The 124,372-nt window shown below is 39.8% G+C and overlaps 4 protein-coding genes across 4 annotated transcripts; 3 read left to right on the top strand and 1 right to left on the bottom strand.

Annotated features, from left to right (window-relative positions):
- The first annotated feature begins 20,458 nt into the window (after window positions 1-20,458).
- LOC137255285 (ankyrin repeat domain-containing protein 50-like) lies at window positions 20,459-21,481 on the top strand. Its single transcript, XM_067792739.1, has one exon. The coding sequence runs from the start codon at window positions 20,459-20,461 to the stop codon at window positions 21,479-21,481; it is 1,023 nt and encodes a 340-aa protein (XP_067648840.1).
- A 28,375-nt stretch (window positions 21,482-49,856) lies between these two features.
- LOC137255284 (ankyrin repeat, PH and SEC7 domain containing protein secG-like) lies at window positions 49,857-50,891 on the top strand. The gene has a single exon (XM_067792737.1). The coding sequence runs from the start codon at window positions 49,857-49,859 to the stop codon at window positions 50,889-50,891; it is 1,035 nt and encodes a 344-aa protein (XP_067648838.1).
- A 10,331-nt stretch (window positions 50,892-61,222) lies between these two features.
- LOC137255283 (serine/threonine-protein phosphatase 6 regulatory ankyrin repeat subunit C-like) lies at window positions 61,223-104,946 on the top strand. Its single transcript, XM_067792736.1, has 5 exons — window positions 61,223-62,192; window positions 69,464-69,687; window positions 84,937-85,075; window positions 103,060-103,964; window positions 104,908-104,946. Exons 1-5 carry the CDS (start codon window positions 61,223-61,225, stop codon window positions 104,944-104,946), a joined length of 2,277 nt encoding a protein of 758 aa, XP_067648837.1.
- Window positions 104,947-119,907: 14,961 nt separating this feature from the next.
- On the bottom strand, window positions 119,908-120,819 carry LOC137255282 (kinase D-interacting substrate of 220 kDa-like). The gene has a single exon (XM_067792735.1). The coding sequence runs from the start codon at window positions 120,817-120,819 to the stop codon at window positions 119,908-119,910; it is 912 nt and encodes a 303-aa protein (XP_067648836.1).
- Window positions 120,820-124,372: the final 3,553 nt, after the last annotated feature.

Below are 124,372 nucleotides of genomic sequence, written 5' to 3'. Positions count from 1 at the left end.
AAATCTGTACTTTACTTCGTATGTGTACTTCCAAATAGAACGTGTGTTTATTTTGTCCACTCTCTACATAGTCTGGTGTATTCCTTGACATGGGAGCAGTGCCAGTTTACACTTATTAGGCGGGACCGTGGTGAAGACTCCTGCTTTCATTTTTGCGGAAACTGCGGTGACTGAGTGGGTTAGATGGCTTACTTTGTGTGCTGGCAATTATCTTCCTGACTCTGTGACTGTGGATTCTAATTCCGGAAGGGGTACAACCTAACAAGAGTTTTATAATCTGTACTTTACTGGGAAAGTGCAAGCCTAGATATAACACGACATCGTGAGTCTTGACATGCATCAGCAGAGGATCACCCGATGAATAAATATGTGTAAAGGTACACACTGAAATTCTATCGTGAAGAGCCTCCACATTAATCAAACCCCGGCCCCCACAAATGATTAGCATATATAAACGATTATGAGAGGAACGTGGGTGGTGGGCTCTGTTATCTTTCTGGTCAGGCGGTCAAGACTGTGGATGTCTTATTTTGTCCAATCAACTTATATTAGTTTATATCACATAATGGTTCTTCGTGTTTACTGGTGATGTTATGTGTGCATCTGATGCAGTAACATCGGATCAAAAACAAATCAATGCTTTAAAATGGCTGGGTTTAAAGGAACATTAGGCATTATTGTATTGAGAAGAGATTGATAACTTACGTAAGATCACAGGAAAGATCTTATCAGTTAACTCACACCGATACCTAGGAATAACTGTCTTATCCACCGGTAAAGCGAATAAATATAAATATATAGGATCTGTTGGCACGACATTATGAAAGTTTAGTAGTAGAAACAGAATGTAATTTCACATGAAGAGTTTGGCCGTACCTTTTAGGTAAATATGACGTGTGTTGCTGTGTGAAAAACTGATATAAGCGTATCAAACGCCATGTTGATATCCCTTAGGAAGCCTGTGATACACTTATATGATAAACGCTGACACTAAACCTATACATCTGCTGTGCGCACTATCAAAATGTCGAGAAATGCTAAGTGTGGTGTCATTTTGTTGATAAATGTGTCCCAAATCTAATTAATATGTAATAAAAATAGGCAGTCACTTCAGTATTTGCTTGACAAATCATGCCCCCTTGTGGCACCGTCTGGAAAACGTAATATGTCAATAAAGCTTCTCTTAAAAGTGAACGGTTTACTTGTGTTATTCAATATGTGATTTTTATAAAGATGTTTAAGTACTGGTATGATATAAAACAGGAACAGTATGTAGGACTTGACACAAAATTAACTTAAACCTAGGAATTAAAAATATAGTAATTCATCAATAAATGAATAACAATAACAATAGTTATTTTTAAAATGAATTTTCATATAGTACATTCACACTAGATTATTAAAATAATGAAAAAAATATATGCTACCAGAGGTTATCAACATTATCCAAATTAAAACAACACATCCAAAGGAACTCTTGCCTAGATTTTTGTCAGGATAAATGCTTGTGTGACCTTTCTTTGTTAGTGTTCAGCGAAAAACAGCTAGAACATCACAGATATGAATGTATATAGATATAGTATGTTTAATTGCAGAAGACAATACAATATAAAAACAGGCTACATACTGTCAACATCTGGAGGTAAGTCGCCATCCTAGGGACATGGTGACTTAAAGTACATGTCCCTCATAGACTTTAGCTGGGTTTACACCATCATTTCAGATGTTAGCGTGCATTAACAATTCATCCATACATTAAAATGGCATATACATTGTGGTTAGAAAGTAGTAAGTATAAATTTACTTTGAACATTTTGGAAGGTTGAAGATAGTGATATCTACATAGAACATAATGTAAGTACAGAGTGTAATGTCCGCTGCTTGGAGATTAGTAGTAAATGTAGTAGGGTTATGGATTACATTATGTTAAGTAGGAGCGAAGATCATCCACTGGCTCTCTCACCCAGGGGCAAAAAACAATTATATGCCTTGTAATAACGCAGGACAAAAGTATCTTTTGACAGATTGCTGATGGTGTAATATCCTGGACTAAATGCTGAAAATATTCCTTAGTCCCCTGCAATTCCACTGTATAATATTATTCTAATAACGTACCTTTTAGGGGAATTAATAGGGGATCTGCCTCGCACTTTTTCGGCGAGCGACAAGATGTGAGCACTACAACGGGTGTCATCCTCAAGAAATCCATATTTGTTGAATAACTGACTTTTATGCTATGTTATGGTTCTGCCGCTGCTTTTTCAAAATATGTGGCTTTTTACATTTAGTTTTAACGAGACCTTCTGTTGTATTCGAGACGTGCCAAGATGTGATTCTTCAGTTGGAGTACATGTAGCAGGCGAAATAAATTACCCCAATTAAGTTTGTCTGACAACCTGCAGATACTCTAGTTACTGTAAATGTTTGGTCTTTTAGTTGGGGTTTCATAACCCATACTCAGTGTTTAGATAAACCCATTCACCATGGAGTATAACATGAACAATGCTAAAACAAACGTGCCGTCGACTTTTACGCAAGCGGAAAAATAAAGTATTAATTTTGCCATCAGATTGGCTCATGATCCCACTGGGCATACGGCTCTATGCAAAAACATACATCGGCTTAAAACAATTTGGCTAAACCTCAAATATCAAATTATCTTTATCAATTTTGAGCATCACATAGTTGTATCACAGGGCTTGGCGTGACCAGCCGTTTGATTGAACATTTTTGTGCAAAGCGCACGTCTGTAAACATTTGGATGATTAACATGCATCTTGTCCTGTATGCTCTCGTTATGATTTCTTTGGGGCATTTATACCTGTCTTTCATAGGTACCACTCTTTCAAGGAATAACAATATTATCCGCGTATGTTGTACATTACACTTTGCCAAAACGGATACATAAGCCCCCAGAATCATTGCAACTGAAACTATAATTGCTGGACAGTATTTGCTTACGTAGACCTCGACCTTGACCTCTAAATATCAGATATGGTGTCGATCCATCACGAATGTACGGCAGCATATTAGGGCCAGGGTGAAACTCTGTTTTTTGGTGTCACTATCTCCTACGTAGGACTTAATATCTCCTATTATCTCCTTTTGGTGTCACAGGAGATAGGACTTAATATCTCCTACGTAGGACTTCATATCTCCTGCGTAAGACTTAGTATCACCTACGGAGGACTTACTATCTCCTACGTAGGAGATAGTAAGTCCTGCGTAGGAGATACTAACTCCTACGTAGGAGATAGGAATACTGTCTCCTACGTAGTATTCCTTACTCCTACGTAGAAGATACTAACTCCTACGTAGGAGATAGGAATACTACGTAGGAGTCAGTATTCCTAACTCCTACGTAGGAGATAGTAAGTCCTTGCTATGTGGCCCTAATACGCTTCCGTACGAATGAGATATTGGAAATGATGTAAAAGGGCTTAGCTAAGATCTGTGATACTACTGGGACCAAGTAGTTTTCAACTCTGTGATACATATGTCATGGATTATGTTGTAGGAGAAGAACTGTATTTATTCAAGTTGTAGTGGTTCTATGCTGTATGTAGAAAGTTTATGAGGCTGCTCCTGTCCCAAGAAAGGACCATGGAGTGGTTATGTTTCACTTGATTGTTGCGTATTTTGACAAACTTCTGTTAACGTGAAACTTGCCTTGTACCCAGTATTTGTCTTTTTCTAGTCATTACTACATGCCATATGTGGCGAGTTTATGATGGTGTTGAAACAGATGAGCTGGGTACCACTCTGTCAGTTAAAGTTTTCGTAGTTGCATGTGTTAGATACATGTATATTACTTTTATTGCACAAAAAGACACACATGATGCCAATAAACATGTACAATGCATAGCAATTTTTTCAGACGTGTAGAAATATTTTTTAAAAATACTTTAGCAAACATTTCCTGGAAAGAAATGAGGTAACTTTTGATGGAACGGGTGTGTTTGAATGCTAATAATTTTGTAAATATTTTGTGTGTTCTCCCTTGCCCTTGACCCACATAAAATGTCATGTTAATTTTACAGGTAGAACTCTAGATATTCTTCTAAATACATATACATGTGTTTGCATCTCATGGTCTTCAAATTTCACATATATTTTTATGAAAGCTTAAAATATTCTTTTTTTAATTTTAATGAATAAAATGACCTTTTGGGATAGAAAGGTCTGATGTACCATGACAATGACTACGTATGCTTATTTTGATGATGTTTTACTCATTTTAGACATTAATCATGAAAACCTTATTTAAAAAAACTAAAACGTTGAAAAGCAACTGTTATGGTGCAACTCTACTACTATGGAGCCAGATTTCCATATTGTATGTAGTAAATATGTGACTGCCATCACCAAAATGGATAGACAGGATACCATTACAGAGCTACAATACTAAACCATATTTTGTTGAAGTGCAGAAATATTTTTAAATTGTTCTTAACCCCCTAAAATGGCTGAAAGAAATGTTCATTTTGTTTTCTGAGGGTGGGTGTCTTGTAATCTAAGAACCTTTTAATAATTTTGTTAGGTTGAAAAATTCTCATAAATAAAAGAAAATGACTTATTACGCCTAGTTAAGTGTACGTTGTTTGGTACTGTACACTAGAGGTTGTGACAACACTGAAAGAGTCTGCACACAAAGTTAACTCCAAAGTTTTTACACCCGGTCACAGGTGGGCTCGATCCCGACACCACAAGCTCGCTGAATCACTAGCCTGGCGCTTTAGGCATTTTGTCCACCCCGCCCACGTGGGGTAATCTGTCCCTTACAGAGACTGCAGTTTACGCAACTAGGTGTTTGTACGTATTCACGTGGTCACCATGTGGCCATATCCCAATGGATTCGTAGGTTAGTTTAAGTGTACATGGTTGTGTACTGTACACTGTTGTGACAACACTGAGACTACACACAAAGTTAACTCTAGGGTTTTTACACCCGGTCACGGGTCTCCTCGATCCCGTCACCTTAAGCTCGCTGGATCACTAGCCTGGCACTTCACCCAGCTTATCAACCACGCAACCAAATTATCAGTAAAGATCAATAATATTAGAAGCTATGAAACTGCTACGATGAGCACTAAAACTACTATTATATTATCTTACCTCACACATAAATGTCACTGTCTGATTGAAAATAATAGAAGAGCGCTCAGGCAATGTTCCCCCGTATACAAGCGCAGTTTACTGCAATACTCCCCGCCAATAGCAACTCATTCGTTACTTCGTGGTAGTTACTTTTTTTTATCTCGAATATTTAATGACGCATGATGCACGGAAATTACCGAATCGGATGTTTTGCGAATGAAAATCGATGGAAGGGAGATAACCCTAACTCTGCTTTTCTTGTGTCGTCCGCAAAATTTAGTGATAACATTTGAATCGCTTTCCTACAAAAAAAAAATGACAAAACGTTCAAATGTAGTCCCTGTGAATATTAAGAAGGGGGATCGGGAAAAACAGCAAGATGCAGGATTCGAATCGTTTGATTAACACAGGTTGGCTGTTGTGTACGATCCGATACCCATGCTTCATCCTGTTAAAAATTAACATTGAGATGATCGGTAAGATAAATACGTTGTACACTGGTCAATCGGGGACCATGGGTTGAGGTGACGGGTCGGGTACGGCAGGACTCGAGTCCGATTTCCAGGACTCGAGTATCCGATAAAGGGAGATAACTCTAAACTAAACGTGACAGTCATGGATGAAAAAAGATCGAACGTGTGGGCGCATTTTGATCTTGACAGTTCCAAACGAAAAACCAAGTGTCGCCTTTGTGGCATTATGTTGAGCTACGCTGGGAGCTCAACCAGTTCAATGAGAAAACACCTTAACGTGAAGTCCGTCAGTGTGGACGTTTCTTCCCAAACTCCGGTCAAAAAGCAGGCCATGCTGACGCAAGGATATTTTGGTGGTTACAACCGAAAAAAGCTCGACTCAAAAACATACGAAACTTTCACACGCAAGGCCATGCTGACGTGCGTTAGAGACCTCAGATCTCTGAACCTTGTTAAAGGTAATGGTTTTCGTGATTTTTGTCACTCACTGAATCCCAGTTATATCGTGCCATGTCCAAAGACCCTCCATAATTACCTTATGAAAGAATATGCCGACACAAAAACCCAGCTTAAGGATATTCTAAAGCAGTCCTCTGGCGTATCTTTGACAACAGACGTGTGGACCAGTTGTGCTACCCATGGCTACATCACCGTGACAGGGCACTACATCACAGACGAGTGGGATTTAAAATCATGCATTCTTGCCACTAGACGCGTGGAGGATCGCCATACAGGCGAGAACATCGCTGATGCCTTGGTATCCATCAAAACGGAGTTTGAAATTGAGTATGTTTGTGGTCTCACAACAGATAACGCAAGCAATATGACTGTGGCAGCGAGGGCAACTGGCTTCCCACACGTCAGATGTTTCGCACATACCCTGCAGTTAGCTGTCCACGATGCACTGAAATTGAATGCCATTGACAACGTGATTATTCACGCACGAAAACTGGTGAGTTATTTTTCGAAATCTGTGCTAGCTACGCAGGAGCTTGAAGATGTACAGAAGCGTCTTGGCAAAACGGTGAAGCACGTAGTCACTGATGTTCCAGCGAGATGGAATTCTGCATATTTCATGTTTGAGAGGCTAAATGAGTTGCACACGTCCATTGTAGCAGTTCTCCATGATGACAAATTCAAGAAACAAAATCAACCTCAAAGACAACCAATGGCTTCTTGTGGAACAGTTGATAGTTGCCCTCAAACCACTTGTTTCTGCAACAGAGGTGTTGTGCAGCGAGGAGTTCCCCACTGCTGCTGGAGTGTACCCACTGGTGTTTGCCTTAGTCACAAAACACCTCGTTCCGTCCGATTTGGACACTCGCATTGTGGCTGACATGAAAACAACTATAGCAGATGGACTTAAATCCCGCCTTATGACAGCTGACTTCTGGCTATCCTCAACCATGACAGCCACAGCACTGGATCCGTGTTTCAAAAATCTTCGTTTTCTTGATGAAGAACAGCGGAGAGGAACACAAGAATATGTTGTAACATTGTTAAGGGAAACATCTGGAGAGGGTCAAGAACCCACACTTTCCACTACACCAGCCACCGATCAAGTAACTGTCAAGCTGGAACCAGTATCACAATGAAAAAAACCCAAGTACTGTGAAACGGAAAAGGCTATGAATTTCATCTTCGGAGACATAATTGAGATTGCCGATGACCAAAACGCTGACTTGTCTTCAAGAATGCACAACAAGAATGCAAGGATTTCCTTACTTCTGTTTCAAAGGTTTCTAACTTGCAAACAGGCAAATCATTCAGTTTAAGCTGGTGGAAAGTAAAAAAACTCTGTTTCCCAAGAATTGCAATCCTTGCACAACGTTTTCTCTCTATTCCGGGCACTAGTGTACCATCAGAGCGGGCATTTTCTGCAGCCGGGCTTACAATCATACAACAAAGAGCTTCACTCCACCCCGACACGGCTGATGCTATAATATTTCTGAACAAAAACATTCGTACTTCTTCCGCAAAGCCAGAATCCACAATTGCCCCAATGCCGGATTCTGCAGCGTCTGAAACTGAGTGCGCTCCTACAGTCACAAGAACATTACTGGACTTTCCCCCAGTGAGAAGTGAGCCAGAACAAAAACAACAGAACCCGTCTCTTCCCGATCTGCCAGAAGATATGCTTAACAATTAAAGATGACTCATTTGTGATGCGTGGATTTCCAAGTTGTTTTCCAGTTCGTTGTGTTCAAGTTAAATAACAGTAATATAATTTTTATTAATATGCGTATACCAATTGCCATAGGGAGATAAATTTACTTACATTAAGATCTGATTCAATCAGCGTTGACGCATATTGAAATGTCTGACATACTCAGTTGTCAAGTATAATGACACATTTTCGGGACATAACACACAAAAAGTAAGAGAGATTGTACTCCTGAAATACGAGGTGCATATATTATTTTTTATTACTACCTAATTATTTGTCGTTACTTCAGGGATATGACTTTTTCATTTAAATCGTTTCATTCTTCGACAATTTCACCAAATTTGACTATGATGATTCATGATTGATACAATGTGTTATCTTCAGTTTACTGAATTTCTAGTTTTCAAATTACGTGCTTTCATCAACACGTACAAATGTGTTAAATGTTGTCAACTGCTGGTGTGGAAAATTCATTCTGTTACAATCTTTTCAAAAAATTCGTTTGGTTGAAACGAAATGTGCTTTAATAAATGTTTTTGACAATGGCTTGTTTTTGTTTTGTTCTCTGTATGGTTGGTTGAAACTCATTGTTATCCCAGTTTTTCAAACTCTCGATTGTGTGTGGTAACAACAACATGTTGCGACACGTGACCGTATGCTTCACATAAACTGATTTCTGCTATGGGCTATTTGTGCCATTGAGTCAGCACAGACTCATGCTAGTCAAATAAGTAAAATGATATTAGGTTTGTGTTTCGTCAAATTTGATAACCACGCGTTTTAAGGAAAGATTTCATGTAAGTACATACGTTATAACATAAATGAGTCATTCTTGTTTCAGCTACTTACGACACACGCACATAGCTCTCACTAAAAGTAGTGCTATAATTTCCGGGTACTCGAGTCCGGGTCGGGTTTTATCCCTCGGGTACTCGAATCCAATTTTTGCTACCCGTCAGAGCCCTAGTGCCCTTGATGTTTATGTTCCCTGATCCCGAACATCGAGGGTAAAGGCAACAGATACTACAATGTCAATTCTCATTTACATGCCATTTTGATATCTTTATCTGTGATACATTGTAATTGTGTTCACTGGTCCCTCGGGGACCATGGGTTGACGTACCCTCGATGTTCGGGCTAAGGGAACATAAACAAACATCGAGGGTACCTCAACCAATGAACAACTTATAATGTATCGCAAATAAAGATGTCAAAATAGCATGTAAGTGAATCTGGTCCGACCTTGTCACGTGTTCAGACACAATCTTCCTGATTCGCTTAAAGTTACGTCATTCCATATTCTCATGTAGTACCTTGTTGTCGGAAAATACCTGTCAACTACTCATCTGTAATTCACCGTTTATTGCTACTTTACGAGTCTTTTATATTCTCTTACTCATGGTATCTCTGTTCGATATCCCTTTATTTCTTACCAAACAGTGATAGCATCAATTATATGACGAAGTAATGGCTTTGTGATACATTTCTCGTATAACAGATGCATTTCAAGCTTATAAAAATATGTTAAGAAATCACTGACTGATCTCTGTATAAGACGTCAATAAACGCTGTGTTTGCTTTGTAAAATCTACAATCATCAAGTGAGTCTACATGATGTGTTGGTGGTCATTGCCGTTCACTTAAGTCTTCTGTGGTGTTTATGCCGTACACTTTCTTGTCATTTTAAGACTTCTGAATCATATTGCTGAATGCGGCGTAACACAAATCTCAGTGATGCTCTAGTATAGGTTTTGCTTAACCCCTCTTCCCTTAAAATGTGAATATCATCAAGGACGACGTGAAATTAATTGTAAGAGATTCGTTTCAGCTACGATCGTATATTTGCTAACAACACTCCAATAAGTCTGTACAAGTTTTTGAAACCACACATGCACATCTCGCCATGCGGTTAAACTTCTGAAGTTGAATACAGTTCAGGAGGGGAGCTCAACATCGTGTCTTGTTACTCCACGCCAGCACAATACAAAACATGCATGTCTTCTACAAATATAACAAGAGGGCGGTAACATTGTGTATGATGTGTCACTCACACCTGTAGGCCATCGCTTTATGTGCAAATTTACAATAAGCATATTTCCAGTTCCACTTCAGTTAGATCGTAATGAACTGTGCCAAGGCTTCAAGTAAAAACACAATTTAAAAAGACACTATGTGCAGTGCTTAATATAAACGAAGTCAGAGACGAAGTGGTGAAGTGGACAAAAGTTGAGTGAGTGAGTTTAGCTTTATGCCGTACTCAGCAATATTTCACCGATACGTCGGCAATATGTAAATAATTTTGGCTGAACCAGACAATCCAGTGATCAACACTATGAGTATCGATCTGCGCAAATGGGAACCGTTAACACGTGTGGACCACGTCAACTCCCGATCGCGTTACTCGCCTCATGGGTTACTGAAGGCCAGTATTCTAACCCGGATTCTTCTCTTTCACCGGCAAAGGGGCTACTCCTTAAGAATGAGTCATAAACGTACTTTCGTTGTCTGCTTGAAAAAGTGATATGAACCATTAATCCTGGAACAGTAATGTAGAAAACAGCTCGAGATCAATGTATATAGACAGTTTAATAGTGAGTTAAAATTTATTGTCACATCGCCAATATTTCAGCCATATCGTGACGAGAACAATGAATTACAAAAATACATATTAATTAATGGCACATTGTGAAAACCTGTCAACGAGTAAAGTAACTATAATATCACAGAAAGGGATGTAAAATTAGTGATTACATCTAAACAGTGTAACTATAGAGGACAATACAATATAAACATGAGCTATAGATTGCCAACAACTGACAGTTTAATAGCTTAATGGAACCTAGAAAAGAAACATACAACTTGATGGATGACACTATTGCATATAGGGACGTGTTGATGTAGCTTACATCATTATCAAGCTAAAATCAAGTCAATCAAACGATTAATGGAACCCTTTTAACGGATCGAAAAAAATGCGATGTTCATGAAACTTAGGAAAAGTTTAATAAGGTTAAAAGTTAGTTTAGGGATTTAGTTTTTGGAAGCTTAATGGTCCTCGAAGTTCTGGTGTGCCAGTGCTGGTACATTGGATGGGTGATTGAGTTGAATCACATCACATATTTCAGCCATACCGTGACTAAAACTAGTTCTAAGATATGAATATATAGATTTTATATATAAAATCCTGTCAACGAAGGATAGTAACAACAATAGATTATCACATATTAAAATCTGGCTGGCATGTACCTTTAAAAGTAGAAAACTAGTTTCGGACAATACAAAGTAAAAATGGGCTAATTATCGCCAACAACTGAAGGTAGATAACCATACTAGGGTCTTCTACCTTCGATACAGCTCAGATAATAAAATGGGCACTGCATCACTCTGACGTTTTGACGGAATTATTATTTGAGATGCTTTGTTATCCCCTTAAGGATGACATCTGGTTAATGTAGATCCCTTGACGTAGTGTTTGTAGACCCGCGAAGATCAAGTAACTCTTTCATCAATAACTCCAGGGTATTAGTTCCGGTAAGTCTCCACTATACCCTGGATGCAGCTACGCCTCAGCCCGATAATTTTGACCCGTGAAGGTCCCGAGGTAGAATAGCAACCCATGCTTGCTATAAAAGGCGACCATGCTTGTCGTAAGAGGCGACTAACGGGATCGGATGGTCAGACTCGCTGACTTGGTTGACACATATCATCGGTTCCCAATTAAGCAGATCGATGCTCATGTTGTTGGTCAATGGATTGTCTGGTCCAGACTCGATTATGTACTGACCGCCGCAATATAGCTGGAATATTGCGTAAAACTAAACTCACTCACTCACTTACCCGATAACTATATTACCTCCTTTTACTGGCTCCGCATTCTCACAGTAGCCAGTCAGCTATACCGCCGTTACAGCCAAGCTTGCCAATGTTAACAAAGGTAGCGGTCGCAGCTGTGATGGTTTGTTTGCAGTGCGAGTCAGATTTGGGGGAAATCATAAAGAGAAATTGTCAGGTCCAACACAGAAACTCCTTCTACCTCTTTCAGGGTTCCACTGCATGATTTTTCTTGCCAACATCAATCGCTTAGATTATTAAAAAAAGTGGAAGTAGACACTTGATGGACAAATGTCAGTAAAGTCAGTCAAGGGACGTAATAGAATTATCCAGGGTTTAGTGGAGAATTATCGTAACGTATACCCTCGAGATCTCTAAATTATGCTTGTCGTAAAATGCGACTAAATGGTATTGGGTGACTTGTCATCGTATCCCAGTATCGTAGGTCGGTACCCTAAGATTTACAGACTATCGCCTTATGACTGGAACATTGTTGAGTGCGCCGTAAAAATAAACTCACTCACCCACTTATTAACTGAATATGGCCACCATCACCATCGAGTTAAGTAGGACCGCTCTTTCATGTTTTCTTTCGACTTTCAAGTCGACTTGAAAACCAGCACACATATATCGTCCGTTTCAGACACGGATGAAATATTTATCTTTATATTCATTTGTTATGTTTCGTTTAGCAGCAGACCAATCAGGTGCAGTTAAAAGTGTAAAGTTTTGATTTGTCAGGAGCAACGGACTGGCTTTCTCCCCATATCGATCGCGTCATTCGTTTTCCTTGTAAAACCTGTTGACGACACTTCAAATGAGTTGCTCGACGTGGTGGAGAACATTGCAGGAACGTGTCCCTCCTTCAGTTTTTGCATTTGCCGAAGACTTTGCTATAGTTTTCAAAGGCATAGACATAGTTGTCACAGTTATCTTAGATGTCCCATAGCTGGTGGTAATCGCCAGACATTGGTGTCTTACATCGTGTGGTAATCTGCAGACATTGGTGTGCCACACTCAGTGGTAATCTCCACATACTTATGAAAATACTTCTGTGTCTGTGGTAACATCAAGCATTTATGTCCTTTGGTTAGTCTCCACTATTTATCCGAAGTTGACCACAACACATTGGTGAAAAACGTCGGTTGTTCAGTCTGATCGTTTCCTGTTGACTTTGTGATAGCTGTTCACCATCCGACAAAACTCCATCATGGTACCAAGATTTGTGAGTGACTGTGTGAAACGGCTCCTACAAGTGACTTTTATTCTGATGGTAGGATGAAGGATTGCAACTCTCAGACGACGGAGATGGAAGGTGCTATCATTATCAGGAACGTTGGCATCAAACTGTGCCAGTTCAAAGCAGTGTAAAACCCCGACGACTGAGAGAGATTGTTCTGTCATTATGAGGAACGTTGGCATAAAACAGTGCCATTTGAAATGTCTTGAAAGTGGTCAAAACTGGAGTATTCAGTATAATATTGACACTTTAACCTGTCGATTATCAACAGTTGAATCAACGAAGACCAAGGCAAAGGAAGGATATGTCAGCTTAGCAAGGAGTCATTCAGATGTAAGCAAACCCTGTCCATAATGATATAACATCCCTACTCAAAGCCATTGTATCATTTCAGACTAATAATAAGCAACAATAATTGTCCTTCACATGTCAACCACAAGCAAGAAAAACACCCTTGTGAAACTCCTTTTGCTTTGAATTGTCCAAGCTGACTAGACGTTCATTTGTGAAAGGATAATTACTGCTAAAAGCCATGCCCATTTCTAGGTTTAATATTCTGTCCCTGTTCCTCCTGTATGAAGGTATCAGCTGGCTCCTGTTCATCCAAGTGCAGTTTTGGGCAACGATGTTTGAAGACTCAATCTGGAAAGTTCGTCTGTTTGCAAGGTATTGGTCGATCTCGTATCAACTCCATAGACTAGGGGCACCAATGGCGAGCCACCTCATCCTGGTGGGTGCTGGGTAACGCTAAGAACTTACCAACTCCCCGTTGTGGGCCCGGGGACATAATGTGATCCTCCAGCTCGTTAGCTGTGGGTTGCGACCCTGTGTCGGTGGAGGGCGGGATCCTGGAGGTAGAGAACATAGGCGCAGGACCAGTGTTCCTATTCCTCAACACACCACTTTGTCCCTTACTTCACCTAGAAGGGTGGTTGAATGGGTCTAGTTCAATCTATCTGCTGGGCATGCTAAACCCTGTACATGTAAATTTTGCAGCACAAATTTTAGAAATTATTAAAACTTTTCACATGGCTTCATCATGATATATCTATTTTTTGATTGTACAACTCCCATTTTGTAACTTACCTTGAGTCCTATGTCCAGAAGGCAGTGGCGCATGGTCCAAACTGGTGGAATAAGTACTTGCTGATCATTCTGCTTGAGTATATCATCCAGGTATACTTGGTGCTGCAGGCTGGAAACCCACCTGCTCTTAGTATTGTGTTTGTGATACTCCGTGCAGGGGGAACTCGGATGACGAATCAATACTAACTGGCTATGGAATACCAAACCCCAAACAAAAAACCGATACCTCAACTCGATAATGATGACGACGAGCAGAGATCCTCCAAATTCGCTGATGACTGGTCTCGATCGAGGTCGTCTATTTTGGAGATATAATTGGGATTGACATTGTATCAGAAAAGAAGGATCAGGGTGTGATATATGTAAAACAATTTTCAACCCGGAAAAACAATGAGAGTGTTCCAACTATCACACACCTGTTTCGTTTTCTGCACCGATTCGCCAAAATCAGTCAGGGCAGGTTACTACAATGTTAACGAAAATATACATCCCTAATCCTCAGGCTAAAAGTATCAACGTCGCCTGTTACATGTGCTCACAGTGCTGAGAATACTCATGTAACACAAGATTGTGACAGTAGATCCAAAAACTGTGCCAGCTGTCACGGATATCGTTCAGCCTTTTCCAAGGATTATTCCATTTTGGAAACAGAAGATGGAGATCAACAGGATTAAATTCACTAATAATATCAGTTTTCTTGAAGTCAAAAAGTTGATACAGTCAAGTGATACTAGTGAAATGTATGCATCCATTGCCAGGAAACCATATAAAATTAACCAGAAAGAAAATGCTTCACCAGTCAATACTTTGTCACAAGCTTGTCTAACAGACTTGACATGGACAAACACAGACACTCCTAAACACTTTTCTCCTGTGCAATCAACACAGACAGCAGTATCACTTCCTGATGAGCAGAACTTCTTTCAGCAACAATCTCCCGTTTCTCAACCTCGATTTCAACAAGAGACAAATGAGAAACAGACAGAAACATCAAACCAAGACACTTTAAGAACAAATCGAGATCAAATTATGTAATAAGTTTGAGTCACTGATGGATATGCATGTGTCTGATAACATCCATCCTCGGGCACATAGCTTGTCGTCCTCTAAAAAGGTGCGGGGTAGATCCCCAATCAACCCACCAAAACATAGTTTCTCCCAAAAATATAATACAGTGGAATATTAAAAGATTAAGGACTAATGTTAATGAATTACATCTGTTAGTCCAAGCTTTTGCACCATCAGCACTTTCGGTCTACAGGAAACTTGAAACAGATAATTTTAAATTAGGTCAGTTCGATGCATCCCTCCCTTCCGTGGTCACAGGGACACCGGACGATCTTCAAACATCGTTGAACAAGATGTTATCCATAGTTCTGTAGCTCAAGGGCAGACTGGTCCTTATTTCAGACTTTATGCGCATCTTAAGACACGAATGTTTCAGTGATGTAGCTGATCCCATTCAGTGTTTTCTGACGTTTTAAATGAAATTGCTGATGAGTGTATATCAAACTCCACATCTAAGGAAACCATGATTTAATACAGATTGTAGACAAGCCAGGAAAGCGAGAAAAAGGCAGAAAATTATTTCCGTTATTGCCCAACTGTCCATAACTTAAATAAATTTGAAATACTCAATGCGATGGCACGTTGTACTTTAAATCACAGCAAACAACAACATTGGAGGAGTGAGTGAGTTAATATCTAACGTCACATCTGCAATATTTCAGCCATATCGTGACGAGAACAGTTTGATACTGAAATGAAATATCTATACATTATAAAAACCTGAGGACAGTAAAACAACTAGAATATCACAGTTACAATTAAAACTAGTGTAGAAAGTTATAATAAATGTCACTATTTGGACATTACAATATCACATACAGGCTGTAGATCGCCAACAACTGAAGGTAGATCACCATTCTAGGGATCATGGGGACTTACAGTACCGTTGCATGGACCCCAGATGGATTCACACCATCCCCTCAGCCATTGGCGATTATACTGAAATTTATCCATCATTAAAATCAACAAATATGCTACTATTTAAAGTTAGGTCGTACTAAATTTACATGGAATGTTTTGGGACTTAAGTACTCTCTTAGTGAGTGAGTTAATATTTAGCGTCACATCGGCAATATTGCAACCATATCGTAACGAGAACAATTTAATTTATATCAATATTAAAATTAATGAATCTAGAACATAAACACCTGCCATCGAAGGGCAGTAAAAAATCTAGATTATCACAGATATGAACATAAAACTAGCATGTGATCATGAAGCTAAAACAGTGTAGTTAAGAGCAATATAAAACAGGGGCTGTAGATCACCAACAACTTAAGGTAGATAACCACACTAGGGACCATGCAGTCCATGCAGGTACCTTTGCTACCTGCATGGACTCTAGTTGGATTTACATCATCCCTTCAGCTGTTACCAATTTAGACACAGCTTTCCTATCCTTAAAAATACACATATGCTACGATTAAGAACAGTGGAAAGTTTAAATTTACTGTGAGTGAGAGAGTTAATATTTAACGTCACATCGGCAATATCTCAGCCATATTGTAGTGAGTGAGTGAGTGAGTTTAGTTTTACGCCTCACTCAGCAATATTACAGCTATATGGCGGCGGTCTGTAAATAATCGAGTCTGGAATAGACAATCCAGTGATCAACAACATGAGCATCGATCTGCGCAATTGGGAACCAATGACATCTGTCAACCAAGTCAGCGAGCCTGACCACCCGATCCCGTTAGTCGCCTCTTACGACAAGCAAAGTCGCCTTTTATGGCAAGCATGGGTTGCTGAAGGCCTATTCTACCCCGTGACCTTCACGGGTCCCATATTGTAACGAGAACATTTAACAAAGAAATGGACAATCTGTACATTATAAAATCTGTCGGCGAAGGACAGTAAAACAACTAGAATATCACAATTTAAATTAAAACTAGCGTGGAAAGTTAAAACTAATATCACTATTCGGACAATACAACATAAAATCAGGCTACAGATTGCCAACAACTGAAGGTAGATCACCATACTAAGGGCCATGGGGACTTACAGTACCTTTGCTACCTGCATGGACCCTAGTTGGATTTACATTATCCCCTCAGCTGTTAGCAATTTAGTCACATCTAGCCAAAAATTAAAATACACATATACTACGATTAAGAACAGTGGAAGTCTAAACGTACATGAAATGTTTTGAGACTTACATACCCTCTCAGGAGGACAATAATTTTACGGTACTTCAACCCCCTTTGAGGGTACAGCCACTAACAATTCAAGTTACTAATCTAAACTACCATGAATTAAAATGCAGCTATCTACAGTACATAATAATCAACATTCAATGATGAAATCAGTTTCTTTTAAAAATCCAAGAATTAAATGAGAACTTGTGGTGTTAAAAAGGTCCTTGATTGTTTTTACACTGAAATATTTATCCCTTATGATGGAGAATTCAACATAGTCAAGCAGGATATGCTTGACCGTGGTTCTCTCATCACAAGGGATGCAAAACGGAGGATCCTCACCTTTCAATCGGTATGAATACGACATCGCCGAAAGATTACCTCTTTAAATCTGGGCTGACAACCCAAGTATAGGGTTTCATTTCATGTAATTTATTGATGCCTACCTGGGTGTCCCACTTCTTCTGCATCAGATCACGGATATAAGTTCTAATAGTTCATCAGCCTCAACATAGAGGCTGTCAATAGGTGAAGTTCTAAAAGACCCAAGGCAAAGTCTTAGACCATCATGATGGACAGAATCTAACAGATTTAAGTTCCATTTGCAGGATCCACCATAGACGATGGAGCCATAATCAAGTTTAGAACGCACGAGTGATCGATAGAGATGGAGAAGGGTAGCTTGATCCCCTCCCCATTTAGAATTTGAAACCACTTTGAACAAGCGTGCTCTCAGGCTTTTAGTTTTAAGGGATTTAATATGCAGTAAAAACGTTAAGTGTGAATCAAAGATAAGACCCAAAAACTTAGCTTCCTTAACAACTTTAATTGGCGTGCCATCTAGAGATAGTTCAGGGTATTTATGTGGTTTATATTTACGACACAAATGTATGCAGTTAGTTTTCGATTTAGAAAATTTAAAGCCGTTTTCAAGACACCATTTATTAATCTTGTTTAAACACACCTGCAGTTGCCGTTCAATGGTGTGCATATTTTTACCACGACAAGAAATATTAAAATCATCCACAAATAACGACCCATCAATTGAATTAAAACCGCCCACAAATAAAGATCCATCTCTTAAATCATTTAAAACTTTTGATAAACCATTTATCTTTATACTAAAAAGTGTGACTGACAAAATATTGCCTTGTGGAACACCCTGATCCTGATTGTAATGATCAGACAGGGAAGAACCCACGCAGACTTGAAATTGTCTGTTATTTAAGAATTTGGCTATGAATTCAGGCAAACGACTTCGCAGAGCGAAATCATGTAAATCTCTCAGAATGCCATATTTCCAGGTTGTGTCATATGCTTTCGCAAGATCAAAAGCGATAGACACAGCATGTTGTTTATTAATCAGCGCGTTTTTCACAGCGCGTTCTACCCTGTCTGATCATTACAGTCAGGATCAGGGTGTTCCACAAGGCAATATTTTGTCAGTCACACTTTTTAGTATAAAGATAAATAGTTTTTCAAAAGTTTTAAACGATTCAATTGATGGATCGTTATTTGTGGATGATTTTAATATTTCTTGTCGTGGTAAAAATATGCATACTATTGAACGGCAACTGCAGCTGTGTTTGAACAAAATAGATAAATGGTGTCTTGAAAATGGCTTCAAATTTTCTAAATAAAAAACCAGTTGTATACACTTCTGCCGTAAATATAAACCTCATAAAGACCCAGAACTATTTCTAAGTGGCACCCCTATCAAAGTTGTCAAGGAGGCTAAGTTCTTGGGACTTAGTTTCGATTCACATTTGACCTTTTTATCCCATATTAAATCCCTAAAGGCCCAATGCCTGAACTCAGTCGATTTAGTAAAGGTTTTTAGTAAAGGTTCTAATTCAAAGTGGGGAGGGGATCAGATCACTCATCCGCTCATAACTTGATTATGGCTCCATCGTATATGGTGGAGCCTACACAAGCAACCTGAAATTATTAGATTCTGTCCATCACCAAGGTCTAAGACTGTGTCTTGGTTTCTTCAGAACTTCACCTGTTGATAGTCTGTACGTTGAGGCTGATGAACCATCTCTTGAGCAGCCCCGTATAAAGTTAGCTTTACAGTACATTACTAAATTATACTCTAGTGAATCTAACCCTGCATATAAGTGTGTTTTCAATCCCCTTTATGAGGATTTATACAACAAAAAGTCTTCCCTTGTCTCGCCTCTAGAATTAAACCCTTTCTTTCTGCTGCCGGCATTGAGCTGGAAAACATAGCTCCCTCCCGTCTTCTTTCTTCTCCTCCTCGTTCCACTGTCATTGGATCCAGAACAATATCTTCTAGATTACCAGATAATAGTTCTATTTTACAGCTGAAGCAAACGCTATACTATCGGCTGTTAAATACATACAAACACACCCTAAACATAAATAGTACATAATCTATTCAGACTCTCTTTCTTGCCTTCAGGCTATTCAAAACATTTCTTGTAAACATCTACTTTTAATTGAAATTATTCAATTGTATAATAGTCTTGCTACTGACCAGTACGGCATCGTCTTCTGTTGGTTACCAAGCCACATGGGCATTTCCGGTAACGCCTACCAAACTATGAACGATCTTTTTAATATCACAAGTTGTCATTTAATCATTGCGTTTTTAAAAGAATTAGATTTATTGACTAAACTGTAAATAGATAAATATTTTATTATTGGAAGTTTAAATTAGTAACTGTGCTTGTTACTGGCTGTATCCTAGAAGGGGTTTGAAGTACCGTAAAATTACTGTCCTCCTGAGAGGATACGTATGTCCACAAACATTCAAAGTAAATTCTAAATTTCCAGGTTTTTAATCGTAGAATAAGTGTCTTTCTATTGTATGGCTAGATTTCACAAATTGCTGACGGCTGAGGGGATGGTGTAAGTCCAGCTAGGGTCCATGCAGGTAGCAAAAGTACTGTAAGTCCCCATGGTCCCTAGTATGGTGATCTACCTTCAGTTGTTAGCAATCTATACCCCAGTTTTATATTGTATTGTCCTGTATAGATCAACTGTTTTAGGTATAGTTACTAGTTTTACATTCTTTTCTGTGATATTCTAGTTGTTTTACTGTCCTTTGTCGACAGATTTTTATAATACTCAGATGTTCCATTTCAATGTTATGTTCCCGTCACGATATGGCTGAAATACAGCCGATATGACGTAAGATATTAACTGACTGACTGACTCACTCACTCATAACTATATGATCTTATAGCTGGCATTAGACTAAATTTAAAGAAATATTGCGACTATTAATTTTAACTCTCAGTCCAGATGCGATGTGACGAGGTCACTTTAAGACGATGTTGTATTGGCTACCGGGCGTCATTGCATCATTATCGTAAATACCTTTACAGATGAGAAGATGATCCCTGAGCAATCTCCTCAGCATAAAGGTGACAAGGATGACAGCCCACTTCACGATGCCTGCAGAAAAGGGAACCTGAGGCAAGTGAGACGTATCCTGTGCCAGGGTCTGGTCAACATCAACAGTAGAGAGGGGAGTCACGGAAAAACTCCACTCATGGTGGCGGCACAGGAGGGACACTGCAGAATATTTTCTTTTCTTATCGGAAAAGGGGCTAACAAGTCACATGTAGATAATGATGGTAAGAACATTTTTCACTGGGCCTGCAAGGGAGGACATGTGGGTATAGTGGAGTGTGTACTCCCAACATATGGTGTTGACAAAAACCATAGGTACATGACCCCACTTATGCAGGCTGCATATTGGGGATACAGAGACTTTAGTGAGTTCCTCCTGTGTATGGGAGCTGATATATCACAGACTGATCAAAACAGAGACACCGTCCTGCGCTGGGCCTGCAGAGGGGGGCATATAGATATGGTGAAGTATTTACTTTCACGTAATAGTGTTGATATTAACAGTAGGGGGAAAGGTGGCAAGACACCTTTGATGGCCGCTGCAATGAGGGGTCGCACAGACATTGGTCTGCTCCTCGTGAATATGGGAGCTAATTTGTCACAAGCTGATGATGTTGGTAACAACGTCATGCACTGGGGCTACAAATACGGACGATTAGATCTGCTGAAGAGTATTCTCTCACGAGGCAATGTTGATATTAACAGCAGGGGAGCACATGGAAATACACCGTTGATGAATGCTGTGTTTTGTGGCAGCAGAAAAGTGGTGGATGTACTTGTTAGTCAAGGTGGTCTAACTCACTTAGTGGATGACAAGGGAGAAAACATCCTTCATCTGGCATCTTTAAGTGGACGCATGGAGATGGTGAAGCACATCCTTTCACAGAACATGACTGACATTAACGCTAGAAACAAGGAGGGGAAAACAGCAGCCATGATTGCAAAGGGTACAAATGTTCGCGTGTGTAACTTTCTTGTCTCGCAGGGCTGCCCAGTAACATAAATGCAGCTTTAGGAGTTATATCATGCATTATGACACGATAACGATTACTTATAGCAGGATGTTATTATTATTCAGGCGTATTCGTTCTGTGAAGTCGTGAGTGAAGAATGCCATGCAGTATATCGACACATAGATTAGATAGAAATCCACACTTCAAAATAGATGATTTCAGCTAGTTTCACATTGGTGAGGACTTCGGGGTTAGACGTCTTTTCATTACTTTTTACGGTTTTAGCGATTGTTTTTGCAATACGTGAAAGAAATCGTGCAGTTAATGACGAGGAGGTAACCGATATTGATGACACCTGCCGTTGTTGTTTTCTGCCAGATGGGAAGGATAACGTGCAGTGTCTGTGCAACAGCTAGCAGATATTGATGACCTCGTGTAAGTTTAGTAACGTATATTGATTACTGCTATTGTCTTGAAAGCAACAACTAACGGCTCAAATCCGTCAACAATTGCAAGTGACGTCACAGTGAACAAACGTTGTCCATTTTCCTGTGTTTTCGGAGCTTTCTTCACCATGGCAGTGACGTGATTTTCCACTATTCTCATAATATAATAGTTACAACATAGTGTATTCAGTTGCGTGGGGTGTCCTACTTTATCATAGAAAAGTACCGAATGTCAGTTCGTAAGCCTGGTCCTCATGGTCCTCTTGGTCCTCGTATTTTAAGTGAACAGAAAATATGACAGATTCTTGGTTTTGCAAACACGACAACAACGTTATAAAGTATGCCGTGCCAAGTTTGAAAAGAATAAATGACTACCCGAAGTAGACGCCTCTCTGATTATATTCCGAAGATAAACTTTTTGAACATTTGACAAGGGAGTCTTTTAAAATCTAGTTCAAATAATCATATATCTATATAGCATTAAATTAGTTCATTTTTCCTCTTAATGTTAACATACAAAATAGAAGACACAATTTCATGCATTGTTTTCATTGTGAAAATCAGAGTGAAATAAATAAAGATGTAATAGACATAGACATGCATGATTTGTTCTTAAGGATTTTGTCTTGGAACTGTATGGCTAAGATATTGCCGATGTGACGCTAAATATTAACTCACTCACTCTCTTGGAACTGTCTTTTGAAGGTGAGTGTGAAACACTTGTATTTTTGTCATGTTATGGGGCAACCATGTATGTACGTGGATGTACATGCATGTTTAGCACCGATCAAGGATGGAAATTTTACATTTCGGATCGGATAACCGTCTTTGACAATAACATGCAATAATTGTTAATCATTTTTGTGTAGCATCATATCGTGGTAACACAGGATATCGCATGAACAACCGAATACTGGAACCATGCCCATTCCCACACCTATGTGGGTGAAGCCCCAGGTGACTGAGCCCCAGTCAACAAAGGTTTGCAACTGATGCCGTTTGCTACTTATGACCTTCTAGAATTTTCACTGTGACTCGTGCTCATGTCAGATGAATAGTTTTGGCAGAGATGGGAAGATTGGATTTGCTATCTTCTAAGGATTCTTCTTATTTCAGTTTCAGTTTCAGGTTGTTTTATTCAAGAGGATATTGTGTGACAGGTATGATGTGTGTATTGAGAGATGTGCTGTATGTGGTTTAATATATTTATTTCCAGAAGGGGAATTGAATTGGTAAACAAGCAATATATTGCTTATGTTAATACTGCTCCGGGATACAAGTAACTTAGATAAAGCAGTCGTGGGGAGAAAAGCATGCAAATATCAAACAATAAACAATAGTTTTCTGAGAATGTACCAATCAAAAAACTTCATAACATAGCCACTTATAACATTAAGATCATTAGTGTCATTTTACTATTACAACACAAATCTGCCTGAGAGTACAATGAAAGAATGGATAGATTCTCATAATTCATGATTATCGTTAGCAGATCCATTAGAGTGGTCGTATAGTATTGATTTGATATCATATCGTTTGGTATAGAAGTGCATTTTATGTCTTATTGTCAGAGTAATTTATGCACGAAAAGAAATAGTGAATTGGATCTTCATAAGTTGTGACTCGTGCTCATGTCAGATGAATAGTGTTGGCAGCGAGGGGAAGGATTCTTCTTATTTCAGTTTCAGCCATTGGTTTATTCAAGAAGAGGATATTGTGTGACAGGTGTTATGTGTGTATTGAGAGATGTGATGTATGTGTTTAGAGGTGTGATGAGTGTGCTGACAAATGTTGCTGACAGATGCGATGTGTTTGTGGGGACTTATCTGTTAACAGGTGTCATGTGTATATTAACATTTGTTAAGATTAACATTTGTTGTGTGTGTTGTCAGGTGTGTTGTGTGTGTTGACAGGTGTGATATGTGTGTTTACAGGAGGTTTGAAAGGTGTAGTGAGTGCTTTGAAACGTCTGCGTGAATTGACATTGATGTGAAGTGTGCATGTTCACATATGTTTTTTGTTTGTTGACAGATGGGATGCGTATTTTGCCAAGTGTGTAGTGTATGTTGGCAGGTGTGTAATGTGTGCTTTGACAGGTTCAACGGTTGTGTTGATAGACGTAATGTTTGCAGTAAAAGGTCAGATGTGTGTAATGACAGGTGTGATGCGTTTGTGCTGATAAGTGTGATGAATGTAATGACAGGTGTGATGCGTTTGTGTTGATAGGTGTTTTGTGTGTAATGACAGGTGTGATGCGTTTGTGTCGATAGGTGTGATGTGTGTTTGGACATGTGAGATGCCGGTGTTGAACAACGTCATGTGTTGATAGGTGTGATGTATATGTTGACATATGTGGGATGTGTATCTTTACAGATGTGATGTGTTTGTGCTGACGTATCTGTTGGCAGGGATGATATGTGACACATGTGATGTGTTTGTGCTGACTTATCTGTTGAAAGGTGTGATTTGTATTTTGACAGGTGTGATGTGTGTTTTGACAGCATAATGCATGTTGACAGATGTGATGTGCGTGTTGACAGGTATTTTGTGTGTCTTGACAGGTGTGATGTGTGTGTCGACTGGAGGTTTGAAAGGTATAGTGCGTTTGTTGAAAGGTCTGACGTGAATTGATAGGTGTTATGTCTGGTTGGAGACGTGATGTGTCTTGACAGATGCGATGTGAGTGTCGACAATAGTGTTGGGAGGTGTGTTTTGTGTGTTGAAAGGGGTGATGAAGATTGACTTCAACTCTGTCCAAAGAATGGTAATGACGCAAAGACCGTATCCCTAAAACTAAGAAAAAAGCATTCTTTCATAAAGATGTGCACATACAACAGGCTGTTGTCTTTTTCTACTTAGGGTCTATCAGTTTTTATCGTGGTTCGTGCTCATGTAAATGTGATACAACGATTTAAATTCCAAGGTATTGATTTGATAGCTGACTAGCTCTCGTACAGAAAGACTAGAACTTCTCTGACTAAAAAGCATTATATGTGACAGTCAGATGAATTGTTTTGGTTGGGAGTTAAAGATAGGATCTTCTGATGATGCTTCTATTGTTTTATTCAAGAAGAGGATGTATGTATTGAAAGATATGAGTGAGTGAGTGAGTTAAATTTTAACGTCACATCGGCAATATCTCAGTGATATCGTGACGAGAACATTTAATACTAATATAAAATATATGTCTATTATAAAACCTGTCAACGAAGGACAGTAAAACAAGTAGGATATCACAGAGTAGAATATAAAACTAGTAACTATACCTAAAACAATTTATCTATATAGGACAATACAATGGAACAATGGGCTATAGATTGCTAACAACTGAAGGTACATCACCATACTAGGGACCATGGGGACTTACAGTACTTTTGCTACCTACATGGACCCTAGCCTGATTTACATCATCTCCTCAGCCGTCAGCAATTTGTGAAATCTAACCATACAATAAAAAGACATTTATTCTACGATTAAAAACCTGGAAATTTAGAATTTACTTTGAATGTTTGTGGACATACGTACCCTCTCAGGAGGACAATAATTTTACAATACTTCAACCCCCTTTGAGGGTACAGCCACTAACAATTCTAGTTACAAATCCATTATTAAAATACATCTATTTACAGAAACATGTTGTTCAAAATTCAACCATAAAATTAATTTCTTTCAAGAAACCAATAATTAAATGAGAATTAACGTTTGTAAAAAGATCCTTTACAGTTTTACCATTGAAATCTTTATTCCTTGTGATGGAGAATTTGACACAGTCGAGCAGAATATGCTTGACTGTGACTCTCTCATCACAAGGGATACAAAATGGAGGATCCTCACCTTTTAAAAGATATGAATGAGTATATCTAGTATGGCCAATACGACATCGTCGTAAAATAACCTCTTCAAATCTGGACTGACAACCCAAGCGGGTATAACCAATGTAAGGTCTTATCTCATGTAATTTATTTATACCTACTTGGGTGTCTCACTTCTTCTGCATCAGATCCCGGATATAAGATCTAATGCTCGCTTTGTAATCACTGTAAGGAATAAGCAGTGCTGTCACAGATTTGTTGAGTGCTGCCTTAGCAGCAAGGTCAGCCAATGTGTTACCAGAGATCCCTACATGGTTGTGTAACCAACAGAAGACGATGTCGTATTGGCCAGTTGCAAGATCATTATACAATTCAATAATTCCTATTAAAAGTGGATGTTTGCAAGAAATATTTTTAATAGCCTGAAGGCAAGAAAGAGAATCGGAATAGATTATATATTGTTTACGTTTAGGGTGTCTTTGAATATATTTAAGAGCTGTTAATATGGCGTTAGCTTCTGCTGTACAAACAGAACTGTTGTCTGGTAATCTAGAAGATATTGTTCTGGATCCAATGACAGTGGCACAAGTCACTGCGCCACCGTCCTTAGACCCATCTGTAAATAAGGATTTATAATTGCTATATTTATGTTTCAACTGATTATATTCTTGTTTGTATTGTAATTCGTTCGTTTCTGATTTTTAAAATGTAGTTAATGTTAGGTCCACTTGTGGCCTAACCAATTGCCAAGGAGGAGAAGAAAGAAGACGGGAAGGAGCTATGTTTTCCAGGTCAATGCCGGTCTAAGAAAGAAAGGGTTTAATTCTGTGCCCGAGAGGTGGAACAAGAGAAGACTTTTTGTTGTGCAAGTCCCCGTAGAGAGGATTGAACACACAGTTATATGCAGGGTTAGATTCGTTAGAGTATAGCTTTGTTATATATTGTAAAGATAATTTTATACGGCGTTGTGTAAGAGATGGCTCATCGGCTTCAACATACAGACTGTCAACAGGAGAGGTTCTAAAGGACCCAAGACAAAGTCTTAGACCTTGATGATGAACAGAATCCAATAATTTTAAGTTGCTGTTGCAGGCTCCACCATAGACGATGGATCCATAATCAAGTTTAGAACGGACAAGTGATCGATATCGATGGAGGAGGGTAGCTTGATCACATCCCCATTTAGAATTTGATACCACTTTCAACAAATCAAGTGCTTTCAGGCATTTAGTTTTATATGAGGCAGAAACGTTAGGTGTGAGTCAAAAATTAATCCCAAGAACTTGGCTTCCTTGATATACGCCTTCTCAAGATAAAAAAAGATAGACACAGCATGTTGTTTATTAATCAGCGCGTTTTTCACAAATGATTCTAAACGCACTAAGTGATCGACAGTACTTCTGTTTTACGGAAACCACATTGTATATCTGTGATAAGATTATTTGTTTCCAAGTACCAAACAAGTCGATTATTTATCATGCGTTCCATAGTCTTGCAAACACAGCTAGTTAATGAAATCAGACGATATTTGGATGGATCCGTATGATCACGTCCAGGTTTAGGTACTGGTACCACTATAGCATCACGCCATGAAGAAGGAAATTTCCCGGATGTCCAAATATCATCAAATATTGATAAGAGCGTCTCTAAACAGGATTCTGGTAAATGCTTCAGGAGTTGATAATGTATGTTTTCAGTTCCTGTAGCAGTGTCATGAGCTTGGTCAAGTGCAGTGTGGAGTTCATGAATAGAAAACGTTTCATTATAATCTTCCCCATTATCAGAATTAAAATGAATAGTTTTCTTTTCTTGTTGTTCTTGATATTGCTGAAATATAGGTGTATAATTCGAGGAAGAAGAATGTTTAGCGAGTGTTTCGCCCAGTTTATTCGCAATATCTGATCTACCAGTAAGTAATTGATCTCCACGTTTGAGATGATGGACAGTGGATTTAGTACCTTTACGTTCAATTTTCTGGACCATGTTCGATACCTTGGACATGGGTGTCCGAGAATTTATTTTGGATACATAATTTTGCCAAGATTGGCGTTTGTTCTGTTTAAAAGTACGCCGTGCTTTAGCATTTAAAATTTTAAATTTATTTAAATTATGCACCATAGGATGGCGACGGAAATAATGTTTTTTCCTTGCCTTCCTAGCTTGTTTGCACTCATCGTTGAACCATGGTTTTCTTATGTGTGGAACTACAGAGGACTTTGGTATACACTCATCAGCTATGGGATTCCGTTCATCAGAAAAGCATTTAACAGCATCGGGAACGTCAATAAAACGTTCAGGTTTAAGTTTGTCAGCACACAGTGTTTCATATAAAGCCCAGTTAGCCTTTTTAAAAATTCGTCTTGATGATGGAGGAACATCGGATGGAGTTACAGCTTTTAATACAGTAGGAAAATGGTCACTTCCACAGAGGTCATCGTGGACTGACCATTCGAATTCATTTAGTAGTTCTGAATTTGTCAATGACAAGTCGAGAGCAGAATAGGTCCCTGTCCCAGGGTGTAAATATGTGTTGGGACCATCATTATAAATACATATATCATTGTCAGAACAACAATCCTGACAACTGAACAACAAGTCCTCCAACAATTTCCCTTTAGTGTTTGTAGTTACACTACCCCAGAGTGGGTTGTGCACATTTAAATCTCCCATAATAATACAGGGCTTCGGGAAGATCGGTTTTGGCAAACGCCGTAGATGGTGAAATATAAAGAGAGCATAGCGTAAACGCTACATGTAAAGTAATTCTCACTGCAACAGCCTGCATATTAGTAATAAGTGAAACAGGGCTTTGAATAACGTTTTGTCTGACTAGAACGGATGACCCGCCAGTGGCCTATCACCCGGAGGTGAAAAACAATGATATGCATTAAAATGACGAAGGTCAAATGTATCTGTTTGTTTTAAATATGTCTCATGGAGACATATCACTAAAGGTGTAAAATCTTGGACTAATAGCTGTAATTCATGGAAATTAGTCCTTAATCCTCTGTAGTTCCACTGTACAATATTATTGGAATAAACTATCTTTTGGGGGGGTTTATTGGGGATGTACCCCGCACTCTTTTAGAGGGCGACACGCTATGTGCCCTAGAATGGACGTTTTCAGAAACGTCAATGTCTACAAGAGACCCGTATTTATTGAACAATTGAATTTTGTTCTGTGACCCTTTAGGAGCTCTGCCACTTTGTTGTTTTGAAGCATCAGGCTTTGGCTTCGGTTTACCTTTTCCGGTTTGCTGACTATCAGGTGTCGACTGAGACTTTGAGTGTGACTGAGATGATGATTTGTTATCAGAAGAAGACTTTGAGGTACTAGGAAGTGATTCCTCAGTCTGTGATGATATAGCAGGGTACAAAGGCTGTGGAGAATCGCAATTTACCCAAGTCAAGGTAGTGTCATAGACTAAATCATTTCAATAGGTTTCCTTAAAACTTCATTTATTCAAACGATCTATGTGTTTCATTATATGTCCAAATTGCACCGAAATTCTATCCCCTTTGTCTATGTAATGTATTCAGCAAACATTCGGTGTATCCCCTCTTATCATAAACCCCCCTCCGGGCAGGACCCTTAATTCTCAAACGCTATCAATACATGTCAATTAACACCTCCCTACGTGGGCGAATCTTACGTATGTACATGTGCATGGGCCAGTGACCTTGCACAATGTGGCGTAATGGCCCTGTGTATAAAAACCTGACTGATATGGTCAGTCGGGGAGACCAACCGGCGAGACCATCCAGTGAGACCAACCAGCAAGATCAACCATGGAGACTAGATCATCGACAGATTGTGCGTCTAGTCGGTGTGTCGGCTAAGCCCGTCGCCCCACCTACGACTACGTCGACGATGAGAATCGCCGTCGGACTTCTGAATGTGTGTAAGTGACAGAGCGGGTCTCCACATCGGGATCATTGGCCATTCAGTCCTGATGTGCGTTCTGCCACATAATTACCACTGTATTTACCATTTCGGCCAGCCTTCGACCAAACAGTAATAAACCATGGCTGCTGCTGTCTTCATCTCTAACACCGACTCATGTCTTCCCTGTCTCGTGTCCACCATCCTAAACTACCACCCGAGAGCGACCTCGACGACCGAGCTTGGACAGATAGCTTTCGAGATTCTAATTGCTTTGGCCGTGTGTTGTCGGAAAGGTTGAGTGATAAGCAGTAATGTACGTGGTTAAGATTCCACATCTACATCTGTCTAATTTGACAGCGTGTACAGGCGTGAATATTTGACCATTAAGTTGTGGTCGGAGCGGTCAGTACAAACACTGGAGTGTATACTCCATCAGGCTTTTAGCGGCATGGGGCGATGCCAGTAGCATAGACAGCTGTCAGTTACGCAAGTTACCGATAACAAGTCTGCTACAACGTGAATACTTTAACAAAATGTATGAAATATAACATTGACTTTGGTGAGAAATACCTGAATAATTTTAGGTAAGAATATGCACATTTTTGCAACTGTTATAGTAGTTTGGCAGCTTGTGGTTGATTTTGTTTTAGAGCTAGATCCCGATGATGTTTTTGCTACTGTAGCATAACTTTCTGAAAGTTCAGATCTCTTTACCAGTTTTTTTGCCTCCGAAAAACAGATATTTTGTGTTAATTTTATTTTATTTATCTCCATTTGCTCTTTCCAAATAGAACACTGTTTAGAAAATGAAGAATGGTTGCCTGAGCAGTTGGTGCATTTTTTATAATCACTGTCACAATCTTCTGTTGTGTGTGTCTTCTCACCACAGTGAGCACACACAACAGACTATGTGCAAGTATTTACACTGTGTCCATATTTCTGTCTGCCTTCACTGATTTGGGTGCATTTGGAGATGAAAAAGTGAACAGGTACGTATTCGTTTTGATGGTTTCGTTGTTTCTCCGCGTTGAAAAGCGCCATAAAGCACACCTTGATCCTTCATTTCAGATCCTATATCAAGTTCCGACATATCATCCAACAATCGATCACGATCTCTCACAATACCTTTACTTGTATTCAAGGTCTTGTGAGCAGAGACCGTGACCGGAATGCCCACGAAAGATTTCATGTTCATCAGGTTCGTTGCTTGTTGCTTTTTACCACATTCAACTAGCAGCGCACCCGAACGCAAGCGTGTAATGTTTTTCACCTCCCCATCAATACCTTGAATACCCTTAGACACAGCAAAGGGGTTCAGTTTTAACGGTGTCTTCTCAGGTGTCGCAATCACAATCAAACGTGGCCAATATTCAATCGATGCAGATGGTCTCTGGTCAGTATCAACAGGTTCAATATCAAGTGGACGTTTTGTTTTTAAGTGGTATTTCGTAAGCCATGGTTAAGGTAATCTGGTTCATCATCCGAGCTCCCTACCCACCACGGAGTATCACAAAGATAATGCTAAAGCAAGCGGGCCTCCAGCTTGCAGCACCAAGGATACCCGGATAATATACTCCAGCAGAAGAATTAAAAGATTAATAATTCTACCAGATTGGCCCATGAGCCACTGCCTTGTGGCATAGGACTCTAGGCAAATTACAGAACAACATATTTCAAATTCAAAAATGTTTTAGATTATAAAGCCAAGACCAAATTTACAACAATTCGAAATGATTTATGTGCATTGATAAATATAATAATACCCCATGCACAGGGCTTGGCGTGAACAGCCGATTGGTCGAACTGGGCCCATTCGACCACCCGTCTAGGCGAAGTCAGGGCCAAAGTGGTGTATTGAGCAACAGGAACACGATTGCAAGCTCCTATTGCATTCAACCACCAGGATCCCGTCCTCCGCCGACACAGGGCCGCAATCCACGGCAAACGGGTTGGTGGACCAAATATCCCCCCGGGTCCACTACGGGGGTATCGGCGAGCTCTTAGCATTACCCAGCACCCACCACGAGGAGGTGGCTCGCCACGGGTGCCTGAGATGTGATGTATGTGTTGAGAGGGGTGATGTGGGTAATAGCTGTGTGTGTGTGTTTGTCTGTGTCTGTGTGTGTTAAAATTAGCTTTACAGTATGTAACAAAACTATATTGTAATGAGTCCAATCCTGGATAGAACTCTGTTTTCAAACCTGTGTATGAGGATTCATACAATAAGAAATCTTCTCTTGTTCCGCCTCTTGGTTTAAGAATAAAACTACTAATTTCTGCTACCAGCATTTAACTGGACAATATTGCCCCTTCCCGTCGTCTGTCTTCCCCTCCTTGGCAGTTGGTTCGGCCCCAAGTGGACCTAACATTAACTACATTTAAAAAATCAGAAACGAATGAATAACATTATAAACAAGAATATAATCAATTGAAACATAAATATAACAATTATAAATCCTTATTTACAGATGGGTCCAAGGACGGTGGCGGAGTGACTGGTGCCACTGTCATTGGATCCAGAACAATATCTTCTAGGTTACTGGATAATAGCTCAATTTTCACAGCAGAAGCTAACGCCACATTAATGGCTCTTACATATATTCAGGAACATCCTAAACATAAACAATACATAATCTATTCCGATTCTCTTTCTTGTCTTCAGGCTATTAAAAACTTATCTTGTAAACATCCTCTTTTAATTGACATTATTGGATTGTATAATGATCAGTGCGTCGTTGTTCAAAACAACCTTAGCTAAGATCAACCTTCAGCACTAAGGTTAGAGTTACGATCACCTTCAGAAAAAGATACGCCTGTTGCACAAAACAACCTTAGGGCAACCTTAACTTGGGCTCCAACCTTAGCCGTAACCTTAACCTATGGATGCCGATTTTCTTTTTCAGGCGCACATTTTCATAAGGTTTGAAAAGTGAACGTTGTGCGAGAATTGCGCTAGCGTGGTCCTGGATCTGTGTACGGCTATAAAATTACACAGAAATGTAGAATATTTAATTTCTCATCTGTTGGTATAAATATAACTGCGACAACCTCAGGGATTTGAGAAATAGATACTGCTAAATGTTGTCCAAAACTTTTGTGTGCGTTAAAAATCATTAAATTTCTCCGTTTTCTTCGTGTACCAATAAAAGCACTCTGCTACGATTTTTTAAATTTATCATCTTTACGAAAAGTGTGAGCGAAGAAAATACAGCCTAATGTCAGAACGACATAAGTGTATATGAAATGGATTTATGTGTTAATGCACAACGTTATACGCTCAATATTAAAACTGGCACGCAATAAATGTCAAAAATGTATGCTCTTCTATGACGTATACAGGGAGATGATGCACGCATAAAGATAAGGGGACATAACCCCGCTATGCTTTACATCAGGTCAGTGTAACTAAGATCACATGGAGAGAATTTGCTGTGAATACGGACAGTATATTTTCGTAATGTTTTGTACACAGTGAACAAACCTATTCCAATACAAAGTTCCCCAATGTGAGCAGAGATGTTTTGTTAGTTTCACAGTTTGTAAGGAAAGATACCAATGTACTACATGAGAAATCGATTTGGATGGTAATACATAATTTAGTTCTTCGATTCCCAAATTCTCCTGTTTGTGTAGATGTATTTTGATTAATTTTACATCACTACTAACGGAGTAACAGACACATCTTCACATGTAATGACATTATATAATTATATAATGCAACATTTTAGTTGACGTCATGGCATGTTTTGTACATTTTGTGACGTCGGAAAAAGACGACACTGCTTTGCTGTATATATCTCACCTAATTTCCATAGAATATGTCAAAGGTCTCGGCTACTATGCCAGAATTCAACACACTTTAGACAAAACGAAATAGTGTCCTGAATATACCAACAATTAGACGGTTTTACCACGTATCTTATTGTGAGCAACACGTGCACCTGCCTGGCATCAATTTAGCGTAAATGATTATTCATTTAGGATATAAACATTTATGATTATGTTATTTCTCTTCATAGGAATGTAATGAAAGGTAAAAAGAGAGAACTATTAGATTGTGTACGTAAGGTTTGTCCAAATTAAGACATGACCTGTTATATATTCTTAAGCAGTTTTCGTATAAATATTGAGTTAGATATCCTAGTTGCTATCAAAATATGTTTCAGAACGTTTTTGACAAACAGGCACCTGGTCAAAATACGCAAAATATACATCACAATACTGAAAGTGCAATCGGAATGATATGAACATTGTGTTTACTCTTGTTCAACCGACCTTCACCTCAAAGAAATTGCCTAATATGTGCAACAATGTTGACGTGTGACATCACTACCCATGACCGATTTCTTTCAAAATGGCGGCTTTGCTGACAAGGGTACATTGGATTTTGCGAGGACTCTTGCCTTGATTCAGGGATCTTTTGAACATAAATATGAGATGTAAGTAATCAGAATTATTCTGAGTATCTGTGTTTTGTTATATGTTTTTATCGTTTTCAATGTAAATGACGGGAGAAGCCAGAAATGCCGATAAGTACCGTTGTCGTTCTGCTTGGTTTTACGTCAGTCATGGCGTCACGTTGCACGGAAACTTTGACACTTGCCAATGAATCATTAAATGATTGCATTGTATATTTTTTAAGTTGCTATTTCTTGCTGCGATACTCTTCAACTTAATATTCTAGGCGTACTTAACCATTGTAAGTAATGATTACACGCTGGATGCTGGAAAATTTCCGAAAATGCCACGTAGTGTAAAATCGGATTCTATCTTTGTTTACATTTTAAACGCACAGTCTTTCGAGCACCGCGTTCATTCCCGTTCGTTTTATGTAGACAGTTGGTGTTGGTGACAAAGACCATTTGTAATTTTATTCTATGATGTGTAGAGAATTCAATGATGCATTTGTCGCAGCAGACTATGAAGTATACGTGATATAATGGGCCTCTCAATATCGGCCTTGTCGAAACGTGATTTTGTAAACACTATCCAATATGGCGGAAAGAGCACTAAGTGTTTTTTCGAAAACATCCCAACCAATCCTTGGTTCATCGGCGACGTTTCAGAATTATCATAACTGGTTTTCATGAAAACTTGATATCAGTGATCATTAATATGCTATTTTTGACATTCCCATTTCTGTACACTCTCTGCTTCCTCAAAATAAAAGCAGTCGCCATATTCCCTTTCCAACCTTAGAGACGCTAAGGTTGGGTCGAACCAACCTTAGTTATCAACCGTAACTTAAGGTTAACCTTAGCTGAGGTTGTTTCGTGCAACGGGAGGCTAACCTTAGTAAAGGTCTAAGGTTGAAATCTTAGAGATAAGGTTGACCTTAGAGATAAGGTTGTTTTGAACAACGGAGCACTGGCCAATATGACATCCTCTTTTGTTAGTTACCAAGCCATGTGGACATTTCTTGTAACAATGGGCGATCTTGCTGTCAAGGCAGCACTGAACAAATCTGTGACACCACTTCTTAATGCATACTCTGATTACAAAGCTACAGTTAGATTGTATATCCGTGATCTGGTGCAAAAGAAGGGGGACACTGAAGTAGGTATAAATAAATTACATGAAATAAAACCGTATATTGGTTACACCTACTTGGGTTGTCAGACCAGATTTGAAGAGGTCATTTTACGACGATGTCGTATTGGCCAAAAAAGGCTCATGTATACTCATGTATACCTTTCAAAAGTTGAGGATCCTCCGTTTTGTGTTCCTTGTGATGAGAGAGCCACTTTCAAGCATGTTGTGCTTGAAAGTGTTGAATTCTTCATCACAAGGGATAAATATTTTACAGTTAAAACAATTAAGGATTTTTTACCCGCTTAACTGCTCATTTAATTATTGGTTTTTTAAAAGAAATTGATTTTTTGGTTGAATTTTGAATAGTATGTTCTGTAAATAGATGTATTTTAATTATTGGTAGTTTGGATTAGTAACTTGAATTGTTGGTGGCTGTACACTCAAAGGGGGTTGAAGTATTGTAAAATTATTGTCCTCCTGAGAGGGTACGTAAGTCCAAAAACATTCACAGTAAATTTAAACTTTCCTTTCTTCTTAGTCGTGTCATATGTGTATTTTTAATTTTGGGCTAGATATGTCTAAAATGCTAACAGTTGAGGTGATGATGTAAATCGAACTAAGGTCCATGCAGGTAGCAAAGGTACTCTAAGTCCCCATGGTCCCTAGTATGGTGATCTGCCTCCAGTTGTTGGCAATCTATAGCCTGATTTTATATTGTATTGTGCGAATAGTGATATTAGTTTTAACTTTGAATACTAGTTTTAATCCCATTTGTGATATTCTAGTTGTTTTACTGTCCTTCGTTGACAGATTTTTAAACTATACATACATCATTTCAGTATTAATTTTTCTCGTCACGATATGGCTGATATATTGCCGATGTTACGTTGAATATTAACTCATTCACTCACTTTAACAAATGTTTTAAATCTCTTAAAAGGCCATATTTCCAGGTTGTGTCATATGCTTTTTCGAGATCAAAAAGGTAGACACAGAGTGTTGTTTATTAATTAGTGCGTTTTTCATAAATGATTCCAGTTGCATGAGGTGATCAACAGTACTTCTGTTTCACGGGAACCACACTGTATGTCTGTTATGAGGTTATTTGTTTCCAAGTACCAAACAAGTCGATTATCTATCATGCGTTTTATGGTCTTGCAAAAACAGCTATTTCAAGAAATCGGACGATAATTGGATGGGTCCGTATGATCACTTCCAGGTCTGGGTACTGGTACTATTATAGCGCCACACCATGAAGACGGAACTTTACCAGAGGTCCAAAAATATATAAGAACGTCTCTAAACAGGACTCTGTTAAGTGCTGCAGGAGTTGATAATGTATGTGATCAAGAGTTTGGAGTTCATGAATAGAAAATGTTTCAGTATAATCTTCCCCATTATCTGAGGTGAAATTAATAGTTCTATTTTTCTTGTTTTTTTTTAAACTGCTGGAATTTAGGTACAAAAATTGAAGAGGAAAAGTGTTTATGTAGAGTTTCACCCCTTTTATTCACAATATCTGATTTATCAGTAAGCAATTGATCTTCATTTTTCAGATGATGGACAGTAGATTTAGTACCTTTACCTTTAACTTTCTGGACCATGTTCCATACCTTGGACATGGGTGTCCAAGAATTTATGTTGGATACATAATTTTGCCAAGTTTGGCGTTTGTTCTGTTTAAAAGTACGCCGTGCTTTAGCATTTAAAATTTAAAATTTAAAATTTATTTGAATTATGGGCACGTGTTTTTTTATGGATGACAACTTCTTCATTGTGGAGAGTCGCAACGTTTTGAAGTATACTCGTACTTCTGTGAATGAAACAATGGAGTACAACGAGCTATTTATGTACAGGTAGGAACAACAAGAGTATGGCAAAGGAAGCCAGTAGTTAATTGGTGGATGGACAGGAGTGGAAGCCAGGAAGGTTTTCCACCCAGGCATGATTGGATGCGTCCGTATGATCTCGTCCAGGTTTGGGTATTGGGGATCTACCCCGCACTCTTTTGGGGGGCGACACGCTATATGCCCTAGAATCGACGTTTTCAGATATGTCCATATCCTTGAGAGACCCATATTTGTTAAACAACTGAATTTTACTTTGTAACCCTTTTGGAGCTCTACCACTTTGTTGTTTTGAAGGATCAGGCTTAGACTTGGGTTTACTTTTAACAGTTTCTTGACTTTCAGCTGTCGATTGAGACTTTGAGAGTGACTGAGATGATGATGATGGTGATGATGATGATGATGATGATGATGATGATTTGTGATCAGAATAAGACTTTGATGTACTAGGAAGTGATTCCTCAGTCTGAAATGATATAGCAGGGTAGAAAAGCTGTGGAGAATCGCAATTTACCCAAGTCTAGGTAGTATGGCAGCTTGTGGATGATTTTGTTATTTTAGAGCTAGACTCCTATGATGTTTTTGCTACTGTAGCATAACTTTCTGGAAGATCAGATCTCTTTACCATTTTTTTTTTGCCTCAGAAAAAGAGATATTTTGAGTAAGTTTTATTTTGTTTGTCTCCATTTGCTCTTTCCAAATGGGACACTGTGTAGAAAATGAAGAATGGTCGCCTGAGCAGTTGGTGCTTTTTAAAAAATTACTATCACAATCTTCTGTTGTGTGTGTCTTCTCACCACAGTGAGCACACACAACAGACAATGTGCATGTAGGTACACCGTGTCCATATTTCTGGCATTTAAAACACCTTAGCGGGTTGGGAATGTAGGTGTCAACTTGAATGTTACAGTAGCCTGCCTTCACCGATTTGGGTGCGTTTGGAGATGAAAAAGTAAATAGATACGTATTGGTTTTGATGCTTTCGTTGTTTTTCCGAGTTGAAAAACACTTGACATAAAGCACGTCTTGATCCTTCATTTCTGATACTGTATCAAAGTCCGGCATATCATCAAGGATTCGATCACGATCTCTAACGATACCTTTACATGTGTTCAAGGTTTTGTGAGCAGAGACCGTGACCGGAATGCCAACGAAATATTTAATGTTCATCAGGTTGGTTGATTGTTGCTTTTTTCGCGGATTCAACTAGCAGCGCTCCCGAACGTAAGCGTCTAATGTTTTTTTTACATCCCCAGCAATAATTTGAATGCCATTGGATACAGGAAAGGGGTTAAGCGTTAACGGTGTCTTGTCAGGAGTCTCAGTCAGAATGAAGCGCGGCCAATACTCAATCGATGCCGACGGTCTTTGTTCAGTACCAACAGGGTCAATTTTTAGTGGACTTTTTAGTGGAATTTAATAAGCCATGGTTAGTGTAATCTGGTTCATCATCCGAGCTTCCCACCCACCACGAAGTATCACAAGGACATTGCTAAAGCAAGCGGGCCTCCAGCTTGCAGCACCAAGGATATCCGGATGATATACTCCAGCAGAAGAATGAAAAGATAATTCCACCAAATTGGCCCATGAGCCACTGCCTTCTGGATATACGACTCTAGGCAAAAACATGAATTTGTAAAACTGAAATTCAGAAGGTCGAAAAATCGGCCATGACCTAATAATACACATATTACAATTCTCAATTTTTGGTTCAACATATAGTAATGCTCAGGGCTTGGCGTGACCAGCCGACTGGTTGAGCCGGGCCCATTCAACCACCCGTCTAGGTGAAGTTACGGCCGAAGTGATGTGTTGAGCAATAGGAACACTGGTCCTGCTCCCATGCCCTCAACCACCAGGATCCCGTCCTCCACCGACACAGGGCCGCAACTCACGGCAATTGGGTTGGTGGACGAAATATGCCCCCGGGTTCACAACGGGGGTGAGCGGCTTTAAGGAAAAGTAATCTCGCCAAAGTGCTTGTTAGTCATTTCATGCATCCTTACGATTATGTATGTTCACTATACACAAACATTTTCGTGATAGCTAGAGCTGATAAAGCCGAAATCAAGCATATCGGTTGGTCAACGATCTACCGAATAATCAATCTGTATCCATGCTGTCTAGCGACCAATCGTGCTCTTCAGAAATTTAGCCCACGCCCCATCACCTCTCGTTTCTTCTGTGACAGGTGTCTCATGATACCATTGATCATAGATAACAAATCAGCCACCATATTGAACAGTTGAGATACAAAACGTTCTATTCGGGAACTTTGATCACGCCCCGTCCCATGACCCTTTGTCTTATATATGTGCAAGGAATAGTATTATACAATATGCATACACGCATGTTCGTATGATAACGTATATTTTCTGCGATAAGTCTAGATGAACAAACTGTGAATCTGTTCCATGTAAGTCACAGACTAGTGTATTAGTAACATATGTCATATTTGGGATTTCACTTTCTCAGTAAAGTACAGATTCTAGTACTTTTTGTGTGAGTCCCATCCGGAATTCGAACCCGCACCCTCAGAGTCAGTCACCTAATCGCCAGTCGCGGAAATCGTGGTGGCTGAGCGGGCTAGGCGAATGACTTTGTGTGCTGGCAATTAGGTGCCTGACGCTGAGGGTGCGGGTTCGATTCCCGGATGGGACTCAACCAGAAAAGTCGTGGTGGCTGAGCGGGCTAGACGGCTGGCTTTGTATACTGGCGATTAGGTGCCTGCAGCTGACTCTGAGTGTGCGGGTTCGAATACCGGATGGGACTCAACCAAAAAAGTACTAGAATCTGTACTTTAATGAAATCTCAAATATGACATATGTTGCATTTGAAATGTCATCGTGTAATCATAGCGTATTAGTGCTTTCCTTAAAATATTCAGTAAGCATGTTCGTAAATTCTTCCTTACTGCCATTGAATTTGTTGTGAATATATACATATCTGAAGAACATACATACATACATACATACATACATACATACATACATACATACATACATACATACAGACATACATACATACATACATACATACATACATACATACATACATACATACATACATACACGCCACCAAAGGTCTACAGGAGAAAGTGCAATAAATTACGTTACATATATGATATCTATTCACACCTGCTTTCATTCAACATATATCTTTGCAACACAATTAAACAATCAGGACTTGCTCTTATGACGAGACAGTTTCCTGTAATATCCGAAACCTGCCAGGGATACCAGCAGTGAATAGCCCTTATTAGTCTTGCCACAGCGAACAAGGCAATCAGCATGGGTTTCCAGGTGTTGAGCAGTGAAGTGGCTCTGGGGCTTTATCAGTTAAGGATGACATGTTAGAATAAAAATAATTGAGCATGCGACACCATGAGGATGCTAATACTGGATATACGATGACGTACATGGTGGCAGCTAGCATTTCAATCCCGTTAGTTGCCACCGAAGGTAGGGAGGACTGGGCAGCTCACTCTGCTGTATTTTCAACATTCATACAAAGTTGTTAGTATCTGAGCTTGGATACCAATTTGTGCCAAACGGAGAAAATGAAATACAAGCCACCACTCTTATTATTGTCAGTTTCAGACATGGACTATTTGAAAAATATAACCTAGCTACGAGGCGTTTAGCAGTAAACCAATCAGGTTCAGAGTAATGTGAACAGCTGATATGTTAGGAACAATAGATTGGCCTTTCTTCTAACAGTAAGCCACTGTGTCTGTGAAAGCTGTAAACGCCTGATATTAACGTACCTGGTCTTCTGCGTCTAGAGTCTGCCGTATACTCTGCTATAGTGTGCAAAGTCTTGGTCATAAGTGTCAATAGACCTGTGCTATTTGTCTATCCAGTCGTGGTCTCCAGGCATTGGTGAAACAGTTTTGTATTTACTGTGCCTTGTGTTTGAAGTCCAAGGTTATCTTTCGACATTAGTGTCCACTGAACAGTGTCCAGTGTCTATCAGGAAGAGTGTTCAACGTGATTGGATGTGTTGACTTTGTGATAGTTTTTTTATAATAAGATACAACAGGCGACCCTCTGTTAGTACTCAACCATGATACCAAAGTATGTGAGTGACTGTGTGAAAATGTTCCTACAAGTAACTCTTATTCTGATTGTTGCATTTTCAACATGTAGGATGAAGGATTGCAACTCTACGACGACGGAGATGGAAGGTGCTATCATTATCAGGAACGTTGGCATCAAATTGTGCCAGTTGAAATGTGCTGAAAGAGGTCAGTGCTTGAGTATTCAGTACGATATTGACACACTGACCTGTCGGTTATCAAGAGCTGAATCAAGGAAGACCAGCACAAAGGAAGGATATGTCAACTTTGCAAGGAATCATTCAGATGTAAGTAAGGGTATAAAACCCTATCAATAATGCCATGCCAAATCTTGTCTGTCCCATTGTTTTGTTCCAGACTAATCATTAGTGTTCATGAATCTCAAATATTGATGAGACGAGGGGATGTCAATACGTTTTGAGCCTTGCATAGAAAAACATAAAATATTGGTATGAACCACATTTATTTTTCAACATAGTAACCTTGTGAAGACCCTTGTTCCATCTTTTCTGCTTTACATTTCTGCCTGGCGCTGATGCCATCTCTGTAGGCCATTTTGGTCCTCAAACCAAGCCTCAGTAGCAGCAATAAGCTCATTATCATCCCGAAATCTACGACCACGCAAGTGTTTCTTGAGATTTGGGAACAGGTGGTAATCACTTGGTGCCAGGTCTGGAGAGTAGGGAGGATGCGGCAAGATTTCGTACCCGCATTCCTGGACAGCAGCGGCTGCAACGCGAGAGATGTGTACTGGAGCATTGTCTTGATGTGGAAGAATACCACGTCTGATCTTGCCCCGGCGCTTCTCCTTGACTGACTGTCGCCCTTCCTCAACAAGTTAGCGTAATATTCCCCATTCATTGTTCTTCATTTTGTTAAGTAATCTATGTGGATGACGCCTTTGCTATCCCAGAAGACTGTCACCATTACTTTCTGCACTGATCTGGAGGCTTTGAACTTTTTGGTCCTGGGAGAAGTGACATGTTTCCACTTCATGGATTCTTCTTTGCTCTCCGGATCATAGTGGTGGATCCAGGTTTCATCACAGGTTACTGGCCTAAAGTGAAAATCTTCTGGATTCTGGCTGTATCTGGTTAGCATGGAATTGCTTATGGTGACGCTTGTTTGCTTCATTTCATCTGTAAGCATTCTTGGCACCCACCTCCCGTGTGGACCCGGGACAGAATGTGTCCACAGCACCCCATTGCTTGTCGTAAGAGGCGACTAAATTGGGCAACCTGTTGGCCGTGGGTTGCGTCCCGTGTCGGTGGAGGACGGGAACCTGGTGGTTGAGGGCATTTGGGCTTTTAACTGCTTTCCATTTGCCCAACACACCACTTTGGCCCTTACTTCACCTAGACGGGTGGTTGAATTGGCCCGATTCAACCAATCGGCTGGTCATGCCAAGCCCTGTGCATGGATTATATATATATGTTATTGCACAAATTTTATTTGGACTTTTAATTTCGGTCTTGGCTGAATTATTCATTGACTTTTCTGGTTTTGGAATGTATTTGAAGTTCTGAATTTTGCCTAGAGTCCTATGCCCAGAAGGCGGTGGCTCATGGACCAATCTGGTAGATTAATTCTTTGTAATTCTTCTACTGGAGTATATCATCCGGGTATCCTTGGTGCTGCAAGCTGGAGGCCCGCTTGCTTTAGCATTGTCCTTGTGATACTCCGTGGTGGGTGGGGAGCTCGGATGATGAACCATATTACACTAACTATGGCGTATGAAACCCCAACCAAAAAACCAAAACGTCCACTTGATATAGACCCTGTTGATAATGACCATAGACCGTCTGCATCGATTGAATATTGGCCGCGTTTCGTTGTTATTGAGACTCCTGACAAGACACCGTTAAAGTTGAACCCCTTTGCTGTATCCAAGGGTATTCAAGGTGTTGCTGGAGAGGTGAAAAACATTAGACGCTTGCGTTCGGGTGCCCTGCTAGTCGAATGCGGGAAAAAGCAACAAGCAACGAACCTGATGAACATGAAATCTTTCGTGGGCATTCCGGTCACGGTCTCTGCTCACAAGACCTTGAATACTAGTAAAGGTATCATCAGAGATCGTGATCGATTGTTTGCTGATATGTCCGAAATTGACATAGGATCAGAAATGAAAGATCAGGGTGTGCTGTATGTGAAGAGCTTTTCCACCCGAAAAAACAATGAAACATTTCAAACTAATACCTATCTGTTTACTTTTTCATGTCCAAATGCTCCTAAATCAGTGAAGGCACGCTATTGTAACATACAAGTTGATACCGACATCCCCAACCCGCTCAGGTGTTTTAAATGCCAGAAATATGGACATGGCGTGAATACTTGCACATTGTCTGTTGTGTATGCTCACTGTGGTGAGAAGACACACACAACAGAAGACTGTGACAGTGATTATAAAAAATGCACCAATTGCTCAGGCGATCATTTTTCATTTTCTAAGCAATGTCCTATTTGGAAAGAGCAAATGGAAATCAATAAAATCAAATTTACTCAAAATATCTCTTTTTACGAGGCCAAAAAACTGGTAAACACAGCTGATCTTCCACAAACTTATGCTACAGTAGCAAAAACATCATCGGGATCTAAATCTAACACTACATCAACCACAGGCTACCAAACTACCTTGACTTGGGTAAATTGCGATTCTCCACAGCTTTTCTACCCAGCTATATCATCAGAGACTGAGGAATCACTTCCTTTTACCTCAAAGTCTTCTTCTGATCACAAAGCATCATCTCAGTCACACTCAAAGTCTCAATCGACAGCTGATAGTCAACAAACTGTGAAAAATAAATCGAAGCCAAAGCCCGATGCTTGAAAACAACAAAGTGGCAGAGCTCCAAAAGGGTCACAGAACAAAATTCAATTGTTCAATACATACGGGTCTCTTGAAGACATGGACGTTTCTGAAAACGTCCATTCTAGGGCACATAGCTTGTCGCCCTCCAAAAGAGTGCGGGGTAGATCCCCAATAAATCCCCCCAAAAGATAGTTTATTCCAGCTATATTGTACAGTGGAACTACAGAGGATTAAGGACTAATTAACATGAATTACAGCTATTAGTCCAAGATTTTATACCTTCAGCGATATGTCTCCAAGAGACATATTTAAAACAAACAGATACATTTAATTTTCGTCAGTTTAATGCATATTATTGTTTTGCACCTCCGGGTGATCGGGCCACTGGCGGATCATCCATTCTAGTCAAACAAAACGTTATTCAAAGCCCCGTTTAACTCAATACTAATATGCAGGCTGTTGCAGTGAGAATTACGTTACATGTAGCGTTTACGCTATGCTCCCTTTATATTTCTCCGTCTTCGACGTTTGCCAGAACCGATCTTCAAGCTCTATATGATCAGCTCCCGAAGCCCTGTATTATAATGGGAGATTTAAATGGACACACACCACTCTGGGGTAGTGGAAATACAAACACTAAAGGGAAATTGTTGGAGGACTTTTGTTCTGACAATGATTTCCATATTTATAATGATGGTTCCAACACATATTTACACCCCGGTACAGGGACCTATTCTGCTCTTGACTTGTCATTGATAACTTCAGAACTACTAAATGAATTTGAATGGTCAGTCCACGATGACCTGTGTCATTTTCCTACTATGTTAAAAGCTGTAACTCCATCAGATGTTCCTCCATCATCAAGACGAAATATTAAAAAGGCTAACTGGGCTTTATATGAAACACTGTGTGCTGAAAAACTTAAACCTGAACGTTTAATTGACGTTCCCGATGCTATTAAATGCTTTTCTGATGAATTGAATTCCATAGCTGTTGTAGTTCCACACATACGAAAACCATGGTTCAACGATGACTGCAAACAAGCTAGGAAGGCAAGGAAAAAAGCAGAACATTATTTCCGTCGCCATCCTATGGTGCATAATTTAAATAAATTTAAAATTTTAAATGCTAAAGCACGGCGTACTTTTAAACAGAACAAACGCCAATCTTGGCAAAATTATGTATCTAAAATAAATTCTCGGACACCCATGTCCAAGGTATGGAACATGGTCGAGAATATCAAAGGTAAAGGTACTAAATCTACTGTCCATCATCTTAAACATGGAGATCAATTACTTACTGATAAATCAGATATTGCAAATAAACTGGGTGAAACTCTTGCTAAACATTCTTCCTCTTCTAATTATATACCTATATTTCAGTAATATCAAAAACAACAAGAAAAGAAAACTATTAATTTCAATTCTGATAATGGGGAAGATTATAATCAAACGTTTTCTATTCATGAACTCCATACTGCTCTTGATCAAGCTCATGACACTGCTACTGGAGCTGATACATACATTACATTACATTATCAACTCCTGAAACACTTACCAGAATCCTGCCTAGAAACTCTCCTAAATATTTTTGATGATATTTGGACATCGGGTGACTTTCCTCCGTCATGGCGTGATGCCATAGTAGTACCAATACCTAAACCTGGACGTGATCATACGGATCCGTCCAATTATCGTCCGATTTCATTAACAAGCTGTGTTTGCAAGAGCATGGAACGCATGATAAATAATCGACTTGTTTGGTATTTGGAAACTAAAAACCTTATCACAGATATACAATGTGGTTTCCGGAAAAACAGAAGTACTGTCAATCACTTAGTGCGTTTAGAATCATTTGTTAAAAACGCACTAATTAAGAACCAACACGCTGTGTCTATCTTTTTTTATCTTGAAAAAGCATAATGACACTACTTGGAAATATGGCATTTTAAGAGATTTACATGACTTCGGCTTCCGAGGCCGTTTGCCTGAATTTATAGCGAAGTTTTTAAATAACAGACACATCCAGGTCCGTGTGGGTTCTACCCTGTCTGATCATTACAATCAGGATCAGTGTGTTCCACAAGGCAGTATTTTGTATGTCACTCTTTTTATCATCAAGATCAACAGTTTTTCTAAAGTTTTAAACGATTCAGTTGATGGATCGTTATTTGTGGATGATTTTAATTTTTTTTGTCGTGGTAAAAATATGCATACCATTGAACGGCAATTGCAGTTGTGTTTAAACAAGATTAATAAATGGTGTCTTGAAAACGGCTTTAAATTTTCCAAATCGAAAACTAACTGCATACATTTTTGTCGTAAATATAAACCACATAAAGACCCTGAACTGTCTCTAGATGGGACGCCCATTAAAGTTGTGAAGGAAGCCAAATTTTTGGGTCTATCTTTGATTCACATTTAACTTTTTTACCACATATTAAATCACTTAAAACTAAATGCCTGAAAGCACTTGACTTGTTGAAAGTTGTTTCAAATTCTAAATGGGGAGAGGATCAAGCTACCCTTCTCCATCTATATCGATCACTCGTTCGTTCTAAACTTGATTATGGCTCCATCGTCTATGGTGGAGCCTGCAAAAGCAATCTTCAACTTCTTGATTCTGTCCACCATCAAGGTCTAAGACTTTGTCTTGGGTCCTTCAGAACTTCACCTATTGACAGTCTTTACGTTGAGGCTGATGAAGCATCTCTTGTACAACGCCGTATCAAATTATCTTTACAATATATCACAAAACTATATTCTAACGAATCTAACCCTGCATATAACTGTGTGTTCAATCCTCTTTATGGGGATTTATATAGCAAAAAGTCTTCTCTTGTTCCACATCTTGGGCTCAGAATAAAGCCGTTTATTGGTGCTGCTGGTATTGAGCTGGACAGTATAGCTCCTTTCCGTCTTCTTTCCTTTCCCCCTTGGCAGCTGGTTAGACCACAGGTTGACCTAACATTAACTACATTTAAAAAATCAGAAACCAATGAATTACAGTATAAACAAGAATTTAATCAATTGAAACATAAATATAACAATTATAAATCCTTATTTACAGGTGGATTCAAGGACGGTGGCGCAGTTGCTTGTGCTACTGTCATTGGATCCAGAACAATATCTTCTAGATTACCAGATAGTAGTTCTATTTTTACAGCAGAAGCTAACGCCATATTAACAGCTCTTGGGTATATTCAAAGACACCCTAAACGTAAACAATATATAATCTATTCAGACTCTCTTTCTTGTCTTCAGGCGATTAAAAATTTATCATGAAAACATCCACTTTTAATTGACATTATTGAATTGTATAATAATCTTGCTACTGGCCAATACGACATCGTCTTCTGTTGGTTACCCAGCCATGCAGGCATTTCTGGCAACACAATGGCCGATCTTTCTGCCAAGGCAGCACTCAACAAATCCGTGACTCCACTTCTTATCCCATACTCTGATTATAAAGCTACAATTAGATCGTATATACGTGATCTGATGCAAAAGAAGTGGGACACCCAAGTAGGTATAAATAAATTACATGAAATAAAACCGTATATTGGTTACACCTACTTGGGTTGTCAGTCCAGATTTGAAGAGGTCATTATGCGACGATGTCGTATTGGTCACACCAGATATAAATACCTTTTGAAAGGTGAGGATCCTGCATTTTGTATCCCTTGTGATGAAAGAATCACGGTCAAGCATATCTTGCTTGACTGCGTGGAATATTCCATCACAAGGGATACCTATTTTAAATCATGTAGTATGCAGGACCTTTTTACTAATATCAGTTCTCATTTAATTATTGGATTTTTAAAAGAAATAGATTTATTGACAGAATTGTAAATAGATAAATATTTTATTATTGGAAGTTTAAATTGATAACTGTGCTTGTTAGTGGCTGTATCCTCGAAGGGGGTTGAAGTACTGTAAAACTATTGTCCCCCTGAGAGGGTACGTAAGTCCACAAACATTCAAAGTAAATTAAAACTTTCACGTTTTTAATCGTAGCATAAGTGTCTTTTTATTTGCATGGCTAGATTTCCCAAATTGCTGATGGCTGAGGGGATGATGTAAATCCAGCTAGGGTCCATGCAGGTAGCAAAGGTACTGTAAGTCCCCATGGTCCCTAGTATGGTGATCTACTTTCAGTTGTTAGCAATCTATAGCCCATTTTTATCTTGTATTGTCCTCTATAGATAAATTGTTTTAGGTATAGTTACTAGTTTTATATTCTCATCTGTGATATTCTAGTTGTTTGTTTTACTGTCCTTCGTTGACAGGTTTTATAATAGATATATATATATATTTCATTTCAGTATTAAATGTTCTCGTCACGATATGGCTGAGATATTGCCGATGTGACGTTAAATATTAACTCACTTATTCACTTGGCACCCACCTTGCGCACACCTTAGACATGTTCATGAAGAATTGTCTCGATGGATCCGTGTGAAATGCCTGTGGTCTCCTCTAACTCGTGGAGTGTGATTCGACGATTTTCTAGCACAAGTCTATGCACTCTGTCAATGTTTTCCTGACTTTGAAGCCTTTCTTCAATGTTCTTCGTCGAGTTTCCTTCACGAACTAAACACTTAATTACTGCTCCATACTCAATTTTATTCATTTTCACTGTCGTGAGGGGGGTCTCTTTCTGTCAATGTTTTTTGGTCAATAACTTCTGAGAGTAGGATACCAAAACTTATATATCACATCAGCTACGCCCCAAGGTTCAATGTCGTACCATTGGCTGTGACACCTGGGTATGCACATTGTTCAAGACTCAAAACTTATTGATATTGCAAAGGCAAACTGATGCTAACCTGAAGGTTCACGAGAACATGAATGTCATAACAAGGTCATGGAGTAAACTTCTGATGTTTTTCTTGCTTTTTAGCCGAGTAGAAACAAATAAAGCATCTTAGCCAAAAAGAGCTTATTTTGAATGTTCCGCTCTGACAAGACTCGTTCTTGTGAAAAGAGAAACACGAGTAATGAGGGAAAGAGTAATGTGGGATTAGTGCCCAAAGAACATACCTATTCTTAAGTTCAGTATCCTGTCCCTGCTACCTTAACGTGGTGCCCACTGGACTAAATGCTAAGTTATGTCTTATCAACAAGTATTTTTCTCTATGCCAAAGAACACAAACATAAACATGACCAGACGATTGGTTGAATCGGGCCCATTCAACTACCTGTCTAGGTGAAGTAAGGGCCGAAGTGGTGTGTTAGGCGAACAGTTATACATCCGATTGCCCTCAACCACCAGGATCCCGTCCTTCACCGACACGGGCCCCAACCCACGGCAAACGGGTTGCCCAATTCGGCCGCTCCTTGCGACCAGCACGGGGGTTTGGCGAGTTCTTAGCGTTACCCAGCAGCCACCACGAGAAGGTGGCTCACCACGGGTGCCGCTAAGGACCATGGGGACTTACAGTACATTTGCTTCCGGCATGGAACCTAGTTGGATTTACATGATCCCTTAAGCTGTTAGCAATTTAGACAAATCTAGCCATACAGTAAAATGACACTTATTCTACGAATTAATAGGAACATAAACAGGAACTATGATGAAAATAATAAATGAGGTATCTGTAAAAACACCATTCCGTTTTTCTTCTGTCTGAAGGTATCAGTTGATTCCTGTTCATCCAAGATGTGCAGGTTCAGGCAGCGATGTTTGAAGACTCGATCTGAAAAGTCCGTCTGCTTGCAAGGTAATGGTCGGTCTCTTATCCATTCCACAGACTAGGTTGTACCACACTCGAACTTTTATGAACGCCACTTCTCTTGCCATAACTAATATGATCTTACAGTTTGCGTTAGACTGCCCATAACAAGAAGGTGGTATTGTAACGAAACGTCATACATTTTTAAAATTTAAAGAAACATTGCGCCTATAAATTTTAAGTCTCAGTCCAGATGCGATGTGACGAAGTCACTTTAAGACGATGTTGTATTGGCTAACGGGCGTCATTGCATAATTATTGCACATACCTTTACAGATGAGATGATGTTCCCTGAGCAATCTCCTCAGCATAAAGTTGACAAGGATGACAGCCCACTTCACGATGCCTGCAGAAAAGGGAACCTGACCCAAGTGAGATGGATCCTGTCCCAGGGTCTGGTCGACATCAACAGTAGAGAGGGGAGTCACGGAAAAACTCCACTCATGGTGGCGGCACAGGAGGGACACTGCAGAATATTTTCTTTTCTTATCGGAAAAGGAGCTAACAAGTCATATGTGGATAATGATGGTAAGAACATTTTTCACTGGGCCTGCAAGGGAGGACATGTGGATGTGGTGGAGTGTGTACTCCCACAATATGGTGTCAACATTAACGATAAGTACATGACCCCACTTGTGCAAGCTGCATTTTGGGGACACAGAGACGTTAGTGAGTTCCTCCTGTGCATGGGAGCTGATGTATCACAGACCGATCCAAACAGAGAGAGCGTCCTGCACTGGGCCTGCAGAGGGGGGCAGTTGGATATGGTGAAGTATTTACTTTCACTGTGTAGTGTTGATATTAACAGTAGGGGAAAAGGTGGCAGGACACCTTTGATGGCCGCTGCAATGAGGGGTCGCACAGACATTGGTCTGCTCCTCGTGAATATGGGAGCTAATTTGTCACAAGTTGATGATGTTGGTAATAACGTCATGCACTGGGCTTGCAAATACGGACAATTAGATCTGCTGAAGGGTATTCTCTCACGAGGCAGTGTTGATATTAACAGCAGGGGAGTGCACGGAAATACACCGTTGATGAATGCTGTGTTTTGTGGCAACAGAAAAGTGGTTGATCTACTTGTTAGTCAAGGTGGTCTAACTCACTTAATGAATAACAAGGGGGAAAACATCCTCCATCTGGCCTCTTTAAGTGGATGTCGGGAACTGGTGAAGCACATCCTGTCGCAGAACATGACTGACATTAACGCTAGAAACAAGGACGGGAAAACAGCAGCCATGATAACAAAGGGTACAAATGTTCGCGTGCATAAATTTCTTGTCTCGCAGGACTGCCCATGCATTATGACACAATAAGGATTACTTATAGCAGGATGTTATTATTATTCAGGCGTATTCGTTCTGTGAGGTCGTGAGTAAAGTATGCCATGCAGTATATCGACACATAGATTAGATAGAAATCCTCACTTCAACATAGATGATTTCAGCTAGTTTCACATTGGTGAGGACTTCGGGGTTAGACGTCTTTTCATTACTTTTTACGGTTTTAGCGATTGTTTTTGCAATACGTGAAAGAAATCGTGCAGTTAATGACGAGCAGGTAACCGATATTGATGACACCTGCCGTTGTTGTTGTTTTCTGCCAGATGGAAAGGACAGCGTGCAGTGTCTGTGCAACAGCTAGCAGATATTGATGACCTCGTGTACGTTTAGTAACGTATATTGATTACTGCTATTGTCTTGAAATCAGTTGCTTCGGGTGTGCTACTTTATCATAGAAAGGTACCGAATGTCAGTTCGTAAGCCTGGTCCTCATGGTCCTCTTGGTCCTCGTATTTTAAGTGAACAGAAAATATGACAGATCTTGGTTTTGCAAACACGACAGCAACGTTATAAAGTATGCCGTGCCAAGTTTGAAAAGAATAAATGACTACCCGAAGTAGACGCCTCTCTGATTATATTCCGAAGATAAACTTTTTGAACATTTGACAAGGGAGTCTTTTAAAATCTAGTTCAAATAATCATATATCTATATAGCATCAAATTAGTTCATTTTTCCTCTTAATGTTAACATACAAAATAGAAGACACAATTTCATGCATTGTTTTCATTGTGAAAATCAGAGTGAAATAAATAAAGATGTAATAGACATAGACATGCATGATTTGTTCTTAAGGATTTTGTCTTGGAACTGTATGGCTAAGATATTGCCGATGTGACGCTAAATATTAACTCACTCACTCTCTTGGAACTGTCTTTTGAAGGTGAGTGTGAAACACTTGTATTTTTGTCATGTTATGGGGCAACCATGTATGTACGTGGATGTACATGCATGTTTAGCACCGATCAAGGATGGAAATTTTACATTTTTCTAACTCAATCGGATAACCGTCTTTGACAATAACATGCAATAATTGTTAATCATTTTTGTGCAGCATCATATCGTGGTAACACAGGATATCGCATGAACAACCGAATACTGGAACCATGCCCATTCCAACACCTATGTGGGTGAAGCCCCAGGTGACTGAGCCCCAGTCAACAAAGGTTTGCAACTGATGCCGTTTGCTACTTATGACCTTCTAGAATTTTCATTGTGACTCGTGCTCATGTCAGATGAATAGTTTTGTCAGAGAGGGGAAGATTGGATTTGCTATCTCCTAAGGATTCTTCTTATTTCAGTTTCAGTTTGTTTTATTCAAGAAGAGGATATTGTGTGACAGGTGTGATGTGTGTATTGAGAGATGTGATGTATGTGTTGAGAGGTGTGATGAGTGTGCTGACAAATGTTGCTGACAGATGCGATGTGTTTGTGGGGACTTATCTCTTAACAGGTGTGATGTGTATATTAACATTTGTTAAGATTAACATTTGTTGTGTGTGTTGACAAGTGTATATATTTTGTGTGTTGACAGGTGTGATGTGTGTGTTGACAAGAGGTTTGAAAGGTGTAGTGAGTGTGTTGAAAGGTCTGCGTGAATTGACGTTGATGTGAAATGTGCGTGTTCACAGATGTGATTTGTTTGTTGACACATGGGATGCGTATCTTGCCAAGTCTGTAGTGTATGTTGGCAGGTGTGTAATGTGTGCTTTGACAGGTTAAATGGTTGTGTTGATAGATGTAATGTGTGCAGTGAAAGGCCAGGTGTGTGTAATGACAGGTGTGATGCGTTTGTGTTGATAGGTGTGGTGACTGCAATGGCAGATATGATACCTTTTGTGTCGATAGGTGTGATGTGTGTTTGGACATGTGGGATGCCAGCGTTGAACAACGTCATGTGTTGATAGGTGTGATGTATATGTTGCCATATGTGGGATGTGTATCTTTACAGGTGTGATGTGTTTGTGCTGACGTATCTGTTGGCAGGGATGATATGTGACAGACAGTTGTGTGTGCTTACAAATGTGATGTGTGTATTGACGTGTAGTGTACTGACAGATTTGTTTGTGCTGAGTATTCTGTTGAAAGGTGTGATTTGTATTTTGACAGGTGTGATGTGTGTTTGGACAGCATGATGCATGTTGACAGGTGTGATGTGTGTCTTGACAGGTGTAATGTGTGTGTCGACTGGAGGTTTGAAGGGTGTAGTGTGTTTGTTGAAAGGTCTGACGTGAATCGACAGGTGTTATGTCTGGCTGGAGACGTGACGTGTTTTTTGTGATGTGTTGGCAGGTTTATTTTGTGTGTTGAAAGGGATGATGAAGATTGACTTCAACTCTGTCCAAAGAATGGTAATGACACAAAGACCATATCTCTAAAACTAAGAAAAAAAATTCTTTCATAAAGCAGTGCACACAAAACAGGTTGATGTCTTTTACTACTTAGGGTCTGTCAGTTTTGATCGTAGTTCGTGCTCATGTATATAACAATTTAAATTCCAAGGTATTGGTTTGATAGCTGACTAGCGTACAGAAAGACTAGAACTTCTCTGACTAAAAAGCATTATATGTGACAGTGAGATGAATTGTTTTGGTTGGGAGTGAAAGATATGATCTTCTGAAGATGCTTCTATTGTTTTATTCAAGAAGAGGATGTGTGTATTGAGAGATGTGATGTATGTGTTGAGAGGGGTGATGTGGGTAATAGCTGTGATGTGTTTGTTGACAGGTGTTAAGTGTGTATTTGTGCGTGCGTGTGTGTGTGTGTGTGCGAACGTGTGTGTGTGTGTGTGTGTGTGTGTGTGTGTGTGTGTTAAAATGAGCTTTACAGTATGTAACAAAAGTATATTCTAATGAGTCCAACCCTGGATATAACTGTGTTTTCACGGTGGATGGACAGGAGTGGAAGCCAGGAGGGTTTCTACCCAGGCATGATTGGATGCGTCCGTATGATCACGTCCAGGTTTGGGTATTGGGGATCTACCCCGCACTCTTTTGGGTGCGGAAGTCGTGGTGGCTGAGCGGGCTAAGCGGCTGACTTTGTGTGCTGGCATTTAGGTTCCTGACTCTGAGGGTGCGGGTTCGAATCTCGGATAGGACTGAACCAATAAGTACTAAAATCTGTACTTTACTGAGAAAGTGAAATCCCAAACATGACATATGTTTTATTTGACCACTTTCTGAATGGCAACATGACATATGTTGCATTTGAAATGGCATCGTGTAATCATAGCGTATTAGTACTTTCCTTAAAATATTCAGTATACACTAGCAAGTTATCAGCGAAAACGCTTCTTGTATAGAAGATTATTAAGCATGTTCGTAAATTCTTCCTTACTGCCATTGAATGTGTTGTATTTATCCTCACACAATGATATGAGAGGAACAATTTGCTTAAGTATTTGTCTCATGTCTCACATACAAAGAATACATACATATCTTAAGAAAATACATATGTACACTCCACCAAAGGTCTACAGGTGAAAGTGCAATAAAATACCTAACGTATATGTATTCACACCTGCTTTCCTTCAACATATATCTTTACAACAAAATTAAACAATCAGGACTTGCTCGTATGACGAGACAGTTTCCTGTAATATCCGAAACCTGCCAGTGATATCAGCAGTGAATAGCCCTTATTAGTCTCGCCACAACGAGCAAGGCAATCAGCACGGGGTTCCAGGTGTTGAGCAGTGAAGTGACTCTGGGGCTTTATCAGTTAAGGACGACATGTTAGAATGGAAATAATTGAGCATGCGACAACATCAGGATGCTAATACTGGAGATACGATGACGTACATGGTGGCAGCTAGCATTTCAATCCGTTAGTTGCCACCGAATTTAGGGAGGACTGGGCAGCTCACTCTGCTATATTTTCAACATTCATACAAAGTTGTTAATATCTCAGCTTGGATACCAATTTGTGCCAAAAGGAGAAAATGAAATACAAGCCACCACTCGTATTATTGTCAGTTTCAGACATGGAATATATGAAAAATATGTCCTAGCTACGAGGCATTTAGCAGTAAACCAATCAGGTTCAGAGTAATGTGAACAGCTGATATGTTAGGAACGATAGATTGACCTTCTCTTCAAAGAGTAAGCCACTGTGTCTGTGAAAGTTGTAAACGCCTGATATTAACGTACCTGGTCTTCTGCGTCTAGAGTTTGCCGTATACTCTGCTGTAGTGAGCAAAGTCATGGCCATAGGTGTCAACAGACCTGTGCTGTGTGTCCACACAGCGGTAGTCTCCAGGCATTGGTGAAATAGTTTTGTATTTACTGTGCCTTCTGTTTGAAGTCCACGGTTATCTTTAGACATTGGTGTCCACTGAACAGTGTCCAGTGTCTATCAATAAGAGTGTTCAAGGTGATTGGATGTGTTGACTTTGTGATAGTATTTTTACAATAAGATACAACAGGCGACCCTCTGTTAGTACTCCACCATGATACCAAGGTATGTGAGTGACTGTGTGAAAATGTTCCTACAAGTAACTCTTATTCTGATTGTTGCATTTTCAACATATAGCATGAAGGATTGCAACTCTCAGACGACGGAGATGGAAGGTGCTATCATTATCAGGAACGTTGGCATCAAACTGTGCCAGTTGAAATGTGCTGAAAGAGGTCAGTGCTTGAGTATTCAGTACGATATTGACACACTGACCTGTCGTTTATCAAGAGCTGAATCAAGGAAGACCAGCACAAAGGAAGGATATGTCAACTTTGCAAGGAATCATTCAGGTGTAAGTAAGGGTATCAAACCCTATCAATAATGCCGTGACAAATCTTGTCTCCACCATTGTTTTGTTGTCGTGTTCATGAATCTCACATATTGATGATATCACGCGTTCTTTGAAGCGGAGCAAAGGCAAATTGATGCTAACCTGAAAGTTCACGAGAACTTGAAAGTCACAACAAGATCATGAAGTGAATTTCTGACGTTTTTCTTGCATTTTTGCCGAGTACAAACAAGTAAAGCGTCTTAGCCAAAAGGAGCTTATTTTGAGTGTTCCCCTCTGACAAGACTCGTTCTTGTGAAAAGAGAAACACGTGTAATGAGGGAAAGAGTAATGAGGAATTAGTGTCGAAAGAGCATGCCAAGTTCAATATCCTGTCCCTGCTACCTTAACGTGGTGCCCACTGGAGTAAATGCTAAGTTATTTCTTATCAAAAAGTATTTTTCTCTATGCTAAAGAACACGAAAGACCAGCCGATTGGTTGAATCGGGCCCATTCAGCCAACAGTCTAGGTGAAGTAAGGGCCGAAGTGGTGTGATAGGCAAACAGAACATGGTTATAGGCCCGATTGCCCTCAACCACCAGGATCCCGTTCTTCACCGACTCGGGACGCAACCCACGGCAAACGGCTTGCCCAGTTCGGCCGCTCCTTGCGACCAGCACGGGGTTTGGCGAGTTCTTGGCGTTACCCGGCACCCATGAAGAGCCACCTCCTCGTGGTGGGTGCTGGGTAATGCTAAGTGCTCTTCTCCCGTGTGGACCCGGGACAGAATGTGTCCACAGGACCCCATTGCTTGTCGTAAGAGGCGACTAAATTGGGCAACCTGTTTCCCGTGGGTTGCGTCCCGTATCGGTGGAGGACGGGAACCTGATGGTTGAGGGCAGTTGGGCTTTTAACTGCTTTCCATTTGCCCAACACATCACTTTGGCCCTTACTTCACCTAGGCGGGTGGTTGAATTGGCCCGATTCAACCAATCGGCTGGTCATGCCAAGCCCTGTGCATGGATTAAATAAAAATGTCATTGCACAAATTTTATTTGGACTTTTAATTTCGGTCTTGGCTGAATTATTCATCGACTTTTCTGGTTTGGAATGTATTTGAATTTCTGAATTTTGCCTAGAGTCTTATGCCCAGAAGGCGGTGGCTCATGGGCCAATCTGGTGGATTAATTCTTCGTAATTCTTCTACTTGGTCTTGGCACTATTGTTAATCTGTAAATTTCAGTATTGTGAAATATGATCATATGAACTTTGCTTAGAGTCTTGTGCCAGAAGGCGATGGCTCAAGGGCCAATCTGGTAGATCAATTTCTTACAATTCTTCTACTGGAGTATATCATCCGGGTATCCTTGGTGCTGCAAGCTGGAGGCCCGCTTGCTTTAGCATTGTCCTTGTGATACTCCGTGGTGGGTGGGGAGCTCGGATGATGAACCATATTACACTAACTATGGCGTATGAAACCCCAACCAAAAAACCAAAACGTCCACTTGATATAGACCCTGTTGATACTGACCATAGACCGTCTGCATCGATTGAATATTGACCGCGTTTCGTTGTTATTGAGACTCCTGACAAGACACCGTTAAAGTTGAACCCCTTTGCTGTATCCAAGGGTATTCAAGGTATTGCTGGAGAGGTAAAAAACATTAGACGCTTGCGTTCGGGTGCCCCGCTAGTCGAATGCGGGAAAAAGCAACAAGGAACGAACCTGAGTGAGTGAGTGAGTTAATATTTAACGTCACATCGGCAATATTGCAGTCATATCGTGACGAGAACATACGTGACAAAAAGAATATATATCCATATTATGAAGAACCTGTCGACGAAGGACAGTAAAACCACTAGATTATCACAGTTATTATTAAAACTAGTGTGGAAACTTAAAACAATAATAGTATCACTATTGGGACAGTACAATATAGCAACAGGCCATGGATCGCCAACAACAGAGGGTAGATCACCATACTAGGGGCCATGGGGACTTACAGTACCTCTACTACCTGCATGGTCCCTAGCTGCGTTTACACCATCCCTCAGCTGCTGGCGACTGTATGCAAGATTAGCCAAACATTACGATGACACATATACTACAGCTAAAAATGTAGAAGATTAAATCTGTTTCCAAATGTTTTGGGACTTACGTACCCTCTCAGGAGGACGATAATTTTACGGTACTTCAACCCCCTTCGAGGATGCAGCCACTCACAATGTTACCTGCTAATTCAACTTCCAATCATAAAATGTTTATCTATTTACAAGTTCTGAAACAGATCTAATTCTTTTAAAAACGCAAAGATTAAATGACAACTAACATTACTAAAAAGATCCTTCATACTTCGTAATGTAAAATAGTTATCCCTTGTGATGGAATATTCAACACAGTCAAGCAAAACATGCTTGACTGTGATTCTTTCATCACTAGGGATACAAAACGGAGGATCCTCACCTTTAAACAAGTACTCATGTGTATGTGTATACCGCGCATGGCCAATGCGACATCGTCGCATAATGACCTCCTCAAATCTGGACTGACAACCCAAATAGGTGTAAGAAAGAGAGTCGGAATAGATTATATATTGTTTACGTTTAGGGTGTCGTTGAATATATTTAAGAGCTGTTAATATGGCGTTTGCTTCTGCAGTAAAAGGGTTTGAACTATCTCTAGATGGCACTCCCATCAAAGTTGTAAAGGAGGCCAAGTTCTTAGGCCTAATCTTTGACTCCCACTTAACATTTCTGCCTCATATCAAGTCCCTTAAAACTAAATGCCTGAAGGCTCTTGACTTGTTGAAAGTTGTTTTCAACTCAAAGTGGGGAGGGGATCAAGCAACCCTCTTACCTCTATATCGATCACTCGTGCGTTCGAAACTCGATTATGGCTCCATCGTATATGGTGGAGCCTGCAAAAGCAACCTTAAACTTCTTGACTTTGTCCACCATCAAGGCTTAAGACTTTGTCTTGGGTCTTTCAGAACCTCACATATTGATAGTCTCTACGTTGAGACCGATGAACCATCTCTTACTCAACGTCGCATAAAATTGTCTTTACAACACATTACTAAATTATATTCTAATGAATCTAACCCTGCCTATAACTGTGTGTTCAATCCGCTTTATGAAGATTTGTATAACAAAAAGTCTTCTCTTGTACCACCTCTTGGGCACAGAATTAAACCATTTATTTCTTCAGCCGGTATAGCTTGTCGTAAGAGGCGACTAACGGGATCGGGTGGTCAGACTCGCTGACTTGGTTGACACATGTCATCGGTTCCCAATTGCGCAGATCGATGCTCATGTTGTTGATCACTGGATTGTCTGGTCCAGACTCGATTATTTACAGACCGCCGCCATATAGCTGGAATATTGCTGAGTGCGGCGTAAAACTAAACTCACTCACTCACTCACTCAGCCGGTATAGAGCTGGAAAGTATATCGCCTTCGCGTCTTCTTTCTTCTCCTCCTTGGCAATTGGTTAGGCCACAAGTTGACCTAACATTAACATCATTTAAAAAATCAGAAACAAATGACTTACAATATAAACAAGAATATCATCAATTAAAACATAAATATAGCAATTACAAACCCTTATTTACAGATGGATCCAAGGACGGTGGTGCAGTAGTTTGTGCCACTGTCATTGGAACCAGAACAATATCTTCTAGAATTCCAGATATTCAAAGATTATTCCAATTGAAAGATACCCTAAACATACATAATCTATTTAGACTCTCTTTCTTGTCTTCAGGCGACTAAACATATTTCTTGTAAACATCCACTTTTAATATAAATTATTGAATTATATAAAAATCTTGCTACTGGCCAATACGACATCTTATTCTGTTGGTTACCCAGCCATGTAGGCATTTCCGGTAACACAATGGCTGATCTTGCTGCTAAGGCAGCACTCAACAAATCTGTGACACCACTTCTTATTCCATCCACTGATTACAAAGCGAGCATTAGAACTTACATCCATGATCTGATTCAGAAGAAGTGGGACACCCAAGTAGGTATACATAAATTACATGAAATAAAACCGTATATTGGTTACACCTCCTTGGGTTGTCAGTCCAGATTTGCAGAGGTTTTTTTAAGACGATGTCGTATTGGCCACACTAGATATACTCATTCATATCTTTTAAAAGGTGAGGATCCTCCATTTTGTATCCCTTGTGATGAGAGAGTCACGGTCAAGCATATTCTGCTTGACTGTGTCGAATTCTCCATCACAAGGAATAAATATTTCAATGTCAAAACTGTACAGGATCTTTTTACAAACATTAGTTCTCATTTAATTACAGGTTTTTTAAAAGAAATTGATTTTTTGGTTGAATTTTTAATAATATGTTCTGTAAATAGATGGATTGTAATTATTGGTTGGTTAGATTTGTAACTAGAATTGTTAGTGGCTGTACCCTCAAAGGGGGTTGAAGTATTGTAAAATTATTGTCCTCCTGAGAGGGTACGTAAGTCCGAAAACAGTCCAGTTTGTGGAAAAAAAATTTCCAGGTTTTTAATCGTAGAATAAGTGTCTTTTTATTGTATGGCTAGATTTCACAAATTGCTGACGGCTGAGGGAATGATGTAAATCCAGCTAGAGTTCATGCAGGTAGCAAAAGTACTGTAAGTCCCCATGGTTCCTAGTATGGTGATCTACCTTCAGTTGTTAGCAATCTATAGCCCATTGTTCCATTGTATTGTCCTGTATAGATAAATTGTTTTAGGTATAGTTACTAGTTTTATATTCTACTCTGTGATATCCTATTTATTTTACTTTCCTTCGCTGACAGATTTTATAATAGACATATATTTCATTTTAGTATTAAATGTTCTCGTCACGATATGGCTGAGATATTGCCGATGTGACGTTAAATAATAACTCACTCACTCACTCACTCTTGGCGTTACCCAGCACCCACCACGAGGAGGTGGCTCACCACGGGTGCCACTAAGGACCATGGGGACTTACAATACATTTGCTTCTGGCATGGACCCTAGTTTGTTTTACATTATCCCTTCAGCTGTTAGCAATTGAGACACATCTAGCCACACAGTAAAAGAACACTTATCAACATATTTTTCTCTATGCTAAAGAACAAGAACATAAACAGGAAATATGATGAAAATAATACATGAGGTATATGTAAAATAAACATAACTTTTTTCTTCTGCCTGAAGGTATCAGTTGATTCCTGTTCATCCAAGATGTGCAGTTTCGGGCAACGATGTTTGGAGACTCGATCTGAAAAGTCCGTCTGCTTGCAAGGTAATGGTCGGTCTCGTATCCATTCCACAGACTAGGTTGGACCACACTCGAACTTTTATGACTTCTCTTGCCATAACTATATGATCTTACAGTTTGCTTTAGACTACCCATAGCAAGAAAGTGGTATTGTAACTAACCGTCATACATTTTTGAAATTTACAAGAAAAACCCAAAACATTGCGACTATAAATTTTAAGTCTCAGTCCAGATGCGATGTGACGAAGTCACTTTAAGACGATGTTGTATTGGCTAACGGGCGTCATTCCATCATTATTGTACATACCTACATACAGATGAGATGATGTTCCCTGAGCAATCTCCTCAGCATAAAGTTGACAAGGATGACAGCCCACTTCACGATGCCTGCAGAAAAGGGAACCTGAGGCAAGTGAGACGCATCCTGTGCCAGGGTCTGGTCAACATCGACAGTAGAGAAGGGAGTCACGGAAAAACTCCACTCATGGTGGCGGCACAGGAGGGACACTGCAGAATATTTTCTTTTCTTATCGGAAAAGGGGCTAACAAGTCACATGTGGATAATGATGGTAAGAACATTTTTCACTGGGCCTGCAAGGGAGGACATGTGGATATGGTGGAGTGTTTACTCCCAAGATATGGTGTTGACAAAAACTATAGGTACATGACCCTACTTATGCAGGCTGCATATTGGGGATACAGAGACGTTAGTGAGTTCCTCGTGTGTATGGGAGCTGATATATCACAGACTGATCAAGGCGGAGACACCGTCCTGCACTGGGCCTGCAGAGGGGGGCATATAGATATGGTGAAGTATTTTCTTTCACGTAATAGTCTTGATATTAATAGTAGGGGGAAAGGTGGCAAGACACCTTTGATGGCCGCTGCATTGTGGGGTTATACAGACATTGGTCTGTTCCTCGTGAGTATGGGAGCTAATGTGTCACAAGTTGATGATGTTGGTAACAACGTCATGCACTGGGGCTGCAAATACGGACGATTAGATCTGATTGAGAGTGTTATCTCACAAGGTAGTGTTGATATTAATAGCAGGGGAATGCATGGAAAGACACCGTTGATGAATGCTGTGTTTTACGGCAAAAGGAAAGTGGTTGATCTACTTGTTAGTCAAGGTGGTCTAACTCACTTAGTGGATGACAAGGGAGAAAACATCCTTCATCTGGCATCTTTAAGTGGACGTATGGAGATGGTGAAGCACATCCTTTCGCAGAACATGACTGACATTAACGCTAGAGACAAGGAGGGGAAAACAGCAGCCATGATAACAAAGGGTACATATGTTCACGTGTATAACTTTCTTGTCTCGCAGGGTTGCCCAGTAACATAAATATAGCTTTAGGGGTTGAATTATGCAGTGTGACATGTTAGCGATTCCCTGTAGCAGGATGTTATTGTTGTTTTATGCTTTATCCGTTCTATGGAGTCGTGAGTGAAATATGCCATGCAGTATATCGACGCATAAATTAGATAGAAATCCTCACATCAAAATAGATGATTTCGGTTGTTTTCGGATTTGTAGGGACTTCGGACTTATCGTCTTTTTATTACTTGTTTCAGTTTTAGTGATTGGTTTTGCAATGAGTGAAGGGAACCCTGCAGTTAATGCCGAACGGGTAACCGATGTTGATGACCCTTGTCGTTGTTGTTGTTTCCTGATTTGAAGGAGAAAGTGCAATTTAATGTGCAACAGATATTGATGACCTCGTGTAAGTTTAGTAACAGATACTGATGACATGTTAATATTGTCTTGAAAGTAGCAATCTCAGTGGAGATTGGTCAGCTGTGACGTCACAATGGACAAACGTCCATTTTTCTTTCTTTTCGGAGCATTCTTTAATATGATAATGCCGTGATTTTCCATTGTTCTGATAGAACAAAAATCACAGCATAGCGTATACAGTTGCTTGGGTGCCTTAGTTTGTCAAAGAAAGGTACCGAGTGTCGGTTCATCAGACTGGTCCTCTTTGCCCTCGTATTTGGAGGGAACAGAAAAAAATGACAGAGTTCTGAGTTTGAAAGCAGTAGAGCAAGCAACATTATACATGTAAATTATGCCGTGCCAAGTTTGAAAAGAATAAATGACCACGCGAAGTAGACGCTTCTTTGAATATATTCCAAAGATATACTGGCTGAACATTTGAAAATCTTAAGGAAGTCTCTAGAAATCTGGTTCTAATAATCTGGATAGCTTTAAATTATTTCATTTTTTCCTCTTAAATAGAAGACACAATTTCATGCATTGTCTTCACTGTTAAAATTACACTGAAGTAAAACATTAGATGTGTTAGACATTGATGATTTGTTTCAAAGTATATATTTGTCTTGTAACTGTCTTCAAAGGTGAATGTGAAACACGTGTATTTGTACCATGTTATGGGGTAACCATGAATGCACTTGGATATACATGTATGTTTAGCACCGATCAAGGATGGGAACTCAATCGGGTGATCTTCTTTGACAATATCAATATCATGCAATAATTCTTTATCACTTTTTGTGTAGCATCATATCGTGGTAACACAGGGTATTGCATGAACAACCGAATACATGAACCATGCCCATTCCAAAACTTATGTAGGTGAAGGCCCAGGTGACTGAGCCCCAGTCAACAAAGTGTTTTCTTTATGACTTGTTTTACTGTTTCCATGGCGTCGATAACTCTATCTTTAACTCTGTTTAAAATCATGTAATATCGTAAAGGTCATATTTCTGAAAGTAATAAATCTTCTTTCAGGAAGCAGTGCACAAAGAACAGGTTTGCAACTGATGCCGTTTGCTACTTTTGACCTTCTAGAATTTTGATTATGACTCGTGCTCATGTAATCTGATATAACAAAGTTAAGTGTAAGGTTTTGGATAGATAGCTCACTAACTCTTGTACAGAAAGATTAAACCGTCTCTCAATAAAAGGTACAATAAGTGTCAGTCAGATGAATTGTTTTGGCAGAGAGGGGAAGATTGGATTTGCTATCTTCTAAGGATTCTTCTTATGTCAGTTTCAGCCATTGTTTCATTCAAGAAGAGGATATCGTGTAGCAAATGTGATGTGTGTATTGAGAGATGTGATGTATGTGTTGAGAGGTGTGATGAGTGTGCCGACAAGTGTTATGTGAGTGTGTGATGTGTGTGTTGACAGGTGTAGTGTGAGTGTTGACGGGTCTGATGTGTGTGGTGTGATGTGTGACAGACAGGTGTGAAGTGTGTGTGTTCACAGATGTGATTGGTGTTTTGATGGGTGTGTAGTGTGCTGACAGATGCGATGTGTGTGTGGTGACTTATCTGTTGACAGGTGTGATGTGTATATTTACAGGTGTGATGTGTGTGTTGACAGGTGTGATATGTGTGTGGACTGGAGTTTTGAAAGGTGTAGTACTTGTGTTGAAAGGTCTGACGTGACAGATGTGATGTGAGTGTCGAGAAGCGTGTTGACAGGTGTGTTTAGTGTGTTGAAAGCCGGGTAATGACGCACAGATTATATCTCTAAAATACTAAGAAAGAAACATTCTTTCATAAAGCAGTGCACACAAAACAGGTTGATATCTTTTACTACTTATGGTCTTCTAGAATATATACGCCTTTCCGTGTCTATCAGTTTTGATCGTGGTTCGTGCTCATGTATATGTGATATAACAATCTAAATTCCAAGGTATTGGTTTGATAGCTGACTAGGTGTCGTACAGAAAGACTAGAACTTCTCTCACTAAAAAGCATTATATGTGACAGTTTGATGAATTGTTTTGGTTGGGAGTGAAAGATATGATCTTCTGAAGATGCTTTTTATTTCAGTTTCAACTATTGTTTTATTCAAGAAGAGGATATTGTGTGACAGGTGTGAATTGAAAAATGTGACGTATGTGTTGAGAGGGATGATGTGGGTGACAGCTGTGATGTGTTTGTTGACAGGTGTGATGCGTGACAGACAGGTGCGAAGTGTGTGTGTTGATGTTTGTGTTGACAAGTGCGGTGTGTGTTGATAGGTGTGATATATGTGTTGATAGGTGTGATGTGTGACAGACAGGTGCGAAGTGTGTGTGTTCACAGATCCGATTTGTTTGTAGACAGGTGGGATGCGTATCTTAACAAATGTGTAGTGTATGTTGGAAGGTGTGTAATGTGTGTTGACATGTGTGATGTGTGCTTTGACAGGTGAAATGGTTGTGTTGATAGAAGTAATATGTGCAGTTAAAGGTCTGATGTGTGTTTTGACGTGTGGGATGCCTGTGTTGAAAAACGTCAGGTGTGATGTGCATGTTGACATGTGTGATGCGTATCTTTACATGTTTGTAGTGTGTTGACAGGTGTGATGTGTTTGTGCTGTCTTATCTGTTGGCGGGTGTGATGTGTGACAGACAGGTGTGAAGTGTGTTTACAGATGTGATGTGTTTGTGCTGACTTTTCTGTTGAAGGGTGTGATTTGTATATTGCCAGGTGTGATGTGTGTGTCGACTGGAGAGTTGAAAGATGTAGTGCGTATGTTGAAAGTTCTGACGTGAAATGACAGGTGTCATAATTGCTTCGAGACGTGATAGATAGGATAGGATCTTCTGGTGACGCTTCTCTTGTTTTATTCAAGAAGAGGTTATTGTGTAACAAGTGTGATGTGTTTATTGAGAAATGCGATGTATGTGTTGAGGGGGTGATGTGAGTAATAGCTGTGATGTGCTTGTTGACAAGTGTGGTTTGTGACAGACAGGTTTGATGTGTGTGTCTGTGTGAGTGTACGTGCGTGCGTGTGAGTGTGTGTGTGTGTGTTCACAGACAGTATATGTATGGTAAAAGGTGTGACGTGTAATGACAAGTGGGATGTGTTTGTGCTGATATGTGTAACGTGTGTGTTGACATGTAGGATGCCTGTGTTGACAAAAGTCATGTGTTGATGCATTCATCAACTATGGTGTTTAGTTCATCAGAAAACATTTTATGGGATCAAGAATGCCCATGAAATGTTCAGATTTCAATTTGTTAATACACACTGATTCATACAAAAGCCAGTATGGTTTTAGTCCATGAAAGCTTTTAAATCACATGAGTGAATTTTAAGATTTACGAGGTTGATCTTCCGCCATCTAAGCCTAATAAATTACTTGATTTAAGTTCACTTCCATATATGGGACACACTTTTGCAGTGTGAAAAGGTATGGACATATATATTTATTGGCAACATGACACTTCATTTCTTTCATTGGTTGCTAAAGAAACCAGGTCACCAAATGTGATGCAAATCCAAGACACAATGCATAGCGGCCAATGATATATATTCTTCAAACAAGAACGTTTACAGTTTGAATTTTAAGCTTGACACAAACCAACCGATGCTAAATACCAACATGAAGGGGCATGGGTACCGACGACCAAACGCTTGAAAATAAGAAACGTTGAACAAAAACATAACGTATCACTGACGTCAGCAGCGAATCGGTAAAATTAACGTCAATGAAATGCACGTGCACAATGAAATTGTGTATAGCAATGATCTGAAGCCTATGACTAAGATTTAAAAGTGAGTGAGTTAATATTTAACGTCACATCGGCAATATTTCAGCCATGTCGTGACGAGAACATTTAACTCTGAAATGGAATGTATATCATAAAAAGCTGTTGACGTAGGACAGTAAAACAACTACAATATCACAATTAGAATTAAAACTAGCATGGAAAGTTAAAAATAATATCACTATTTGGACAATACAATATAGAAAAAAGCTATAGACTGCCAACACCAGAAGGTAGTTCACCATATTAGGGACCATGGGACTAAGATTTAAAAAGCCACATCAATGGTACTCCACATGTATTGCTGTATGACGACTATAGAATGAAAAGACTCACAGAAGCTCAAGGAGTGTGTGAATGAATTAAGATTGTAAGTCACATCGGCAATATCATAGCCATATCGTAAATAAATCAAGTGATAAAATATTAAGAATCATATATAAATTATAAATCTGTCAGCAAAGGACAGTACAACAAAGGACAGTATTCAGTTCTATATAAAAATATAGAACTAGCAATTGAATCTAAAATACTTGAACTATATATTACAATACAATATAAAAATAGGCTACAGATTACCAACGACTGAAGGTAGATCACCATACTAGGGGCCATGGGGCCTTACAGTTCATTAGCTTCCTCTATGCATATGGGCCCTAGCTGGATTTACATCCCCTCGGTCCTTAGCAATTAGGCACATCTTGACATACATTTAGACACATATACTACAATTAAAAAGGCGGAGAGTTTGAATTTACTTTGAATGTTTGTTGACTTACGTACCCTCTCAGGAGGACACAGAATCTTAACGACGCAACACCATCACCTGTTTACAAGGATGGGCGTCGTCGCAATATGAGGTTGCACTTCAGCGTGTCGAGACAGAGAATCTCAAACCTATGGACCAGATACAACACTATTTGGAATGATAATGACACACTCAGGTCAGTTACCACCGCCGCCCGGGATGGCTACATCAGGTTGAGACATCGTCGTTCAAATGACATGGTCGCATCATCCACAAGAATGCAAATTCCTGGACTGCACCGACAGTGCGCAATTGGTTATTAGAAGCCAAAGTCTTTGCCAGAAGACCCTTTGAACGTCACCTCGTTCATCGAAGCTGACGGTTGATCTGTGGGCCGTGAAAATGGTCGACCTGACAATAAAAACCTATTGTGATTGTATATCGTGAATGTGGCCTTTGCTCGTTGTAGATATATGTGGTTTTCACCTGTGTTTCTAATAAATGTGATACCCATATGTACCATCAATCTTGGAACGGTAATAGAGAAAACAATCCTAGCTCAATAGCTATAGATAGTTTAATAGCTCAATGGAACCCTTTTAACGGATAGAAAACAATGCAATGAGTGAGTGAGTGAGTTAACATTTAACGTCACATCGGCAATAGTTCAGCCATATCGTGACGAGGACATTTAATACTGAAATGGAAGATATGTATTTCATAAATAAACCTGTCGTCAAAGGACAGTAAAACAACTAGAATATCACAGAAAAGAATGTAAAACTAGTAACTTTACCTAAAACAATTTATCTATAGAGGACAATACAATATAAAAAAACGGGTATAGATTACTAACAACTGACGGTAGATCACCATACTAGGGACCATGGGGACTTGCAGTACTTTTGCTACCTGCATGGACTCTTTGACATTAAAATGGAATAAGTGTATTGTAGAAAAACCTGTCGTCAAAGCACAATAAAACAACTAGAATATCACAATCACATTAAAACTAGTGTGGAAAGGTAACACTAATATCTCTATTTGGACAATAGTGAATGGACCCTAGGTGGATTTACACCATCCCTTCTGCGCCGACGAGGGTATGAAGATTTTGCCAGAATTTACAATAACAAAACTACTAGGATTAAAAAGTATGGTTGATCAAGACTTTGAAAGTTGGACTTACTACCGTAGAGTGGTGGTCTACTTTCAGTTGTTGGCCTTTCTCAGCCCCTTTTTATATTGCATTGTCATGATTTGAATTCTTATTTTAGAGATATATGCTGGTTTTATTTCTTGACATTGTGATATTCTAGTCGGTTTTATTCCCCTTCGATGACAGGTTTTCATAATTTACCATCAATTATTATGTAAACCAATTACATGTTCCCGTCACGATATGGCTGCAATATTTCCGATGTGACGATAAATTGTAACTCACTCACTGTCACTCATCCACTTTCTAACGGTGATTTGAGTAATTTTCTGGCAGTATGTTACTAGACTCTAGACCACCATGAGCATCGATCTACGTCGGACCGGGGAGCTAGCTCTCTTATATTTTCAATATTTATGCAGGTCGCAGAAAGGGAGCTACACTTAGGGCATAGATACCATCTTTTGTCTAAATGTAGTTAGGAGGCATTTTGCATCAGCAGTTAAGCTGTGTAAAGTTTGGATTTGTAAGGAAAAACGGACTGTCGTACTCTACATATATATCACATTATTCGTCGTGCCCGTAAAATCTGTTGACGACACTTGAGTTGTTCGACTTGTATTCATTGCCGTAACATATCCCTCCTTCAGTTGCCACGTTTGTCGAAGACTTTGCTGGATCGTTCAAAGTCATAGACACAGTTGTCAATACACCTGTATTGTTTGTCTACCCGATGGTCTCCAGACACTGGTGTCCTACAACGTGTGGTAATCTCATGACATTAGTGCCCCACACACGTGTGGCAATCTCCAGACACTGGTGTCCTACACTGTGTGCAGATGCTGGTGAAAAGAGTCTTGTGTTAACTGTCCATGGTAAACTCAGAAATGTGTGGCCATCTATGTGAAGGTAGCTACCACACATTGGTGAAAATAGTCTTGTGGTTACTGTAACATCAGACATTTGTGTACATTGTTTAGTATGCTGTGCGAAGGTGGCCACCACACTTTGGTGAAAATAGTCAACCTGATCGTGTCCTGTTGACAACAGGTGAAATCACTTCAACATGATATCAAGGTATGTGAGTTACTGTTTGAAACTGTTCCTCCAAGCAACTGTTATTCTGATGGTTGCATTTTCAGCACCGCGCATGAAGCAGTGTAAAACCTCGACGACTGAAAGGGATGGTTCTGTCATTATGAGGAACATTGGCATCAAACTGTGCCAGTTGAAATGTGCTGAAAGAGGTCAATGCTTGAGTATTCAGTACAATATTGACACTTTGACCTGTCGTGTATCAGGAACTGAATCAAGGAAGACCAAGATGAAGGACGGGTTTGTCAGCTTTGCAAGGAGTCTTTCAGATGTAAGTAAGAGTGAGTGAGTGATGAGCTAAAATTTAACATCACATCGGCAATATTTCAGCCGTATCGTGACGAGAACCATATAAAGACAATCTGTCAACCAAGGACAGTAAAGCAACCAGACTATCACAGACACATATTTAAAACTAGTAATTAAATCTAAAACAATTTGACTATAGAGGACGATACAATATAAAAACATGCGATAGACCGTCAACTACTGAAGGTAGAGATCACCATACCAGGGTCCATGGGGACGTACAGTACCTTTGCTAACTGCATAGACCCTAGTTGGATTTACACCATCCCCTCAGCCGCTGGCGATTGTACGAATGTTTAGCCAAATTTTAAAAGAACAAATATACTACGTTTAAAACCGGGTAAGCAAAATTTATACTGTGAACGTTTTGAGACTTACACACCGTTACAGGACAATAACTTTACGACACTTTAACCTCCATTGAGGATACCGCCACTAACAATACCAGTGGCTAATTTATACTACCAATCATTAAAATACATCTATCTACAACATATATTAATCAAACTTCAATCATGAAATAAATTTCTTTAAAAAACAACAACAATAATTAGATGAGAACTAACACTGGTAAAACGATCCTTAACAGTTTTGACATTGAAATATTCATCCCTTGTGATGGGTACGGGCATAAAACCCCTCTCAATAATGACATGACATCTCTTGTCTACGTCATTGGTTTGTTCCGGACTAATCGTTAGTGTTTATATGAATCTCAAATATTGATGATATAACATTTCTACTCAAAGCCATTGTTTCTTTCCGGACTGATATCGATAATTAGCAATAATTATTGTACTTCTCATGCTAAACACAAAACAAGTTAACCATCTTTGTGAAACTCCGTTACTTTGAATTGTCCAAACAGACAAGATATTCTTTAGTAAAAAGAGAAACACTAGCAAGGAAGGAAAGGTGTTGGCTTTCATATGATATGCAATATGTTACCCTTTCTTTTTATTTCATATTTTAAAAAAATGAAAATTTCCAGTGGTGGGGTAGTGGGTGAAAAAACTGCTGAGTCATGACTTCAGCGCCCTCTAGTGAAAAATTGGTCAAGTTTTGACTCGTAAGACTGACATATTCAGACAATTCAGACATTTTTCCATAGGAACCAGTGTTCAAACCTTTTGGACCTCTAAGGTAAATAAATAAGGCCTTATCTCTTGGACTAGAAGGAAAGGTAATCAGTTCCCAAAGAGCATGACCATTCCTAGGTTAAATATTCTATCCCTGTATCTAAACATGGCGCTCATTGGTACTGAAGTCAATTCTCCATATATTATCAAAAAGGTTTGCTATGGTAAAGAATAAAACACAATCATTTGCTTTTTGTCTTTGTTTAAATCCTTTGACATACATACCTCAATAAAGAGGAGGGTTACCATGCCAAACCTCCTCAGCACAGATCTCGAACGCTTCTTACCCATGTCCTTCCCAAGGTTAACATCGAGCTCCTTGCTACCAATTTAAGAGCAGATTCTCCTTGTTGAGTTTTTTACAAATGGAATGGCATGACTTTTGGACTCGACAAATGTAATACCCTTCACTTGATACGTGACAAGGTTACTAATGATGAATCGATCGGTCAAGTTACAAGTGGGAAGAGTGATTGACCTCGCCTTTCAAATGTATCGCTTGCATCACAAGTACACTGTCGTTAGGCTCCCCGTTGCTCCGGGTGCCCCGGTTTGGTATCTCCTGATCTCTTGGCGCAGATCAGGGTAGTGTCCGGGTTCTCAACTGGGAGTACAGTCCTTCTGACACACCGGGTAATTCAGATGGCTGCAGTGTTGGGGAGTCTACATATTTTCCGCAACGTTCTTGGTGGGTTCGACTAAGTAGCGTTTCTTGAGAGAAGTCCCGTTCGCTGTTTGGGCAAGAAGGGGCAAGGGCCCTGAGCTGATGATGATCTCTCTTCTGCATACTATTTGTAATCTAGAAAACATAATAATCTGTAAAACATATTCCAAATGATTACAACAGGTCTAGTGCCTAAAGGCACGAAGTCCTAATTACAAATGAGCTTTGTAAAAACACATAACACCAATTCTTTCTACTATTGGAAGGTATCAGCTGGTTCCTGTTCACCCAAGTGCAGTTTCGGGCAACGATGTTTGAAGACTCGATCTGGAAAGGCCACCTGTTTGCAAGGTAGTGGTCGGTATTTTAAGATTACATACACCAAAAACAAACGAAAAAAAATCCCAAACATAATTAAGACACAGTTATAGTTTGTTCATGATATGTAATACACATTTCCGATTATGCAAAGAAAACAGCTAGAGTGAGTGAATGAGTGAGTTAACATTTAACGTCACATCGGCAATATTTCAGCTATACCGTGACGGGAACTTAACACTGAAATGGAATATATGTGTAATACAAAAAACTGTCCTCAAAGGACAGTAAAAACACTAGAATATCACAGACATGAATATAAAACCAGCATGAAAAACTAAAACATTGTAATTAAAGAAGACAATACATTATAAAACAAGGGCTATAGATCGCCAACAACAGAAGGTAGATCACCATACTAGGGACCATGGGGACTTACAGTACCTTTGCTACCTGCATGGACCCTAGCTGGATTTACACCATCCCTTCAGGTGTTGGCGAGTGTACGAAATGCTAGCCAAATTTATAATGACAAGAATACTACGATTAAAAACCTGGTAAACTTAAATTTACATCGAATGTTTTTGGACTTACGTACCCTCTCAGGAGGACAATAATTTTACAATACTTCAACCCCCTTTGAGGGTACAGCCACTAACAATACAAATTACTAATCTAAGCTACCAATGATTTAAATACATCTATTTACAGAACATATTACTCACAATTCAACCAAAAGATCAATTTCTTTTAAAAAAAACAATAACTAACTGAGAATCAACAGACGTAAAAAGATCCCTGATGGTTCTGACATTGAAATATCTATCCCTTGTGATGGAGAATTCAACACAGTCAAGCAGAATATGCTTGACCGTGACTCTCTCATCAAAAGGGATACAAAATAGAGGATCCTCACCTTTTAACAGGTAGTTATGGGTAAATCTTGTATGGCCAATACGACATCGTCGTAGTATGACCTCTTCAAATCTGGACTGAGAACCCAAGTGGGTATAACCAATGTAAGGTTTTATTTCATGTAATTTATTGATACTCACTTGGCTGTCCCACTTCTTCTGCATCAGATCATGGATATAAGATCTAACGTGGGCTTTGTAATCAGAGTATGGAAAAAGAAGTGGTGTGACAGATTTGTTGAGTGCTGCTTTTGCAGCAAGATCGGCCATCACATTCCCAGAAATACCTACGTGACTGGGTAACCAACAAAAGACGATGTCGTATTGGCCAGTAGCAAGAGTATTATACAGTTCAATAATTTCTATTAAAAGTGGATGTTTACAAGAAATATTTTTAATAGTCTGAAGGCAAGAAAGAGAGTCGGAATATATTATATTGTTTACGTTTCGGGTGTCTTTGACTATATTTAAGAGCTGTTAATATGGCGTTCGCTTCTGCTGTAAAAATAGAACTATTGTCTTGTAATCTAAAAGATATTGTTCTGGATCCAATGACAGTAGCACAAGCAACTGCGCCACCGTCCTTGGACCCATCTGTAAATAAGGATTTGTAATTGTTATATGTATATTTCAATTGATTATATTCTTGTTTATACTGTAACTCATTCGTTTCTGATTTTTTAAATTTAGTTAATGTTAGATCCAGCTGTGGTTTAACCAACTGCCAAGGGGGAGAGGAAAGAAGACGGAAGGGAGCTATATCGTCCAGCAGCACCAATAAACGGCTTTATTCTGAGCCCAAGAGGTGGAACAAGAGAAGACTTTTTGATATATAAATCCTCATACAGAGGATTGAAGACACAGTTATATGCAGGGTTAGATTCGTTAGAGTATAGTTTTGTGATACATTGTAAAGATAATTTGATACGGCGTTGTGCAAGAGATGGTTCATCGGCCTCAACATATAGACTGTCAACAGGAGAGGTTCTAAAGGAGCCAAGACAAAGTCTTAGACCTTGATGATGGACTGAATCTAATAGTTTTAAGTTGCTTTTGCAGGCTCCATCATAGACAATGGAGCCATAATCAAGTTTAGAACGCACGAGAGATCGATATAGATGGAGAAGGGTAGCTTGATCCCCTCCCCATTTAGAATTTGATACCACTTTCAACAAGTCAAGTGCTTTCAGGCACTTAGTTTTAAGTGACTTAATATGCGGTAAAAACGTTAAGTGTGAGTAAAAAATGACACCCAAGAACTTAGCTTCCTTCACAACTTTAACTGGTGTGCCATCTAGAGACAGTTCAGGGTCTTCATGTGGTTTATATTTACGACAAAAATGGATACAGTTAGTTTTCGATTTAGAAAATTTAAAGCCGTTTTCAAGACACCATCTTTTAATCTTGTTTAAACACAACTGTAGTTGCCGTTCAATGGTATGCATATTTTTACCACGACAAGAAATATTAAAATCATCCACAAATAACGATCCATCAACTGAATCCTTTAAAACTTTTGATAAACTGTTGATCTTTATACTAAAAAGTGTGACTGACAAAATACTGCCTTGTGGAACACCCTGATCCTGATTGTAATGACCAGACAGGGTAGAACCCACGAGGACTTGAAATTGAAAAAAATGCCTATGAATTGAGGCAAACGACCTCGCAAACCGAAATCGTGTAAATCTCTCAGAATGCCATATTTCCAGGTTGTGTCATATGGCTTCTCAAGGTCAAAAAGATAGAGACAGCATGTTGTTTATTAATCAGCGCGTTTTTCACAAATGATTCTAAACGCACCAAGTGATCGACAGTACTTCTGTTTTTACGGAAACCACATTGTATATCTGTGATAAGGTTATTTGTTTCCAAGTACCAAACTAGTCGATTATTTATCATGCGTTCCATGGTCTTGCAAACACAGCTAGTTAATGAAATCGGACGATAATTGGATGGATCCGTATGATCACGTCAAGGTTTAGGTATTGGTACTACTATGGCATCACGCCATGAAGGAGGAAAGTTACCCGATGTCCAAATATCATCAAAAATATTTAGGAGAGTTTTCGGACAGGATTCTGGTAAATGTTTCAGGAGTTGATAATGTATGTTATCAGCTCCACTAGCAGTGTCATGAGCTTGATCAAGAGCAGTATGGAGTTCATGAATAGAAAACGTTTCATTATAATCTTCCCCATTATCAGATTTGAAATTAATAGTTTTCTTTTCTTGTTGTTTTGGATATTGCTGAAATTTAGGTACATAATTTGAAGAGGAAGAATGTTTAGCAAGGGTTTCACCCAGTTTATTAGCAATATCTGATTTATCAGTAAGCAATTGATCTTCATGTTTAAGATGATGGACAGTAGATTTAGTACCTTTACCTTTGATTTTCTGGACCATGTTCCACACCTTGGATATAGGTGTCCGAGAATTTATTGTGGATACATAATTTTGCCAAGATTGTTTAAAGATTGTTTTGTTCTGTTTAAAAGTACGCCGTGCTTTGGCATTTAAAATCTTAAATTTATTTAAATTATGCACCATAGAATAGCGACGGAAATAATGTTCTGCTTTTTTCCTTGCCTTCCTAGCTTGTTTGCACTCATCGTTGAACCATGGTTTTCTTATGTGTGGAACTGCAGAGGACTTTGGTATACACTGATCAGCTATGGAATTCAGTTCCTCAGAAAAAACATTAATAGCATCGGGAACGTCACTTAAACGTTCAGGTGTAAGTTTTTCAGCACACTGTGTTTTATATAAAGCCCAGTTAGCCTTTTTTAAAATTCCGCCTTGATGATGGAGGAACATCAGATGGAGTTAGAGATTTGAGAATAGTAGGAAAATGGTCACTTCCACAGAGGTCATCGTGGACTGACATTCAAATTCATTTAGTAGTTCTGAATTTGTCAATGACAAGTCAAGAGCAGAATAGGTCCCTGTCCTAGGGTGTAAATATGTGTTGGAACCATCATTATAAATACATAAATCATTGTCAGAAGAAAAGTCTTCCAACAATTTACCTTTAGCGGTAGTAGTTACACTACCCCATAGCGGGTGTGCCCATTCAGATCTCCCATTATAACACAGGGTTTCTGGAGTTCGTCATAGAGAGCTTGAAGATCGGTTTTGGCAAACGTCAAAGACAGAGAGATATAGAGTGAGCATAATGTAAAGGCAACGTGCAAAGTTAGTTGTACTGCAACAGCCTGAAGATTAGTATTAAGTGAAACGGGGCTATGGATAATGTTGTCTTTGATTAGAATGGAAGATCCTCCCGTGGCCTTATGACCTGGAGGTGAAAAGCAATGATATGCTTTGTAATGACGAAGATCCAAAGTATCTGTCTGTTTTAAATAGGTCTCCTGCAGACGGATCGCTGAAGGTGTAAAATCTTGGACTAATAGCTGTAATTCATGTAAGTTAGTCCTCAGTCCTCTGCAGTTCCACTGTAGAATATTGTTGCAATAAACTATCTTTTGGGGGGATTTATTGGGGATCTACCCTGCACTCTTTTGGAGGGCGACAAGCTATGTGCCCTAGAATTGACGTTTTCGGAAACGTCCATGTCTTCAAGAGATCCATATTTGTTGAACAATTGAATTTTATTTTGTGACCCTTTAGGAGCTCTGCCACTTTGCTGTTTTGAAGCATCAGGCTTAGGCTTAGGTTTACTTTTAACATTTTGTTGACTATGAGCTGTCGGTTGAGACTTTGAGTGTGAATGAGATGATGATGATTTGTGATCAGAAGAAGACTTGGATGTACTAGGAAGTGATTCCTCAGTCTGTGATGATAGAGCAGGGTATAGCATCTGTGGAGAGTTGCAATTTACCCAAGTCAAGGTAGTTTGGCAGCCTGTTGATGATTTTGTTCTTTTAAAGCTAGACTCAGATGGTGTTTTTGCTACTGTAGCATAACTTTCTTGAAGATCAGATATCTGTACCAGTTTTTTGCCTCAGAAAAGGAGATATTTTGAGTAAACTTTATTCTGTTTATCTCCATTTGCTCTTTCCAAATAGGACACTGTTTAGAAAATGACGAATGATCGCCTGAGCAGTTGGTGCATTTTTAAAATCACTGTCACAATCTTCCGTTGTGTGTGTTTTCTCACCACAGTGAGCACACACAACAGACAATGTGCAAGTGTTCACACCATGTCGATATTTCTAGCATTTAAAACACCGCAAAGGATTGGGGATGTACAAATCAACGTTAACATTGCAGTAACCTGCCATGATTGATTTGGGTGCATTTGGTGCAGAGAACAAAAACAGGTACGTGTTATTTGGAACAACCTCATTATTCTTCCGGCTTGAAAATCGTTTTACATCTATCACTCCTTGATTCTTCATTTCCGATACAATGTCAAACTCAGTCATATCTGCAAATAGACGGTCTCGATCTCTTACAATACCTTTACTGGTGTTCAGAGTTCTATGTGCAGACACCTTAACCGGAACTCCAACAAACATTTCAGTGGACAGCAGATTGGTTGCTTGTTGTTTTCTATTACATTCAAGCAACAGAGATCCTGAACGCAAGCGTTTCACATCTTTTATTTCTCCTGCTATTCCGTGGATACCTTTTGATATAGCAAACGGAATCAGCTTTAATGGAGTTTGATCAAGAGTCTCAAGAAGTAGGAAACGAGGCCAATAGTCAACAGATTTCGAAGGTCGCTGTTCATCATAATCAATGTCAAGTGGACGTTTCGTTTTTTTTGTTTGGGGTTTGGTATTCCCTGCTAAGTGGTAATGATTCGTCATCCGAGCTCCCCACCCACCACGGAGTATCACAAGGACAATGCTAAATACAAGCGGATCTCCAGCTTGCAGCACCAAGGATACCCGGATGATATACTCCAGCAGAAAAATTAAAAGATTAATAGTTCCACCAGATTGGCCCATGAGCCACCGCCTTCTGGGTATACGACTCTAGACAAAAACATACATAAAATGATGGGTTTGAACTAACAATTTCAAAATAGCCAAGCATGAAAAATCAAAGCAACAGTTTTATAAATTTTGAGCATTACATGGTTGTAGCTCAGGGCTTGGCGTGACCAGCCGATTGATAGAACTGGGCCAGTTCTACCACCCGTCTAGGTGAAGTAAGGGCCGAAGTGGTGTGTTGAGCAATAGGAGCAAAATGGTTCAGTCTCCTACTGCCCTCAACCACCAGACTACCGTCCTCCACCGACACGGGACGCAACCCACGGCAAACAGGTTGCCCAGTTTAGTCGCCTCTTACGACAAGAATGGGGTGCTGTGGACACATTCTGTCCCGGGTCCACATGGGAGAAAACAGCTAGAGAAAATTAGAAGCGTACCCATCGCCAACCCAAAGTGCTCAATGTTGTACTGGTGTTTACTACCCTCAAAACGAAGCAGCCGGGATACCAAACCCAGTCAGACCGGGTGCGCGTGCACTTTAGTGTAACAAAAAGTTTTCATTGGCTGGTTCGTTTGTTGAGGTGTCCGGATAAAAGTTTTAGGAAAGAAAGTACTATAAGAAAAGTCCTCAATTTGTCTAGGAAAAACGTTCCTCAGGAAAAAATGCCTATTTTGAAAACGAATACGCTCAGGTGTGTGTATAAAAAGGAGATGTTGGGTTTTGTAAATACGTCCTCTTTCTCTGCATTTGCGTTCAATCCATTCACCAAATAATTAGAAGGTGAACTACTGTGTGACTGGAAACTGTTGTTCGTCCAAGTACAAAGCACAACTTGAAACTGACAATCCGCGTATGCACCGGTTTCCGTCCGATCCAGTCACCCGTGGAAAATAGATGTAGCTTGTTTGCAATCAATTGCAGCACACATCCTAAGATGTCATGTCTACAAGTACCACATCTACCTGCTCTGTAACAGGGACAGGTGCATGAGCCATTCAGTGGTCAGTGATATAGGTTGTGTATTGTATATTGTCTTTAGCAGACAGACCGGCAGACACATAGGTGTCAATACAACAGACACTGAGTATTGTCTGTGACAGAGGCTGCTCATCACAATCAACATGTTTCTATAGGCATGAATTAAACTATTTCAGTTTTCTAATGCTGCACTTTCGTGAAAATTGTATTTGCAACCCACCAACCCCATGCATAATGTGCGCAGCATTCACCCCTAGCTGGGGGTGAATTTAATAAATCGTATTTTGCATTTTTTTTTAGTCGCGTTTTTTCTTCAACCTTGTTAGCTGATTTACCATTTTCGATAATTTGGTCATGTGAGTCCATACCGAAAGGTATCAGAATCTGCAAAGTCGGGTTTTGCGTGGCATGTGCTCTTTAAGCATTTCTCCTATCAAATCCCATAGACAAGATTGGACAACACTCGATCCTTAACGTTCTGTTGTGACAATCCTTGTCATAACTATATGATCTTGTAGCTTACGTTAGACTAACAATCACAATGGACCATTAACCATTGGACTATTACAGCAACTCTAAATATTTGGACCCACAATTTCAACTGGACTTTAGAACAACACTAAATACAGGCATTTATAAGTTTACCTTACACCTGAGACATCCCCTACCCATCGTCGCTAGAACTGCACTTGATCTACAATGAACGTCAGGGAGGAGACACCACGTTCATCGTTCTTCTGGATACGATCACCTTTTCGCTCACCTATCATCGTTATTTGGTAGCCATTAATATATCCATGCTTAAAGCTATCATGGAGATTTCTCTTGCATTTCGAGAGAGTGAGTGAGGATTTACAGTCACGTCGGCAATATTTGTTATTAAAACAAGAATGAAGTTCAGCATAAATACATATGAATTATTTAATGCCTTTCAACAAAGGACAGTAAAACAACTGGAATATCACCTGACGCAAATGAATCCATGCTGGATGGGTGGCGACGACAAAACGTTTGAAAAAAGTAAGGAACAAAACCGTAACGTTACTCTCACGTCTGTAGTGAACAGCTAAAACGATGAAATTGTGCATCACCCTTAGCTGAAGCCTATGAGTGTATGCATTAGAAGCCACATCAATGGTACTCCACATTCAGTTCTTTGAACCACTAGAGACGACAAGAAAATGGAAATACTGACAGAAGCTCAATGACACAACGCCGTCGGGACCCGTGAAGGTACCGGGGTAGAAGAGGCCTTTAGCAAACCATGCTTGCCATAAAAGGCGAATATGCTTGTCGTAAGAGGCGACTAACGGGATCGGGTGGTCAGGCTCGCTGACTTGGTTGGCACGCCATCGGTTCCCAATTGCGTAGATCGATGCCCATGTTGTTGATCACTGGATTGTCTGGTCCAGACTCGATTATTTACCATATAGCTGAAATATTGCTGAGTGGGGGGTAAAACTCACTCACTCACTCACTCACTCGGTCGTTGGCAAGGACAGGTATGACGTGGCAAGGTGGTAAGGCCCTTCATTGGTCCCAGACAGGCCATCTCAAACCTATGGACCCGATGCAACAATACTGGGAATGTTATTGACAGACCCAGGTCAGGTCGACCCACAGTTGCTTCCACCGCCCCCAGGATGACTACATCCGGTTGAGACATCTTCGTTCAAACGACATGGCCGCATCATCCACAACAATCCAAATCCCTGGACTGCAACGAAAATAATGATAATTGAAAATGTGAACATGATAACGGCCTCCCATGGAGGCCAATGAAAGGTTCTGGAAACAGTTATGTTTTATACCAGGCAACTGTAACCTGGGCCATGGGCCAGTGATTATGACTAGGCAATGCACGAGAAAATAACGAGGTCGTTTGTTTGATACAACTCCCCAAATTGCTCGAGGAATGTTATAAAAATGTTCAAATCTAATACAGCTCCTGGGCCTGATGGCATTCAAAACCGGTACTAAAAACTGTTCCCCTGTCTCCAAACACCATCCTTTGATATTTCTGCTCAATAAAGAGGAGGGGTACCATGCCGGACCTCCTCAGCACAGATCCCCATCTCCTCTACATGGATAACATCTCGCCAAGATGAAGTCGGTTGGTCTCAAATGTGACACTGTGGGCTTCCTTCCTGCTGCTCAGGACAAGTCACTTCACCTTTGTAATCGCCTAAATGTGATTCTAAAAGAAAATATTTCCATGAAATTCGATTATGCAATGAATTTACAGAGACTATCTAACACCTTGTCAATGGATGCCCTTCCATGGCACAAACAGCATATATTTATAGACATCATGGAATGTCACGCTGCTTTTATTTTATCGCGCTATGGATGGACTCCAAGGTCCATCCATAGTGCGACCCATCGTTAAATGATGCTTTTAAACATCTGTGGAATAGGCCTATAATACATAATGAGAAAAATTCCTGACAACAATCCTGACCTAGTCCTTTCTGAAAAAGCCGATGAATTTTCTGTCCGTTTTGACAGAAACGTGTTTGGCAAGACTGAGTAAAAGCATGATGAATATTCAAACCTCGCCTTTGAACTGTCTCGTTTGCATCCCAATTTCACTAACATCAGGTTCCCCATTGTTCTTGGTGCCCTTGGTGCCCTTGGTGTGTTACCTCTTGCTCTCTTGTCGCAGACCCGGGTAGCGCCCGGGTTTTCCACTGGGAGCGCGGTCCTTCTGAGAATCTGGGAGAAGTCCCATTCGTTGTCTGGGCTGCGCGTAGAGGGGACAAGGGCTCTGAGCTGATTTTGTGTAAGTGACTGAGTTAATGTTTAGCGTCACATCGGCAATATTGCACCTATATCATGACGAGAACAAATTAATGTATATCAATATCAAAATGAATAGATTGAGAACGTAAAACCTTGTCATGGAAGGACAGTAAAACACGAGACTATCACAGATATGAACATAAAAGCTAGTTCACCCAGCAACTGAAGGTGATGATGAGGCCTTATGAGTCTTGACTGTCCCAGGATCACCCGAACACTCTCTACTGCATATTATCTTTAATCTGTAAAACATAATAGTAATAGTCCATTTATCGTGCGCATTACTCCATGTACAATGCAAATCTGAAACAATCTGATTATTACCCCGGTTAACCCAAGCTGCCGGTTACGTGTTAGAAGGTTAGTGGGTACATGACTTATGCCGCCGGGTACCCATTTTCTGCTAGGTGAACAGCGCCAATTTTAAACAAACTCACTTACCCAAGGTGAGACCACATGTGTCACGTGACCAGACAGTGTGCGGATGGCGATGGGAAGACAGACTACTGGACAGAAGACCAGTTCAAATTAACGTCGTTACCGTCATCAACGTCAAGGTCCTCGTGAACGTCCACCTCCTCGTGGTGGGTGCTGGGTAACGCTGAGAGCCGTTCACCCCCGTTGTGAACCAGGGGGGATATTTTGACCGCCAAACCTTTTGCCATAGGTTGCGGCCCTGTGTCGGTGGAGGAAGGGATCCTCGTGGTTGAGGGCAATAGGACCCTGCAACCGTGTTCCTGTTGCTCAACACACCACTTTGGCCCTGGCTTCACCTAGACGGGTGGTTCAGTGAGTCCGGTTCAATCAATTGGCTGGTCACGTCGGGCCCTGTGCATAGTTAGTATCATGGCACGTATCTATGTTTCTGGTCTCTGCTATTCTAAATTCAAGTTATTCATGATATTGCTTTGCCTATCGCACTATGCCTGAAAGCGGTGGCTCTTGGGCCAATCTGGCATTACTGACTTCCAAGTTCTAACTGTCTTCGGAAACTGTCATGGATGGAACCAACTTTTATTCTGTTTGACAGTATTGGCTAACTGTGTCTGTATTGCTTGAGTATAACATCCGTGTAACCCTGGTGGTTCATCATTGGTTTCCCCTTTAACGCCGTCCTTGTTGACACTCCATGGTGGGTGGGAAGCAGGGATGTCGAATCTACATCCATTCATTATGGCTTCCCAACAACTCTCTGGTTCTCGAACACAATAAATAATTAATCCAAGAGAAAGCATGTAGATATAGAAAAAAAAAACTGTCTCGTCTCCTTCTAATGAATCAGAGACAAATTTAGAGTTGGCCCCGTTTCCTGGTTGTACGGGGAATTGAAGGACAACCATTAAAACCTAACCCTTCCGCAATATCAAAAGCTATTGCAGGAATATGCGCCGAAGTGAAAAGCGTTACCCGTCTGAGAACAGGTTCCTTGCTGCTGGAATGTGCCAGGAAACAACAGGCTATTAATTTTCTTAAAGCTCGTCAGTTTGCAAATACATGAATTGCTGTCTCACCACGTGAGTTGAATTCATGTTCGTGATCGAGCAAAATGCCTCTCTGACATGACGGAAGTTGATATCGGAACAGAACTTAAATCTCAAATTGTCACTTCTGAGAAAAGATTCACAAGAAAAGATAGTGACACCACTGTCAAAACAAACACTTATCTGTTCACATTTTGTCTTTCTACCATACCAAAAGTAGCTGGCTACTTTAATATTGAGGTGGAAGCCGTCACCCTTAATCCACTTCGGTGATTTAAATGTCAGCTGTTAGGACACGGTGCTAACACATGCAAGAACTCCCCACAATGTTCTCGTTGTAGAGAAAAACATGAGAATGCCGAGTGCAGATATGACATCAAATGTGCAAACTGTCATGGAGATCATATGTCCTCATCACGATCATGTTCAGTCTTTGAACAACAAGCCCTATTTCTCAAACTAAAACAATAATATATCCTCTGCTAAGGCAAAGAAACTATTACCAGTCACATATGCAATCTCCCAACCAAAAACATACTCTCCTGTAGTATCTACCTCCCGTCCAACAGTTGATCACGAGTATCAGACCTCCATAACCTGGGTATCAGAAAAGCGGAACATTCTGTATACAGTTCCTGATGAGGCTACAGGAGCATCCACCCAAACAGATTTGATGCCTGAACAAAACCTTCACCATGGATCTGAAAGGAAAGCAACAATGTCCAGAAAAGAACAGAAACAACAAGGACGAAAGGAAGCCAGGGCCCTTAAACATACTGACTTCCCCTAACCATTATACGTGCCTGTAGAGGTTCATAACACCAATGAACCGCTAGATATGGAGACAAGCCCTTCACAGTCATCCCAGCATAAAGGGACTTCGTCTAGTTCACGCTCTTCTATTGAGTCCCCATGAGTCGCTCTCATAATGATATCCAGTGGAATTGCAGAGGCCTTAGAAACAATTTTAATGATCTTCAACTATTATCACAAGATTTTAAACCGCCAGCTTTTAGTTTACAAGAGACATATCTGAAAAGACAGATAGATTTGACTTTCGTCAGTATAACTCATTTCATTCGTTTTCACCTCCAGGTGATAAAGCCGCTGGTGACATTTCTATTTTGGGAGGGAGGGCGTTATTCATAGCCCTGTTCCACTTAAAAGCAATCTTCGGACTGTTGCTGTACGGCTTTCCTTAGAAATAACTTTCACGCTTTGTTCTGTGTACATGTGCATTTCAGCATCTTCTGCAGTTCAGCAGTCTGATATCCAGGATCTATACGACCAACTTCCCAAACCCTGTATTATCATGGGTGATCTTATCGGACATAACCCTTTACGGGGAAGTACTGGTACTAACAATAAAGGGGAAATACTTGAAGACTTCATAACTAATAACAACGTATGCATATTTAATGATGGATCAGCCACTTATTTACATCCTGGTACAGGAACGTATTCTGCACTTGATTTGTCACTCTCAGATCCCGATATATACAATGATTTTGAATGGTCAGTCCATGATGACCTTTGTGGAAGTGATAATTTTCCAACAAAATTCTCACAGCTATAAATCCGACAGATCACCCAGCTACGACTGAATTTGGTAAGGCCAACTGGCCATTATTTCGGACACTGTGCACATAGAAATTGAAAAATGACCTTTTAGTCAATATTCTGGATCCGATTCTGATAAACGGGAGAATATAACTAATGAAACTATACCTAACTCCACACGTTCGTAAATCATGGTTAAATGATGAACGTAAACAGGCCAGAAAGAACAGGAAGAAGGCCGAGAAGGTGTTTCGGCGACATTCTATAGTCCATAATTTAGACAAAGCTAAAATTCTAAATGCTAAGGCTTCACGCACCTTCAAACAAAAAAAGCGTCAATCTTGGCGAAATTATGTGTCTAAGATAAATTCCCGCACACCAGTATCAAAAGTATGGAATATGATTCAACGAATAAATTGTAAAGGTTCCAAATCTACTGTCCACCATCTGAAGGATGGTGACGATGTATTGACAGAGAAGGCTGACACTGCCAATGAGCTTGATGAAGCTCTCGCCAAACATTCGTCTTCATCAAATTACGAGTTTCAGAAACAGAAGGAGAAGAAAAAACTCAATTTTAACTCAGACGAAGGTGAAGACTGTAATGAACTATTTTCATTACACGAGGTATTTACAGTCCTTGAGCTAGCTTATGATACAGCAACAGGGGCTGATGATATTCATTATCAGCTCCTGAAACATTTACCTGAACCAGGCCTGGAAACACTGCTATATGTATTTGATATGATATTTACTACATGGAACTTCCAAAATTCATGGCATAAAGCCATTGCAGTTCTTATACCAAAGTCTGGCCGGGATCATACTGATCCTTCGAATTACAGGCCAGTCTCTTTGACGAATTGTGTCTGTAAAACCATGGAACGAATGGTAAACAATAGATTAACCCGGTATCTTGAAACCAATAATCTTATAACAAATATTCAATGTGTTTTCAGGAAAAATCGTAGTACCACTGACCATTTGGTACGTCTAGAACCCTTTGTAAAAATGCTATAGTAATTAAACAACATGCAGTATCGATATGCTTTGATTTGGAGAAAGCATACTATACCAATTGGAAGTATGGCATTTTAAAGGATTTACATGACTTCGGTTTAAGGGGTCGTTTACCTCCTTTGATATCACAGTTTTTAAAAGACAGGCAGTTTCAAGGGTTTTACCCTGTCTGACCATTATCATCAGGATCAGGGTGTACCGCAAGGTAGTATTTTGTCTGTAACGCTTTCTGTATCAAGATAAACAGTTTATCCAAGGATTCAACTGACGGATCGGCACCCGTGCCGACTTCCCCGTAGTGGACCAGGGGGGATATTTGGTCCACCAACCCGTTAGCCGTGGGTTGCGGCAATGTGTCGGTGGAGGAAGGGATCCTGGTGGTTGAGGGTAACAGGGGCCTGTGACCGTGTTCCTGTTGCTCAACACACCACTTTGGCCCTGACTTCACCTAGACTGGAGGTTGAATGGGCCCGATTCAATCAATATGCTGGTCACGCCATGCCCTGTGCATAGAAAGTGCTTACATTTTGCACTTACATTTTTCGGGTATTGGTCATTTTAAAATCTAGTGTACAAATTATTGATACATTTACTTACCTAGAGTCCTATGCCAGTAGGCGGTGGTTCATGGGTCAATCTGGTTATACAGACCTCTGAATTCCGTGTTCTTAAGAACAGTTTCATGGGCCGAACCAGTCTGACACTTATTCTTTAAGATACCATGGCTTTTCAAGTCTGTATTTTCTGGAGTATGACATCCCTGTAACCCTGGTGTTGCAGTCTGGTTTCCACTGCGGTACCGTCCTTGTTGACACTACATGGCGGGTGGGGGGCAGGGTTGTTGAATTACACTAATACACCATGGCTAAAAACGCTCATTCTGGTTCATCTAAAACGAGCAAACGTCGTCATATGTCTTGTTCATCCGATGAAGAGATATCTACTTTCACACATGATTCCTGGCCAAGGTTTTTGGTCATTGAAAGTTCTGATGGCCATCCTTTAAATACCAATCATTTTGCCGTCTCCAAGGGCATCCAAGGTATCTGTGGAGAGGTAAAAAACGTCACGCGTTTACGAAATGGTTCTCTTTTGATTGAATGTTTACGTAGGCAACAATCTGTCAATCTGCTGGGAGTAAAGCAGTTTGTAAACAGCCAGGTTGTTGTTTCTGTTCACAAAACTCTCAACAGCTGTAGAGGTATTGTTAGAGACAGGGCACGTTGTTTGTACGATATGACAGAAGATGAGATTGTGGCAGAACTGAAAGATCAGGGAGTTACTTCTGTTAAACGTTTCAGCAGAAAACATGAATCAACTTTAGTCAAAACAAATACCTATCTTTTCACGTTTGGTCTGACAACTCTTCCAAAATTCATAAAGGCTGGGTATTGTAATATTGGAGTGGAGGTATATGTACCAAATCCACTCCGGTGTTACAAGTGTCAAAAGTTTGGACATGGTGCAAGATCTTGCTCACGCTGTATGCTCACGCTGTAGTGGAAACCATGAAGGCACTGAATGTACTAATGAGATAAAGTGTGCCAATTGCAGTGGTCAGCATATGGCATCATCGAAAACGTGTCCAAAATATGAGTATGAGAACAAAATCTTAAAACTGAAGTGCAATAATAATATCTCATACTTCGAAGCAAAGAAACTGATTCAGGCTCAATCATAACCATAACATAAACTGTTCCTACCTATTCTGCCACAGTGTCTTCTCCTGTTCCCTCTTCTGTCAAAAAAGCTACCCTCGTTTCAACATCTTGTCAGACTCAAATATCTTGGATAAAGGATTCTCAAATAACCTTAGATGACGCCACTCACTCATCACAAGATTTTCAGCGATCATCAGCTTCACAAACTGAGTACAGTCAGCCAGGACAAATATCTGATTTTAATTTAACTCAAGATACTCAGAGCGTTGAGAAACTCACAAATAAAGAAAAGAAAAAGTTGAGAAGAAAGACCAGAGCCCTTCAGCATTTAGAAGAGTCTTCTCATTTAACCTCTTCTGTGGAGGTTCAAAATCTGTTTGAACCGCTTGACATGGACATAACTCGTCACAAACAGGGTGTAGGGGTAGCGCTGCCACGCGCTCACGATCTCCAGTTGAAGCGCCCTAAGCAGTTTTTATGGAATTAATACAATGGAATTGCAGAGGCTTCAGGAACAATTTTAATGAATTACAGTTATTATCACAAGATTTTACACCATCAGCTTTTAGTCTGCAGGAGACGTACTTGAAAAGTACAGATCGATTTGATTTGCGTCGGTACAATTCTTTTCATTCATTCTCCCCTCCCGATGGAAAAGCCACGGGCGGTGCTTCTATACTCGTGAGGCAGGGTGTTATTCATAGTCCAGTTCCTCTTAAAACCAATATTCAGGCTGTTGCCGTCCGTCTTACTCTTCAGATAACCTTTACGCTTTGCTCTTTGTATATTTCCCCTTCTTCAGATCTTCAGCAGTCCGATCTTCAGAATCTATTTGACCAACTTCCCAAACCCTCTATAATTATGGGTGATCTGAACGGACATAATCCTTTGTGGGGAAGTACTAATATTAATAATAAAGGCAAAGTCATTGAAGACTTCATTTCTAACAATAATCTATGCCTATTTAATGATGGATCAGCCACATATTTACATCCTGGAACTGGAACGTATTCTCAACTTGACTTATCACTCTAAGATCCAAATATTTATAACGAGTTTCAATGGTCGGTCCATGATGACCTTTGTGGTAGTGACCATTTTCCGACAATTCTCTCCGCTTTAAATCCGACTGATGACATACCTGCAACAAGGTGGAACTTTAATAAGGCCAACTGGCCTTTATTTCAAACACTTTGTACAGAAAAATTGAAATCTGAAATTGTTGTAAATGTTCCTGATCCTATTCAGTTGTTCTCGGATACACTGAATGATATCGCTGATGAAACTGTTCCCAAGTCCTCTGCTAAACCTCATTGCCGCAAACCATGGTTTTCTGATGATTGTAAACAGGCAAGGAAGAGCAGGAAAAAGGCAGAGAAGTACTTTCGACGACACCCTACAGTTCACAATTTAAATAACGTAAAAATAAATGATGCCAAGGCTCGGCGTACTTTTAAACAAAGTAAACGTCAGTCGTGGAAGACCTTTGTGTCAAAAATTAATTCACGCCAACGACGAAGGTGTGGAACATGATACAGAGAATCAAGGGCAAATGTAGAAATTCTAGCGTTCATCATCTTAAAGATGGACATGATATTTTAACAGATAAAATTCACATGCCAACAAGTTGGGTGAAACTTTAGCTAGTCATTCTTCTTCATCAAATTATCTTCCGAAGTTTCAGAGATATAACACTCATCAAGAAAAGTTGAAACTCAACTTTCATTCCGAAAATGGTGAAGACTATAATGAAGTATTTTCACTGCATGAGCTGAATACTGCCTTGGCACAAGCTCATGATACGGCAACTGGAGCAGATAATATCTACTACCAGCTCCTGAAACATTTACCCAATGCTTGTCTTGAGACACTTTTGAACATTTTTGATCATATTTGGACTACAGGACACTTTCCTCCTTCGTGGCGTCATGCCATTGTTGTACCAATACCTAAGCCTGGCCGAGACAATACAGATCCATCTAACTATAGACCAATTTCTTTAACAAGCTGTGTTTGTAAAACCATGGAACGAATGTTCAATAATAGATTAGTATGGTTTCTAGAATCCAGTCATCTTATTTCTAACATTCAGTGTGGTTTTCGGGAAAATAGAAGCACTATTGATCATTTGGTTCGTCTAGAATCATTCGTTAAAAATTCCATTGTAAATAACCAGCATGCTGTGTCAATCTTTTTCAACCTGGAAAAGGCCTGATACAACATGGAAACATGGTATTTTGAGAGACTTACATGACTTTGGTTTGAGAGGCCGTTTGCCTAATTTTATATCCCAGTTCTTAGCAGGCAGACAATTTCAAGTTCGCGTTGGATCAACCCTGTCTGAACATTATAATCAGGATCAGGGAGTTCCACAAGGTAGTATTTTGTCTGTTACCTTGTATAGTATAAAAATCAATAGTCTTTCGAAAGTATTAAATGACTCAATAGATGGGTCATTGTTTGTGGATGAGTTTAACGTTTCATGTTGTGGTAAAAACATGCATACCCTCGAAAGGCAATTGCAGATGTGTTTAAATAAAATTCATAAATGGTCACTTGAGAATGGTTTCAAATTTTCACAGATAAAGACCAAATGTATACATTTCTGTCGGAAATATATGCCTCATAAAGATCCCAAACTCTCTTTGGATGGCTCTCCAATTAACGTTGTAAAGGAAGCCAAGTTTCTGGGATTGATTTTCGACAAACATTTGACTTTTTTACCACATATTAAGTATCTGAAGAATAAATGCCTGAAGGCATTAGATCTATTAAAAGTTGTGTCCAATTCAAAGTGGGGAGGGGATCAAACTACACTCCTTCCTTTATACAGATCTCTTATCCGATCAAAACTTGATTATGGCTGCATAGTATATGGTAGAGCCTGCAAAAGCAACCTAAAACTATTAGATTCGATTCATCACCAAGGTCTGAGACTTTGTCTTGGATCTTTCAGAACATCTCCCATCGACAGTATCTACGTTGAGGCCGATGAGCCATCTTTAAAACTTCGCCGTATCAAATTATCTTTACGATATATCACAAAGTTATATTCTGATGAATCCAATCCTGCCCATAACTACGTTTTTAATCCTCTTTATGAGGATTTGTATAATAAAAGAACTTCACTTATTCCACCTCTTGGGATAAGAATCAAACCATTCATTTCTGCAGCTGGGATTGAGCTGGAGACTATTTCTCCTTCTCGGCTTTTTTCTTCTCCTCCTTGGCAGTTGGTGAGGCCACATGTTGACCTAACACTTACAGAGTTTAAAAAATCAGAAACTAATGAATGACATTATAAACGAGAATCTATTCAATTAAAACATAAATATAATAAACACAAATTCTTATTTACAGAAGGGTCCAAGGATGGTGGCGCAGTAGCTTGTGCCATTGTCATTGGATCCAGAACAATCCCTTTTAGAATACCTGATTATACCTCTATTTTTACAGCAGAAGCAAACGCAATACTAACGGCTCTTAAATATATTCAAAGACACCCTGCACATAAACAGTATATAATCTTTTCTGACTCACTTTCTTGTCTTCAGGCTATTAAAAATCTATCTTGTAAACATCCACTTTTAATAGAAATTATTGAGTTATATAATGATCTTGCTACTGGCCAATATGACATCGTCTTTTGTTGGTTACCCAGCCACGTGGGCATTTCTGGGAACACAATGGCCGATTTTGCTGCTAAGGCAGCACTCAATAAATCTGTGACACCACTCCTTATTCCATACTCAGATTACAAAGCAACCATTAGAACTTACATCCGTGATCTAATGCAAAAGAAGTGGGACACCCAGGTGGGTATCAATAAATTGCATGAAATGAAACCGTATATTGGTTATACCTACTTAGGCTGTCAGTCCAGATTTGAGGAGGTCGTTATGCGACGATGTCGTATTGGCCATATGCGGTATACACACGAATATTTACTTAAAGGTGAGGATCCTCCGTTTTGTATCCCTTGTGATGAAGCAATCACGGTCAAGCATATCTTGGTTCACTGTATTGATTTTGCCATCACAAGGGAGAAATATTTTACTGTCAAAACAATGAAGGATCTTTTTAATGTTAATTATCATTTAATCATTGAATTTTTAAAGGAAATAGAATTATTAGATAAATTTTGAATAATATGTTTTGTAAATAGAAAGTTGATATCTTAAACATGGTAGTGTGAATTGTCAACTGCGATTGTTAGTGGCCGTACCCTCAAAGGGGGTTAAAGCAGCGTAAAATTAGTGTCCCCCTGAAAGGGTGCGTAAGTCCACAAACTTTCAAAGTGAAATTTAAACTTACCAGTATTTTAAACGTAGTATTTTTGTCTTTTTAAATTTCGGCTACATTTTCCTGCAATCGCCAGCAGCTGAGGGGATGGTGTAAATCCAGCTAGGGGCCATACAGGTTGCTAAAGTAACGTAAGTCCCCTTGGTTCCTAGTATGGTGATCTACCTTCAGTTGTTGGTGATCTATAGCCTACTTTTATATTATGTATTGTCCAAATTGTGCTGTAGTTCTAACTTCATATGCTAGTTTTAGACTCGAATTGTGATACTCTAGTTATTTTACCGTACTTTGATGACGGGTTTTATAATATCTACATGTTCTGTATAATCATGTTTATTCTCGTCACGATATGGCTGAAATATTGCCGATGTGACGTTAAATTATAACTCACTCACTCACTATTAAAAGGTGAAGATCCTCCGTTTTGTATCCCTTGTGATGAAAGCATCACAGTCAAGCATGTCCTGCTTGATTGTGTTGAATATTCTATCACAAGGGATAAATATTTTAATTCACAAATTTTGAAGGATCTTTTTAATTATGTTAGCTCTCATTTACTTATTTCATTTTTAAAAGAATTAAATTTGCTGAATGAATTGTAAATAGATAAATATTTTATGCTTGGAAGTTTGAATTTGTAACTTAGAGTGTTAGTGGCTGTATCCTCGAGGGGGGTTAAAGCAGTGTAAAATTATTGTCCTCCTGAGAGGGTACGTAAGTCCCAAAACATTTGCAGTCAAATTTGATCTTCCATTTTTTCTTAGCCGTAGTATTTCTGTCATTTTAATTTGTGGCTAATCTTGCATACAATCACCAGCAGCTGAGAGGATGATGTAAATCCATCTAGGGACCATGCAGGTAGCAGAAGTACTGTAAGTCCCCATGGCCCCTAGTATGCATATGGTGATCTACCTTCAGTTGTTGGTGATCCATATAGCCTGTTTTTATATCGTATTGTCTGAATAGGGATATTAGTTTTAACTTTTCACGCTAGTTTTATTTCTTATTGTGATATTCTAGTTGTTTTACTCTCCGTCGTCGACAGATTTTTCTCATATACATAGATTCCTTTTATAAGAATGCTCTCGTCACGATATGACTGCAATACTGCCGATGTGACGTTAAATATTAACTCACTCACTCAATTGACGGATCACTTCATGTGGATGATTTTAATATTTCTTGTCGAGATAAAAATATGCATACTATTGAACGGCAACTGCAGCTGTGCTTAAACACAATAAATAAATGGTGTCTTGAAAACGGCTCTAAATGTCGAAAACAAATTGTATACATTTCTGTAGAAAATACAAACCGCATAAAGACCCTGAACTGTTTTAAATGGCGCTTCCATCAAAGCTGTGAAGGAGGTCAAGGTCTTAGGTCTAGATCTGATTTTCGACTCTCATTCAACTTTTCTTGCACATATCAAATCCCTAAAAACTAAATGCCTGAAGGCACTTGATTTACTGAAAGTCGTGTATAATTCAAAGTGGGGAGGTGATCAAGCTACCCTTCTACACCAATGAACTTGTCCGTTCGAAGCTTGATTGTGGCTCAGTGGTATATGGTGGAGCCTGCAAAAGCAGCCTAAAGCTATTAGATTCTGTCCATCATTAAGGTCTAAGACATAATTTTGGCCCCTTTCCTTTCGAACTTCACCCGTTGACAGCCTCTGAGTGAGTGAGTGAGTGAGTGAGTTAATATTTATCGTCACATCGGCAATCTTGCAGGCATATCGTGACGAGAACAAGTAATACTGACATTGTAGAATGAATGAATATAAGAAAATAAAACCCCGTTGACAACGAACAGTAAAAACACTAGTAAATATCACAGATATACATTTAAGACTAGTGATTAGATCTAAAACAGTTTAACTATAGTGAACAAGACGAAGGTAGATCACCATACAAGGGACCATGGGGACTTACATTACTTTTGCTACCTGCATGGACCCCAGCTGGATTTACACCATCCCTGCAGTCGCTAGCAATTTAGGCACATACAGCCATACATTTAAAAGAATACATATACTACGATTAAATTTACTTTGAGCGTTTGTGGACTTACGTACCCTCTCAGGAGGACAATAATTTTACAGTACTTTAACCCCCCTCGAGGATACAGCCACGAGCAATCTTAGTTACTAATTCAAAATTCCAATCATAAAATATTTGTCTATTTACAATTCATTTAACAAATCTAATTCTTTTAAAAATGAAATAATTAAATGACCACTGTTATTGTTGAAAGGATCCTTCATAGTCCGTGATTTAAAATAGTTATCCCTTGTGATGGAATATTCAACACAGTCAAGCAAAACATGCTTGACCGTGATCATTTCATCACAAGGGATGCAGAACGGAGGATCCTCACCTTTCAATAAGTATTCATGAGTATATCTCGTATGGCCAATAGGACATCGTCGCAAGATGACCTCTTCAAACCTGGACTGACGACCCAAGTAGGTTTAACCAATATAGGGTTTTATTGCATGTGATTTATTGATACCCACTTGGGTGTCCCACTTCCTCTGAATCAGATCACGGATATACGCTCTAATTGCAGCTTTATAATCAGAGTATTGAATATGAAGTGGTGTCACAGATTTGTTGAGTGCTGCCTTAGCAGCAAGATCGGCCATTGTGTTGCCAGAAATGCCCACGTGGCTGGGTAACTGACAGAAGACGATGTCGTATTGGCCAGTAGCAAGATCATTATACAATTCAATAATTTCTATTAAAAGTGGATGTTTACAAGAAATAGTTTTAATAGCCTGAAGACAAGAAAGGGAGTCTGAATAGATTATATATTGTTTACGTTTAGGGTGTCTTTGAATATATTTAAGAGCTGTTAATATGGCGTTAGCTTCAGCTGTAAAAATAGAACTATTATCTGGTAATCTAGAAGATATTGTTCTGGATCCACCGACAGTGGCACAAACAACTGCGCCACCGTCCTTGGACCCATCTGTAAATAAGGATGTATAATTGCTATATTTATGCTTCATTTGATTATATTCCTGTTTATATTGTAATTCATTAGTTTCAGATTTTTTTAATGTTGTTAATGTTAGGCCAACTTGTGGCCTAACCAACTGCCAAGGAGGAGAAGAAAGAAGACGGGGGCTATGGGGAGGGGGCTATGTTTTCCAGCTGAATGCCGGCTGAAGAAAGAAAGGGTTTCATTCTATGCCCTAGAGGTGGAACCAGAGAAGATTTCTTGTTGTATAAATCTTCATAAAGGAGATTGAAGACACAATTAAATGCAGGGTTAGATTCATTAGAGTATAATTTGGTAATGTACTGTAAAGTTAATTTTATACGGCGCTGCTCAAGAGATGGTTCATCAGCCTCAACGTAGAAGCTGTCGATAGGTGATGTTCTAAAAGACCTAAGATAAAGTCTTAGAACTTGGTGATGGACAGAATCAAGAAGTTTCAGGCTGCTTTTGCAAGCTCCACCATATACGATGGAGCCATAATCGAGTTTTGAACGGACAAGTGATCAGTATAAATGTAGGAGAGTTGCTTGATCCCCTCCCCACTTTGAGTTGGATACCACTTTTAATACATCGAGTGTCTTCAAGCATTTTGTTTTTAGTGATTTGATATGCGGCAAAAAGGTTAAGTGGGAATCGAAAATTAGACCCAAGAACTTAGCCTCCTTTACGACTTTGATTGGAGAACCATTTACAAGTAGTTCTGGGTCCTTATGCGGCTTATAATTTCTACAAAAGAGTATACAATTAGTTTTCGAGTTAGAAAATTTAAAGCCATTTTCTAGACACCATCTATTTATTTTGTTTAAACACAATTGCAATTGCCGTTCGATAGTATGCATATTTTTACCTCGACAAGAAATATTAAAATCATCCACAAATAATGATCCATCGACTGAATCATTTAAAACCTTGGATAAACTGTTTATCTTGATGCTAAAAAGTGTTACAGACAAAATGCTGCCTTGTGGAACACCCTGATCCTGATTATAATGGTCAGACAGGGTTGAACCCACTCGGACTTGAAACTGCCTGTCTTTTAAACATTGTGAGATAAAAAGAGGCAAACGACCCCTTAAACCGAAGTCATGTAAATCCTTTAAATTGCCATGCTTCCAAGTGGCATCGTATGCTTTCTCCAAATCAAAGAATATCGATACTGCATGTTGTTTATTTACTAAAGCGTTTGTGACAAAGGATTCCAGACGTACCAAATGGTCAATGGTACTACGATTTTTCCTGAAACCACATTGAATATTTGTTATAAAATTATTGGTTTCCAAGTCAATCTATTGTTCACCATTCGTTCCATGGTTTTACAGACACAACTCGTTAAAGAGATTGGCCTGTAATTCGAAGGATCGGTATGATCCCGGCCAGGCTTTGGCATGGGAACTACAATGACATTACGCCATGAAGCTGGGAAGGTCCCTGTAGTCCATATAGTGTCAAATATATTTAGCAGTGTTTCCAGGTATGATTCAGGTAAATGTTTCAGAAGTTGATAATGAATACCATCAGAACATGTTGCTGTATCATGAGCTTGCTCAAGGGCTGTATATAGCTCATGTAATGAAAATAGTTCATTATAGTCTTCACCATTGTCTGAGTTAAAATTGATCTTTTTCTTCTCCTGCTGTTTCTGGTAGTTCTGAAACTCAGGGACGTAATTTGATGAAGACGAATGTTTGGCGAGAGTTACACCAATCTTATTGGCAATATCACCCTTCCCTGTCAATACATCGTCACCATCCTTCAGATGGTGCACAGTTGATTTGCAACCTTTACCCTTTATTCGTTGAATCATATTCCACACTTTTGAAATTGGTGTGCGGGAATTTATCTTGGAAACATAATTTCGCCAAGATTGACGCTTATTCTGCTGGAAGGCGCGGCGAGCCTTAACATTTAGAATTTTAACTTTGTCTAAATTCATTATGGATTGTAGGATGTCGCCGAAAATACTTCTCGTCCTTCTTCCTGTTCTTTCTGGCCTGTTTGCATTCATCATTAAACCATGGTTTACGAACGTGTGGGGTTGCAGAGGACTTAGGTATAGTTTCATTAGCTATAATCTTCAGTTTATCAGAGAATACCTGAATCGGATCTATTGATAAAAACGTCATTATTTAAGTTTTCAGTGCAGAGTGTCTGAAATAGTGGCCAGTTGGCCTTACTAAAATTCCACCTAGTTGCAGATGGGTTATTAGTAGGATTTATAGCTGTGAGAATTGTTGGAAAATGTCACTTCCACAAAGGTCATCATGGACTGACCATTCAAACTCATTGTATATATCGGGATCTGAGAGTGACAAATCAAGTGCAGAATACGTTCCTGTACCAGGATGTAAATAAGTGGCTGATCCATCATTAAATATGCATAAGTTGTTATTAGATATGAAGTCTTCAAGTATTTTCCCTTTATTGTTAGTACCAGTACCTCCCCATAAAGGGTTATGTCCATTAAGATCACCCATGACAACACAAGGTTTGGGAAGTTGGTCGTATAGCTCCTGAAGATCAGACGGCTGAACAGCTGAAGATGGTGAAATGTACAGGGAACAAAGCGTGAACGTTATTTGTAAAGAAAACCGTATAGCAGCGGCCTGAAGTGGAACAGGGCTATGTATAACACCCTGCCTCACCAAAATAGAAGCACCACCAGTGGCTCTATCACCTGGAGGTGAAAACGAATGAAATGAGTTATACTGGCGCACGTCAAATCTATCTGTACTTTTCAGGTATGTCTCTTGTAAACTAAAAGCTGGTGGTTTAAAATCTTGTGATAATAGTTGAAGATCATTAAAATTCTTTCTAAGGCCTCTGCAATTCCACTGGATAACATTATGAGAGCAACTCATGGGGGCTCGGTAGGAGAGCGTGCACGAGACGAAGTCCCTTTAAGCTGAGATGGCTGAGAAGGGCTTGTCTCCATAGCTAGCGGTTCATAAGTGTTTTGAACCTCTACAGGCACTTTTAATGGTAAAGGCACCTCAATATGTTTAAGGGCCCTGGCTTCCTTTCGTCGTTGTTGTTTCTGTTCTTTTTTGGACATTGTTTTCTTTTCAGGTTCCTGACGATTGTTGTGCTCAGACGTAGTATTAGGTAATGGTAAAGTATTTGTTGTAATAGTAGTTTGTGATGATGCTGGCGACAAGCTGGTATGTTCAGCACTGACTTGGTATAAAATAACTTGGTCATCCGAGGTCCAGTTTATAGCAGTTTGACAACCAGAATCAACTTTGAGAGGGGGTTAGGAGACTGCAGCAGAATAGGTGAGAGTAGTAGATGAAGCAGATAATTCATTATCAACCAGTTTCCTTGTATCAGCAAAGGAAATGTCATTTGTGTGTTTGACTTTCAAAATTTTTGTCTGTCTCACGAAAGAAGGACATGCCTTTGACGAGCTCATGTGCTCACCCTTACAATTTGCGCACTTGATGTTATCAGTGCAGTCTGTGCCATCATGGTTTTCACTACACCGGAAGCATACCTGGGTGTTTTTGCAAGATCTTGCACCATGACCAAATTGTTGGCATTTGAAACAACGGAGTGGATTTGGTATGTACACATCCACACTGATGTTGAAATATCCTGCTTTCACAGAAGGTGGAATCTTTGTAAGGGCAAAAGTGAAAAGGTAGGTGTTTATTTTTATGGTTTTGTCACCTTCTTTCCTTGTAAACCGTTTTACAGACAGTACTCCTTGAGACTTCATTTCGGACACAATCTCAGACATATCTGAGAGGCACATTGCACGATCACGTACAATGCCTCTGCATGCATTTAGGGTCTTGTGGATTGATACGACAATCTCAGTGTTGGCAAAATGATGAACTTTGAGAAGATTTTGAGACTGTTGCCTCCTTGCACATTCAACTAGAAGAGAACCCGACCGGAGACGTGTAACATTTTTAACAGTTCCACAAATGCCTTAAATAGATTTTGAAATAACGAAAGGATTAACTTTGAGGGGTGTACCATCACTTCCATCGACAACAAGAAATCGTGGCCATGAATCAATACTATTTATGCATTCCTCAGCAGAAGATGTTGCAGCATCACTATCAATGTGCCTTCTTTTAGTTTTTGATCTGGAACCAGTAGGTAGTTGGGTAGCCATAATGAAAAATATATTCGACACCCTTGCTCCCCACCCACCATGGAGTGTCAATTTGGACGGAATTGCAGCGGAAGCCAACTACAAAACCAGGGCTACAAGGATGCTATACTCCAGCAAGAAGGACGCAGGTAGCTATAATAGTCAAACAGAGTAAAGGTCAGGCTGGTCCGACCCTAGACAATTACCTGACGACAAACAGAACCCGGAGGTCATTAATGCCAGATTGGCCCATGAACCACCGCCTTGCTGGCATAGGACTCTAGGCAAAAGTGTGATATAGTAATAGTTTCATGGTTTCCATAGTAACCACATGAAATATCAATATGAACACTGACGTATAATTGTCCATGCTCAGGGCAAGGCGTGACCAGCCGATTGATAGAATCGGGCCGATTCTACCACCCGTCTAGGTGAAGTAAGGGCCGAAGTGGTGTGTTGAGCAAAAGGAACAATGTTCAAGCCCCCACTGCCCTCAACCACCAGGATCCCGTCCTCCACCGACACGGGACGCAACCCACGGCAAACAGGTTGCCCAATTTAGTCGCCTCTTACGACAAGCAATGGGGTGCTGTGGACACATTCTGTCCCGGGTCCACACGGGCTTGACAGCCTCTACGTCGAGGTTGATAAATCATCATGTTCCATTGAGTCAAACCATGCATGTAACTGTGTTTTAAATCCTCTCTATGAGGATTTATACAAAAAAGAAATCGTGTCGTGTTCCTCCTCTTTTTCTAAGAATAAAACCACTTATTTTTGCTGCTGCATTGAGCTGAATAATATAGCTCTTTCTTCTCCTCCTTAGCAATTGGTTAGGCCCCAAGTGGACCTAACATTGTCCGCATTTAAAAAGTCAGAAACTAATGAACTGCAACATAAACAAGATCGTGTAATCATAACATAAACAAGAATTCAGTCAATATAATGCACCTAAGCCCTTATTTACAGATGGGTCCAAGGATTGTGGCGCTGTAGCTTGTGCCACTGGCATTGGATCCAGAATAGTATCTTCACGACTGCCTGATAACAGCTATATTTTTACAGCTGAAGCGTCATATTAACAACCCAAAATATATTGGACGACACCGTAAACATACACAATATATACATATGGAAATTAATTAAGCAACACCAAATTCAAAGACACATAAAAACTTAACAAAGTTTAACGAAGTAATTTTGATGATTGATTATTCAATTTTGATGTATTGACATACAGCATGAGCTTTTCATGGGTTGATATGACGCGCGTGAAGCTTGCACAGCGCACGTGCATTGCTTTAACCTCAACTTTCGAAAAATGCACTTTTTCCCTGGGGTGTTTACAAGCGCAGGTTGTCGATTGCATTCGGTTTTTCATTCATTTCAATGTCATGGCACGTAGGAAATTATCAGAGGCCACTCGTTGGCAAATAATCGGCATGAGGAATGCTGGTATGTCTCTAAGACAAATCGGGACTCAAATCGGACGACATCATTCCATAATTTCAAAACTTTTGAAAAAATACCGGGCCACTAATGAAGTTAAAGACCTGCCTAGACCAGGAAGACCCAGGAAGACCACAGTCCGGGAGGACAGAGCTTTACTGAGACTTGTACGGCGCAGGTCCTTCGACTCGAGCTCTCGGTTGAGACAGGAGTGGCTTCCAGGGAGACCCATCTCGAACAGGACTGTTCGGAATCGTCTGAAAGCTGCAGGATACCGGGCAAGGAGGCCAATCAAGCGACCCAGACTGTCTCCAGCCCATAAGGCAGCCCGACTGGCCTGGTGTAATGACCGTTTGCACTGGAACATTGCCTCTTGGAGGAAGGTCCATTTCTCAGATGAGAGCCGGTTCTTGCTGCACATGGTGGACGGTCGTACTCGGGTCTGGAGGCAGAGGAACACAGCAATGGCTCCACGGAACATCCAGGAGACTGTGGCCTTTGGGGGAGGTTCCGTTATGGTATGGGGGTGCATTTCCATGAACTGCAAGTTGGATATCATTACCATCCGTGGCAACCTTAACGGTGTTCGTTACCAACAGGAGGTTCTTGACAGGGCTGTGGTACCTCATTTTGAGAACCATCCTCTGGCAACGAGACCCATATTTATGGACGACAATGCTAGACCTCACAGGGCGCATGCTGTAAATGATTTTTTGCGGCAAAATGCAATTGACAGAATTCCATGGCCTGCCATGAGCCCTGACCTCAACCCCATTGAACATTTGTGGGACTTTATTGGCCGTCGTGTGAGGCAGAGAGACCCACCAGTCCATAATCTCAACGAATTGACGGCTGCCCTGCATGAGGAGTGGAACAGGATCCCCCAGAATCAGATCCGGAGACTCATCCAAGGAATGAGGAGGCGTCTGGAATCGGTGGTGCGTGCGCAGGGAGGACACACTAGATATTGATGAAAGTCGGTGTGCAGACTCTCAGATGACTGTTCTTTCTTTCCATGTGACATTTGTGTTAATACACCTGACAACAACGTCTGTGGATGAATAGTAAATTGTGTCCATTTTTTCATGAATTTAAGACAGTTTTAAGAATTTGGATTTCGTTGCAATAAAGCAAAGTCTTGATACTTTTTCCCTTTAAGTTGTTTGTCAGAGATCGTCTGTTGAATAAAAAAGTGTCAAACTATATCAACCCGGCATATTTTGATTGTCAGAACACTTCAAAGTTGCTCCAATAGAAAAAATTGGGGTGTTGCTTGATTAATTTCCAGGTGTATATAATCTTTCTTAAACACAATGGAAATGACTGAATTGTATAATGATCTTGCTACTGGCCACGTTGGCAATTCTGGTAACACAATGGCCGATCTTGCTGCCAAGGCAGTACTCAAAAAATCTTCGACACCGCTTCTTATCCCATACTCTGATTACAAAGCCAGCATTAGAACTTACATCTGTCATCTGATGCGGAAGAATTGGGACACTCAAGTAGATATCAGTAAATTACATGCAATAAAGCCCTATACTGGTTACAACTACTTGGGTTGTCAGTCCAGATGTGAAGAGGTCATCATGCGACGATGTCGTATTGGCCACACATGATATACACATAAATATTTGCATAAAGGTGCATCCCTTAGGATGAAAGAATCACTGTCAAGCATGTCTTGCTTGACTGTGTTGAATATTCCATCACAAGGGATACCTATTCTAGACCATGTACTATGAAGGATCTTTTTACCAATATCTGTTCTCGTTTAATTATTGCCTTTTTAAAGAATGGATTTGTTAAATGAATTGCAAATAGATATTTTTGTAGTATTGGTGGTCTGGATTAGTAACTTAGACTGTTAGTGGCTGTACCCTCAAAGAGGGGTTGAAGTATTGTAAAATAATTGTCCTCCTGAGAGGGTACGTAAGTCCAAAAACATGCAATGTAAATTTCTATCTACCGGGCTTTAAATTGTAGTTTTCTTGTCATTTTAATTTTGGCTAGCATTTCGTACACTCGCCAAAGACTGAAGGGATGGTGTAAATCCAACTAGGGTTCACACAGGTAGCAAAGGTACTGTAAGTCCCCATGGTCCCTAGTATGGTGATCTACCTTCTGTTGTTGGCGATCTATAGTCCGGGTTTTTTTTATATTGTATTGTCTGCTTTAATTACTAGAATGTTTAACTTCTTATACAAATTGTTTTCGTCACGATATGGCTGAAATATTGCCGATGTGACGTTAAATGTTAACTCACTCACTCACTCACTCACTGATCAATGTCAACGGTTAATCTTTGGATCATGACAATGCTCGACCTCACATTGCACGTGTTTGACATTACTTACTGCAGGAAAACGATGGTCAGGTGTTACCTTGGCCTTCTAGATCACCTGATTTGTTCCCCCTTGAAGTCGATGGGATACCCTTGATCGATGCTTACGCGACAGACACTACATGAACTGCTCTCAGCATTTCAGCCAGAGAATCGAAACATTCATCAAGACACCATCTTCTTTTTTTCTTTGGATCACCACTGCCAAAAAGTCATCTATGCTCATGGTGGCCACACGAGAGACTAACATTTTACTCTGACCAAATTCCTGTGTGGCTTCATCAAACACTTTCTGGATAATCATGTTTTTGAATTAGTAAAATGATGAATTTACTGTAATTGAACAATGGTGTTATATGCACTCGATAAGTAAACTCCAAAGTAGCATGTATAGGTTCTGGTTTTTTTTGAAGAGCATAAAAACTGTATAGAAGAAGATACAACATAAAAACATGATATATAATGAAAAACAACACATATTCCGCTGCCAAAGATAATGTTATGTTTAGATTTACTTTGAATATTTGGGAATGTACCCTTTTCACTGGATTGTCTGGTCCAGGCCGAATTATTTACGGACAGCCGCCATATAGCTGGAATATTGCTGAGTGCGACGAAAAACTAAACTCAGCACTAGCAATAGAAGACTCTAACCTATTGACGTCATAATGTAATTATCATACATACCTCCACAGATGTGATGAACATCCCTGAAATATCTCCTCAGCTTAAAATTATCACGAAGGACCCAATATCGAACAGCCCACTTCACAATGCCTGCAGGAGGGGAAATCTGACCCGACTGAAACGCATCCTGTCCGGGGGTTTGGTGCACATCAACAGTAGAGATGGGAATCAGGGGAAAACACCACTCATGGTGGCAGCACAGGAGGGACACTGCAGAATATTTGACTTTCTTATCGAAAAAGGGGCTAACATTTCACAGGTGGATAATGGTGGCAAGAACTTCCTTCACTGGGCCTGCAAGGGCGGACATGTGGGTATGGTGGAGTGTGTACTACCACTATATGATGTTCATACAGATAATAATAAAGTGTCCCCACTTATGCAGGCTGCATTTAGGGGATACAGAGACGTGTTTGAGTTCCTCGTGTGTATGGGAGCTAATGTGTCACAACGTAATGTGGACCACGACACCGTCCTGCACTGGGCCTGCAGAGGGGGGCATCTGGATATGGTGAAGTATCTACTTTCACAGTGCAGTGTTGATATTAACAGTAGGGGGAAAGACGGCCAGAATCCTTTGATGGCCGCCGTCTTGTGTCGGCACACAGACGTTAGTCAACTTCTCATGAGTATGGGAGCTAATTTGTCACACGTTGATGATTTTGGTAGCAATGTCCTGCACTGGGGCTGCAGATACGGAGCATTAGATGTCATGAAGACTGTTCTGTCACAAGACACTGTTGATATTAACAGCAGCGAACACGACGGAAAGACACCACTAATGAAAGCAGCCTATTATGGTAAAAGAAACGTGTTTGATCTACTTGTTAGTAAGGGTTGTCTAACTCACTTAGTGGATGTAAAGGGTAATACCATCCTTCATCTGGCCTCTTTAGGTGGACGTGTGGCGATGGTAAGGCATATCCTCTCGCAGAACATTAGTGACGTTAACGCCAGAAACAAGAAGGGGAATACAGCAGTCATGATAGCAAAGCATACAAGAAATGCTCGCATGTATGTCCTTCTTGCCTCGCGGGGCTATCCAGTGGCATGGGTGAAGATTTAGGGATTATTCATCACGATCTGTTAGAGATTACTTACAGTATAATGTGACAATTAACTCTAATGACATGTATGTATGGCACTTATGATGTCATGTTATTATTCCTCTTGGCACACGTTCTGGCTGGACATTGTGGACACCTCGTCTATCCGTCTGTCCACTTGCACATCGATAAGCATTTCGTTTCTGGAGCACCACTTGACATGAAAACGTAGCAGCTGTTTCAAACAGATAATGAAGTAGTTATTTTGTTATTTCGGGAATGCACATTATTTCTTTTTCATTGTTTCCATGGAAGCAATATAGATTAAATGAAAAGGAGGTCAGGGTCGTTTCCTGAGCCTAACAAAAACTGTTCAATACTTATCATCCACACTCGGGACATGTATATGTAATTATAAAGGGCCGCAGATGAATCCTTTGCTATGGCGGATTTGTTTGATGTTTCCATGAGAGTGCTCCATCACAAGGGATAAATATTTTACTGATTAAACAGTTAAGGATCTTTTAGCACAGTTATTTCTCATTTAATTATTGCTTTTTTAAAGGAAATTGATTTATTAGTTGAATTCTGAATAATATGTTTTATAGATAGATGTATTTTAATGTTTGGTTGTTTAGACTAGGAACTTGAGCTGTTAGTGGCTGTACCCTCAAAGGGGGTTGAATTCTTGTAAAATTATTGTCCTCCTGAGAGGGTAAGTAAGTCCCAAAACGTTCAGAGTCAATGTAAACATACCAGAATTTTAAATGTAGTATTCTTGTTATTTTAATTTTGGGTAATTTTTCCTAGAATCGCCAGCAGCTGAAGGGATGGTGTAAATCCAACTAGGGTCCACGCAGGTAGCAAAGGTACTGTTTGACAACGTCGAGAACGAAGGTCCCTTAACTCATTTAGCCCGAGAGACACTTCACTAGTCAATACTACTCAAGTCCCCTTGGTCCCAAGTGTGGTGATTTACCTTCAGTTGTTGGCGATGTATAGCCTATTTTTATATTGTGTTATCCCCTGTAGGTAAATGTTTAGAATTAACTACTAGTTTTACTTGTATATCTGTGATATTCTAGTCATTTTACTGTTCTTTGTTGACAGGATTATATAACCTATCTTTCATTCTTGTTAATCTATATATTGTTTTCGTCACGATATGGCTGAAATATATTGCCACAGTGACTCTAAATTTTAACTCACTCACTCACCCATGGGAGTGAGTGACTGTTTAACGTCACATCGGCAATATTTCAGCGCTTTTATACCCACATTTTCATATCGTGACGTCCTTAGAGAATAGGTGAGTCCCAAAACATTTAACAACAGTAAATTTAAACTTACAAGACTACTACGCCTAAAAATCCTGGTATTTTAAATGTGGTTAGCATTTCTTACAATCGCCAGTAGCTGAGAGGATGGTGTAAATCCAACTAGGGTCCATACAGGTAGCAAAGTTTCTGTTTGACAACGTCGAGAACGAAGGTCTCTTAACTCATATAGCCCGAGAGACACTTCACTACTCAACACCTGGAACCCCTCGCTGATTACCCGACTCGCTCGGCCAAGACTAGTTGACGCAAATCACACGAGACTTCCCTGGCAGGTTTTCAGATGATAGGAAACTGTCTAGTTGTACAAACAAGTCCTGATTGTTTAATTGTACCATACAGATATGTGTTGAAAGAAAGCACGTGTGAATACGTAGCATGCATTGCAACGTTTCAAGTAATTTTATTGCAAGTTTCTCATGTAGACCTTTCGCGGCGAGTACATTTCTATTTATTCAACGTATGCATTCTTCTTTGTATGTAAGAAATGAGACATACATAACCAAGTGTATATTTTCATATACAATTTACATACACAACTAGTACATAAACCATAATGGTTTGGTGTGCATGAAAATATAATCTTTACCTTGATAGGAATGAACTATTGCACAAGTATCACAGAATTCACGAAATACAAACCTTCGTAATGCTTTTATACGCCTGAGACTTGGTCGAAATGACTTATATATCAATCAAGAAAAATCTTCATCCATTATAAAATCACAAAGACTCTGTCCATTCTGTAACACTACTGAGAATGAATTTCACTTTTTATTTATCTGTCCTGTATATACTGATGTGAGGCAGATGTATTTCCCGCCATGGTTACGATCACACAAGAATGCTACAAAACGTTATTCAATACTTTCAAGTAAAGCATCCCTATTACAACATGAGACAGCTCTATTTATTCATCAAGCGCTCATATTGAGAAGAGATTCGCTCTAACGTGTGCCATATGTTATATATGTTGTACATACCATACATATATATGTTGCATATGGGCCACTGGTCTTCATGCAATAAGCTGATTGATTGACTCGACACTGAATGATTCATTGTATTGTATAAACTTGCAGTTGAATCGTGCACAATATTCATGACGATGGGCATTACATAAACATTACAGAAAGGGGCGTGACTCAATAGAGCAAGTGGCCCAGTGATATAACAGCGCATCTGTTTATTTTACACTCGTTACGGGACAAACCTTTCAACAAGGAATTAACTACACATGCATTCTACCGGAGGCTGTTATTTCAAGGTCGAAAGAGGTGTTCAATTATCTCTTTACCGCAATCTGACAGAATAAGTATATGCACGTGTATCGGTACCGTAACTGATATACTATCCAGCTACTATTCACGATGGTTGCATGTATGTATGTATGTATGTATGTATGTATGTATGTATGTATGTATGTATGTATGTATGTATGTATGTATGTATGTATGTATGTATGTATGTATGTATGTATGCATGAATGTACAATTTATGTATGTACGTGTGTGTGTGTGCGTGCGTGCGTGCGTGCGTGCGTATGTATATATGTATGTATATATGCATGTACAATGTATGTATGTATGTATGTATGTATGCATGTATGCATGTATGTATGTATGTATGTATGTGTGTGTGTGTGTGTGTGTGTGTGTGTCTGTATGTATGTACGTACGTAGGTATGTGTGTGTGTGTGTATCCTTTCCCTATGAAGAATGAAGACACTTACCTCTGTAAAAACATCTTCTATTCCCATGTGTTCATTTGCCAAACGCTGTATATGACAAGCCGGGAAAGCCACATTTTTAAAACGGCTATTGCCGGGACGGCCACATTTCGGGTAGCCGGTAAAGGAACATTTCCAATACGTTATTTAGTTAATGGATTGCCATAACCTGTAAAATAGCGTCCTCTCTTTAATTGACACTTAATCAATTTTGTTTGTCTGTAACACATATAAGTGGCTTCTTGCACAGCAAAAAATGACTATATTGCCCAAATTTATTAATAACATACACGTCTGTTTATAATGTTTAAATATTGGGTTACTGGCCAGAGCCATATGTGTATGGTAGAGAGCATGTGTGTGCCGGTGTGTGAGGGAGAGGGTGTGGGATGCTGTAGGCCTAAGGTGGGTTGGTGGAGATGTGTCGGTGTTAGGATACTGATAAACCTTTCTGATCGGTAGTTTATATCGGTTATACTTTCTGTAATGGAAATTGCAATTACAGTTGAAATGACTGACCTTAGCCACACTTCTTGTATGTGAGGAGATACTGCTTATGTGCTCATCATTATGTGTTATGGTTCTATATAATAAATATAACGATTAGTGTATAATGTTGTGCAAATTATAGAAATAAACATGTTGTAATCTGAAATAAATTCTGAGGAAACATGCCTTGCATTGCTAAATACGGTAACGGGTTTGAATCACTGAATATGTTTTGACAGCATAACCGTGAGAGCCACATTCGATGTTCACTCAACCGTAACTATTGCCGGGGAAGACACCTCAACTGAAGGTATCTGTTCCGGAAATGTGGCCTTCTCGACCTGTAACCACGCTGTATAAGCCAATCATAATGAGTAGCAATTGCAATCAAAACACTACAAATACTTCTTCTGATTGCCACAAAATGTAGCTTCGCTCGTAAGAAAAGATAATATTTCCTCAGTACTACTCGGACTTGAAATTGCCTGTCTTTTAAAAACTCTGATATAAAAAGAGGCAAACGGCCTCTCAATCCAAAGTCATGTAAATCCTTCAAAATACCATGCTTCCAGGTGTTATCATAAGCTTTCTGAAGATCAAAGGAAAATTGATACAGCTTGTTGTTTATTTAGTATTGCATTTTTAACGAAGGATTTTAAGCGAACCAAATGATCAATGGTACTGCGATTTTTCCTGAAACCACATTGAATATTTGTAATAAGATTATTGGTTTCAAGATACCAAACTAATCTATTATTCACTATACGTTCCATGGTTCAGCTACTGAGAGATATCGCTCTGTAATTCGACGGATCTGTATGATCCCTGCCAGGTTTTGGTATTGGGACTACAATGGCATTATGCAACGAAGAAGGAAATGTTCCAGACGTCCATATTGTGTCGAATATATCTAAAAGTGTGACCAGACATGTTTCAGGCAAATGTTTCAGTAGCTGATAATGAATATTGTCATCACCTGCTGCAGTGTCATCAGCTTGGTCAAGAGCTGTATATAACTCATGTAATGAGAAAACTTCATCATAATCTTCACCATTATTTGATTCAAAATTAACGTTTTTCTTTTTCTGTTGTTTCTGATATTTCTGAGGACATAATTTGCCGATGAAGAATTTTTTGCAAGTGTTTCTTTAATTTTATTTGCAATATGAGACTTGTCAGTAATTAAATTATCACCATCTTTGAGATGGTGAACTGAAGATTTTGAACCTTTACCTTTAATTCTTTGAACCATGTTCCATACCTTGGACATTGGCGTGCGCGAATTAATCCTGGAAACGTTTTCCTCCAAGACTGCCGTTTGTTTTGTTTGAAGGTACGACGGGCTTTCGCATTGAGGATTTTAATTTTTTTCAAATTGTGGACAGTTGGATGATGGCGGAAATAGTTTTCTGCCTTTTTCCTCGCATTTGTGGTTTGCCTACAATCGGACTTGAACCATGGCTTCCGTACACGTGGAGCAGTAGAGGACCTTGGTATACACTCATCAGCTATTTCATTTAAAGTGTCAGAAAATATCCGAATAGAATCAGTTACATCACGGAAACACTGTTGCCGTAGTTTAGATATGCATAACGTTTTAAATAACGACCAGTCTGCCTTGGAAAAATTCCATCTTGTATAAGATGGAGAATCAGATGGATTAATTGCTGATAAGATTATGGAATCCGAAAAGGGACATTGTCGCGTTGTCGCATTGTCGCGTTGTCGCCCTCTCAAAAACAAGCAAAATGAGGCAAAAATTAACCAAAGCGCGACAATGCGACAACGCGACATTTCGCCTGTTTGTCGCATTGTCGCGATGTCGCGCGTCGCGTTTCGAAAAACATTTTCTCTGTTCCTCCAAAGTGCGACACGCGACATAGCGACACTTTTTAAGGTTAAAATATGTCGCGTTGTCGCATTGTCGCCCTATCTAAGGTAGGTAAGAATTCACTAAAACGCGACAATGCGGCAACGCGACATTTCATCAAAATGTCGCGATGTCGCACTGTCGCACTGTCGCGCTTTATTAAAATATTGACCATAGTATGCATTTAACAAACTGACTGAAACGCGACACGCGACAATGCGACAAAATGTATGTCGCATTGTCGCGTTGTCGCCCTTTTTGTTACCGGGGCGCATGTGTAGAAAGTCAATTAATCTACGCATGCGCAGAAAATGTTATACTCTATTCCAGACTTCACTGGTCTTTCGTTACCTCCAATGGTATTTAAAATCAAGTAGTGCTCGAAATGGCAATGGGCCTTCTCTTCTTGAACTTAATGCAAATCTTTCTTTACTGTTTTACATATTGCAAATGGATTTAGCCAGTCAAGTGTGTTCTAGCAGCAAAACGAATTAGTAGCGCAACTATTCATTGTAATCACGGCGCACTGTATCCCTGTCAATCAAGGCGGGGCAATTTGCTGAGCAGAGTCTCTTAGTCACATCAAATTCATCAGCGTCGGACAGGACTGTACCATGAAACTGTGTCAGGAGCCACATTATGGAACACAGTGACCCATTCGAGGACATGACCTGATGTTTCTGCCGATGTGGCTTGAATTTTAACAATATATCAGCGAAATGTTCAAAGTGATTAATGTGTATGGTGCTGGGATTCGAACTTATGATAATAGCTATCTGGTGTGACAAAAAAACATTAATCTGCACAGCAAATTGCCCCGCCTTGAATGACAAGGAAACGTGTGCCGTGATTACAATGAAAAGTCGCGCAAATATTTGTCTTGTTGCTAAAACACACTTCATTCACTAAAATTTAATACATTTATATATGAAATAATTTTCAAACCAACAATGAAAATTTGTATTAAGTTCAAGAAAAGCAGTCCAACTGCCATTTCAAGCACTACTTCATTTTAAAAACCATTGGAAGTAGCAAAAGGACCATTGAAGTGTGAAATAGAGTTTAACTTTTCCTGCGCATGCGTACTATAATTTACTCTCTACGCATGCGCATCGGTAATCGGAAAGGGCGACAACGCGACAACGCGACATTTCAATATGTCGATTGTCGCGTGTCGCGTTTTAGTAAATGTTTAGGCTTTTTTTACACATCATAGATAGGGGGACAATGCGGCAACGCGACATATTTTAACCTTAAAAAGTGTCGCTATGTGGCCTGTCGCACTTTGGAGGAACAGGGGAAATGTTATTCGAAACGCGACATCGCGACAATGCGACAAACAGGCGAAATGCCGCGTTGTCGTATTGTCGCGCTTTGGTTAATTTTTGCCTCATTTTGCTTGTTTTTGAGAGGGCGACAATGCCACAACGCGACAATGTCCCTTCTCGGAATCCATATAAGATAGTTGGAAAGTGGTCACTTCCACAGAGGTCATTGTGGACTGACCACTCAAATTCATTTAGTAGATAAGAGTCTAGAAGAGACAGATCCGGAGACGAGTAGGTGTCAGTTGCTTGAATCATCATTGTATATACACAAGTCATTATTGGCTCTAAAATCTTCCAGTATTTTACCTTTAGAGTTTGTATTTGTACCACCCCAAATCGGGTTATGGCCACTGAGGTCATCCAATATAATACAAGGTTTAGGAAGCTGGTCATAGAGAGCTTGAAGATCAGACTGCTGGAGTGCTGGAGAAGGTGAAATATATAAAGAGCATATAGCGTAAAGGTAACGTTAAGAGTTGGAGTAACAGCTTGGAGACTAGTTGTGAGTGTTACAGGACTATGGATAGCATGATGCTTAACAAGAATTGAAGACCCTCCAGTGGCCCTATCACCTGGAGGTGAAAAACAATTATATACAATGAACTGACGTACATCAAAAGTGTCTGTCTGCTTCAGATAGGTTTCCTGGAGACAGAAAGCCGATGGTGCAAAACCCTGGACAAGTAACTGTATCTCGTTGAAATTGGTCGCCTCTACAGTTCCACTGTACAACATTTTTGGAATGGGTTTGGGCGGGTTGATTGTGGATCTACTCCGCAGTTCTTTTTTAGGGCGACAAGCTGTGCGCTCTTGATTGGACGTTTTCGGACACGTCCATGTCCTCAAGTGATCCGTATTTGTTAATTGCTTAATTCTGTTTTCAGACCCTTTTAGGGCTCTGCCACTTTGCTTTTTTGAAGAATCAGGCATATGTTTAGTTTTTTCCTTTAGGACTGTGTTGGACATTTGACAAAGACTGAGACCATGTAGGTGACTGTGATGAACGAATCATGATCCGAAGCTGGCCCTGATTGCGACATGCGAGGAAGTAGGTCAGCGGTCTGAGTGGAAATAGCGGGTGAAAAAACCTCTGGGGAATCAGTGTGCACCCAAGTCAAGTTTGTTTGAGCAGCTGAAGAAGATTTAGAAGCCTTAGAGGATGGTTCAGATGATGTTTTTGTTTTAGAAGCATATGTTTCTTGTTGGTCGCATCTTTGAACAAGTTGTTTCGCTTCGGCAAAGCTGATATTTTGAGTAAATTTTATGTTGTTTATTTCCATCTGGCACTTCCAAATCGGACACTCTTTTGAGAAACACGTATGATCTCCTGAACAATTGGTGCATTTCTTGTACTTACTGTCGCAATCTTCTGTTGTGTGGGTCTTCTCACCGCAGTGAGCACACACAACAGACTGTGTGCAGGAATTTACACCGTGACCATACTTTTGACACTTGAAACATCTGAGTGGATTAGGAATAAAAGTTTCCACTTTGATGTGACAGTAGCCGGCCTTTTTTTTATTTTGGAGCCGTTGGAGTGGCAAATGAAAATAAATAGGTGTTGGTTTGTTGGATCTGGTTGTTTCTTCGGGTAGTGAAACGTTTGACAAATTACACACCTTGGTCATTCATCTCTGCCGCAATGTCAATATTTCCAGCATACCAGCAAATAGTCTATCACGGTCTCTCACAATACCCTTACTAGTGTTAAGAGTACGGTGAGGACAGACTGACACTGGAATGCAGACAAATGATTTTGTTGAAAGGAGATTGGTTGCCTCTTGCCTCCTACTGCACTCAACAAGCAAAGAACCTGTTCGTAAACGTTTAACGTTTCTAACATCACCTGCGATGCCCTGTATGCCTTTTGATACCGCAAAAGGGTTGTGCTTTAACGGAGTGTTGTCAGTGGTCTCAATTACGATAAACCGTGGTCAGTAGTCAATGCATGTGGACAGTCCTTGGTCTTCAACATCAGGAAAAGTAGTATCAAGAGGACGTGTTGTTTTATTGACGGGAGTTTCGTAAGAGATGGTAAGTTTACGTATATTGTTTCATCATCTGAACACCACACCCGCCACGGAGTATCACAAGGACAATGCTAAAAGCAGGCGGGTTTCCTTCCTTCAGCACCAAGGATAGCCGGATGATTCACTAAAGCAGAATAATATAAAAGTAATTATTCCACTTGATTGGCCCATGAGCCACTGCCTTCTGGACATAGGACTCTAGGCAAGTTACGAAATTGGAATTGTACAATGGAAATACAAATGAATCATCATGAACCCAAGACAAAAATTTAAATATTTTCTCAAATTTGTGAAACAACATTTACATGCACAGGGTTTAGGATGACCAGCCGATTGGTTGAACCGAACCCATTCAACCACCCGTCTAGGTGAAGTCAGGGCCGAAGTGGTGTGTTGAGCAATAGGAACAACAGTCCTGCTCCCATGCCCTCAACCACCAGGACCCTCTCCTCCACCGAAAGGGGCCGCAGCCCACAGAAAATGGGTTGGTGGACCAAATATCCACCCGGGTCCACAATGGAGGTGAACGGCTCTTGGCGTTAGCCAGCACCCACCACTGGGAGGTGGCCGTTCACGGGTGCCTTAATTCTATGTCTAGAGGCAGAACAAGAGAAGATTGGATTGAAACACAGTTATAGGTAGGGTTACATTCATTAGAGTATAATTTAGTAGTGTACTGTCAAGCTAATGTTATACGTCTCTGCTCTAGAGATGGTTCATCAGCTTCAACGTAAAGACTTTCAAGTTCTAGTTCTAAAAGACCAAAGACAAAGTATTAAACCTTGGTGATGTACAGAACCAAGAAGTTTAAGGTTGCTTTTGCAGGCTCCAAAATGGATGGAGCCATAATCGAGTATAGAGCATACGAGTGATCGATATAGATTGAGTGAGTGAGTGAGTTTAGTTTTACGTCGCACTTAGCAATATTCCAGCTATATGGCGACGGTCTGTAAATAATCGAGTCTGAACCAGACAATCCAGTGATCAACAACATGAGCATCGATCTGCGCAATGGGGAACCGATGACATGCGTCAACCATGTCAGCTAGTCTGACCACCCGATCCCGTTAGTCGCCTCTTACGACAAGCCTAGTCACCTTTTATGGCAAGCATGGGTTGCTGAAGGCCTATTCTACCCCGGGACCTTCACGGGTCTCGATATAGATTGAAAAGGGTAGCTTGATCACCTGCCCATTTAGAATTCGAAACCACCTTCAAGAAGTCAAGGACTTTCAGGCATTTAGTTTTGAGGGATTTAATATGTGGTAAAAACGTTAAGTGTGAATCAAAGATTAGACCCAAGAACTTGGCTTCCTTCACAACTTTAATTTGCGTGCCATCTAGAGACATTTGAGGGTCTTAATGTGGTTTATATTTACGACAAAAATGTATGCAATTAGTTTTTGATTTAGAGATTTTATAGCCGTTTTCAAGACACCATTTATTCATCTTGTTTAAACACAAGTGCAGTTGCCGTTCAATGGTATGCATATTTCTACCACAACAAGAAATATTAAAATCATCCAGAAATAATGATCCATCAATTGAATCGTTTAAAACTTTTGATAAACTGTTTATCTTTATACTAAAAAGTGTGACAAACAAAATATATATACTGCCTTGTGGAACGTCCTGGCTGTAATGATCAGACAAGGTAGAACCCACGTGGACTTGAAATTGTTATTTACAAAGTTGAATTCAGGCAAACGACCTGGTCATGTAAATCTCTTGAAATGCCATATTTCCAGGTTGTGTCATATGCTTTCTCAAGATTAAAAAAGATAGACACAGCGTGTTGTTTATTAATCAGTGCGTTTGTCACAACTGATTCCAAACGCGCTAAGTGATCGACTGTACTTCTGTTTTTACGGAAACCACATTGTATCTCTCTGATAAGGTGATTAGTTTTCAAGTACCAAACACGTCGATTATTTATCATGCGTTCCATGGTCTTGCAAACACAGCTAGGTAGTGAAATAGGTCGATAATTGGACGCATCGGTATGATCAGGTCCAAGTGATGTCCAAATATCATCAACAATATTTAGAAGAGTTTCTAGGCAGGATTCTGGTAAATGCATCAAGAATTGATAATGTATGTTATCGGCCCCTGTAGCAGTATTATGAGCTTGATCAAGAGCAGTATGGAGCTCATGAATAGAAAATGTTTCATTATAATCTTCCCCTTTATCTGAATTGAAATTAATATTTTTCTTTTCTTGTTTTTGATACTGCTGGAAGTTAGGTACATAATTAGAAGAGGAATAGTGCTGAGCGAGGGTTTCACCCAGTTTACTTGCAATATCTGATTAAGTTGTAAGTAATTGATCTCCATGTTTCAGATGATGGACACTAGATTTAGTACTTTTACTTTTTATTTTCTGGACCATGTTCCATGCCTTGGACATTGATGTCCGAGAATTTATTTTGGATACATAATTTTGCCAAGACTGGCGTTTGCTCTGTTTAAAAGTACGCCGCACTTTAGCATTTAAAATTTTAAATGTATTTAAATTATGCACCATAGGATGGGAACGGAAATAATGTTCTGCTTTTTTCCTTACCTTCCTAGCTTCGAATATGTGGAACTGCAGAGGAATTTGGTATACACTCATCAGCTATGGAATTCAGTTCATCGGATAAGCATTTATTAGCATCAGGAACGTCCATAAAACGTTCAGCTTTAATTTTTTCAGCACACAGTGTTTCGTATAAAGCCCAGTTAGCCTTTTTAAAATTCCGCCTTGATGATGGAGGAACATGAGATGAAGTTACAGATTTTAGTATAGTAGGAAAATGGTCACTTCCACAGAGGTCATCGTGGACTGACCATTCGAATTCATTTAGTAGTTATGAATTTGTCAATGACAAGTCGTAAACAGAATGAGTCCCTGTACCAGGATGTAAATATGTGTTGGAACCATCATCATAAATACATACATCGTTGTCAGAACAAAAGTCCTCCAACAATTTACCTTTAGGGTTTGTATTTACACTGCCCCAGAGTGGGTTGTGACCATTTAAATCTCCCATTATAATACAGGGCTTCGGGAGTTGGTCATATAGAGCTTGAAGATCGGTTTTGTGAAAAGTCGAAGACGGATAGATATAGAGACAGTATAGTGTGAACGCTACGTGTAAAGTAATTCTCACTGCAACAGCCTGCATATTAGTAATAAGTGAAACAGGGCTATGGATAACATTTTGTCTGACAAGAATGGATGATCCGCCAGTGGCCCTATCACCCGGAGGTGAAAAGCAGTGATACGCATTAAAATGGCGAAGGTCAAATGTATCTGTTTGTTTTAAATATGTCTCTTGGAGGCATATCGCTGAAGGTGCAAAATCTTGGACTAATAGCTGTAATTCATGTCCTCAATCCTCTACAGTTCCACTGTACAATATTATTGGAATAAACTTTCTTTTGGGGGGATTTATTGGGGATCTACCCCGCACTCTTTTGGAGGACGAGAAGCTATGTGCCCTAGAATGGACGTTTTAAGATACGTCCATGTCTTCAAGAGACCCATACTTGATGTACAACTGACTTCTATTTTGTGACCCTTTTCGGACTCTGCCACTTTGTTGTTTTGAAGCATCAGGCTTGGGGTTAGGTTTACTTTTCACCGTTTTTTGACTATCAGCTGTCGATTGAGACTTTGGGTTTGAATGAGATGATGATGATTTGTGATCAGAAGAAGACTTTGGTGTACTGTTTTGAAGTGATTAGTCAGTCTGAGATGATATAGCACGGTACAAACGCTGTCGAGAGTCACAACTGACCCAAGTCAAGGTAGTTTGGCAGCTGGCGGATGATTTTTTAATTTTAGAGCTGTACACAAGTGATGTTTTTGCTTTTGTAGGATAACTTTCTGGAAGGTCAGATCTCTTTGGTTTGACTCCTTGAAAAGCGCTTGACGTAGAGAGCACACACAAAAGACAATGTGCAAGTATTTACACCGTGTCCATATTTCTGGCATTTAAAACACCTGAGCGGGTTGGGAATGTAGGTATCAACTGGAATGTTACAGTAGCCTGCCTTCACTGATTTGGGTGCATTTGGAGATGAAAAAGTAAACAGGTACGTATTTGTTTTGATGCTTTCGTTGTTTCTCCGTGTTGAAAAGCGCTTAACATAGAGCACACATTGATCCTTCATTTCTGATACTATATCAAGGTCCGACATATCATCAAACAATCGATCTCGATCTCCAATGATATCTTTACTCGTGTTCAAGGTTTTGTGAGCAGAGACCGTGACGGGAATTAATGTTCATCAGGTTGGTTGATTGTTGCCTTTTTCCTCATTCGACTAGCAGCGCACCCGAACGTAAGCGTCCAATGTTTTTAACATCCCCAGCAATACCTTGAATACCACTGGATACAGCAAAGGGGTTCAGCTTTAACGGTGTCTTGTCAGGAGTCTCAATCGCAATGAAACGCGGCCAACACTCAATCGTTGCAGACGATCTCTGGTCAGTATCAACAGGGTCAATATCAAGTGGACGTTTTGGATTTTTTTGTTGGGATTTCATAAGCCATGGTTAGTGTAATTCCACTCACTTTGTCATCGTAATGCAAGTGCCTAGATCAATTCTCGTGACAATATGAATTTACCAGATTTTCTAAACGGAGTATTTTTGTCATTTTAATTTCCGCTTAATTTAGCTAAATGGCCAGCTGTTGAAGACTTAATATGAATCCGTAAGTGCTGTAAGTCCCCATGGTCCCTAGTATTATTATCAGATTTAAGTCGCTGGTGATTTACAGGTTCCATATCGTACTGGAGTCTGTTTGTCTCTATCTTTTCGTGATAGCATATTAGTTTTAAGTTAAGAGCCGTGACACGCTAGTAGTTTTTAAGTCCTTCTATCTTCTAAATTCATTGATGTTAATATTAATAAATAAAATGTTCTCGTCAAGATATTGCTGAGATACTAACGAGGTGGTTTTAAATTTTAGCTCCAATAATCACTATTCTCATGTCGCTGAGTTTTAAATTGGGAAGGGGATCAAACTACCCTCCTACAGCTATGTAGATCATTAATTCAATCTAAACTTGACTATAGTGACGCACGTGAAAGTACCTTAAAACTATTAGATTCTGTCCACCACTTTATCTGTGGTCCTTTATAACTTCATATGTTGATAGTCTCAACATTGAGTCTGATGAGCCATCTCTTACACGACGCCGTAGAAAATATTCTAGCGAATCTAACCATGCATACAACTGACCTCCAATCCCCTCTATTTTTACTGACCCGTGACGGTCCCCGTTTGTAAGAGGCGACTAACGGGATCAGGTGGTCAGGTTCGCTGACTTGGTTGACACATGTCATCGGTTCCCAATTGCACAGATCGATGTTCATGTTGTCGATCACTGGATTGTCTGGTCCAGACTCGATTATTTACAGACCGCCGCCATATAGCTGGAATATTGTAAAACTCAACTCACTCACTCACTCTATTTTTACTGCAGGAAATCGTCTCTTGTTCCGCTTATAGGGCTAAGAATTCAACCAAGTATTTCTGATGCTGGGATTGTGCTGAAATATAGCTGCTTCTCACTTTCTTTCCTCTCCTCCTAAGCAATTGTTTAGGCCAAAAGTCGACCTAGCATTAGCCACATTTTAACTGTCCGAAACCAACGCATTACAACGTAAAGAAGAATTTAATCATTTCAAAAGTAAACACATACAATTCCTTATTTACACATGATCCAAGGAAGGCATCGGGGTAGCACGAGCCACTTTCGTTATATACAGAACAAAAACTTCAAGATTACCGGATAACAGATCTGTCCTAAACATTTCTTGCAAACTTCCACCTTTAATTCAAATGATTGAATTATATAGCGACATTGCTACTGGTTAGTACGACGCCATCCTCTGTTTGTTATCAAGTCAGTGTCCGAGTTTGCTGGTGAGGAAACACTTAACAAACCTGTGACACCACTTCTTGTTCCATATTGTGATTGTACGATCTTATCAGAACTTTATATTCATTATCAGAGGCAAAAGCAGTGGGACACCCAAGTAAGCATCAGTAAATTGTAAGCAATTAAGCAAACTGTTACACGAAGATATTTCTTGTCAAATCAACGAAGGATCTTTTTTTTTAATTATCAGTTTATGATAATCAGCCATAATTGATTGACAAATTCTGATCGATATGTTTTGTAAATAGATGTAGTTTTATGAATTTATGGTGAAAGTTCAACTTGGGACTAATGTCTAATGCCTACTTCGCGCAGTCGATTTCTGACAGTTTACCCAGAAATTCAGGGATGCGTTGTGCCGTCTCCACGGCTGTGGCAAGATGATGACGCAAATGTGCAGCCATGGGTTTGGATGGACACTCTTGGACAGTCGATCCTTGGGCGATCTTGGGAGGATTTGGTCTGCAAGAAAGGATGTAGGACACCCCAAGCAACTTAATACACTATGTTCCGTCTGTTTTACAAAGAGAATAACACTATTAGCATGCTGAATGTACCAAAAAGTAGTAAAACGTAGAATATGTCTGCACTGTGATGTCATAGCTGATAGGTCTGTGGATGCTGGGATTTCCACATGCGACAGCTGTGGGATTCGAACAGTTATTTGTTGCTTTCAAGATATTTAGCCGTCATCATGTTACATGTGTGATATTAACAGCACGAAATCCTTCACATCTGGCAGAAAGCAACAACTAAGACTATACTAAAGTGTGATCAATATCGGTTACATGTTCCCCGCTGACTGTATCGGCAACACATTATCCTGCGCTACGTGCTCAAAGAAAAATTTAAAAAATAACTGATGGGGAGTAACGGAAAACGGAAAACACGAAAACTCCCCAAAACCCCCACCTCAATCCCTTCTCACCCCAAATCCGAAATCACCGAAACGATATAACATGATTTCTGGTTACCTTCTTGTCATCAAACGTGTCCGTCACATTCTGCTGCTATTGGTAAGAGCTAACATATCACGATGCATGATATGCACCCATAAGCTTCAATTATTTCATTAGACATTCCCGTGAAATTAAATACGTAACTTTGCTATCATGGCTGCTGTTTTCCCATCCTTGTCTCGAGCGTTAATGTCGGTCATGTTCTGCGAGAGGATGTACTTCACCATCTCTACATGCCCACCTAGAGAGGCCAGATGAAGGATGGTGTGACCGTCGTCATCCACTAAGTTAGTCATACTACCTTGACTCACTAGTAGATCAAACATTTTTCTTTTGCCATGATACGCTGCATTCATCAATGCTGTCTTTCCGTGCATTCCCCTGCTATTAATATCAACACTGCCTTGTAACAGAAGACTCTTCATCACGTCTAATCGTTCCAACATACTGGCAATGTGCAGGACGTTGTTGTTGTTATCATTAACTTGTGACATATTGGCTCCCATACTCATGAGGAACTCACAAATGTCTTTACGTCTCCACAATACAGCGTACATCAAAGGTGTATTACCACCTTTCCCCTGACAGTTAATATCAAGATTGCATAGTGAAAGGAGATACTTCACCATACCGAGGTATCCCCCTTTGCAGGCCCAGTGAAGGATGCTGTCTCCGTCATCATCAACTTGTGACACGTTAGCACCCATACACGCGAGGAACTCACAAACGTCTCTGTATCCCCGAAATGCAGCTTGTACAAGTGGGGTTACCTTTTTATTGTTAATGTTAATGCGATAATGTGGGAGTATACACTCCTCCATACCCACATGTCCACCCTTGCAGGCCCAGTGAAGGATGTTATTACCATCATTATCCACTTGTGACTTGTTAGCCCCTTTCCTAATAAGAAAGCGAAATATTCTGCAATCTCCCAGCTGTGCTGCCACCATGAGTGGTGTTTTCCCGTGATTCCCCTCTCTCCTGTCGACGTCGATCAGACCCTCGGACAGGATGCGTATGACTCGAGTCAAGTTCCCATTCATGCAGGCATCGTGAAGAGGGCTGTTCAGAAATGTTTCCTGCTTGGAACCTATGTGTTGATGAGACTCCCCAGGGACATTTTCTTTGTCATCTGTGGATGTTATATGATAATGACACAATGACGTCAGTTTGTAGCCGAATTTGAAAACAAGCACCTGTGTATACAGTATTTTGGGGGGGCTTAAAAGCAGGAAAATGGTAAGATCCAATGCAAAGTCTTTTACATCTGACGAGTATCCCTCGTATTGCGATCGATATAATTTCTGAACAGTGGCACTGGGGGTGTTTTTTGAAAATAGAAGTCTGTGGTGTTCTGATTGTAGATATTTAAAACATTTCAAAAAGCCCATAATTATCACAACAAATTATTTTGGATTACTTTCAGTGAATTGCAGGTATGTTTCCAATTTAACTTTCGAACTCACTGAATAATGTAACTACATAAAATTCACGGAACTCTGCTTTGTCATAAACCTAGAATTTAATTGGAAATTCAATAGTTATTTGGGTTCCTGAAAACATTCAGGTCTAAACGATAGTGGACGAACTGTAAACAGGGAAATAGGAAATAGTGAGTGAGTTACAGTTTATCACTGGCAATATTTGAGCCATAGCATGACGGGAACAATTAACTATACACGCAGTAATTAAAAGTATATGGTAAAAAACTAGTATGTCATAGTAACAAGAAATTAAACTAGCATATATATCTAAAATACGTTTGCAAATGAGGAAAATATGATATAAAGGAAGGCTGAGGATCGTCAATAACTGAGGTAGATCACCACTCTAGGGACCATGGGGACTTATAGTACTTTGGTTACCTAGCATGATTTGTACCATCCCGTCATCCTTTGGCGATTGTAGAGGTATTTAGCGTAATGAAACAATAAATATTCTACGATTAAAATGGTGTGTAGAACTGAACTGACTTAGAATGTTTTGGGACTTACGTGCCCTCTCAGGAGGACAATTCATTTTACCCCCCTTTACAGCCGCTAACTATGGTTTGCCTGAGTTTGCCGATTAAAATATATTCACAAAACACATCGTTCACAATGTATCAGTCACTCTACTCTATTTCTTTAAAAACACAACGATTAAACGATGATGAACCTTACTAAAACATTCTAAAAAGATACGTCTATATTGCTATGGAAAATAAAATAGGAAATACCTTTCGTCTGTGATATGCATCAATTTTTAAAACGCCCTCCACATGTCTACCACAAAGCGTTATCTGAAACCTTTACTGTGGCAATAAATGTTGCATCCCGTTAATCCAACCTGTTACACATTTTATCAGTGCACTTCACATCATATTTGCTTCAGTTCTTAAACGACAGCCCTGGACGAGTATCAGAGGATTAATGATTTCTTCATTTAAGTAATCCATTTAGTCCAAATCAAATTAATGGCATTATTCGTTCCATAATTTGTTCTGTGAACATGACGAAAGTCCGCTATTGGATATAACAGTATTTTTTTCTTTGGATCCATTGTACAGTTTGGAACAATAGTATACAGTGCTGAACTACATAAGAAGTGATGAGTCAGTGAGTTAATATTTAACGTCACATCGGCAATATTTCAGCCATATCATGACATTTAACACTGAAATGAAATATATGAATATTATAAAAACTGTCAACAAAGGACAGTAAAAAACTAGACTATCACAATTAGATTTAAAACTAGAGTGGAAAGTTAAAACTAACATCACTATTTGGACAATACAATATAAAAAACAGGCTATAGATCGCCAGCAACTGAAGAATGATCACCAGACTACACGTGGCGTGGATTGTAGATGGAGTGCAGCTGTAGTGACAAAAGGTAGCGTTCGTCTCAGGTGTACGATAAGTTTGTTGTTCCGTATACTTAGCGTTGGTCTGAAGATCAGTTTGAACTTCCGGTTCAGAATATTTCTTTGCATGTGCAAAGTGAACGTGCAGCCCCCTGCTTTTAGCTCTGACCACAAATGTACGGTAAAGTAGGTTTCACTGGCCTCAAGTGTAAGGTTAAAACCAAGCATCGTTTCTTGTGAGCATTGGCATGACATATGCTATAACACTGACAATCACGACAGCGAGTTAGGTATATACCGTCCAACCCAGTCTAGAGAGTGCATGAGAGACAAGCGAAAAGTACCGGAAATTACCATTCACACAGACAGACTTTCCAGATCGAGTCTTCAAACGTCTTTGCCCAACAGTACACGGCTTGGATGACCTGTAACTAGTCGGTACCTGCAAACAGGAGAAAGAAGTCTCATTTTATGTTATGTTTTTATGTGAGTCATTCTCAAAATTCTTGCACGTTTATGTTGTCAAAATCAGTTAACTTCAGTTAAAATCAATACTTTTTATGGTAACTACTTTATCACAGTTTATTCTACACTTTGAGGTAGACAAATTGGGAAAAAAACCCACAAACTATTTTCCTATTCAATTTAACATTTTTTAATGAGTCACAGCTCCAGTGTCCCCAGTCTGGTGATCTCCCTTCTGTTGTTGGCGATTTATAGTCGGTGTTCATATTGTATTGGCCCTGACTTCACCTAGACAGGTGATAGAATTTGCCCGATTCTATCAATCGGCTGGTTACACAGAGGTGCTGAATCATTTACTTTCGCCATGGCGTTATCACATTCTGGTTCAACTCATTGTGACAAGAAAACACGTTTTGAGGATCTGGATCCCTCAGCTGGACAACATTCTGACTGTGATTCCTGGCCACGATTTCTAGTCACTAGGGCTACTAATTTCCTTCCTATAAAATTAAATCCGTTTGCCATTTCAAAGGCCATTTCTGGCATTTGCAGTGAAGTAAACAACGTCACCCGCCTCCGCAGTGGTTCACTTCTTGTGGAGTGTGCACGGAGACAGCAATCTCTCAATTTGCTATCAATGAAACATTTGCTAATATTGGGGTTGCTGTGTCTGTGCACAGAACACTTAACTCTTGTCGAGGCTTTGTTCGTGACAGGGCTCGCTGCTTGTCCGACATGTCTGAAGAAGAAATTGCTGCAGAGTTAAAGGATCAGATGGTAAAATCAATGAAACGTTTCACGATAAGGAAAGATGGTCCAGTTATCAATACAAATACATATCTGATGACATTTACTCGATAAAGGCAGGCTGTTTCAACATCGGGGTGGAGGTATATGTCCCCATTCCACTTCGATGTTACAAATGTCAATAATTTGGGTATGGCTCCAACTGTTGTCGCAACTTTGCAATATGTCATCGTTTTGGTGACAACTGACAGTCAGGAGGATTTCAGATGTTGCAACTGTGATGGTAAACATGCTGCATCACCAAAGTCTTGTCCAGTGTGGCAAATGGAATCCCAAATTATGACGAAAAAATGTCGTTCTTTGAGGCGAAGAAATTGTGAAGAATTCAGGCGACACCTCAACTGACTGAAAGCTACTCTGCTGCATTTTCTCGATCTGTGATAGCTTCATCCGTTTCTGTCAGACTGACTTGACATAGGTCAAGTCTGAAAAACCTGTTTTGTCAACAACTTAGTCACCCCCAAAACGTACTGCCC

This window comes from Haliotis asinina, chromosome 11 (genome assembly GCF_037392515.1).
Source record: "Haliotis asinina isolate JCU_RB_2024 chromosome 11, JCU_Hal_asi_v2, whole genome shotgun sequence".
NCBI classification, from domain to species: domain Eukaryota; kingdom Metazoa; phylum Mollusca; class Gastropoda; order Lepetellida; family Haliotidae; genus Haliotis; species Haliotis asinina.
This window is presented reverse-complemented; position numbering and strand designations above follow the sequence as displayed.

Coding starts and splice junctions, on each gene's coding strand:
- LOC137255285 (XM_067792739.1), top strand. CDS start 20,459: ATGATCCCTGAGCAATCTCCTCAGCATAAAGGTGACAAGGATGACAGC.
- LOC137255284 (XM_067792737.1), top strand. CDS start 49,857: ATGATGTTCCCTGAGCAATCTCCTCAGCATAAAGTTGACAAGGATGAC.
- LOC137255283 (XM_067792736.1), top strand. CDS start 61,223: ATGATGTTCCCTGAGCAATCTCCTCAGCATAAAGTTGACAAGGATGAC. Junction 85,076..103,059: donor CAATTTTAACTCAGACGAAG/GTGAAGACTGTA, acceptor ATACCTCCACAG/ATGTGATGAACATCCCTGAA. Junction 103,965..104,907: donor TAGGTGGACGTGTGGCGATG/GTAAGGCATATC, acceptor AATTTTTCCTAG/AATCGCCAGCAGCTGAAGGG.
- LOC137255282 (XM_067792735.1), bottom strand. CDS start 120,819: ATGAATGGGAACTTGACTCGAGTCATACGCATCCTGTCCGAGGGTCTG.